Source organism: Somniosus microcephalus, unplaced genomic scaffold (assembly GCF_052327205.1).
Source record: "Somniosus microcephalus isolate GS21.2 unplaced genomic scaffold, FLI_Smic_1.0 unresolved_chr1, whole genome shotgun sequence".
Taxonomy (NCBI): domain Eukaryota; kingdom Metazoa; phylum Chordata; class Chondrichthyes; order Squaliformes; family Somniosidae; genus Somniosus; species Somniosus microcephalus.
This window is the reverse complement of record NW_028225179.1, coordinates 173057702-173185201: the sequence shown is the minus strand read 5'-3', so window position 1 is coordinate 173185201 and position 127500 is coordinate 173057702. Positions and strand designations below refer to the sequence as shown.

The 127500-nt window shown below is 48.4% G+C and overlaps 1 protein-coding gene across 2 annotated transcripts; it reads left to right on the top strand.

Annotated features, from left to right (window-relative positions):
* Positions 1-46474: 46474 nt before the first annotated feature.
* LOC147096579 (NACHT, LRR and PYD domains-containing protein 3-like) lies at positions 46475-120161 on the top strand. 2 transcript variants are annotated; one of them, XM_085975380.1, is made up of 7 exons: positions 46475-46740; positions 53012-53070; positions 65293-65388; positions 101217-101383; positions 109785-109956; positions 110083-110148; positions 118307-120161. In XM_085975380.1, the coding sequence occupies exons 3-7, from the start codon at positions 65325-65327 to the stop codon at positions 120043-120045; spliced, it is 2208 nt and encodes a 735-aa protein (XP_085831506.1). In that variant the 5' UTR covers positions 46475-46740; positions 53012-53070; positions 65293-65324; the 3' UTR covers positions 120046-120161. The 2 variants fall into 2 exon arrangements, with proteins under 2 accessions (XP_085831506.1, XP_085831507.1); XM_085975381.1 differs by lacking the exon at positions 53012-53070.
* Positions 120162-127500: the final 7339 nt, after the last annotated feature.

The following is a 127500-nucleotide window of genomic DNA, read 5'->3' as shown; positions in this document are numbered from 1 at the left end:
GCGAAGGATGCTTCGGCAGAATTCTGCATGCAGGGCTTCTATTGTGTGTTTTTCCCATTTAGTGTAGCTTTGGTGATTTAGCGGGCCCCATACTTCACTACCGTACAGTGCAATGGGCAGGATTATGCTGTCAAATATTTTAAGCCAGATTTTGATTGGGATTTGGATGTTGTAGAATTTTCTTTTTATTGCATATAGGGCTCTTCGGGCTTTTTCTTTTAGTGCATTCACTGCTATGCTGAAGCTCCCTGATGCTGTAATAGTTAGACCAAGGTAGGTGTAGCTCATAGTGTGTCCTATAGTGGTATCACTGAGGGTAAACTGGTATTTGTTTTCCTGACATCTGGGCCTTTTTTGAAAAATCATGATGTTGGTTTTCTTTAGATTTACTGTTAGAGCCCAATTTTGGCAGTATTTGTCGAGTAGGTCTAGTTGTTGCTGTAATCCCTGTTCTGTGGGAGACAGCAGAACCAGGTCGTCCGCACAGGTCTCTCTGTCCCTCTCTCTCTCTCTCTCTGTCCCTCTCTCTCTCTCTCTGTCGCTCTCTCTCTCTGTCGCTCTCTCTCTCTGTCGCTCTCGTTCTCTGTCGCTCTCTCTCTCTGTCGCTCTCTCTCTCTGTCGCTCTCTCTCTCTGTCGCTCCCTCTGTCGCTCTCTCTCTCTGTCGCTCTCTCTCTCTGTCCCTCTCTCTCTCTCTCTCTGTCCCTCTCTCTCTCTGTCTCTCTGTCCCTCTCTCTCTCTGTCCCTCTCTCTCTGTCCCTCTCTCTCTCTCTCTCTCTCTGTCCCTCTCTCTCTCTCTCTCTCTCTGTCCCTCTCTCTCTCTGTCCCTCTCTCTCTCTGTCCCTCTCTCTCTCTCTGTCTCTTTCTCTCTCTTTCTGTCCCTCTCTCTCTCTGTCACTCTCTCTCTCTGTCCCTCTCTCTCTCTGTCTCTCTCTCTCTCTGTCCCTCTCTCTCTCTGTCTCTCTCTCTCTGCCTCTCTCTCTCTGTCTCTCTCTCTCTCTCTGTCCCTCTCTCTCTCTCTCTGTCCCTCTCTCTCTCTGTCCCTCTCTCTCTCTGTCCCTCTCTCTCTCTCTGTCTCTCTCTCTGTCTCTCTCTCTCTGTCCCTCTCTCTCTCTGACCCTCTCTCTCTCTGTGTCTCTCTGTCCCTCTCTCTCTCTGTCCTTCTCTCTCTCTGTCCCTCTCTCTCTCTGTCCCTCTCTCTCTCTGTCCCTCTCTCTCTCTGTCTCTCTGTCCCTCTCTCTCTCTGTCCCTCTCTCTGTCCCTCTCTCTCTCTCTCTCTCTGTCTCTGTCTCTCTCTGTCTCTCTCTCTCTCTGTCTCTCTCTTTCTCTGTCCCTCTCTCTCTCTGTCCCTCTCTCTCTCTCTGTCTCTCTGTCCCTCTCTCTCTCTGTCCCTCTCTCTGCCCCTCTCTCTTTCTGTCCCTCTCTCTTTCTGTCCCTCTCTCTCTCTGTCCCTCTCTCTCTCTGTCCCTCTCTCCAATTCCAATTCCAATTACCAATTCCAATTAAAATGCTTTATTGGCATGAAAGTTTACAGAGAACCATATTGCCAAAGCTTACATAGCAAAAAGGTACAGTTTTCCAACATTCTGTAGGTGTCAATCGATTTGACATTTGTTGGGTACATACAATATTACTTTTAAACAATATTAATTTTAAACAGTCTTTGTACTTCATTTGGTATGTTCAATATTAATTTTAAACAGTCTTAATTTTAAACAGTCCTCAGGTTGTGACATGTTGTTACATATTTGGCCCCAAGGTATGGTCTGTCTCCTTCTCCTAGGACTAATCTCAATTTCGACAGATCATTCAATTCCTTGAAATCTGGGGTTGTTTGGCTTAGCTTGTTGAATAATATGTTTCTTGATGTGTTGAATTTTTCGCATTTTAGGAGGAAATGCATTTCTGTTTCAACCTCGCCAGCCAGACATTGATCGCATATTCTATTCTCTCTAGGCTGCCAGGATTTCTTGTATCTGCCTTTTTCAATTTCCAGTTGGTGGTCGCTTAGTCTGTACCTGGTGAGGGTCTGTCTCTGTTTTGTGTCTCTGATGGTCGTGAGGTAGTCTGCCAGTTTATATTCTCTTTTTAGGGCCCGGTAACATTCTAATCTGCTTTGGCTTTCGGTTATTTTGTTCCAATGTTCCAGGTAGGTTTCTTTGCATTTTTTAATGATTTGGTTCACTCGGATTGGTGTTTGGGCGGCTGTGTTGGTCTGGGGCTGGTCAGGGTCCGGCTGAGTACTTAGTTTCCGTAGCAGCTGACTCAGGGGACTCTTTTCTGGGTTTAGCTCTTGGGTCTGAAAGGCTTTGAAATGAAGGGTGTCTGGGGAGCTAGATTTGAGGTGATTTAGGAAGTTTAGTGCTCGTTTTTGGATGTTTATTATCAGTGGGTATCTGCCTAGTTCGGCTCTGCATGCATTTGTTGGCGTTTTCCTTTGGGTGCGAAGGATGCTTCGGCAGAATTCTGCATGTAGGGCTTCTATTGTATGTTTTTCCCATTTAGTGTAGCTTTGGTGATTTAGCGGGCCCCATACTTCACTACCGTACAGTGCAATGGGCAGGATTATGCTGTCAAATATTTTGAGCCAGATTTTGATTGGGATTTGGATGTTGTAGAATTTTCTTTTTATTGCATATAGGGCTCTTCGGGCTTTTTCTTTTAGTGCATTCACTGCTATGCTGAAGCTCCCTGATGCTGTAATAGTTAGACCAAGGTAGGTGTAGCTCATAGTGTGTCCTATAGTGATATCACTGAGGGTAAACTGGTATTTGTTTTCCTGACATCTGGGCCTTTTTTGAAAAATCATGATGTTGGTTTTCTTTAGATTTACTGTTAGAGCCCAATTTTGGCAGTATTTGTCGAGTAGGTCTAGTTGTTGCTGTAATCCCTGTTCTGTGGGAGACAGCAGAACCAGGTCGTCCGCATAGAACAGGGATTTCACTTCTCCATCTAGGAGACGGAGACCTGGTGACTCGCTTTGCTCCAGCATGTCTGCTAATTCATTTATGTATATGTTGAACAGGGTCGGGCTCAAATTGCAGCCCTGCCGGACGCCTCTTCTCTGGGTGAAGAAATCGGTGCGTTTGTCTCCAATTTTGACCCCGCATTTGTTTTTCAGATACATTGATTTAATAAGGTCATAGACTTTGCCCCCTATTCCACATTGAAGAAGTTTATAATAGAGCCCTTCGTGCCATATAGAGTCAAAGGCTTTCTTGAAGTCGATGAAACAGGCGAATATTTTCCCATTTTTTGTTTGGTGTATATGTTTTTCAATGAGGGTGTGAAGGGTATAGATATGGTCGGCGGTGCGGTGTTTTGGAAGAAAGCCTATTTGGTTTTTTCTGAGGATATTATGTTTGTTAAGAAAATCAAGTAATCTACTATTTAGAATACTGCAGAATAACTTCCCTAGACAACTGTTGACACAGATGCCGCGGTAGTTATTTGGGTCTGATTTGTTTCCGCTTTTATATATGGGGGAGATTAGTCCTTGGCACCAGATATCGGGAAAACAGCCTGAACGTAATATGATGTTGAATAATTTGAGTACCGCACCCTGCATCTCCATATTGCTGAACTTGAGCATTTCATTTCTGATGTTGTCTGGGCCACAGGCTTTCTTTAGGTGGAGAGATTTTGTTTTTGTGGCCATTTCTTTCCATGTGATTGGGGAGTCTAGAGGGTTTTGGTTGTCTTTGATTGTTGCTTCTAATGTGTGTAGTTTTTCTGTGACCTGATGTTGACTTGGGTTTGTTTCGTTTATTGGGATGTCTTTGTAGAGGTTTTCAAAATGTGTTCTCCAGATGTCGCCATCTTGGATTGGTAATGCTTGCAATTGTGTTGTACTCAGGTTATTCCACATTTCCCAGAATTGTTTTGGGTTGGTGGAGTTTTCAATTTCTTCTAGTATTTTGTGGGTATAGTTTTGTGTTTTGTTCCTAATGGTGTGTTTATATCTTTTGAGGGTTTCATTGTATCTAGTACGTAGGTCCGGATTGTTTGGTTGCCGATGCTTTTGGTTTGATATTTTTCTCAGGTCTTTTCTGGCATTTTTGCATTCGTGGTCAAACCATTTCTTATTTTTATTTTGTCTTTTGTGACTCTTCCTCTTCTGTTTCACGAGGTCGGCTTTTACAGCTGCCTCATGAAAGATCATATTTATATCCTCTATGGCCATGTTTACCCCATCTCTGGTGATCTCATATAGATTTTCTTTAAATTTTGAAATTTTACTTGTGAGATCAGGTGAATTTAGTGCTGTGATGAATTTATCTCCACTGTCTGGGGCCCATCTGTATGTCTGGTTTATTTTATGTAGCTTACTGGGTTCCTTTTTTGTGTCTGTAGTTTGGGCAGAAAGTTTAAGGTACACATTTATTTGGTTATGGTCTGAGAGGGGGGATTGCTGCCTGACAGTGAATGCGTTGATATCGCAGGGGTCCAGGTCAGTGATTGTATAATCCACCACACTAGACCCAAGAGTTGAGGAATATGTGAGTCTCCCTAAGGAGTCCCCTCTGAACCTACCGTTAACTATGTACAGGCCTAAGGCTCAGCAGAGTTGCACTACCTCCCTACCGCTTTTATTTATTTCACAATCGAGGTTGTTTTGGTTTGCGATGGCTGGTGTGACATATAGAGGGGTCTGGCCAAACACATGGTTGTTGCCCTGTGGGTCTATGAAGTCAGGTTCACATCCTGTCCTTGCATTTAGGTCCCCACATAGTAGCACCTTTCCTTGGGCCTGGAAATGGCTGATTTCCATGTGGAGAGTGTCAAATATCTCCTCTTCAAAATATGGCGATTCTATTGGAGGTATGTAGATCGCACATAAGTAAACATCGTTTTTTACTATTCCTATATTTTTATCTAATTTTAGCCATACGTGTGATTTTCCCTGTTTTATCGGTGAGATGTGTTTGTTCAGTTCTCCTTTATACCACACCAGGATTCCCCCGGAGGTTCTGCCCTTGCGTGTCTTAATGTTCTTTACTGAAGGCACAATAATTTCATGGTACATTGGGGGACAGTGGGTCGGCATGTCCTTTTGGCACCATGTTTCTGTTAACACAATTATATCAATGTCTTTTATAGCTTTTAGGAATTCAGGGTCTGTACTCTTCATCCCAAAAGTTGAGGAGCGGAGGCCCTGGATATTCCAGCAGCTTATGTGGAAAGAACGCATTTATATAGTTCAATAAAACGAAATAAAATGGACCTATTTTGTGGGATGAGTGTGGAAACACTATTTTCTATAATGCTAAATGATGATTTAGTATAAATTTCATGAGGCATGCACATATATCTATCTAATAGTAGTAATAATACTGATAAGATAACAATAATGATAATGATAAATAACAATATTAATAATTTCTCCGGCTTTCTATCAGGCTGTTCAGCATCGTCATGATCTTTCTCAGTTCTTGGTCTACAGTCTGTGGTCTAGAGGGGGGTCTTGGGTTCTGTTGTTGGTTTTGTAAAGGGGGGTGGGGGACATTGGTGGTCCTGTTTGGGTTACGGCTCCCAATGGTAGAGGGGGTGGGAGGGCTGCGTCTTTTGGCAGTGTTTATGAGGTTTTTTGCAAAGACCCACATCCGCTGTTTGAGTAGATGTATTTCGTCATAGAGGTCCCTTGTGTTGATGTTTGGATGATGGGCCAGGTAGACGTTGGGGAAGACAGAACATCTCGTGTCGATCTCCCTGTTGGTGTTGGTCTCTCTCTGTCCCTCTCTCTCTCTGTCCCTCTCTCTCTCTCTCTGTCTCTCTCTCTCTGTCCCTCTCTCTCTCTCTGTCTCTCTCTCCCTCTATCTGTCTCTCTCTCCCTCTATCTGTCTCTCTCTCCCTGTCTCTGTCCCTCTCTCTCTCTGTCCCTCTCTCTCTCTGTCCCTCTCTCTCTCTGCCCCTCTCTCTCTCTGTCCCTCTCTCTCTCTGTCTCTCTCTCTCTGTCTCTCTCTCTTTTGGGATTGATACAGGGCTATCGGGAGAGAGTGGGACAGTGGGATTACTTTGGGATTGATTTTGGGCTATGGGGAGAGAGCGTGGCAGTGGGATTAGTTTCAGGATTGATACAAGGCTGTGGGGAGAGAGTGGGGCAGTGGAATTAGTTTGCGGATTGATACAGGGCTATGGGGAGAGCGCGGGGCAGTGGGATTAGTTTGGGATTGTTACAGGACTATGGGGAGAGAGCGGGGCAGTGCGATTAGATTGGGATTGATACAGGGCTATGGGGAGAGAGCGGGGCAGTGTGATTAGTTTGGGATTGATACAGGACTATGGGGAGAGAGCGGGGCATTGTGATTAGTTTGGGATTGATACAGGGCTATCGGGAGAAAGCGGGCCTTTGAGATTAGTTTGGGATTGATACAGGGCTATCGGGAGAGAGTGGGACAGTGGGATTACTTTGGGATTGATTTTGGGCTATGGGGAGAGAGCGTGGCAGCGGGATTAGTTTCAGGATTGATACAGGGCTGTGGGGAGAGAGTGGGGCAGTGGGATTAGTTTGCGGATTGATACAGGGCTATCGGGAGAGAGCAGGGCAGTGAGATTAGTTTGGGATTGATACAGGGCTATCGGGAGTGAGCGGGGCAGTGGGATTAATACAGGGCTATAGGGAGAGAGCTGGGCATGGGGATTAGTTTGTGGATTGAAACAGGGCTATGGGGAGAGAGCGGGGCATTGGGATTAGTTTGGGATTGATACAGGACTATGGGGAGAGAGTGGGGCTTAGGGATTCGTTTTGGATTGATACAGGGCTATCGGGAGTGAGCGGGGCACTGGGATTAGTTTGGGATTGATACAGGTCTATGGGGAGAGAGCGGGGCAGTGGGATTAGTTTGCGGATTGATACAGGGCTATGGGGAGAGAGCGGGGCAGTGGGATTAGTTTGGGGATTGATGCAGGGCTATGGGGAGAGAGCGGGGCAGTTTGATTAGTTTGGTAATTGATACAGGGCTATGGAGAGAGCGGGGCAGTGGGATTAGTTTGGGATTGATACAGGGCTATCGGGAGAGATCGGGGCAGTGGGATTAGTTTGAGATTGATACAGGGCTATGGGGAGAGAGCGGGGCAGTGGGATTAGTTTGGGAATTGATACAGGGCTATGGGGTGAGAGCGGGGCAGTGTGATTTGTTTGGGATTGATACAGGGCTATGGGGAGAGAGCGGGCAGTGGGATTAGTTTGGGGATTGATACAGGGCTATGGGGCGTGAGCGGGGCAGTGGGATTAGTTTGGGATTGATACAGGGCTATAGGAAGAGAGCGGGGCAGTGGGATTAGTTTGGGATTGATACAGGGCTATGGGGAGAGAGCGGAGCAGTGGGATTAGTTTGGGATTGATACAGGGCTATGGGGAGAGAGCGGGGCAGTTGGATTAGTTTGGGATTGATAAAGGGCTATGGGGAGAGAGCGGGGCAGTGGGATTATTTTTGGGGATTGATACAGGGCTATGGGGAGAGAGCGGGGCAGTGGGATTAGTTTGGGATTGATGCAGGACTATGGGAAGAGAGCGGGGCAGTGGGATTCGTTTAGGATTGATGCAGGGCTATGGGGTGAGAGCAGGGCAGTCTGATTAGTTTGGGATTGATACAGGGTTACCGGGAGCGAGCGAGGCATTGGGAATAGTTTGGGATTGATACAGGGCTATCGGGAGAGATCGGGGCAGTGTGATTAGTTTGGGATTGATACAGGGCTATGGGGAGAGAGTGGGGCTTTGGGATTAGTTTGGGATTGATACAGGGCTATGGGGAGAGAGCGGGGCAGTGGGATTTGTTTGGATATAACACAGGGCTATGGGGAGAAAGCAGGGCAGTGGACTTGCGTTGGGGATTGATACAAGGCTATGGGGAGAGAGCGGGGCAGTGGGATTTGTTTGGGATTGATACAGGGCTATGGGGAGAAAGCGGGGCAGTGGGATTAATTTGGGGATTGATACAGGGCTATGGGGAGAAAGCGGGGCAGTGGGATATGTTTGGATATAACACAGGGCTATGGGGAGAAAGCGGGCAGTGGGATTTGTTTCGATATAACACAGGGCTATGGGGAGAAAGCGGGCAGTGTGCTTACGTTGGGGATTGATACAGGGCTATGGGGAGAGAGCAGGGCAGTGGAAATAGTTTGTGATTGATACAGGGCTATGGGGAGAAAGCAGGGCAGTGGGATTAGTTTGGAGATTGATACAGGGCTATGGGGAGAGAGCGGGGCAGTGGGATTAGTTTGGAGATTGATACAGGGCTATGGGGAGAGAGCGCGGCAGTGGGATTAGGTTGGGAACTGATACAGGGCTATGGGGAGAGAGCGAGGCAGTGGGATTACGTTGGGGATTGATAAAGGGCTAACAGGAGAGAGCAGGGCAGTGGGATTAGTTTGGGACTGAGACAGAGGGTTGTCAAGTAGCTGTTCCCAGTCCACTTTGGACAGATCCTGCCTTGTCGTTTTAAAATCGGCCTGTTGCTTGCTAAATTTCCCCACTGAACTCATTGTTAATCTGCTTTATCAAAACGTGCCTGGATCTCCTGGTATATTTCAATACTGAACCTCGGTAGATTAAATAAAAGTGTTACCGTGATTTGATTTAAATGCAGAGGAGGGATTCACATGCGGATGAATGTTGGTCTGCAGATATCTGGGTACACCTTAGAAAAATGAAGCAAATAAAAGACAATTAAAGTCTGTTCTGGGTATTCTTACTGAGATTTGAATGAATTTTAGGCCGTGAGACTCACTGTCTTATACACAGGAGTGAAGGATTACATCAAACAAAGATAATGGCCCTGAAATCATGGTCTCCGTACCAACGACTTAGGCCTTGGTAGAGGCCCCGCAAGTTCCGTGTTTCCGTCTGCGCTGTGTATGCGCTGAATCCCCGGACTTGCAATCTATCAAGGTTTGCTACAGAATCGATAGAGTAAAGCTGTCTTTAAACCAGCCCATCAAAAACTCCCAGGGCAGGAACAAGACGGGTTAGATACAGAGTGAAGCTCCCTCTACACTGTCCCATCAAACACTCCCAAGGCAGGTACTGCACGGGTTAGATACAGAGTAAAGCTCCCTCTACGCTGTCCCATCAAACACTCCCAAGGCAGGTACAGCATGGGTTAGATTTAGAGTAATGCTCCCTCTACACTGTCCCATCAAACACTCCCAAGGGAGGTACTGCACGGGTTAGATACAGACAAAAAGCTCCCTCTACACTGTCCCATCAAACATTCCCAAGGCAGGTGCTGCACGGGTTAGATATATATAGTAATGCTCCCTCTACACTGTCCCATCAAACACTCCCAGGGCTATGGGGAGAGAACGTGGCAGTGGGGTTAGTTTGGGAATGATGCAGGGCTATGGGCAGAGAGTGGGGCAGAGGAGGGATTAGTTTGGAATTGATGCAGGGCTATTGGGAAAAGTTTGGGATTGATGCAGGGCTATGGGGAGAGAGCGGGGCAGTGGGATTAGTTTGGGATTGATTCAGGGCTATGGGGGGAGAGCAGGGCAGTGGGATTAGTTTGGGATCAAGACAGAGCTATGGGGGGAAAGCGAGGCAGTGGGATTAGTTTGGGATTGATACAGGGCTATGGGGAGAGAGCGGGGCAGTGGGATTAGTTTGGGGATTGATGCAGGGTATGGGGAGAGAGCGGGGCAGTGTGATTAGTTTGGGATTGATACAGGGCTATGGGGTTTTGCATATTCCACATGTCCTGTGCTTGAAGTCTCTGACCTTGGCCAGACATTGTTTAAGCATTTCATTGTCTTGGTCTGTTTACTATGGACACCTTTAGCTGTTTCTGATGTACACAGGATGCAACAGATCAGAAAAACCTCCATTCAACAATGCGAACTCCTGTCTCTGCAAAGACATCATACTGTTCCACAATGCAGGAATGTCGCAAACAGCTTTTGATAGCTGAGATCAACTTTAACCATTCAAACCTTTCAGGTAAAGAAGCTTCTAGATTCCGAGCCACAAATTGAATCGTTTAAGACAGAAAGAATGTCACAGAAATGTGATTTATTGCTGTTATTTTACAATTTACAAATATACACACAATTTGTGTCACTGAATTATAAACAAAAAAAGCAGGCAAAGCTATGACTTAACAGAAATAAACACTTGTTTTTCTTCCTGGACAGCAAAACCAGTCAGACTAACTTGCAAATGTTTACTGATATGTTGACGTAAAGATTTATAATTTACCAATTTCGCTTCTAATGTTTTTCTCTCAAACATTCTCCACAATATTACTCCCTGCTCTTGTCACAAGGAGTGTTGAATTATTTTAGGTACTTCGCAATTAAAAGCAGGAAACAAACTTCATTATACTCACAAATTTTAATCTCCTATTTCAAACATTCAAACCAAATCGAATTGTACGTTATCACTTTAATCAAAGTATTTTCTGTGTCTCTCTCAATAAACAAAGAGTGGTTTCTTCTAAAGTAGCTTCCTGCAATTTTTATACATCATTACATAACTCTTGCTTCAATTAACACTCCACTAAATGTTTAAGAGGAAATCTATATTTACGTTATTCCTGCGACTTGTTAGGACTATCGAACGACAGACATTATAAAATGGTTTGTGTTTTTCCCCTTTCTTGGTTCTCTTCCTAAATGTCTTAATGGTATATTTTTAAAAAGTCATTAAAAAGTAATATGTAACTCCTACAAATCCCCCCCTACCTTCCCCCTCCTCAACACCATGGTTGCATGTTTGTGTAAAGCTACTCACTTCAGTCAATCACTCAAAATCAAATCTTGAGATATTTCAATTTGAAAACATTTTAACCATTTCAGAGCTCTTTAAAAGCGTTTGGACTTCAAGACCTGGTTGAAACTTGTTTAGGTGAGGGGAAAATTGGCTTTTGCTTCAGTCTCTTCCAAAATCATGTTCGAAACTTAGGGGGAAAAAGTGTTTTTTACACTCATTTTTGGTGAAAAGTTCATTAAAAATCTTTAAATTCTTTCAAGTCTCACTGCAGCTTTGACAGAAGAAGTTGCTCCAAGTTTCTCCTTCCCCCTTCAATGCTGTCGTTAAACATCCGACAAAATAAAGTCTAATTCCAAACGGAGCTCCAATCAGAAAGTGAATAAAGTGGTTAAACTTCCTAAGAAGGCGGCGAGGTAATCTATCCCCAGCCTTGGCGATGAGTTGGGATCAGTTTTTGGAGATGTTGTTTCCTCTTTTTCTGTTGCCGTTCCCTCCGTCTCTAAGACTCTGAGGTACAAACGGGGGCACAAACTATTTCCCTTTCTCGCAACATAATTTGAATAACCCTGGCTGATTTCCCTCTCTCTCTAACCCAGGGTTCACTGGACAGTGATCAGGAGCAGGAACCCTGGCTAATGTTCCCCTCTCTCCAACCCAGGGGTCACTGGGCAGTGATCAGGAGCAGGAACCCTGGCTGATTTCCCCTCTCTCTAACCCAGGGGTCACTGGACAGAGATCAGGAGCAGGAACCCTGGCTGATTTCCCCTCTCTCTAACCCAGGGGTCACTGGATAGTGATCAGGAGCATGAACCCTGGATGATTTCCCCTCTCTCCAGCCCAGGGGTCACTGGACAATGATCAGGAGCAGGAACCCTGGCTGATTTCCCTCTCTCTCTAACCCAGGGGTCACTGGACAATGATCAGGAGCAGGAACCCTGGCTGATTTCCCCTCTCTCTAACCCAGGGGTCACTGGATAGTGATCAGGAGCAGGAACCCTGGCTGATTTCCCCTCTCTCTCTAACCCAGGGGTCACTGGACTGTGATCAGGAGCAGGAACCCTGGCTGATTTCCCCTCTCTCTAACCCAGGGGTCACTGGACAGAGATCAGGAGCACGAACCCTGGCTGATTTCCCCGTTCTCTAACCCAGGGGTCACTGGACAATGATCAGGAGCATGAACCCTGGCTGATTTCCCCGTTCTCTAACCCAGGGGTCACTGGATAGTGATCAGGAGCATGAACCCTGGCTGATTTCCCCTCTCTCTCCAGCCCAGGGGTCACTGGACTGTGATCAGGAGCAGGATCCCTGGTTGATTTCACCTGTCTCTCTAACCCAGGGGTCACTGGACAGTGATCAGGAGCAGGAACCTAGGCTGATTTCCCCTCTCTCTAACCCAGGGGTCACTGGACAGTGATCAGGAGCATGAATCCTGGCTGATTTCCCTCTCTCTCTAACCCAGGGGTCACTGGGCAGTGATCAGGAGCAGGAACCCTGGCTGATTTCCCCTCTCTCTAACCCAGCGGTCACTGGATAGTGATCAGGAGCATGAACCCTGGCTGATTTCCCTCTCTCTCTAACCCAGGGGTCACTGGGCAGTGATCAGGAGCAGGAACCCAGGCTGATTTCCCTTCTCTCTAACCCAGGGGTCACTGGATAGTGATCAGGAGCAGGAACCCTGGCTGATTTCCTCCTCTCTCTCTAACCCAGGGGTCACTGGACAGTGATCAGGAGCAGGAACCCTGGCTGATTTCCCCTCTCTCTCTAACCCAGGGGTCACTGGACAGTGATCAGGAGCACGAACCCTGGCTGATTTCCCCTCTCTCTCTAACATAGTGGTCACTGGACTGTGATCAGGAGCTGGAACCCTGGCTGATTTCCCCTCTCTCTGTCCCTCTCTCTCTCTGTCCCTCTCTCTCTCTCTCTCTCTCTCTGTCCCTCTCTCTCTCTCTGTCCCTCTCTCTCTCTGTCTCTCTCTCTCTGTCCCCCTCTCTCTCTCTGTCTCTCTCTCTCTCTGTCTCTCTCTCTCTGTCTCTCTCTCTCTCTCTGTCCCTCTCTGTCTCTCTCTCTCTCTCTGTCCCTCTCTCTCTGTCCCTCTCTCTCTCTGTCCCTCTCTCTCTCTGTCCCTCTCTCTCTCTGTCTCTCTCTCTCTCTGTCCCTCTCTCTCTCTGTCCCTCTCTCTCTCTGTCCCTCTCTCTCTCTCTGTCTCTCTCTCTCTCTGTCCCTCTCTCTCTCTGTCCCTCTCTCTCTCTGTCCTTCTCTCTCTCTGTCCTTCTCTCTCTCTGTCCCTCTCTCTCTCTCTCTGTCTCTCTCTCTCTCTCTGTCTCTCTCTCTCTCTGTCCCTCTCTCTCTCTGTCCCTCTCTCTCTCTGTCCCTCTCTCTCTCTCTGTCTCTCTCTCTCTCTGTCCCTCTCTCTCTCTGTCCCTCTCTCTCTCTGTCCTTCTCTCTCTCTGTCCTTCTCTCTCTCTGTCCCTCTCTCTCTCTCTCTGTCTCTCTCTCTCTCTCTGTCTCTCTCTCTCTCTGTCCCTCTCTCTCTCTGTCCCTCTCTCTCTCTCTGTCTCTCTCTCTCTCTGTCCGTCTCTCTCTCTGTCCCTCTCTCTCTCTGTCAGTTCAGTTCAGTTCAGTTCAGTTCAGTTCAGTTCAAATGCTTTATTGGCATGAAAGTTTACAGAGAACCATATTGCCAAAGCTTACATTGCAAAAAGGTACAGTTTTCCAACATTCTGTAGGTGTCAATCGATTTGACATTTGTTGGGTATATACAATATTACTTTTAAACAATATTAATTTTAAACAGTCTTTCTACTTCATTTGGTACATTCAATATTAATTTTAAACAGTCTTACTTTTAAACAGTCCTCAGGTTGTGACATGTTGTTACATATTTAGCCCTCTCTCTCTCTCTGTCTCTCTCTCTTTGTCTCTGTCTCTCTCTCTCTCTCTCTCTCTCTCAAAATTCAAATTCAAATGCTTTATTGGCATGAAAGTTTACAGGGAACCATGTTGCCAAAGCTTACATAACAAAAAGTACAGGTTTCCAACATTCTGTAGGTGTCAAACGTTTTTGACCCTCGTTGGGTACAGACAGTATTAATTTTAAACAGTCGTTGACCCTCATTGGGTGCATTCAGTATTAATTTAAAACAGTCTTTGGGTACATTCGGTATTAATTTAAACATTTTTAGAGTCTCCCTCTCTCTCTCTTTCTCTGTCCCTCTCTCTCTTTGTCTCTCTGTCTCTCTCAATTCAATTCAATTCAATTCAAATCGCTTTATTGGCATGATAAGGTACATCTTATGTTGCCAAAGCATCAAAATACATTTATGGTTGAACACATAAACGCAGTTCTATTCATACAGTGAAAAACAGGTATATCCCTGAGTGTATAAATATACATTCGCATTATTTTTTTATACTCTTTTCTTAGGTTTACTGGTTGTCCCTCTGTTCATGGCAAGCTGTAACATAGTGTGCCGCCAGTGCTACACAGCTTCTCTCCTCCCCCAGTAGGTATGGGAGTTTTTGGTCGTCATTCAGATTTCTGAATTCAGGGCATATTTGTGAGAATTTTTGGTAGAAATTCTCCCGGATGCCCTGATATTTTCCACAGGCTGTGAGGAAGTGCATCTCTGTCTCCACTACTCCCTGACTGCAGTGAGAGCATATCCTGTCCTCTCTTGGCAGCCTGGTCTGCCTGTGTCTGCCTTTTTTGATCTCTGTCCCTCTCTCTCTCTGTCTCTCTCTCTCTCTCTGTCCCTCTCTCTCCCTCTCTCTCTCTCTGTGTCCCTCTCTCTCTCTGTCCCTCTCTCTCTCTCTGTCCCTCTCTCTCCCTCTCTCTGTCTCTCTCTGTCTCTCTCTCTCTGTCTCTCTCTCTCTCTGTCCCTCTCTCTCTCTGTCCCTCTCTCTCTCTCTCTCCCTCTCTCTCTCTGTCTCTCTTTCTCTCTCTCTCTGTCCCTCTCTCTCTCTGTCCCTCTCTCTCTCTGTCCCTCTCTCTCTGTCCCTCTCTCTCTCTGTCCCTCTCTCTCTCTGTCCCTCTCTCTCTCTGTCTCTTTCTCTCTGTCTCTCTCTCTTTTGGGATTGATACAGGGCTATCGGGAGAGAGTGGGACAGTGGGATTACTTTGGGATTGATTTTGGGCTATGGGGAGAGAGCGTGGCAGTGGGATTAGTTTCAGGATTGATACAGGGCTGTGGGGAGAGAGTGGGGCAGTGGGATTAGTTTGCGGATTGATACAGGGCTATGGGGAGAGCGCGGGGCAGTGGGATTAGTTTGGGATTGATACAGGACTATGGGGAGAGAGCGGGGCAGTGGGATTAGATTGGGATTGATACAGGGCTATGGGGAGAGAGCGGGGCAGGGGGATTAGTTTGGGATTGATGCAGGGATATGGGGAGTGAGTGGGGCAGTGGGATTAGTTTGGGGATTGATACAGGGCTATGGGGAGTGAGCGGGGCAGTGGGATTAGTTTGGGGATTGATACAGGGCTATGGGGAGAGAGCGGGGCAGTGTGATTAGCTTGGGATTGATACAGGGCTAGCGGGAGAAAGCGGGCCTTTGAGATTAGTTTGGGATTGATACAGGGCTATCGGGAGAGAGTGGGACAGTGGGATTACTTTAGGATTGATTTTGGGCTATGGGGAGAGAGCGTGGCAGTGGGATTAGTTTCTGGATTGATACAGGGCTGTGGGGAGAGAGTGGGGCAGTGGGATTAGTTTGCGGATTGATACAGGGCTATCGGGAGAGAGCAGGGCAGTGAGATTAGTTTGGGATTGATACAGGGCTATCGGGAGTGAGCGGGGCAGTGGGATTAATACAGGGCTATGGGGAGAGAGCTGGGCAGTGGGATTAGTTTGGGGATTGAAACAGGGCTATGGGGAGAGAGCGGGGCATTGGGATTAGTTTGGGATTGATACAGGACTATGGGGAGAGAGTGGGGCTTTGGGATTCGTTTTGGATTGATACAGGGCTATCGGGAGTGAGCGGGGCACTGGGATTAGTTTGGGATTGATACAGGACTATGGGGAGAGAGCGGGGCAGTGGGATTAGTTTGCGGATTGATACAGGGCTATGGGGAGAGAGCGGGGCAGTGGGATTAGTTTGGGGATTGATACAGGGCTATGGGGAGAGAGCGGGCAGTTTGATTAGTTTGGTAATTGATACAGGGCTATGGAGAGAGCGGGGCAGTGGGATTAGTTTGGGATTGATACAGGGCTATCGGGAGAGATCGGGGCAGTGGGATTAGTTTGAGATTGATACAGGGCTATTGGGAGAGAGCGGGGCAGTGGGATTAGTTTGGGAATTGATACAGGGCTATCAGGAGAGAGCGGGGCAGTGGGATTAGTTTGGATATAACACAGGGCTATGGGGAGAAAGCAGGGCAGTGGACTTACGTTGGGGATTGATCCAGGGCTATGGGGAGAGAGCGGGGCAGTGGGATTAGTTTGGGAATTGATACAGGGCTATGGGGTGAGAGCGGGGCAGTGTGATTTGTTTGGGATTGATACAGGGCTATGGGGAGAGAGTGGGCAGTGGGATTAGTTTGGGGATTGAAACAGGGCTATGGGGAGAGAGCGGGGCAGTGTGATTAGTTTGGGATTGATACAGGGCAATCGGGAGAGAGCGGGGCAGTGGGATTAGTTTGGATATAACACAGGGCTATGGGGAGAAAGCAGGGCACTGGACTTACGTTGGGGATTGATACAGGGCTATGGGGAGAGAGCGGGGCAGTGGGATTTGTTTGGGATTGATTCAGGGCTATGGGGGGAGAGCAGGGCAGTGGGATTAGATTGGGATCAAGACAGAGCTATGGGGGGAAAGCGAGGCAGTGGGATTAGTTTGGGATTGATACAGGGCGATGGGGAGAGAGCGGGGCAGTGGGATTAGATTGGGGATTGATACAGGGCTATGGGGAGTCAGCAGGGCAGTGGGATTAGTTTGGGGATTGATACAGGGTATGGGGAGAGAGCGGGGCAGTGGGATTAGTTTGGGGATTGATACAGGGCTATGGGGAGAGAGCAGGACAGTTGGATTAGTTTGGGGATTGATACAGGGCTATGGGGATAGAGCGGGGCAGTGGGATTAGTTTGGAATTGATACAGTGCTATGGGGAGAGAGCAGGGCAGTGAGATTAGTTTGGGATTGTTACAGGGCTATGGGAAGAGAGCGGGGCAGTGGGATTAGTTTGGGGATTGAAACGGCTGTGGGGAGAGAGCGGGGCATTGGGATTAGTTTGGGATTGATACAGGACTATGGGGAGAGAGTGGGGCTTTGGGATTTGTTTTGGATTGATACAGGGCTATCGGGAGTGAGCGGGGCACTGGGATTAGTTTGGGATTGATACAGGGCTATGGGGAGAGAGCGGGGCAGTGGGATTTGTTTGGGATTGATACAGGGCAATCGGGAGAGAGCGGGGCAGTGGGATTAGTTTGGGGATTGATACAGGGCTATGGGGAGAGCGCAGGGAAGTGGGATTAGTTTGGGGATTGATACAGGGCTATGGGGTGAGAGCAGGGCAGTCTAATTAGTTTGGGATTGATACAGGGTTATCGGGAGCGAGCAAAGCATTGGGAATAGTTTGGGATTGATACAGAACTATCGGGAGAGATCGGGGCATTGTGATTATTTTGGGATTGATACAGGGCTATGGGGAGAGAGTGGGGCTTTGGGATTAGTTTGGGATTGATACAGGGCTATCGGGAGTGAGCGGGGCACTGGGATTAGTTTGGGATTGATAAAGGGCTATGGGGAGTGAGCGGGGCAGTGGGATTAGTTTGCGGATTGATACAGAGCTATGGGGAGTGAGCGGGGCAGTGGGATTAGTTTGGGATTGATACAGGGCTATGGGGAGAGAGCGGGGCAGTTGGATTAGTTTGGGATTGATAAAGGGCTATGGGGAGAGAGCGGGGCAGTGGGATTAGTTTGGGGATTGATACAGGGCTATGGGGAGAGAGTGGGGCAGTGTGATTAGTTTGGGATTGATGCAGGACTATGGGAAGTGAGCGGGGCAGTGGGATTAGTTTAGGATTGATGCAGGACTATGGGAAGAGAGCGGGGCAGTGGGATTAGTTTAGGATTGATGTAGGGCTATGGGGGGAGAGGGGGGCAGTGGGATTAATTTGGGGATTGATACATGGCTATGGGTAGAGAGCGGGAAAGTGGGATTAGTTTGGGTTTGAAACAGGGCTATGGGGAGAGAGCGGGGCACTGGGATTAGTTTGGGGATTGATAAAAGGCTATGGGGAGTGAGCGGGGCAGTGGGATTAGTTTGCGGATTGATACAGGGCTATGGGGAGTGAGCGGGGCAGTGGGATTAGTTTGGGGATTGATACAGGGCTATGGGGAGAGAGCGGGGCAGTGGGATTAGTTTGGGGATTGATATAGGGCTATGGGGAGAGAGCGGGGCAGTGGGATTAGTTTGGGATTGATACAGGGCAATCGGGAGAGAGCGGGGCAGTGGGATTAGTTTGGGGATTGATACAGGGCTATGGGGAGAGCGCAGGGCAGTGGGATTAGTTTGGGATTGATACAGGGTTATCGGGAGCGAGCAAAGCATTGGGAATAGTTTGGGATTGATACAGGGCTATGGGGAGAGAGTGGGCCTTTGGGATTAGTTTGGGATTGATACAGGGCTATCGGGAGTGAGCGGGGCACTGGGATTAGTTTGCAGGTTGATACAGAGCTATGGGGAGTGAGCGGGGCAGTGGGATTAGTTTGGGATTGATACAGGGCTATGGGGAGAGAGCGGAGCAGTGGGATTAGTTTGGGATTGATACAGGGCTATGGGGAGAGAGCGGGGCAGTTGGATTAGTTTGGGATTGATAATGGGCTATGGGGAGAGAGCGGGGCAGTGGGATTAGTTTTGGGGATTGATACAGGGCTATGGGGAGAGAGCGGGGCAGTTTGATTAGTTTGGGATTGATGCAGGACTATGGGAAGAGAGCGGGGCAGTGGGATTAGTTTAGGATTGATGTAGGGCTATGGGGGGAGAGCGGGGCAGTGGGATTAGTTTGGGGATTGAAACAGGGCTATGGGGTGAGAGCGGGGCAGTGGGATTAGTTTGGGGATTGATACAGGGCTATGGGGAGAGTGCGGGGCAGTGGGATTAGTTTGGGATTGATAGAGGGCTATGGGGAGAGTGCGGGGCTGTGGGATTAGTTTGCGATTGATACAGGGCTATTGCGACAGAGCGGGGCAGTGGGAATAGTTTGGGATTGATACAGGGCTTTGGGGAGAGAGCGGAGCAGTGAGAATAGTTTAGGTATGGATACAGGGCTACGGGGAGAGTGCGGGTCAGTGGGATTAGTTTGATGATTGATACAGGGCTATCAGGAGAGATCGGGGCACTGGGATTAGTTTGAGATTGATACAGGGCTATGGGGAGAGAGCGGGGCAGTGTGATTAGTTTGGGATTGATACAGGGCTATGGGGAGAGTGCGGGGCAGTGGGATTAGTTTGGAATTGATACAGAGCTATGGGGAGAGAGCGGGGCAATGGGATTAGTTTGGGGATTGATACAGGGCTATGGGGAGAGAGCGGGGCAGTGTGATTAGTTTGGGATTGATACAGGGCAATCGGGAGAGAGCGGGGCCGTGGGATTAGTTTGCGGATTGATACAGGGCTATGGGGAGAGCGCGGGGCAGTGGGATTAGTTTGGGGATTGATACAGGGCTATGGGGTGAGAGCAGGGCAGTCTGATTAGTTTGGGATTGATACAGGGTTGTCGGGAGCGAGCGAAGCATTGGGAATAGTTTGGGATTGATACAGGGCTATCGGGAGAGATCGGGGCAGTGTGATTAGTTTGGGATTGATACAGGGCTATGGGGAGAGAGTGGGGCTTTGGGATTAGTTTGGGATTGATACAGGGCTATCGGGAGTGAGCGGGGCACTGGGATTAGTTTGGGATTGATACAGGGCTATGGGGAGAGAGCGGGGCAGTGTGATTAGTTTGGGATTGATACAGGGCAATCGGGAGAGAGCGGGGCCATGGGATTAGTTTGCGGATTGATACAGGGCTATGGGGAGAGCGCGGGGCAGTGGGATTAGTTTGGGGATTGATACAGGGCTATGGGGTGAGAGCAGGGCAGTCTGATTAGTTTGGGATTGATACAGGGTTGTCGGGAGCGAGCGAAGCATTGGGAATAGTTTGGGATTGATACAGGGCTATCGGGAGAGATCGGGGCAGTGTGATTAGTTTGGGATTGATACAGGGCTATGGGGAGAGAGTGGGGCTTTGGGATTAGTTTGGGATTGATACAGGGCTATCGGGAGTGAGCGGGGCACTGGGATTAGTTTGGGATTGATACAGGGCTATGGGGAGTGAGCGGGTCAGTGGGATTAGTTTGCAGATTGATACAGGGCTACGGGGAGTGAGCGGGGCAGTGGGATTAGTTTGGGATTGATACAGGGCTATGGGGAGAGCGCGGGGCAGTGGGATTAGTTTGTGATTGATACAGGGCTATGGGGAGAAAGCGGGGCAGTTGGATTAGTTTGGGATTGATAAAGGGCTATGGGGAGAGAGCGGGGCAGTGGGATTAGTTTTGGGGATTGATACAGGGCTATGGGGAGAGAGCGGGGCAGTGTGATTAGTTTGGGATTGATGCAGGACTATGGGAAGAGAGCAGGGCAGTGGGATTAGTTTAGGATTGATGTAGGGCTATGGGGGGAGATCGGGGCAGTGGGATTAGTTTGGGGATTGATACAGGGCTATGGGGAGAGAGCGGGGCAGTGTGATTAGTTTGGGGATTGAAACAGGGCTATTGGGAGAGAGCGGGGCAGTGGGATTAGTTTGGGGATTGATACAGGGCTATGGGCAGAGTGCGGGGCAGTGGGATTAGTTTGGGATTGATACAGGGCTATGGGGAGAGAGCGGGGCTGTAGGATTAGTTTGCGATTGATACAGGGCTATTGGGCGAGAGCGGGGCAGTGGGAATAGTTTGGGTTTGATACAGGGCTATGGGGAGAGAGCGGAGCAGTGAGAATAGTTTAGGGATGGATACAGGGCTACGGGGAGAGTGCGGGTCAGTGGGATTAGTTTGATGATTGATACAGGGCTATCAGGAGAGATCGGGGCAGTGGGATTAGTTTGAGATTGAAACATTGCTATCGGGAGAGCGAGGCATTGGGAATAGTTTGGAATTGATACAGTGCTATGGGCAGAGAGCGGGGCAGTGGGATTAGTTTGGGAATTGATACAGGGCTATGGGTTGAGAGCGGGGCAGTGTGATTTGTTTGGGATTGATACAGGGCTATGGGGAGAGAGCGGAGCAGTGGGATTAGTTTGGGATTGATACAGGGCTATGGGGAGAGAGCGGGGCAGTGTGATTTGTTTGGGATTGATACAGGGCTATGGGGAGAGAGCGGGGCAATGTGATTAGTTTGGGATTGATACAGGGCAATCGGGAGAGAGCGGGGCAGTGGGATTAGTTTGGGGATTGATACAGGGCTATGGGGAGAGCGCAGGGAAGTGGGATTAGTTTGGGGATTGATACAGGTCTATGGGGTGAGAGCAGGGCAGTCTGATTAGTTTGGGATTGATACAGGGTTATCGGGTGCGAGCAAAGCATTGGGAATAGTTTGGGATTGATACAGAACTATCGGGAGAGATCGGGGCATTGTGATTAGTTTGGGATTGATACAGGGCTATGGGGAGAGTGTGGGGCTTTGGGATTAGTTTGGGATTGATACAGGGCTATCGGGTGTGAGCGGGGCACTGGGATTAGTTTGGGATTGATACAGGGCTCTGGGGAGTGAGTGGGGCAGTGGGATTAGTTTGCGGATTGATACAGAGCTATGGGGAGTGAGCGGGGCAGTGGGATTAGTTTGGGATTGATACAGGGCTATTAGGAGAGAGCGGGGCAGTTGGATTAGTTTTGGGGATTGATACAGGGCTATGTGGAGAGAGCGGGGCAGTGTGATTAGTTTGGGATTGATGCAGGACTGTGGGAAGAGAGCGGGGCAGTGGGATTAGTTTAGGATTGATGTAGGGCTATGGGGGGAGAGGGGGGCAGTGGGATTAGTTTGGGGATTGATACAGGGCTATGGGGAGAGAGCGGGACAGTGGGATTAGTTTGGGGATTGAAACAGGGCTATGGGGAGAGAGTGGGGCACTGGGATTAGTTTGCGATTGAGACAGGGCTATTGGGAGAGAGCGGGGCAGTGGGAATCGTTTGGGATTGATACAGGGCTATGGGGAGAGAGCGGAGCAGTGAAAATAGTTTAGGGATGGATACAGGGCTGCGGGGAGAGTGCGGGTCAGTGGGATTAGTTTGATGATTGATACAGGGCTATCAAGAGAGATCGGGGCAGTGGGATTAGTTTGAGATTGAAACAGGGCTATCGGGAGAGCGAGGCATTGGGAATAGTTTGGGATTGATGCAGTGCTTTGGGGAGAGAGCGGAGCAGTGAGAATAGTTTAGGTATGGATACAGGGCTACGGGGAGAGTGCGGGTCAGTGGGATTAGTTTGATGATTGATACAGGGCTATCAGGAGAGATCGGGGCAGTGGGATTAGTTTGAGATTGATACAGGGCTATGGGGAGAGAGCGGGGCAGTGGGATTAGTTTGGAATTGATACAGGGCTATGGGGAGAGAGCGTGGCAGTGGGATTAGTTTGGGAATTGATACAGGGCAATGGGGTGAGAGCGGGGCAGTGTGATTTGTTTGGGATTGAGACAGGGCTATAGGGAGAGAGCGGGGCGGTGGGATTAGTTTGGGATTGATACAGGGCTATGGGGAGAGAGCGGGGCAGTGGGATTAGTTTGGGATTTGATACAGGGCTATGGGGTGAGAGCGGGGCAGTATGATTTGTTTGGGATTGATACAGGGCTATGGGGAGAGTGCGGGGCAGTGGGATTAGTTTGGGATTGATACAGAGCTATGGGGAGAGAGCGGGGCAGTGGGATTAGTTTGGGGATTGATACAGGGCTATGGGGAGAGAGCGGGGCAGTGTGATTAGTTTGGGATTGATACAGGGCAATCGGGAGAGAGCGGGGCAGAGGGATTAGTTTGCGGATTGATACAGGGCTATGGGGAGAGCGCGGGGCAGTGGGATTAGTTTGGGGATTGATACAGGGCTATGGGGTGAGAGCAGGGCAGTCTGATTAGTTTGGGATTGATACAGGGTTGTCGGGAGCGAGCGAAGCATTGGGAATAGTTTGGGATTGATACAGGGCTATCGGGAGAGATCGGGGCAGTGTGATTAGTTTGGGATTGATACAGGGCTATGGGGAGAGAGTGGGGCTTTGGGATTAGTTTGGGATTGATACAGGGCTATCGGGAGTGAGCGGGTCACTGGGATTTGTTTGGGATTGATACAGGGCTATGGGGAGTGAGCGGGTCAGTGGGATTAGTTTGCAGATTGATACAGTGCTACGGGGAGTGAGCGGGGCAGTGGGATTAGTTTGGGATTGATACAGGGCTATGGGGAGAGAGCGGGGCAGTGGGATTAGTTTGTGATTGATACAGGGCTATGGGGAGAAAGCGGGGCAGTTGGATTAGTTTGGGATTGATAAAGGGCTATGGGGAGAGAGCGGGGCAGTGGGATTAGTTTTGGGGATTGATACAGGGCTATGGGGAGAGAGCGGGGCAGTGTGATTAGTTTGGGATTAATGCAGGACTATGGGAAGAGAGCGGGGCAGTGGGATTAGTTTAGGATTGATGTAGTGCTATGGGGGGAGAGCGGGGCAGTGGGATTAGTTTGGGGATTGATACATGGCTATGGGGAGAGAGCGGGGCAGTGTGATTAGTTTGGGGATTGAAACAGGGCTATTGGGAGAGAGCGGGGCAGCGGGATTAGTTTGGGGATTGATACAGGGCTGTGGGCAGAGTGCGGGGCAGTGGGATTAGTTTGGGATTGATACAGGGCTATGGCGAGAGAGCGGGGCTGTGGGATTAGTTTGCGATTGATACAGGGCTATTGGGCGAGAGCGGGGCAGTGGGAATAGTTTGGGTTTGATACAGGGCTGTGGGGAGAGAGCGGAGCAGTGAGAATAGTTTAGGGATGGATACAGGGCTACGGGGAGAGTGCGGGTCAGTGGGATTAGTTTGATGATTGATACAGGGCTATCAGGAGAGATCGGGGCAGTGGGATTAGATTGAGATTGAAACATTGCTATCGGGAGAGCGAGGCATTGGGAATAGTTTGGAATTGATACAGTGCTATGGGGAGAGAGCGGGGCAGTGGGATTAGTTTGGGAATTGATACAGGGCTATGGGTTGAGAGCGGGGCAGTGTGATTTGTTTGGGATTGATACAGGGCTATGGGGAGAGAGCGGGGCAGTGGGATTAGTTTGGGATTGATACAGGGCTATGGGGAGAGAGCGGGGCAGTGGGATTAGTTTGGGATTGATACAGGGCAATCGGGAGAGAGCGGGGCAGTGGGATTAGTTTGGGGATTGATACAGGGCTATGGGGAGAGCGCAGGGAAGTGGGATTAGTTTGGGGATTGATAAAGGTCTATGGGGTGAGAGCAGGGCAGTCTGATTAGTTTGGGATTGATACAGGGTTATCGGGAGCGAGCAAAGCATTGGGAATAGTTTGGGATTGATACAGAACTATCGGGAGAGATCGGGGCATTGTGATTAGTTTGGGATTGATACAGGGCTATGGGGAGCGTGTGGGGCTTTGGGATTAGTTTGGGATTGATACAGGGCTATCGGGAGTGAGCGGGGCACTGGGATTAGTTTGCGGATTGATACAGAGCTATGGGGAGTGAGCGGGGCAGTGGGATTAGTTTGGGATTGATACAGGGCTATGGGGAGAGAGCGGGGCAGTTGGATTAATTTTGGGGATTGATACAGGGCTATGGGGAGAGAGCGGGGCAGTGTGATTAGTTTGGGATTGATGCAGGACTGTGGGAAGAGAGCGGGGCAGTGGGATTAGTTTAGGATTGATGTAGGGCTATGGGGGGAGAGGGGGGCAGTGGGATTAGTTTGGGGATTGATACAGGGCTATGGGGAGAGAGCGGGACAGTGGGATTAGTTTGGGGATTGAAACAGGGCTATGGGGAGAGAGCGGGGCACTGGGATTAGTTTGCGATTGAGACAGGGCTATTGGGAGAGAGCGGGGCAGTGGGAATCGTTTGGGATTGATACAGGGCTATGGGGAGAGAGCGGAGCAGTGAAAATAGTTTAGGGATGGATACAGGGCTGCGGGGAGAGTGCGGGTCAGTGGGATTAGTTTGGGATTGATACAGGGATATGGGGAGAGAGCGGGGCAGTGTGATTAGTTTGGGATTGATACAGGGATATGGGGAGAGAGCGGGGCAGTGGGATTAGTTTGGGGATTGATACAGGGCTATGGGGAAAGAGAGGCGCAGTGGTATTAGTTTGCGATTGATGCAGGGCTCTGGGGAGAGAGCGGGGCAGTGTGATTAGTTAGGGATTGATACAGGGCTTTGGGGAGAGACGGGGGCAGTGGGATTAGTTTGGGATTGATGCAGGACTATGGGGAGAGAGCGGGGCAGTGGGATTGTTTTGGTGATTGATACCCGGCTATCGGGAGAGAGCGAGGCAGTGTCATTAGATTGGGATTGATACAGGGCTATCGGGAGAGATGGGGGAAGTGGGATTAGTTTCAGATTGATACAGGGCTATCGGGAGAAAGCGAGGCATTGGGAATAGTTTGGGACTGATACAGGGCTATCGGGAGAGATCGGGGCAGTGTGATTAGTTTGGGATTGATACAGGGCTTTGGGGAGAGATGGGGCAGTGGGATTAGTTTGGGATTGATGCAGGACTATGGGGAGAGAGCAGGGCAGTGGGATTAGTTTGTGATTGATACAGGGCTATGGGGAGAAAGCGGGGCAGTTGGATTAGTTTGGGATTGATAAAGGGCTATGGGGAGAGAGCGGGGCAGTGGGATTAGTTTTGGGGATTGATACAGGGCTATGGGGAGAGAGCGGGGCAGTGTGATTAGTTTGGGATTGATGCAGTACTATGTGAAGAGAGCGGGGCAGTGGGATTAGTTTAGGATTGATGTAGGGCTATGGGGAGAGAGCGGGGCAGTGCGATTAGTTTGGGGATTGAAACAGGGCTATTGGGAGAGAGCGGGGCAGTGGGATTAGTTTGGGGATTGATACAGGGCTATGGGGAGAGTGCGGGGCAGTGTGATTAGTTTGCGATTGATACAGGGCTATTGGGAGTGAGCGGGGCAGTGGGAATAGTTTGTGATTGATACAGGGCTATGGGGAGAGAGCGGAGCAGTGAGAATCGTTTAGGGATGGATACAGGGCTACGGGGAGAGTGCGGGTCAGTGGGATTAGTTTGATGATTGATACAGGGCTATCAGGAGAGATCGGGGCAGTGGGATTAGTTTGAGATTGAAACATTGCTATCGGGAGTGCGAGGCATTGGGAATAGTTTGGAATTGATACAGTGCTATGGGGAGAGAGCGGGGCAGTGGGATTAGTTTGGGAATTGAAACAGGGCTATGGGGTGAGAGCAGGGTAGTGTGATTTGTTTGGGATTGATACAGGGCTATGGGGAGAGAGCGGGGCAGTGGGATTAGTTTGGGATTGATACAGGGCTATGGGGAGAGAGCAGGGCAGTGGGATTAGTTTGGGATTTGATACAGGGCTGTGGGTTGAGAGCGGGGCAGTGTGATTTGTTTGGGATTGATACAGGGCTATGGGGAGAGTGCGGGGAAGTGGGATTAGTTTGGGATTGATACAGGTCTATGGGGAGAGAGTGGGGCAGTGGGATTAGTTTGGGGATTGATACAGGGCTATGGGGAGAGAGCGGGGCAATGGGATTAGTTTGGGGATTGATACAGGGCTATGGGGAGAGCGCAGGGAAGTGGGATTAGTTTGGGGATTGATACAGGGCTATGGGGTGAGAGCAGGGCAGTCTAATTAGTTTGGGATTGATACAGGGTTATCGGGAGCGAGCAAAGCATTGGCAATAGTTTGGGATTGATACAGAACTATCGGGAGAGATCGGGGCATTGTGATTATTTTGGGATTGATACAGGGCTATGGGGAGAGAGTGGGGCTTTGGGATTAGTTTGGGATTGATACAGGGCTATCGGGAGTGAGCGGGGCACTGGGATTAGTTTGGGATTGATAAAGGGCTATGGGGAGTGAGCGGGGCAGTGGGATTAGTTTGCGGATTGATACAGAGCTATGGGGAGTGAGCGGGGCAGTGGGATTAGTTTGGGATTGATACAGGGCTATGGGGAGAGAGCGGGGCAGTTGGATTAGTTTGGGATTGATAAAGGGCTATGGGGAGAGAGCGGGGCAGTGGGATTAGTTTGGGGATTGATACAGGGCTATGGGGAGAGAGCGGGGCAGTGTGATTAGTTTGGGATTGATGCAGGACTATGGGAAGTGAGCGGGGCAGTGGGATTAGTTTAGGATTGATGCAGGACTATGGGAAGAGAGCGGGGCAGTGGGATTAGTTTAGGATTGATGTAGGGCTATGGGGGGAGAGGGGGGCAGTGGGATTAATTTGGGGATTGATACATGTCTATGGGTAGAGAGCGGGACAGTGGGATTAGTTTGGGGTTTGAAACAGGGCTATGGGGAGAGAGCGGGGCACTGGGATTAGTTTGGGGATTGATAAAAGGCTATGGGGAGTGAGCGGGGCAGTGGGATTAGTTTGCGGATTGATACAGGGCTATGGGGAGTGAGCGGGGCAGTGGGATTAGTTTGGGGATTGATACAGGGCTATGGGGAGAGAGCGGGGCAGTGGGATTAGTTTGGGGATTGATACAGGGCTATGGGGTGAGAGCAGGGCAGTGGGATTAGTTTGGGATTGATACAGGGCTGTGGGGAGAGAGCGGGGCAGTGGGATTAGTTTGGGATTGATACAGGGCTATGGGGAGAGAGCTGGGCAGTGGGATTAGTTTGGGGATTGATACATGACTATGGGGAGAGAGTGGGGCTTTGGGATTAGTTTTGGATTGATAGAGGGCTATCGGGAGTGACCGGGGCACTGGGATTAGTTTGGGATTGATACAGGGCTATGGGGAATGAGCAGGGCAGTGGGATTAGTTTGTGGATTGACACAGGGCTATGGGGAGAGAGCGGGGCAGTGGGATTAGTTTGGGATTTGATACAGGGCTGTGGGGTGAGAGCGGGGCAGTGTGATTTGTTTGGGATTGATACAGGGCTATGGGGAGAGTGCGGGGCAGTGGGATTAGTTTGGGATTGATACAGGGCTATGGGGAGAGAGCGGGGCAGTGGGATTAGTTTGGGATTGATACAGGGCTATGGGGAGAGTGCGGGGCAGTGGGATTAGTTTGGGACTGATACAGAGCTGTGGGGAGAGTGCGGGGCAGTGGGATTAGTTTGGGATTAATACAGAGCTATGGGGAGAGAGCGGGGCAGTGGGATTAGTTTGGGATTTGATACAGGGCTGTGGGGTGAGAGCGGGGCAGTGTGATTTGTTTGGGATTGATACAGAGCTATGGGGAGAGTGCGGGGCAGTGGGATTAGTTTGGGGATTGATACAGGGCTATGGAGAGAGAGCGGGGCAGTGTGATTAGTTTGGGATTCATACAGGGCAATCGGGAGAGAGCGGGGCAGTGGGATTAGTTTGGGGATTGATACAGGGCTATGGGGAGAGCGCAGGGCAGTGGGATTAGTTTGGGATTGATACAGGGTTATCGGGAGCGAGCAAAGCATTGGGAATAGTTTGGGATTGATACAGGGCTATGGGGAGAGAGTGGGCCTTTGGGATTAGTTTGGGATTGATACAGGGCTATCGGGAGTGAGCGGGGCACTGGGATTAGTTTGCAGGTTGATACAGAGCTATGGGGAGTGAGCGGGGCAGTGGGATTAGTTTGGGATTGATACAGGGCTATGGGGAGAGAGCGCGGCAGTGGGATTAGTTTGGGATTGATACAGGGCTATGGGGATAGAGCGGGGCAGTTGGATTAGTTTGGGATTGATAATGGGCTATGGGGAGAGAGCGGGGCAGTGGGATTAGTTTTGGGGATTGATACAGGGCTATGGGGAGAGAGCGGGGCAGTTTGATTAGTTTGGGATTGATGCAGGACTATGGGAAGAGAGCGGGGCAGTGGGATTAGTTTAGGATTGATGTAGGGCTATGGGGGGAGAGCGGGGCAGTGGGATTAGTTTGGGGATTGAAACAGGGCTATGGGGTGAGAGCGGGGCAGTGGGATTAGTTTGGGGATTGATACAGGGCTATGGGGAGAGTGCGGGGCAGTGGGATTAGTTTGGGATTGATAGAGGGCTATGGGGAGAGTGCGGGGCTGTGGGATTAGTTTGCGATTGATACAGGGCTATTGCGAGAGAGCGGGGCAGTGGGAATAGTTTGGGATTGATACAGGGCTTTGGGGAGAGAGCGGAGCAGTGAGAATAGTTTAGGTATGGATACAGGGCTACGGGGAGAGTGCGGGTCAGTGGGATTAGTTTGATGATTGATACAGGGCTATCAGGAGAGATCGGGGCACTGGGATTAGTTTGAGATTGATACAGGGCTATGGGGAGAGAGCGGGGCAGTGTGATTAGTTTGGGATTGATACAGGGCTATGGGGAGAGTGCGGGGCAGTGGGATTAGTTTGGGATTGATACAGAGCTATGGGGAGAGAGCGGGGCAATGGGATTAGTTTGGGGATTGATACAGGGATATGGGGAGAGAGCGGGGCAGTGTGATTAGTTTGGGATTGATACAGGGCAATCGGGAGAGAGCGGGGCCGTGGGATTAGTTTGCGGATTGATACAGGGCTATGGGGAGATCGCGGGGCAGTGGGATTAGTTTGGGGATTGATACAGGGCTATGGGGTGAGAGCAGGGCAGTCTGATTAGTTTGGGATTGATACAGGGTTGTCGGGAGCGAGCGAAGCATTGGGAATAGTTTGGGATTGATACAGGGCTATCGGGAGAGATCGGGGCAGTGTGATTAGTTTGGGATTGATACAGGGCTATGGGGAGAGAGTGGGGCTTTGGGATTAGTTTGATGATTGATACAGGGCTATCAGGAGAGATCGGGGCAGTGGGATTAGTTTGAGATTGATACAGGGCTATGGGGAGAGAGCGGGGCAGTGGGATTAGTTTAGAATTGATACAGGGCTATGGGGAGAGAGCGTGGCAGTGGGATTAGTTTGGGAATTGATACAGGGCAATGGGGTGAGAGCGGGGCAGTGTGATTTGTTTGGGATTGAGACAGGGCTATAGGGAGAGAGCGGGGCGGTGGGATTAGTTTGGGATTGATACAGGGCTATGGGGAGAGAGCGGGGCAGTGGGATTAGTTTGGGATTTGATACAGGGCTATGGGGTGAGAGCGGGGCAGTATGATTTGTTTGGGATTGATACAGGGCTATGGGGAGAGTGCGGGGCAGTGGGATTAGTTTGGGATTGATACAGAGCTATGGGGAGAGAGCGGGGCAGTGGGATTAGTTTGGGGATTGATACAGGGCTATGGGGAGAGAGCGGGGCAGTGTGATTAGTTTGGGATTGATACAGGGCAATCGGGAGAGAGCGGGGCAGAGGGATTAGTTTGCGGATTGATACAGGGCTATGGGGAGAGCGCGGGGCAGTGGGATTAGTTTGGGGATTGATACAGGGCTATGGGGTGAGAGCAGGGCAGTCTGATTAGTTTGGGATTGATACAGGGTTGTCGGGAGCGAGCGAAGCATTGGGAATAGTTTGGGATTGATACAGGTCTATCGGGAGAGATCGGGGCAGTGTGATTAGTTTGGGATTGATACAGGGCTATCGGGAGTGAGCGGGGCACTGGGATTAGTTTGGGATTGATACAGGGCTATGGGGAGTGAGCGGGTCAGTGGGATTAGTTTGCAGATTGATACAGTGCTACGGGGAGTGAGCGGGGCAGTGGGATTAGTTTGGGATTGATACAGGGCTATGGGGAGAGCGCAGGGAAGTGGGATTAGTTTGGGGATTGATACAGGTCTATGGGGTGAGAGCAGGGCAGTCTGATTAGTTTGGGATTGATACAGGGTTATCGGGAGCGAGCAAAGCATTGGGAATAGTTTGGGATTGATACAGAACTATCGGGAGAGATCGGGGCATTGTGATTAGTTTGGGATTGATACAGGGCTATGGGGAGCGTGTGGGGCTTTGGGATTAGTTTGGGATTGATACAGGGCTATCGGGAGTGAGCGGGGCACTGGGATTAGTTTGGGATTGATACAGGGCTATGGGGAGTGAGTGGGGCAGTGGGATTAGTTTGCGGATTGATACAGAGCTATGGGGAGTGAGCGGGGCACTGGGATTAGTTTGGGATTGATACAGGGCTATGGGGAGAGAGCGGGGCAGTTGGATTAATTTTGGGGATTGATACAGGGCTATGGGGAGAGAGCGGGGCAGTGTGATTAGTTTGGGATTGATGCAGGACTGTGGGAAGAGAGCGGGGCAGTGGGATTAGTTTAGGATTGATGTAGGGCTATGGGGGGAGAGGGAGGCAGTGGGATTAGTTTGGGGATTGATACAGGGCTATGGGGAGAGAGCGGGACAGTGGGATTAGTTTGGGGATTGAAACAGGGCTATGGGGAGAGAGCGGGGCACTGGGATTAGTTTGCGATTGAGACAGGGCTATTGGGAGAGAGCGGGGCAGTGGGAATCGTTTGGGATTGATACAGGGCTATGGGGAGTGAGCGGAGCAGTGAAAATAGTTTAGGGATGGATACAGGGCTGCGGGGAGAGTGCGGGTCAGTGGGATTAGTTTGATGATTGATACAGGGCTATCAAGAGAGATCGGGGCAGTGGGATTAGTTTGAGATTGAAACAGGGCTATCGGGAGAGCGAGGCATTGGGAATAGTTTGGGATTGATACAGGGCTATTGGGAGAGATCGGGGCAGTGTGATTAGTTTGGGATTGATACAGGGATATGGGGAGAGAGCGGGGCAGTGGGATTAGTTTGGGGATTGATACAGGGCTATGGGGAAAGAGAGGCGCAGTGGTATTAGTTTGCGATTGATGCAGGGCTCTGGGGAGAGAGCGGGGCAGTGTGATTAGTTAGGGATTGATACAGGGCTTTGGGGAGAGACGGGGGCAGTGGGATTAGTTTGGGATTGATGCAGGACTATGGGGAGAGAGCGGGGCAGTGGGATTGTTTTGGTGATTGATACCCGGCTATCGGGAGAGAGCGAGGCAGTGTCATCAGATTGGGATTGATACAGGGCTATCGGGAGAGATGGGGGAAGTGGGATTAGTTTCAGATTGATACAGGGCTATCGGGAGAAAGCGAGGCATTGGGAATAGTTTGGGACTGATACAGGGCTATCGGGAGAGATCGGGGCAGTGTGATTAGTTTGGGATTGATACAGGGCTTTGGGGAGAGATGGGGCAGTGGGATTAGTTTGGGATTGATGCAGGACTATGGGGAGAGAGCGGGGCAGTGGGATTAGTTTGTGATTGATACAGGGCTATGGGGAGAAAGCGGGGCAGTTGGATTAGTTTGGGATTGATAAAGGGCTATGGGGAGAGAGCGGGGCAGTGGGATTAGTTTTGGGGATTGATACAGGGCTATGGGGAGAGAGCGGGGCAGTGTGATTAGTTTGGGATTGATGCAGTACTATGTGAAGAGAGCGGGGCAGTGGGATTAGTTTAGGATTGATGTAGGGCTATGGGGAGAGAGCGGGGCAGTGCGATTAGTTTGGGGATTGAAACAGGGCTATTGGGAGAGAGCGGGGCAGTGGGATTAGTTTGGGGATTGATACAGGGCTATGGGGAGAGTGCGGGGCAGTGTGATTAGTTTGCGATTGATACAGGGCTATTGGGAGAGAGCGGGGCAGTGGGAATAGTTTGTGATTGATACAGGGCTATGGGGAGAGAGCGGAGCAGTGAGAATAGTTTAGGGATGGATACAGGGCTACGGGGAGAGTGCGGGTCAGTGGGATTAGTTTGATGATTGATACAGGGCTATCAGGAGAGATCGGGGCAGTGGGATTAGTTTGAGATTGAAACATTGCTATCGGGAGTGCGAGGCATTGGGAATAGTTTGGAATTGATACAGTGCTATGGGGAGAGAGCGGGGCAGTGGGATTAGTTTGGGAATTGATACAGGGCTATGGGGTGAGAGCAGGGCAGTGTGATTTGTTTGGGATTGATACAGGGCTATGGGGAGAGAGCGGGGCAGTGGGATTAGTTTGGGATTGATACAGGGCTATGGGGAGAGAGCGGGGCAGTGGGATTAGTTTGGGATTTGATACAGGGCTGTGGGTTGAGAGCGGGGCAGTGTGATTTGTTTGGGATTGATACAGGGCTATGGGGAGAGTGCGGGGAAGTGGGATTAGTTTGGGATTGATACAGGGCTATGGGGAGAGAGTGGGGCAGTGGGATTAGTTTGGGGATTGATACAGGGCTATGGGGAGAGAGCGGGGCAATGTGATTAGTTTGGGATTGATACAGGGCAATCGGGAGAGAGCGGGGCAGTGGGATTAGTTTGGGGATTGATACAGGGCTATGGGGAGAGCGCAGGGAAGTGGGATTAGTTTGGGGATTGATACAGGGCTATGGGGTGAGAGCAGGGCAGTCTAATTAGTTTGGGATTGATACAGGGTTATCGGGAGCGAGCAAAGCATTGGGAATAGTTTGGGATTCATACAGAACTATCGGGAGAGATCGGGGCATTGTGATTATTTTGGGATTGATACAGGGCTATGGGGAGAGAGTGGGGCTTTGGGATTAGTTTGGGATTGATACAGGGCTATCGGGAGTGAGCGGGGCACTGGGATTAGTTTGGGATTGATAAAGGGCTATGGGGAGTGAGCGGGGCAGTGGGATTAGTTTGTGGATTGATACAGAGCTATGGGGAGTGAGCGGGGCAGTGGGATTAGTTTGGGATTGATACAGGGCTATGGGGAGAGAGCGGGGCAGTTGGATTAGTTTGGGATTGATAAAGGGCTATGGGGAGAGAGCGGGGCAGTGGGATTAGTTTGGGGATTGATACAGGGCTATGGGGAGAGAGCGGGGCAGTGTGATTAGTTTGGGATTGATGCAGGACTATGGGAAGTGAGCGGGGCAGTGGGATTAGTTTAGGATTGATGCAGGACTATGGGAAGAGAGTGGGGCAGTGGGATTAGTTTAGGATTGATGTAGGGCTATGGGGGGAGAGGGGGGCAGTGGGATTAATTTGGGGATTGATACATGGCTATGGGTAGAGAGCGGGACAGTGGGATTAGTTTGGGGTTTGAAACAGGGCTATGGGGAGAGAGCGGGGCACTGGGATTAGTTTGGGGATTGATACAGGGCTATGGGGAGAGTGCGGGGCACTGGGATTAGTTTGGGTTTGATACAGGGCTATGGGGAGAGTGCGGGGCTGTGGGATTAGTTTGCGATTGATACAGGGCTATGGGGAGAGAGCGGAGCAGTGAGAATAGTTTAGGGATGGATACAGGGCTACGGGGAGAGTGCGGGTCAGTGGGATTAGTTTGATGATTGATGCAGGGCTATCAGGAGAGATCGGGGCAGTGGGATTAGTTTGAGATTGAAACTGGGCTATCGGGAGAGCGAGGCATTGGGAATAGTTTGGGATTGATACATGGCTATTGGGAGAGATCGAGGCAGTGTGATTAGTTTGGGATTGATACAGGGATATGGGGAGAGAGCGGGGCAGTGGGATTAGTTTGGGGATTGATACAGGGCTATGGGGAAAGAGAGGCGCAGTGGTATTAGTTTGCGATTGATGCAGGGCTCTGGGGAGAGAGCGGGGCAGTGTGATTAGTTAGGGATTGATACAGTGCTTTGGGGAGAGACGGGGGCAGTGGGATTAGTTTGGGATTGATGCAGGACTATGGGGAGAGAGCGGGGCATTGAGATTGTTTTGGTGATTGATACAGGGCTATCGGGAGAGAGCGAGGCAGTGTCATTAGATTGGGATTGATACAGGGCTATCGGAAGTGATCGGGGCAGTGGGATTAGTTTCAGATTGATACAGGGCTATCGGGAGAGAGCGAGGCATTGGGAATAGTTTGGGATTGATACAGGGCTATCGGGAGAGATTGGGGCAGTGTGATTAGTTTGGGATTGATACAGGGCTATGGGGTTTTGTATATTCCACATGTCCTGTGCTTGAAGTCTCTGACATTGGCCAGACATTGTGTTAGCATTTCATTGTCTTGGGCTGTTTACTATGAACATCTTTACCTGTTTCTGATCTACACAGGATGCAACAGATCAGAAAAACCTCCATTCAACAATGCGAATTCCTGTCTCTGCAAAGACATCATACTGTTCCACAATGCAGGAATGTCGCAAACAGCTTTTGATAGCTGAGATCAACTTTAACCATTCAAACTTTTCAGGTAAAGAAGCTTCTAGATTCCGAGCCACAAATTGAATCGTTTAAGACAGAAAGAATGTCACAGAAATGTGATTTATTGCTGTTATTTTACAATTTACAAATATACACACAATTTGTGTCACTGAATTATAAACAAAAAGCAGGCAAAGCTATGACTTAACAGAAATAAACACTTGTTTTGCTTCCTGGACAGCAAAACCAGTCAGACTGACTTGCAAATGTTTACTGATATGTTGACGTAAAGATTTATAATTTACCAATTTCGCTTCTAATGTTTTTCTCTCAAACATTCTCCACAATATTAATCCCTGCTCTTGTCACAAGGAGTGTTGGATTATTTTAGGTACTTCGCAATTAAAAGCAGGAAACAAACTTCATTATACTCACAAATTTTAATCTCCTATTTCAAACATTCAAACCAAATCGAATTGTACGTTATCACTTTAATCAAAGTATTTTCTGTGTCTCTCTCAATAAACAAAGAGTGGTTTCTTCTAAAGTAGCTTCCTGCAATTTTTATACATCATTACATAACTCTTGCTTCAATTGACACTCCACTAAATGTTTAAGAGGAAATCTATATTTACGTTATTCCTGCAACTTGTTCGGACTATCGAACGACAGACATTATAAAATGGTTTGTGTTTTTCCCCTTTCTTGGTTCTTTTCCTAAATGTCTTAATGGTATATTTTTAAAAAGTCATTAAAAAGTAATATGTAACTCCTACAAATCCTCCCCTACCTTCCCCCTCCTCAACGCCATGGTTGCATGTTTGTGTAAAGCTACTCACTTCAGTCAATCACTCAAAATCAAATCTTGAGATATTTCAATTTGAAAACATTTTAACCATTTCAGAGCTCTTTAAAAGCGTTTGGACTTCAAGACCTGGTTGAAACTTGTTTAGGTGAGGGGAAAATTGGCTTTTGCTTCAGTCTCTTCCAAAATCATGTTCGAAACTTAGGGGGAAAAAGTGTTTTTTACACTCATTTTTGGTGAAAAGTTCATTAAAAATCTTTAAATTCTTTCAAGTCTCACTGCAGCTTTGACAGAAGAAGTTGCTCCAAGTTTCTCCTTCCCCCTTCAATGCTGTCGTTAAACATCCGACAAAATAAAGTCTAATTCCAAACGGAGCTCCAATCAGAAAGTGAATAAAGTGGTTAAACTTCCTAAGAAGGTGGCGAGCTTATCTATCCCCAGCCTTGGCGATGAGTTGGGATCAGTTTTTGGAGATGTTGTTTCCTCTTTTTCTGTTGCCGTTCCCTCCGTCTCTAAGACTCTGAGGTACAAACGGGGGAACAAACTATTTCCCTTTCTCGCAACATGATTTAAATAACCCTGGCTGATTTCCCTCTCTCTCTAACCCAGGGGTCACTGGACAATGATCAGGAGCAGGAACCCTGGCTGATTTTCCCCTCTCTCTAACCCAGGGGTCACTGGGCAGTGATCAGGAGCAGGAACCCTGGCTGATTTCCCCTCTCTCTAACCCAGGGGTCACTGGACAGAGATCAGGAGCACGAACCCTGGCTGATTTCCCCTCTCTCTAACCCACGGGTCACTGGACAATGATCAGGAGCATGAACCCTGGATGGTTCCTGTAAAGTCTGTGGGTTGTATAGCGAAGTAATACACAGACTACAAGAGTAACTTAAACAGGACTTTACTATTCGAAGGTCAGGGCGAATCTGCCCAATAAATCCTGACACAGCACTTATATACTGGTGTGGTCACCGTCGGTATTACAGTATACAGCAGCCAAGATAAAGTAGTGCCACACCTAAAATAGTTCTCTTAAAGGTGAACGGTTACATATGATAGTTCTCTTAAAGGTAGAACAGTTACATACACTACAATCCTCCCTTTTTAGCTTACAACATACTTATTCCCCATTAACCATATCATTAGAACATATATACAAATTATGTAAAACAGTTCACAGATTCAGTCTCTCTGGAGGTCTCCTGACTCTGTCCGGATAACGCCTCGGTGGTGTAGTAGTTTTCGGCGGGGTAGTAGGTTCTTCCGGCAAGGCCGATTCAGCTTGAAGGACAGTGTCAGGATCATCTGATTCCAGTATTACCAGATCGGAGGTAGGTGCTCTGGGTATCTCTGTTTCTACATTAGCCGTGTAAGGTTGTGGAGTAGGTTGGCTCTTTGTGGATGACCCTATGATCTGGTCAACATGGCGCCTTATTATGCTGTCACCAATGTCCACTGTATACAGCAGCGGCCCTAGCCTTTTTACAATAGTTCCAGGCTGCCATTTCTCGGTACGGTAGTCCCGGGCCAAAACTTGTTGACCTGTCTGAAAAGATCTAGTTGGCCTTTCATTCATGCCCTGGAATTGCCGGTTCTCTACGTCCCTTCTGACGTTTGGCTTAATCAAATCCAGCCGGCATCTTAGTCTTCTATTGAAAAACATCATGGCGGGAGTTTGATTTGTGACCGCATGTGTTGCATTCCTGTACGCCAACAAGAAGTTATCTACCTTATGTTGTAAGTTGATGTTCTCATTACCCATGGCCTTTATGGCCTTCTTGAAGGTCTGGACAAACCTTTCAGCTAAGCCATTGGTGGCGGGATGGTATGGGGCTGACGTGTAGTGCTTGACCCCATTGCTTTTTAAGAACTTCCTGAATTCTTCGGACACAAATTGTGGTCCATTATCAGAACAGACCTGTTCCGGCAGCCCATTCCTGGCAAACATGGTCCTTAATACTGTGATGGTTTTTTCCGTAGTGGTGGAGGACATCTTTATTACCTCCGGCCACTTGGAGTGTGCATCCACCGCTATTAGAAACATTGAGTCCATAAATGGACCAGCAAAGTCGATGTGTACCCTTTGCCAAGGAGATGAGGGCCACTCCCATGGATGCAGAGGAGCTTGTGGTGGCGCGTTTTGGACCTTCTGGCATCCTAGACAACTCTTGGTTACTTCCTCGATGTCTCCATCAATACCTGGCCACCACACAAACGCTCTTGCTAGGTTCTTCATTTTCACTCCACCCAGATGCCCCTCGTGAAGTTCCTTTAGCACCTTATGCTGAAATTTGGGTGGAATCACCACTCTCGATCCACACATCAAGGTTCCTTGGCACACTGACAGCTGTTCTTTCCGTTGCGAAAATGCTGGCAGTGTTGGTTCGCCATGTGCTGGCCATCCCTCCACTGTTAGATCGTAGACCCGTGAGAGAGTCGGGTCATTTCTTGTTTCATTCTCGATCATCGAATTGGTTACTGGTAGACATTCTACTAGGGATGAGTGGAACATTTCTACTGGGTCCATTGTAGCCGCCTCTTCTACTACCGGCAACGGTAGGCGCAATAACCCATCAGCATTTCCATGCTGTTTGGAGCTTTTGTATTCAATGCCATATTGGTGTGCCCCAAGTAACACGGACCACCTCTGTAACCTTTGCGCTGTCATAGTGGAAACGGCCTTGTTAGGGTTGAATATGGACACCAACGGCTGGTGGTCTGTCAGTAATGTGAACTTCTTGCCCTGCAGGTAATGATTGAATTTCTTTACTCCCCACACAAGGCTGAGGGCCTCCCTGTCTATCTGAGCGTAATTTCGCTCCGCGGAGGTCAACGATCGGGACGCAAATGCGACTGGCCTTTCCGAGCCATTTGGTAACTTGTGTGAAAGTACTGCTCCAATTCCATAAGGGGAAGCATCACAAGCTAGACGAAGAGGTAACGTTGGGTTGAAATGAGCCAACACTTCCTCAGAGGTAATCAATGCCTTGCTTCTGCGAAAGGCCTTTTTACAGTCCTCGCTCCACTTCCATGGCACTTCCTTCCGTAACAGAGCATTCAGCGGATGTAGCACCGTGGATAAATATGGCAGAAACTTGTGATAACAATTAATCAACCCCAGAAACGATCTCAACTGTGAAACGTTTTCCGGAGCGGGGGCCTTCACGACAGCTTCTATCTTGTCAGGCGACTTGTGCAGCCCCTCTTGGTCAATGACATGACCGCAGTACGAGATCCGTTTCTGGAAGAACTCACATTTCTGGTGATTAACTCGAAGGCCATATTCCTTCAACCTGGTGAGCACCAGTTTCAAATTTGTGAGGTGTTCCTCTTCGTCTTCTCCCGTAATCAGGATATCGTCCAAGTAACGCTGCGTGCTTGGAACACCTTGTAAGACCTGCTCCATTGCCCTCTGCCAAATTGCTGGAGCCGAAGCTACTCCAAAAACCAGTCTATTATAACGATACAAGCCTCTGTGCGTGTTGATTGTGAGATACTGGCGCGATGCTTCCTCAACTTCCATTTGTAAGTATGCCTGTGCCAGGTCTATCTTGGTGAAGTGTTGCCCGCCAGACAATGAAGCAAAGATATCCTCAATCCGCGGAAGCGGGTATTGTACCGTGTGAAGCACCGGATTAACTGTGATCTTGAAATCTCCGCAGATGCGGACCTTCCCCAGTCCCCCTGGCTTGTTACTTGATGAAGACTTCATGACGGGAACAATGGGCGTGGCCCACTCACTCCAGTCCACCTTAGACAGTACCCCTGAACGTTCAAGCTTTTCCAGTTCTGCCTCCACAGCAGGTCGCATCGCGTAAGGTACCGATCTGGCTTTGAAAAATTTTGGGCTTGCATGTTCTGCAATCTTGATTTTTGCTTTAATTCCTCTCAGTGTTCCCAGTCCTTGCTGGAATACCTCTTTAGCTTCGTCCAATATTCTGGACAACCGTTCAGGTTTGACCTCTTCCTTCCCGGAATCTACCGTCATTGTGTTTAGTGAATGCCAGTCTATCTTTATTTTCCTGATCCACTCCTGTCCCAGAAGTGGTGGACCTCCCTCGGGCAGCACATACAAGTCCATCCTTTGGTGATCTTTGTCTTTGTATCTCACCTTGACTTCTATCTTTCCGATGGGGTATACTTTGTGCCCCGTGTATGTCTGCAATACTATCTCTGTATCCCGTAGGGGAATATGTTTGAATAACTTTTTGTAATCATGCTTATTCATGACCGTCAACGCCGATCCGGTGTCCACTTCCATCTTCACTTGGACTTTTGCAATCTGTAGTGTGATCCAGATAGTTTGTCGGTCAGCTTCTTTACTCACATTATGAATCCTCAGGCTACCCAGTGCCTTGCTGTTGGAGTCTGAGTCCGAATTCTGTTCATCTGGACTCTTCCCAGTCACCTCATGTACCTTTCTGTACTTCTTCTGCGGTGACTTATTATTGTTGTTCTTCTTTCCTGACCGGCATACCTTAGCTATGTGGCCAAGCTTGCCACATTTCCTACAGTCCTGGTTTTTAACCCAGCATTGGTTCTGGTCGTGTGTTGTCTTCCCACAACGAGAACATTTCGCTGTACCCGAAGTCATTTGATCCACACTGAGTACCGCTGTCTTCCGCTGCATTTCCGCCATGCCTCTCGCTGCGGCTTCGTGCGATGCTGCAGTAAGGACAGCCTTATCAAGTGTAAGATCGTTCTCTTCGAGTAGTCGTTTTTGCGTTCCTTCCTTTGACAATCCACACACGAACTTGTCTCGCAACGCCTCTGTCAGATTTCCTCTAAACTGGCAGTATTTCGCTAGTCTACGCAGCTCGACCAAGTACTCCACGTTGCTTTCCTCTTTTCGTTGCGTTCTCCCGTAAAATTTAGATCGTTCCGCTAACATCAGCGGTGCGGGGTTAAAATGATCCTTCAGGACAGCAACAATATTATCGAAAGACTGATCCGCCGGTTTAGCTGGTGATAGGAGATGCTTCAATAACCCGTATGTCCTCGCACCCATTGAGTTTAATAAGGTTAGGGCTTTTTCATAATTTGCTATCTTATTAGCCGTACAATATATCTCGATGCGTTCTACATATGTGGGCCAGTCTTCCACCTCGGCATTGAAACCGTTGCTGTTACTATGCTTAGACATCTTCACACTCTTCCTGAGAAACAACAACAATATTCTTTAACTTTTTTTTTTCCAGATGGCGGTTTCCCGCACTTATCTTCTTTCCCCGCCCACTTTAAAAATGGCGGTTCCCGCTTCTGTCTTCTTCCCCGCCTACTGGCGGCTTCCCGCGTTTCTTCCCCTGGCAGGAGGGGTAAGCTTCCCTCGGGCGACGGCCGCTGGCTTTCGGGTTTGCAGCCTGCGCGTCGGCTTCAGCGCGTTCCCTTCTCTCGGCAGGGCAGCCAGTGCTGGGTACAACCCGTTGGCGGCGAACAGTTTCAGCCGCTGGGCTGGATCTCGCTCAGCCTTCCTCGCTCGGGCTCTGTCTCTCCCGCTCGCTCGGGCTCCCAATCGCGCCTCCAGCCCTCTCGCAGTCCGGTGCTTCCCTCCCCAGCTGCAGCTATGTTCTCCGCGGTTTATTTATTTTATATCGTCCCGCGCCTTACGATCTGGTCGCAGCGCTTCGTGGCCTCAATCACTGTCTGGCCTTTTTCACCCCAATCGCGCCTCCCAGCTTCTCGCAGTCCGGTGCTTTCCTCCCCGGCTGCGGCTGAGTTCTCCGTGGCTTATTTATTTTTATATCTTCCCGCGCCTTACGATCCCGGTCGCAGCGCCTCATGGTCGCGGTAGTTGTCCGGCCTTTTTCGCCGTCGCGGTCTAGCCGTCTCACGACGCTCCCCAGCCCGCTTGTACCGCGGCTTCTGCTCCACGCTGCCCCAGTCTCAGCGCCTCTGGGCCCGACTTCTGTCCGGCTCCTTTCCCCCTCGACCGTGGTCGAGTGCACCGCCCTTATCCTCCATTTATTTGTTTCTATTTTCCCTTTACTCACAGTCACCGTGGCCGACTTGCTTCTCGTGTTGATCGGCTCACTCACCACCGTGGCAGAAGGGACAATCCGTGCCTGTTGCTGATGGAAGACTTCGTGTTTGAAATCTTCCTCCTTTCTTGGTCTGCAGACTCGAGTTTTCTCTCAGCAAAACGACGAGGGCGGGTGCCTCTTCTCGACGCTCGTTTACTTCTTCAGAAGTATTGTTGCCGCAGGGTAAGATCGAACTCGTCGCCACTGTAAAGTCTGTGGGTTGTATAGCGAAGTAATACACAGACTACAAGAGTAACTTAAACAGGACTTTACTATTCGAAGGTCAGGGCGAATCTGCCCAATAAATCCTGACACAGCACTTATATACCGGTGTGGTCACCGTCGGTATTACAGTATACAGCAGCCAAGATAAAGTAGTGCCACACCTAAAATAGTTCTCTTAAAGGTGAACGGTTACATACGATAGTTCTCTTAAAGGTAGAACAGTTACATACACTACAGGGTTGTTTTCCTTAGAGCAGGGAAGGCTGAGGGGGGACCTGATTGAAGTTTACTAAATTACAAGGGGCACAGATAGGGTAGATATTAAGGAATTTTTTCCTTAGTAGAGGGGTCAATAACCAAGGGGCATAGTTTCAATTTATGGGGCAGGAGGTGTAGAGGGGTGTTGCAGAAAAAACGGTTCACCCAGAGGGCGGTTGGAATCTGAAATTCACTGCCTGAAAGGGTGCTAGAGGCAGGAACCCTCACTACATCCAAAATGCATTTAGATGAGTACTTGAAACGCCATAGCATGTAAGACTATGGACAAAATGCTGGAAAATTGGATTAGAATAGACGGGGCTTGATGGCCGCCGTGGAGACAGTGAGCCGAAGGGCCTCTTTCTGTGCTGTATATCTCTATGTCTCTATGACTTTATGACATGACCAGCAATTTAGATAAATTGTCAAATCATGTTTCCATTAGCGCAGAACCAATGAGATAATTTTAACCTCCTGCCTCGGTAAGATTTCTGCAGATGCGGGTCTCACCTACACCCGCCACTTCATACAGTTTCTGGGCGACGTGGACTAGGGCCCGTGTCTTCTGGTAAACGTCCTAATGATACAAAACATTGGGAACTCAGCTCCTAACTGTAATGTTTGCCTTTTTCCATATGAATGAGAAATCACGATTGGCGATCAAAAGTTAAAAGCTAATCATCCAAAATCATATTACGATTTTCACCCTGTTTCTGAATCCAAACGGAATAATATATATTTCTGAATTAGACCAATACTGAAAGATTTATGTAACTATGATTGATAGATAGTGAAAGTAATAAATGCAAAAGATAATTGTCAGATATTTGAGATAAAATTGAGATGTTGCTAAATAGTCAGACTCGTGGAGCTTCTGCACATTGTTGCAAAGATTGTGTGTCACACTGACAAATTATTTTACTCCCACTTTCTTATCAGTACCGTGAGCTGCAAGGACAAAAATTCATTCCGAAGTTTGATAAAAAATTGCAGAATCGTTAAACGATTTAACCACACATTGCAGTTCAAAGTTCTGTGAAGACTCACTATAACTAGATTTACAACACGCTGCCGCATGGACAAGTCAATAGAAACAGGCGCATTGTGTCAAACACTACTTTGAGCAGCAATGGTGATAACATCGTTAGATGGAAAGTGAATCTGCCTGCTCTATAGACGCAAATCTGTAGTGAATACGAATTTTAGTTTGTAGCGAAAACTACAGCCAAGGAAAGACTAGAAAACTTATCATTTTAAATATTTTTCAGAATGTCACATAAAACATCAGGATTAGGAGCAGAAGTATTCCATACGGCCCCTCGAGCCTTCTCCGCCATTAAATACGATCATTGGTTGAACTTCGACTTCAGTTCCACTTTCCCAACTGTTCCCTTGATTCCCCGGGAGTCCAACAATTAATCTCTCAGCCTTAAACATACTTAACGATTCAGCATCCACGTCCAAAGATTCACAACACTCTGAGTGAAGAAATTCCTCCTCATCTCAGTCTTAAATGGCCAAACCCTTATCCCGAGACCATGCGCCCTACTTCTAGAATCGCCAGGCAACAACAACAACAACTTGTATGTATATAGCGCCTTTAACGTAGTGACACGTGCCAAGGTGCTTTGCAGGAGTGTTAGAAAACAAAATCTGAGGCCTAGCCACAAAAGGAGAAATTAGGGCAGATGACCAAATCCTTGGTCAGTGAGCTAGGTTTTAAGGAGTGTCTTAGAGGAGGAAAGACAGATAGAGGGACGGAGAGATTTACAGCGGGAATTCCAGAGCTTAGGGCCCAGGCAACAGAAGGCACGGCCACCAATGGTTGCTCGATGATAATCAGGGATGCTCAAGAGGTCAACATTTGAGGAGCGCTGATAGCTCGGGTGGTTGAGGGGCTAGAGGAGATTACAGAGATAGGGAGGGGCGAGGCCATGGAGGATTTGAAAACAACGATAAGAATGTAATATTTGCAGCCAGGGGAAACAACCTATCAGCTTATACCCTGTCAATGCCCCTCAGAAACTTATATGTTTCAATGAAATTACCTCTCATTCTTCTAAACTCCACAGTGTATAGGCCCAGTCTACTCAATCTCTCCTCATAGGTAATCTTCTCATCCCAGGGGTCAGGCTAGTGAACCTGTCATAAGTTCTCGAGTCAGTCCGTTCTCTGATAACACAACAGTGCCCTGCTCCATTTACTACTCCATACATAAAGAAGCAGCCTATGACAGGCTTTTTCAGGACCAGGGCATTTTCCAGGTGTAACAAGAGGCAGGTAATGTCTGTGCTGTGTCAGTGCCAGGCAATTACCAGCTCTAACAGGAAAAGGTACAAACTCGCTCCAACATTTCGCAGCAACCAAATCGCTTAGTGCCGCCCCATCAACATCACGGAGGTCACCATCGAGTAGTTGATTAACAGGGACAGCCTTATCAACACTACAAGTGAAGAGTTCTCCACAATAAGCATCTCGCTCTCTGACTGCTGAAAGCCTCTCCACCAGCTTCAGGTCACAGGTTAAGAATGTGATGAAGTTATCAGCAATTATCTTAACAATATACCCACAACACTACTCATAAAGCTCGGAGTAATACAAGACAAAGCAGTCTGCTTGATTCTAAGTCTGCAATATCCACCTCGTCCACCAGCAGTGCACTATTGCTGTAGGATGCACTATTCACAGCATCTCACAAAGCGAAATTGGCACCGCCTCTCATATCTACTCTGTCTACCACTGATAAGGATTAGAGCAGCGAAGTTGTGAGATACCCGCTGCTCCAATATCCCCTGCAAGTTACTGCCGATCTTAACTTAGGCACATGTTATGGTCCCCTCATCGTTGTTGAGTGAAAATCCTGCATTGCCTTGTTAGCAAAATCCTAGTAGCATCATCACCACAAGGTTTGCAGCGATTCGAAAAGGCCAACCAGGACCTATGTGGGGCAGGGGGAGATGACATGTCAAAACAAGCGAGTTGACTGATAAACAATGGACCATTTTAATATGGAGATTTGCGAGCAAAAATAAATTTATACTGAAGAGGAACATTAGGCTGCTACTAGCCTGGTCTTGTCGGTGCCATTTTCCCAATCCATAACTGCATTCGGTGAAGATAATATGAGATGGGCTCTGTAGTTATTGAGCGATTATACGCACACTTAGTGTGATGCTGTAGTAATTTGAACAGCTTTGATGTGTCCTTTGTGGTGAATGGGGACATGAAGCAACATGGAGAGGGAAGCAAGGAAGATAATCAGGTCGAGAGGAGATGGAAAAGGAAAGACAGGGAGCATCAGATACAGAGTCGGAGAGCGAACGGATGCAAGGGCTGAATCATGAACCATGCAGGAGATAAGGAAGGCAAAGGGGAGAATTAGGATTGTAAAAAAGGTGGGGGAGGGATGGAAACAGCAGGAACAGAATAGGTGGGGAACCAGAGATGAAGCACTGGAAGGAGCGGCAGGGTGAAGAGGAAGGGGAATCAGACAGAGATGTCGGGAGATATTTTATAAAGTTTATATTATTTAAGTTAAATGCTAATTATAATTAGGAAATGTATTTAATGTTCAGAGTTACTCAGTCTCATAATGAATTGAATTTGTTGGCCGTTTTTAAAAATGGAATTAAATGTAAATTTACAGCACTACCAATAAAACTTAACTGGCCAATGATACAGATGGTTCACTTGTTTACCGCACACATTTGCTGATTCAGATCCAGTCAGTGAAACCTGGAGCTTGATACTCCTGGGTGTGAACAACCTGATCAAGGCCCACACTGTTACTCATTAACTGGAGATTATCTCCCGGATTTTATAATCATTGCTTTGTTGCTAATAAATGACCATCATTGGAAACTGACAGGTAACTAGTCACGTTACAGGAGTTGGGAACTCCATGTCAATCCAAATCAGGTGAACATTGTAAAAAGCCGGACACCCAGGTGAATAATTCCGCGATCCTAATGATATACATTTACACAGAGTTAGAATCACGTCAAAGAAACAGCTCATGATCGAAAGGGAAGGTAATTGCAAAACATCAATGTGTTAACTCCGAGAGCTCACTGTGCCCTTCCCTCTGATGTTTGATTCCAATTAACTAACAGTGATCTTTGTCCCTGGCTATCTCTGCCCTTTTATACTCCGATAATAGTGAAGATTTATGGTGAGTCATCAAATCGAATTGAGACACGAAAGTAATTCCGGCTACAGAACACGGTCTCTCCGCGGGGTCTTCTGACCCGCAGGTGGAGGAGCTGGGGGTGGGGGGAAATGTAGTCATTGTTGTCGCAATTAATATTAATGACTTTGGTTAAAAGATCAGCATTTCATCAGATTAATTCAATTCAAATAAAACCGTGTGTGATTCAGATCGAGCCCTGCACCAGAGAACAGGGCGGGGAGCGATTGTACTGATCAGGCTGAAGGTCGGGTTAATGACTGTGATGTGGAACTGATCTTTACTCAGGGTGTGTTCAGTAACCTGCAGAACTCACAACGCTAACTTACCCGGACTCTCTGGAACCAGAATCAGGAGCTGCAGCAGAAGGTAAGGACCCAGAATATACTGAGCACAATTATAGTGCTTTAATAAACAGGACTGGACTCATCACCTTGATTTTATTGTGATTTTTCAATGATATTGAAATGCTGCAGTGTCCATTTTGAGTGAGGTAAGAAAGGATTGTTTATTTCAGAAATTAACTCAATGGAAGCAGCGCCACTTAACAGATTAAAACCTCAAAATGGAAACTCCCACTCTAAAATTATGTTGCTGTGAACAGTATTTAAACGTATATTTCCCATTTATGACACGGATATGAGCAAAAACTTAGATCGAGACTCTTCAACATAACACAGTTAGCATAACCATCACCGAAATCCAAAGTTTCCAGCCACGGGAGATCCACCTTTGACCCGCATTGACCTCAGGATGCTGGGGCTCTTGGTGCCAAACCGAGTCAAATATTGTCTTGCTGTCGAGGGGATTAACGGTCACCTCTGCTTTGGTATTTAACTCTTGTATCTGCGACCATGTCCGGATCCGAGGATTTCAGGGACCACCCGAACTGAGTGTCCCTGAGCAGGTTATTGATGAGAGAATGTTGTTTGAGGGTGCGATTGATGAGTTCATTCCTCACTTTGCTGATCATTGTGAGGTGGCTGGTAGGGCGTTAATTGGTTGGATTCTATCTGTTCTTCATTTTGTGGGTAGGACCTTGCTGGTCATCCAATACACATCCCTAAAGAGCAAGAATTGCAGTTGTACAGACAAACAACCATGGTCAGCATATGATGGAAGAAGCAGAATAAATCGAAATGAAGTGACTGTCACTAATATCAAGAAAAGCAGTAATCCAGAGGACTGGGAGACATATAGAAAACAGCAAAGGACATAAAGAAAATATTAAGATCTGAAAAAGGGAAATAGAACAAACACTTGCAAGTAATATAAAAGCTGATATTATATTCATAGACATTTTTACTAAGATTAAGAGGGTGTCTGAGGGAGATGTGGCCCACAAAAGAGAAACACAGATGAAACGGTAATAGTTAACCAGGTCACAGCAGTTTTTTATATATATATATATATATATATATATATATATATATATATATATATATATATATATATATATATATATATATATATATATATATATCTCGGTCATTCTCTCATTCTGTGTGCGTCTGGGGGCTATGCGCTCAAAAGTTACAGGGCGTACCTACGCGCGCGTTACCTCCAAAGAAAGCTTACGCTTCCGAGACCGTTTTAAGCGTATTTACGTTTCGGCCGGGCTAAAATCGCGCCCGCGGTATCCGAAAAACCTTCAACATTCCGCTCATTAGCATCTCATTATCCGCTCATTAGCGACAGAGTGACCTCGAGGTTGACCAATCGTACGGCGGCTTGCTGCCGCGTGCGGCCGGGCCCTCCTACGGTCGAGTGACGGAACGATTGACCAATCCGATGCTTTGGTCACCTGACGGTCGACCAATCGGTGCGTGTGTGGGCGGGCCTTATCGTTCTGAACCGAGGTGAGTAGCCGCCATCTTGCTTCCATTCTTTTTCCTGCTTTCTGCGTCTTTCTTTTCAAATATACATTTCCAGCAAAATAAAATTCAATTTATTAAATTCTTTTAAAATAAATCACTCATTTGTAAATATTTTATCTAACCTGAACATTCTTTTTCCTACCTTTGCCCGTTTTTTTCTTAGGCCTGAAAGCCTGGGCCTTTCTTGCCCAGCCAGGCCCGAGCTAGGTAACTGGGCTGCTGCTAAGCTCCTCACCCCCCCACCCCATGTCACGTTACCCGGGGCAACGGCGTCAGCCACGAGGGTCAGGGTGCGCGCGCAGCAGGAGCAGGTGAGACTCTGTTCCGCGCTCGGCTCGGGCGGGGGGGGGCGGGGCTCTCGAGAGTGCGGATAGGGTTACCCCGGCAACGGGAGTGCGGGCCGCTGGAGCGGGGCTCTCGGGAGTGCGGGGCGGAGTGGCTGCGGCTTCGAGAGCAGGGCTCTCAGGAGTGCGGGGCGGCGCGGCAGGGTTACCCCGGCAAACGGGCGTGGTCGTGGCCGTCTCTCAGCCTCAAGCCCTCCCTCCCCCCTCCCCTCCTCCCCCCTCCCCTCCTCCCCCCTCCCCTCCTCCCCCCTCCCCTCCTCCCCCCTCCCCTCCTCCCCCCTCCCCCCCTCCCTCTCCCCCCCTCCCTCTCCACCCCTCTCCCTTCCCCCCCCCTCTCCCTTCCCCCCCCCTCTCCCTTCCCCCCCCTCCCCGCCCGCCCTTCTCCCCCCGCCCTTCCCTTTCCCCCCTCCCCCCTCCCCCTCCCCACCGCCCTCCCTTCCCCCTCCCTTCCCCCCTTCTCCCCCCGCCCTTCCCTCCCCCCCACCCTCCCTTCCCCCCGCCCTCCCTTCCCCCCGCCCTCCCTTCCCCCCGCCCTCCCTTCCCCCCGCCCTCTCTTCCCCCCGCCCTCTCTTCCCCCCGCCCTCTCTTCCCCCCGCCCTCTCTTCCCCCCGCCCTCTCTTCCCCCCGCCCTCTCTTCCCCCCGCCCTCTCTTCCCCCCCGCCCTCTCTTCCCCCCCGCCCTCTCTTCCCCCCCGCCCTCTCTTCCCCCCCGCCCTCTCTTCCCCCCCGCCCTCTCTTCCCCCCCGCCCTCTCTTCCCCCCAGTCTCTCTCTCTCTTCCCCCCAGTCGCTTTCTCTCTTCCCCCCCAGTCGCGCGCTCTCTCGCTCTCTCTCTCTCTCTCTCTCTCTCTCTCTCCCCTCTCCCTCCCCCTCCCCCCAGTTGCGCTCTCTCTCTCTCTCTTCCAACAACAACATGCCCTCGAAAAAGCCTCGGCACCGCCGGGCACTTCAGCTAGTCTATATATATATAAATCGGTCGATCTGTCTATCTGTCTGTCATCGCGTGTGCGTCTGGGGGCTATGCGCTCAAAAGTTACAGGGCGTTCCTACGCGCGCGTTACCTCCAAAGAAAGCTTACGCTTCCGAGATGGTTTTAAGCGTATTTACGTTTCGGCCGGGCTAAAATCGCGCCCGCGGTATCCGAAAAACCTTCAACATTCCGCTCATTAGCATCTCATTATCCGCTCATTAGCGACAGAGTGACCTCGAGGTTGACCAATCGTACGGCGGCTTGCTGCCGCGTGCGTGTGGCCGGGCCCTCCTATGGTCGAGTGACGGAACGATTGACCAATCCGATGCTTTGGTCACCTGACGGTCGACCAATCGGTGCGTGTGTGGGCGGGCCTTATCGTTCTGAACCGAGGTGAGTAGCCGCCATCTTGCTTCCATTCTTTTTCCTGCTTTCTGCATCTTTCTTTTCAAATATACATTTCCAGCAAAATAAAATTCAATTTATTAAATTCTTTTAAAATAAATCACTCATTTGTAAATATTTTATCTAACCTGAACATTCTTTTTCCTACCTTTGCCCGTTTTTTTCTTAGGCCTGAAAGCCTGGGCCTTTCTTGCCCAGCCAGGCCCGAGCTAGGTAACTGGGCTGCTGCTAAGCACCTCACCCCCCCCCCCCCGTGTCACGTTACCCGGGGCAACGGCGTCAGCCACGAGGGTCAGGGTGCGCGCGCAGCAGGAGCAGGTGAGACTCTGTTCCGCGCTCGGCTCGGGCGGGGGGGGGGGCGGGGCTCTCGAGAGTGCGGATCGGGTTACCCCGGCAATGGGAGTGCGGGCCGCTGGAGCGGGGCGGTCACCCTCCCTTCCCCGCCCTCCCCACCTCCCCTCCTCCTTCCCCCCCCCGCCCTGCCCCCTGCCCGCCCGCACTTCCCCTCCCCCCTGCCCGACCTTCCCCCCACCTTCCCCCCCGCCCTCCCTTCCCCCCCTCCCCCTTCCCCCCTCCTCCCCTCCTTTCCCCCCCCGCCGTTCCCCCTCCCCCCTTCCCCTCCCCTCCCTTTCCCCCCCGCCCCCCTCCTTTCCCCCCCCGCCCTTCCCCTCCCCCCCACCCGCCCGCCCGCACTTCCCCCCCCGCCCGCCCTTCCCCCCACCTTCACCCCCGCCCTCCCTTCCCCCCTCCTCCCATCCCCCCTTCCCTTCCCCCCTCCCGCCCGCCCTTCCTCCCTTCCCCTCCCCCCCCGCCCTTCCCCTCCCCCTCCCCCGCCCTCTCTTCCCCCCAGTCTCTCTCTCTTCCCCCCCAGTCGCTCTCTCTCTACCCCCCAGTCGCTCTCTCTCTACCCCCCCCAGTTGCGCTGTCTCTCTCTCTCTCCCTCCGCCCCCCCCCCCCCCCCAGTCGCGCGCTCTCTCTCTCTCTTCCAACAACAACATGCCCTTGAAAAAGCCTCGGCACCGCCGGGCACTTCAGCTAGTAACTAATAATTTACACCGGTTTCCACAGTAGATGAAAAGGACAAATAACATTGATAGAATGGAAAATAACATTAAATCAATGAGAGGAAATTACTGCATATATAACAGTAAAAATGCTAAAGGAAAAAATAATGGGGCTTAAGATAGATAAATCACTGGGAGCTGATGATTTCAACCAATGGTTATTAAAGAGTGGGGGTGGAAAATGCAGAAGCGTTGGTCAGAATCTTTCACAGCTTTCTTGATTCGGGAATTGTGCTGTTAGACTGGAAATTGCTATTGCCACCCCAATATTTAAAATGGATGAGATAGAAAAAAAGGTAACTACATGCATGCCAGTTTAATGTCGGTTGAGGGGAAGCTACTAGAATCGGTCATTAAGGATAGAGTGACAGAGTATTTGAGTAAAATCAGCTGATCAGAGAGAGCAATCATGGCTTTAGTAAAGCTCAGTCATATCTAACTAATCTCGTTGAATATTTTGAAGAACTCACTATTAAGGTACCTATGGATGTTATCTACATGGTCCTGCAGAAGGCATTCAATAAGGGACCTCATAAGGACCCATAATTGGCAAAGATCAGAGCGCATGGAAATGGAGGCAGCCTTTTGACTTGGATTAGAAATTGTTAGGGAGTTAGGAGAACGAGTGGGGCTCAATGGTATGGAGACAGATTGGCGGGTTACAAAAGCCTGGCATATATTCGCTTGAGTATCGAATGTTGAGGGGCAGATCTGACCTAGGTGTTTAAAACGTTGAAAAGATTCGATAGCGTAGATAGAGAGAAACCATTTCCTCTGATCTGGGAATCAAGACCGAGGGGGTCTAACTGAACTGTAGAATGAGACCCTGACCTAGTGAAACTACAAAATAGACAAAGTACCACAAGTGGAAATTTTAACAGGGAGATGTGTGGTCAAATAAACAAGAATATTAAAGAAAACATTATCCAGCTGGGTAATGCTGGTGCATTGTTGTCGGTACCATTTCTGGACAGAGCTGGAAAGTGGGATTAAGCTCGATAACTCTTTTTCAGCTGGTACAGACACGATGGGTCCATCAGTGCCGCAAATGTCTACGATCCCATTTTAAGATTTCTCGAGTTTGTAACAACATACGGTGAAGATAGCATGGGGTGGGTTTGGGAATTATGTGTATATTAGTGTGACGCTGTAGCACATTGACCAGCTTTGATGTATCCGGTGAGGTGGATGGGGAAATCAGACATGCAGCAGGAGGGGGGGAGCTAATCAGACTTGGGGTAATTGGAAAGTAAAGTAGGGGGCGGAGCACACACAGAGCTTGAGGGTTAATCGATGTGGGAATGATCGGGCACGGAGCAGGAGAGGATGAAGGGCAAGGGTAACATGAGGATTGCAGCAGGTGGGGAAAGTAATAATGGATTAGAAATATAGAAACATAGAAGATAGGGGCAGGAGTAGGCTATTCGGCCCCTGGAGCCTGCTCTGCCATTGAATGTGCTCATGGCTGCTCATCCAAATTCAGTACCCTGTCCCTGCCTTCTCCCCGTATCCATTGATCCCTTTAGCCTTAAGAAATATATCCAAATCAAAGGCCCAGACCGTTACTCATTAACTAGAGGCAATTTCTTGGAGATTATAATCAGCGATCTTTGTCCCTTGGTAGCTTTGCCCCTTTTCTAGTCCGATAATAAACTGGTTTTATGGTGAGCAATGAAATCTAGTTGAAGTTCTGAAACTGCTTCACGCTCCAGGACACGGTTTCGCTGTCGGTTCTTCTGAACCGCAGATGGAAGAGCTTTGGGGAAATGTAGTCATGGTTACCATACAGAGGATTAATGACTTTGATTAACAGGTCAGCAATTTATCAGAACAATTCAAACTGTATGCGACCGTGTGTGATTCAGATCGAGTCCTGCACCAGAGCACAGGGCGGGGAGGGATTGTATTGATCAGGCTGAAGGTCGGCTTTATAACAGTGAGGTATAACTGTTCTTTACTCAGGGTGTGTTCATTAACCTGCAGATTTCACAATGCTAATTACCCAGACTCTCTGGAATCAGAATCGGAAGCTGCAGCACAAGGTGAGGACCTGAAACAGACTGAGTAAAATTATTGCCAGAGGACTGGAGAACAGCTAACGTGGTACCATTATTCAAGAAGGGCAGTAGGGATAAACCAGGGAATTGCTGGCCAGTGAGCCTAACATCAGTGGTAGGGAAATTATTGGAAAAAGTTCTGAGGGAGAGAATTGGTCTCCACTTGGAGAGGTAAGGATTAATTAGGGAAAGCCAGCATGGCTTTTCCAGGGAAGATTATGTCTGACCAATTTGATTGAATTTTTCGAGGGGGTGACTAGGTGTGTGGATGTTGTATACATGGACTTCAGTAAGGCTTTAAATAAAGTCCCGCATAGGAGACTGGTCAAGAAGGTAAGAGCCCATGGGATCCCGGGTGTCTTGGCACATTGGATCCAAAATTGGCTTAGTGGCAGAAGGCAGAGGGTGATGGTGGAAGGTTGTTTTTGTGACTGGAAGCCTGTGTCCAGTGGGGTACCACAGGAATCAGTGCTGGGTCCCTTGCTGTTTGTGGTCTATATTAATGATTTGGATGTGAATGTGAAAGGTATGATCAGTAAGTTCACAGATGACACGAAAATTGGTGGGGTGGTAAATAGCGAGGAGGGTAGCCTCAGTCTGCAGGACGATATAGACGGGTTGGTCAGAAGGGCGGAACAGTGGCAAATGGAATATAACCCTGAAAAGTGTGAGGTGATGCACTTTGGAGGGACTAACAAGGCAAGGGAATACACAATGAATGGTAAGACCATAGGAAAGACGGGATCAGAGGAACCTTGGTATGCATGTACATAGATCCCTGAAGGCAGCAGAACAGCTGGATAAGGTGGTTAAAAAGGCATGTGGGATACTTGCCTTCATTAGCCTAGGCATAAAATATAAGAGCAGGGAGGTTATGATGGAGCTGTACAAAACGCTGGTTAGGCCACAGCTGGAGTACTGTGTGCAGTTCTGGTCGACACACTATAGGAAGGATGTGATTGCTTTGGAGAGGGTGCAGAGAAGATTCACCAGGATGTTACCTGGGCTGGAGCGCTTCAGCTATGAAGGAAGACTGGACAGGCTGGGGTTGTTTTCCTTGGAGCAGAGAAGGCTGAGGGGGGACCTGATTGAGGTGTACAAAATTATGAGGGGCATAGTTAGGGTAGATAGAAATGAATTTTTCCCCTAAGTAGAGGGGTCAATAACAAGGGGGGCATAGATTCAAGGTAAGGGCAGAAGGTTCAGACGGGATTTGATCAAAAAAAGATTCACCCAGAGGGTGGTTGGGATCTGGAACTCACTGCCTGAAAGGATGGTAGAGGCAGGAACCCTCACAACATTCAAGAAGCATTTGGATGAGCACTTGAAACGCCATAGCATACAAGGCTACGGACCAAATGCTGGAAAATTGGATTAGATTAGACAGGGCTTGATGGCCGGCGCGGACGCGATGGGCCGAAGGGCCTCTTTCTGTGCTGTTTAACTCTATTGTATTCTAAAATAGCGAAATCCCCGTTTATTTGTCCAGTATTTCAAAGATAGAGACAAATTAACATCACAATAGTGGACAGGTAACAGCGGATGTATTTCCAGAAATTAATTTACTGGGAGTTGTGCGATTTAACAGAATAAAACTTCCAAATGCAATTTCACAAGCTAAAATTCTGCTGCTGTAAATAGAATTCAAGCACATTTATCAGGTAAAACACACTTAGGAACAAAGAGTCAGAGGTCGATGTGATGAAGCATAGAATCCTTCAGCTCAGACGGCCCACCGATCCTGCCAGAACATTAAATGACCAATCCAATCAGTCCCACTCCACTGTCCTCTCCCCTGAGCCCTACAACTTTCTCTACTTTTATTATTTATCCAATTCCATTTTAAAAGTTACTATTGCATTTTCTTCTACCATTATTTCAGGTATTGCATTCCAGGAACATAATAACTCGACGCCTAAAAATCTCTCCTCATCTCACCTCTGGCTCTTTTGTCAATTGCATTGAATCTGTGTCTTCTTTAAACCGACCATTCTGTCAGTAAATACAGGTTCTCCTTATTTATTCTATGAAAAAAGCGAAACGTTTCAGATTTTATCGCCTCCATTAAATCTCAACTTAACCTTCACTGATTTAAGGAGGACAATTCCATCTTGTCTGGTATCTTCATGTAACTGAAGTCCCTCATTTCTGTTCCCATTCTAGTAAATCTCCTCTGAGTCCTCTGCAAGGCTCCGACAGCCTTACTAAAGTGTGGTGTCCAGAACTGGACACTATACTCCAGCTGAGGCCTAGCTAGTGCTTGGTAAAAGTTTATTTATTTATTTATTTTTTGCATTCATTGATGGGATGTGGGCGTCGCTGGCTGGCTAGGCCTGCATTTAGTGCCCATCCCTAATTGCCCTTGAGAAGATGGTGGTGAGCCGCCTTCTTGAACCGCTGCAGTCCATATGGTGTAGGTACACCCACAATGCTGTTAGGAAGGGAGTTCCAGGATTTTGGCCCAGCGACAGTGAAGGAACGGCGATACAGGTCCAAGTCAGGATGGTGTGTGGCTTGGAGGGGAACTTGTAGGTGGTGATGTTCCCATGCGTCTGCTGCTCTTGTCCTTCTAAGTGGTAGAGGTCGCGGGTTCGGAAGGTGCTGTTGAAGGAGCTTTGGCGAGTTGCTGCAGTGCATCTTGTAGATGGTACACACTGCAGCCACAGTGCACCAGTGGTGGAGGGAGTGAATGTTGAAGGTGGTGGATGGAGTGCCAATCAAGCGGGCTGCTTTATCCTGAATAGTGTCAGCATAACTTCCTTGCTTTGCACTCTCTGGGCACTTCTGTGGCAGATGGAGATCAGTGTGGGAATGTGTGACGTCATTCACGTTGGAACTAAAAAGGAATGATCAGAGAATGTTCTAATTGGTTAGAAGTTGGGAACTGTGGATGAGGAGAGAGAACTAGGGGTCCAAGTACAGAAATCACTAGAAGCTAGTTGATGGGTACCAAAAATAAGTAATACACTAAAGGAATGTTGGGCTTTATCTCGAGGGCTGGAATACAAATGGGTAGAAGTTCTGTTCCAGCTGTACAGAGCTCTGGTTAGACCCATTTAGAGAACCGCACCTCGGCAACAATATCTTGGCTTTGGAGGTGGTGCCGCTCAGATTCACCAGAACGACACCGGGGCTAAAATCTTTACATTATGAGGAGAGATTGCATTGACGATGCTTTTATTCGCTAGAAACCTATGTAGTGAAATAGAGGAAAGTGAAAGGCAGACAGAAATAAATGATAAAAGGGTGAGGAACAAAAAACAAAGGGCCAAACTAATTCATAAAAAATGTGAGCATAAAAAAAGCCTGAGGGTTTTATACCTTAATGCGAGAAGCATCAGGAACAAGGTAGATGAATTAGCTGTGGAAATAGAGGTTAATAATTATGACCTAATTGGGATTACGGAAACATGGTTGCAGGGTGAGCAGGGCTGGGAGCTTAACATACAGGGGTATTCAGTATTTAGGAAGGATCGACAAAAAAGAAAGGGAGGAGGGGTAGCATTGCTAGTAAAAGAGGGGATAAATGCAATTGAAAGGAAGGATATTAACTCAGTTAATACAGAATCTATATGGGTGGAGCTAAGAAATAGCGAGGGGCGAAAAACATTAATAGGAGTGGTATATAGGCCTCCAAATAGTAAAATAGAGGTTAGGGAGGGCATCACGAGGGAAATTAGAGAAGCGTGCAATAAGAGCACAGCTGTCATCATAGGTGACTTTAACTTACATATAGATTGGACTAGCCTAATCAGTAAAAATAATGAGGAGGAGGAATTCCTTGAGTGTTTGAGGGATGGTTATCTGGATCAATATGTCGAGGAACCAACTCGGGAACAGGCTATATTGGACTGGGTACTGTGCAATGAGAAGGGACTAATCAGTAATCTTGTTGTACGGGGACCCTTGGGTCAGAGCGATCATAACATGATCGATTTCTCACTCGAAATGGAGAGCGAAGAAATTGACTCAGAGACTAAGGTCCTGAATTTAAACAAGGGGAATTATGATGCCATGAGACAGGAACTGAGTAGGTCTGATTGGACAACGTTCCTGGGAGGACTGGAGGTAGATAAACAATGGCAAACATTTAAAGATAGAATGACAAAATTGCAAAAATTGTTTATACCAATCTGGCATAAAAGGAAATCTAAAAAGGTGACTCAACCGTGGATAACAGGGGAAATTAGAGACAGCATAAAATCCAAAGATAGGGCGTATAAAATAGCCAAAAAAAGCGCCAGAGCGGAAGATTGGGAACAGTTTAAGATAGAGCAAAGGAGGGCAAAGGGCATAATCAAGAGGGGCAAAATAGCTTACGAAAACAAGCTGGCGGAAAATATAAAAACTAACTCCAAAAGCTTTTATAAGTATATCAAAAGGAAAAGACTGGTGAAAACCAAAGTTGGTCCATTGCAGTCAGATACGGGGGAATATATAATGGGAAATAAGGAAATGGCAGATCAACTAAATGCATACTTTGGGTCAGTCTTTACGAAGGAAGACACAAAAAACCTCCCTGGGATATCGGGAAAAATAGGGACATTGGCAAAGGAGGAACTGACGCAAATCAATATCTCTAAGGATATGGTGTTAAGGAAGCTAAAGGGATTGAAGGTGGACAAATCCCCAGGGCCTGATAACATGCATCCTAGGGTACTGAAGGAGGTGGCCCTAGAGATAGCGGATGCACTAAGGATGATTTTTCAGAATTCATTAGACTCGGGAACAGTGCCGATGGATTGGAGGGTAGCTAACGTTACCCCACTATTCAAAAAGGGGGGTAGGGAAAAAGCAGGTAATTACAGACCTGTAAGCCTTACATCAGTTGTGGGCAAAATGCTGGAGTCCATCATTAAGGATGAAATAGCGGAGCACTTAGCAAATGGGGACAGGATAGGACAGAGTCAACATGGATTTACAAAGGGTAAATCGTGCTTGACTAATCTATTGGAATTTTTTGAGGGAGTAACTGGTAGAATAGATGGGGGAGAGCCAGTAGATGTGGTGTACCTGGACTTCCAAAAGGCCTTCGATAAGGTCCCACATAAAAGATTAGCATGGAAAATTGAGGCTCATGGGATAAAGGGGAAAGTTTTGGCGTGGATAGGGAACTGGCTGTCAGATAGAAAACAGAGAGTTGGAATAAACGGCTCATTTTCTGAATGGCAGGCAGTAACAAGTGGGGTACCACAGGGATCTGTCCTGGGCCCCCAGCTGTTCACAATTTACATTAATGACCTGGATCAGGGAGTCGGATGCAGCATTTCCAAATTTGCAGACGACACTAAACTAGGAGGGGGGGTGGGCTCAGAGGAAGAGACCAGGAAGCTCCAGAGCGATTTGGACAGACTGGGCGATTGGGCGGATAAATGGCAGATGCACTATAATGTGGACAAGTGCGAAGTTATCCACCTTGGGTGCAGGAACGGGAGGGCAAATTATTATTTAAATGGCAATAGATTGGGAGAGGGGGAAGTACAGAGAGACCTGGGTGTTCTTGTACACCAGTCACTGAAGGCGAGCATGCAGGTGCAACAGGCGGTCAAGAAGGCAAATGGTATGCTGGCCTTCATAGCAAAAGGGTTAGAATACAGGAACAGGGATACCTTGCTGCAGCTGTACAGGGCACTGGTGAGACCACACCTCGAGTACTGTGTACAGTTTTGGTCGCCTCATCTGAGGAAGGATGTTCTTGCCATGGAGGGGGTGCAGCGGCGATTCACCAGGCTGATACCAGGAATGGCGGGAATGACCTATGAGGAGAGACTATGTAGTTTAGGGATGTACACACTGGAGTTTAGAAGATTGAGAGGGGACCTCATAGAAGTGTATAAAATTCTGACAGGTCTAGACAGACTGGATGCAGAAGGAATGTTTCCCTTGGCGGGTGAGAACAGAACTAGAGGACATAATTTAAGGATAAGGGCTAAACCATTTAGGACAGAGATGAGGGGGAATTTCTTCACTCAGAGAGTGGTGAACCTGTGGAACTCATTGCCACAGAGGGCAGTGTACGCCAGCTCATTAAATATATTTAAGAGGGAATTAGATATATTTCTACGGGCAAAAGGGGTTAAGGGTTACGGAGAGAAGGCGGGGACGGGATACTGAATTAAAGGATCAGCCATGATCTCATCGAATGGCGGAGCAGGCACGAAGGGCCGAATGGCCTACTCCTGCTCCTATCTTCTATGTATCTATGTATCATACAAGATTAAGGGGTGATCTAATTGAGGGGTTTAAGATGATGAAATAAATTGCTAGGACAGAAAGAGTTAAACTATTTCCTTTGGTGGACCTGTCCAGAAAACGGGGGCATAACCTTAACTGCAGAGCGAGGCTGTTCAGGGGTGATGTTAGAAAGCATTTTTTAAGACACAGTGTAGTGGAAATCTGGAGCACTGGCCCTCAAAATGCTGTGGAGGTTCGGTCAATTGAAAATGATAAAACTGTCATTGATAGATCTATGTCAGGCAATGGTATTACATAGAATCATAGAAACATAGAAGATAGGAGCAGGAGTAGGCCATTCGGCCCTTCGAGCCTGCTCCACCATTCAATGAGATCATGGCTGATCATCCAAATTCAGTACCCTGTCCCTGCCTTCTCCCCATATCCCTTGATCCCTTTAGCCTTAAGAAATATATCCAACTCTTTTTTGAATATATTTAATGAACTGGCCTCCACCGCCCTCTGTGGCAGAGAATTCCACAGGTTCACCACTCCCTGGGTGAAGAAATTCCTCCTCATTTCAGTCCTAAATGGCTTACCCCTTATCCTTAGACTGTGACCCCTGGTTCTGGACTCCCCGGCCATCATAAACATCCTTCCTGCATCTAGTCTGTCCAGGCCTGACAGAATTTTATATGTTTCGATGAGATCCCCTCTCAATCTTCTAAACTCCAGTGAGTATAAGCCCAATTGACACAATCTCTCCTCATACGTCATTCCTGCCATCCCAGGTATCAGCCTGGTGAATCTTCGCTGCACTCCTTCCATGGCAAGAACGTCCTTCCTCGGGTAAGGCGACCAAAACTGCACACAATACTCAAGGTGTGGTCTCACCAAGGCCCTGTACAACTGTAGCAAGACATCCTTGTTCCTGTACTCGAACCCTCTTGCTACGAAGGCCAACATACCATTTGCCTTCTTACCCGCCTGCTGCACCTGCATGCTTACCTTCAGCGACTGGTGCACAAGAACACCCAGGTCTCTTTGCACTTCCCCTTCTCCCAATCTATTTCCATTCAAATAATAATCTGCCTTCCTGTTTTTGCCACCAAAGTGGATAACCTCACATTTATCCACATTATAGTGCATTTGCCATGTTTCTGTCCAATCACACAATCTGTCCAAATCGTACTGGAGTTTCACGACATCCTCCTCACAGCTTACCCTCCCACCCAGCTTTGTGTCATCTGCAAATTTGGAGATATTACATCCAATTCCCTCGTCCAGATCATTAATATATATTGTGACAGCTGGGGTCCTAGGACCGATCATTGTGGTACCCCACTAGTCACTGCCTGCCACTCGGAAAACGACCCGTTTATTCCAACTCTTTGCTTTCTGTCCACCAACCAGTTCTCTATCCAAGTCAGTACCTTGCCCCCAATCCCATGTGCCTTAATTTTGCACGCTAATCTCTTATGCGGGACCTTAGCGAAAGCCTTCTGAAAGTTCAAATACACCACATCCACTGGTTCTCCCTTATCTATTTTACCAGTTACATCCTCAAAAAATTCCAGCAGATTAGTCAAGCATGATTTACCTTTTGTAAATCCATGTTGACTTTGTCCGATCTTGTCACTGCTTAACAAGTGCTCTGCTATTACATCTTTTATAATAGATTCTAGCATTTTCCCCACTACCGATGTCAGGCTTACCGGTCTATAATTCCCCGCTTTTTCTCGACCACCTTTTTTGAATAGTGGGATAACATTAGCTACCCTCTAATCCATGGGTACTGTTCCAGAGTCTATCGAGTTCTGGAAGATGACCAGCAATGCATCTACTATTTCTAGGGCCACTTCCTTAAGTACCCTGGGATGTAGATTATCAGGCCCTGGGGATTTATCGGCATTTAGTCCCATCAATTTTCCTAACACCATTTCCCTACAAATACTGATTTCTTTCAGTTCCACCCTTTCATCAGGCCCTATGTTCCCCGGCATCTCTGGGGATTGTGTCCTCCTTTGTGGAGACAGAACCAAAGTATGAATTTAGTTGGTCTGCCATTTCTTTGTTTCCCATTATAAATTCCCCTGATTCTGACTGTAAGGGACCTACGCTTGACTTCACCAATCTTTTTCTCGTCACATATCTATAAAAGCTTTTACAGTCAGTTTTTATGTTCTCTGCAAGCTTACTCTCATATTCTATTTTCCCTTTCTTAATTAATCCCTTTGTCCCCCTTTGTTGAATACTAAACTGCTCCCAATCCTCAGGATTATTGCTTTTTCTGGCCAATTTATATGTCGTCTACTTAGATCTTATGCTATCCCTAATTTCCCTTGTTAGCCACGGTTGAGTCACCTTTTTTGTTTTATTTTTATGCCAAATTGGGATGAACAAATTCTGTAGGGTAACAGAACCAAGGTAGGTAGAAGGAGTTAAGATACAGCTCAGCCCTTTAAAATTGTAACATTTAGTTTATATCGCCTCATTCTTCCTTCCAAAGCGCATCACTTCACACTTCTCTGCGTTAAATTTCACCGGCCATGTGCCTGTCCATTTCACCAGATGGTCTATTTCTGCCTGAAGTCTTCTGCTATCCTCCTCACGGTTTACAACTTTCCCGAGATTCGTGTCATCTACAAACTTTTAAATTATGCTCTGTATACCCAAGTCCAGCTCACTAATATATATCAAAAGGAGCAGTGGTCCTAATACACTAAAATTAGCTTAGTGACTGGAGGCAGAGGGTGATGGTCGAAGGTTGTTTTTCTGACAGGAGGCCTGTGTCCAGTGGTGTACCACAAGGATCGGTGCTGGGTCCCTTGCTGTTTGTAGTGTACATTACTGATTTAGATATGAATGTAGGAGGTATGATCAGTAAGTTCGCAGATGACATGAACATTGGTGGGGTGGTAAACAGTGAGGAGCGAAGCCTCAGTCTACAGGACGATAGAGACGGGTTGGTCAGATGGACAGAGTAGTGGCAAATGGAATTTGACCCTGAAAAGTGTGAGTTGATGAATTTTGGGAGGACCAACAAGACAAGGGAATACACAATGAATGGTCGGACCCTAGCAGGGACAGAAGATCAGAGGGACCTTGGTGTGCATGTACATAGATCCCTGAAGGCAGCAGGACAGGTAGATAAGGTGGTTTAGAAAGCATATGGGATACTTGTCTTCATTAGCCGAGGCATAGAATATAAGAGCAGGGAGGTTATGATGGAGCTGTACAAAACGCTGGTTAGGCCACAGCTGGAGTACTGTGTGCAGTTCTGGTCACCACACTATAGGAGGGATGTGATTGCATTGGAGAGGGTGCAGAGGAGATTCACCAGGATGTTACCTGGACTGGAGCGCTTCAGCTATGAAGAGAGACTGGACAGGCTGGGTTTGTTTACCTTAGAGCAGAGAAGGCTGAGGGGGGACCTGATTGAAGTTTACAAAATTATGAGGGGCATAGATAAGGATGATAGAAAGGAACTTTTTCCCTTCGTAGAGGGGTCAATAACCAGGGGGCATAATTTCAAGGTAAGGGGCAGGATGTTTAGAGGGGATTTGAGTAAAAATGTTTTCACCCAGAGGGTGGTTGGAATCTGGAGCTCACTGCCTCAATGGATGGTAGAGGCAGGAACCCTCAACATTCAGGAAGCATTTAGATGAGCACTTGAAACGCCATAGCATACAAGGCTACGGGCCAAGTGCTGTTAAATGGGATTAGAATAGACAGGGCTTGATGGCCAGCGCGGACAAGATGGGCCGAAGGGCCTCTTCCTATGCTGTATTACTCATGACTCTATGACCGATCCCTGGGGATGCCACTGTATACTTCCCTCCAGTGTGAACAATATCGGTTCAAACTACTGTCTGTTTCCTGTCTTTTCGCCAATTTAGTATCCACGCTGCCACTACTCCTATAATGCCATTGTTGACCTAAATTGGTAACCTATCTATTATGAGGTACATCATCAAACGCCTTCTGAAAGTCCACATATAGAACATTAACTGCACTACCTTCATCAACCCTCACCTGTTTCATCGATTAACACAATCAATTCAGCCACATTTGATTTGCCAAAAAAAAATCTATTTTTGCTGTCGCTAATTTTTATTCAGTTATTGGATGTAGGCGTCACTGGCGACGCCAGCACTTATTGCCCATCCCTAATTGCCCTTGAGATGGTGGTGGTGAGCTGCCTGCTTGAACCGCTGCCGTCCGTGTGATGAAGGTATTCCCACACTGTTGTTAGGCAGGGAGTTCCAGGATTTTGACCCAGCGATGATGAAGGAACGGTGATATACTTCTATGTCAGGATCCTGTGCTATTTGGAAGGGAACTTGGAGGTGGTGGCGTTTCCATGCTCCTGCTGCCCTTGTCCTACTAGGTGGAAGAGGTCGTTGGTTTGGGAGGTGCTGCCGAAGAAGACTTGGCGAGTTGCTGCAGTGCATCTTCCACACGGTACACACTGCAGCCACGGTACGCCGGTGTTGGAGGGAGTGAATGTTTACGGTGGTAGATGTGCTGCCAATCAAGCGGGCTGCTTTGTCCTGGATGGTGTCGAGCTTCTTGAGTGTTGTTGGTGCTGCACTCATCCAGGCAAGTGGAGAGTATTCCATCACACTCCTGACTTGTGCCTTGTAGATGGTAGAAAGGCTTTGGGGAGTCAGGAGTTGAGACACTCACCACAGAATTCCCAGCCTCTGACCTGCTCTTGTTGCCACAGTATTTATGTGGCTGGTCCAGTTAAGTTTCTGGTCAATGGTGACCCCCAGGATGTTGATGGAGGGAGATTTGGCAATGGTTAGTCTCTCGCTTGTTGGAGATAGTCACTGTCTGGCACTTTTGTGGCGCGAATTTTATCTGCCACGTATCAGCCCAAGCCTGAACGTGGCCCAGGTCTTTTTGCATGAGAGCATGGAGTGCTTCATTATCTGAGGAGTTGTGAATTGCACTGACACTGTGCTGTCATCAGTGAACATCTACATTTCTGAACTTATGCTGGAGGGAAGGTCATTGATGAAGCAGCTGAAGATGGTTGGGCCTAGGACACTGCCCCGTGAACTCCTGCGGCAATGTCCTGGGGCTGTGATGATTGCCCTTCAATCAAAGCAACCATCTTCCTTTGTATTAACTCATGTTCTTCCAAGTGACAATGAATTTTGATTTGGATTTTTCTCCCTAGAAGTTTCCTCATCATCAATATTAAGCTGAGTCACCAATAGTTATTTGGTTCATCATTCCCCACTTTTTTTGGTCAGGGAAGTACATTTGCAACCCTCCAGTCCTCTGGCACATTTCCCATATCCAAGGATTGGGAGGTTGTGGCAGATTTTTGTGGTGAGTTTTTAAAATTGAGCCCTGTCAACTGTTTTAGTACATCGTCCTAATCGATTTATATCCTGTCCAATTTCTCTACCACCTCCTCCTTTACTGTGCGATTGGCAGCATCCTCCTTTAGTGAATACAGAGGCAAAGTGTTAATTTAGTACCTCAGCCCATGACCTCTGCTTCCACAAGATGATTGGCTTTTTGGTCCTTAATCGGCCCCACCTTTCCTTGGACTATTCTTTCACGATTTATATGTTTATAAAAGGCGTTAGTGTTCCCTATTATGGTACCACTAATCATTTCTCACACATTCTCCTTGCCCCTCTGTTGCTGTTGTGTGTTTATTCCACCAGTGGCAGCATCAGTGAAACAGCAAAGTGCTGAATTTTACAAAGTCTCAAACTGGTACTGAATTAACTGAATCACTTTTACATTTCCACAGTGGGGAAAGGAAAGGCCGCTGATTGATAGTTTCAATGGACGCACATGTGCAGGCACACACACAAATGGAGAATCATGATTGTAAAACAGCAGTCACATCCACCACTTGTATATTCATGGTGTTTTCTGAGATCCCAGAGCTACCAGCTGCTGTACTGATGGGGGAGGAGGGACTTGATATCAGCTTTAACAAGGCAACGTTCTCCTTCTCATTTTAATATTGCTGTCCAATCCTCCCATTAATATTATATTTGTTAGAGCATCAGAGCCTGGGAACGCCTGTCACCACCATGGCTGAAGGTCCAGACAGGGGAGAAGAACCAACATCTGCAACAAGAATGAGAATGGACACAGGTAGGTTCACAAAGCTCATTAAAATACAATTTCTGTCCATGCAAAAGGTCCAGATCTCGGGCCTAAAACTCCAGCTCACACAATTCGAGGAAACAGGTCAGGGGCTGAGTACAAAGAAAGAAATGAGTGAACAACTAGAGGGTCACCGCAGTCATACGTGGAGGGGGCCTCTGAGTACTGGAAATGTTCAATAGATAACTGGTATTGGGGACTGTAAGGTGGCGAGAGACAGTGACTCAGAGGATCACAGTCACAGGTGGAGGAGACCCCTGAGTTCTTGAACTGTCCAATAGATACCTGGTATTGGAGACTGTAAGGTGGAGAGACAGTGACTCCGAGGATCAGTCACAGGTGGAGGGCGCTCCTGAGTACTGGAACTGTCCAATAGATACCTGGTATTGAGGAATGAAAGGTGGAAAGAGACACTTTCTCAGAGGATCACAGTCACAGGTGGAGGAAGCCCCTGAGTACTGGAACTGTCCATTAGATACCTGGTATTGGGGACTGTAATGCGGAGGGAGACAGTGACTCAGAGGACCACAGTCACAGTTGGAGGAAGCTCTTGAGTACTCAAACTGTCCAATAGATACTTGCTATTGGGGACTGTTAGGTGGAGAGAGACAGTGACTCCGAGGATCGCAGTCACAGGGAGCCCCTGAGTACTGGAACTGTCCAATAGATACCTGGTATTGGGGACTGTAACCTGGACAGAGACAGTGATTCAGAGGGTCACAGTCACAGGTGGCGGGATCCCCTGAGTACTGGAACTGTCCAATAGATACTTGGTATTGGGGACAGTAAGGTGGAGAGAGACAGTGACTCAGAGGATCACAGTCACAGGTACAGCGGCCCCTGAGTACTGGAACTGTCCAATAGATACCTGGTATTGGAGACTGTAAGGTGGAGAGAGACAGTGACTCAGAGGATCACAGTCACAGGTGGAGGGGCCCCTGAGTACTGGAACTGTCCAATAGATACCTGGTATTGGGGACTGTAAGGTGGAGAGAGACAGTGACTCAGAGGGTCACAGTCACAGGTGGAGGAAGCCCCTGAGTACTGGAACTGTCCAGTAGATACCTGGTATTGGGGACTGTAAGGTGGAGAGAGACAGTGACTCAGGATTACAGTCACAGGTGGAGGGAGCCCCTGAGTACTGGAACTGTCCAATAGATACCTGGTATTGGGGAGTGTAAGGTGGAGAGAGACAGTGACTCAGAGGATCACAGTCACAGGTGGAGGAAGCCCCTGAGTACTGGAACTGTCCAATAGATACCTGGTATTGGAGACTGTAAGGTGGAGAGAGACAGTGACTCAGGATCACAGTCACAGGTGGAGGGAGCCCCTGAGTACTGGAACTGTCCAATAGATACCTGGTATTGGAGACTGTAAGGTGGAGAGAGACAGTGACTCAGATGATCACAGTCACAGGGGGAGGAAGCCCCTGAGTACTGGAACTGTCCAATAGATACCTGGTATTGGAGACTGTAAGGTGGAGAGAGACAGTGACTCAGAGGATCACAGTCACAGGTGGAGGGAGCCCCTGAGTACTGGAACTGTCCAATAGATACCTGGTATTGGGGACTGTAAGCTGGAGAGAGACAGTGACTGAGGATCACAGTCACAGGTGGAGGGAGCCCCTGAGTACTGGAACTGTCCAATAGATACCTGGTATTGGAGACTGTAAGGTGGAGAGAGACAGTGACTCAGAGGATCACAGTCACAGGTGGAGGGAGCCCCTGAGTACTGGAACTGTCCAATAGATACCTGGTATTGGAGACTGTAAGGTGGAGAGAGACAGTGACTCAGAGGATCGCAGTCACAGGTGGAGGAAGCCCCTGAGTACTGGAACTGTCCAATAGATACCTGGTATTGGGGACTGTAAGGTGGATAGAGACAGTGACTCAGAGGATCACAGTCACAGGTGGAGGGGCACCTGAGTACTGGAACTGTCCAATAGATACCTGGTATTGGGGACTGTAAGGTGGAGAGAGACAGTGACTCAGAGGATCACAGTCACAGGTGGAGGGAGCCCCTGAGTACTGGAACTGTCCAATAGATACCTGGTATTGGAGACTGTAAGGTGGAGAGAGACAGTGACTGAGGATCACAGTCACAGGTGGAGGGAGGCCCCTGAGTACTGGAACTGTCCAATAGATACCTGGTATTGGGGGCTGTAAGGTGGAGAGAGACAGTGACTGAGGATCACAGTCACAGGTGGAGGGAGCCCCAGAGTACTGGAACTGTCCAATAGATACCTGGTATTGGAGACTGTGAGGTGGAGACAGACAGTGACTCAGATGATCACAGTCACAGGGGGAGGAAGCCCCTGAGTACTGGAACTGTCCAATAGATACCTGGTATTGGAGACTGTAAGGTGGAGAGAGACAGTGACTCAGATGATCACAGTCACAGGTGGAGGGAGCCCCTGAGTACTGGAACTGTCCAATAGATACCTGGTATTGGAGACTGTAAGGTGGAGAGAGACAGTGACTGAGGATCACAGTCACAGGTGGAGGAAGCCCCTGAGTACTGGAACTGTCCAATAGATACCTGGTATTGGAGACTGTAAGGTGGAGAGAGACAGTGACTCAGAGGATCACAGTCACAGGTGGAGGGAGCCCCTGAGTACTGGAACTGTCCAATAGATACCTGGTATTGGGGAGTGTAAGGTGGAGAGAGACAGAGACTGAGGATCGCAGTCACAGGTGGAGGGAGCCCCTGAGTACTGGAACTGTCCAATAGATACCTGGTATTGGAGACTGTAAGGTGGAGAGAGACAGTGACTCAGGATCACAGTCACAGGTGGAGGGAGCCCCTGAGTACTGGAACTGTCCAATAGATACCTGGTATTGGGGGCTGTAAGGTGGATAGAGACAGTGACTCAGAGGATCACAGTCACAGGTGGAGGGAGCCCCTGTACTGGAACTGTCCAATAGATACCTGGTATTGAGGACTGTATGTTGGAGAGAGACAGTGACTCAGAGGATCACAGTCACAGCTGGAGGGAGCCCCTGAGTACTGGAACTGTCCAATAGATACCTGGTATTGGAGACTGTAAGGTGGAGAGAGACAGTGACTCAGAGGATCACAGTCACAGGTGGAGGGAGCCCCTGAGTACTGGAACTGTCCAATAGATACCTGGTATTGGGGACTGTAAGGTGGAGAGAGACAGTGACTCAGGATCACAGTCACAGGTGAAGGGAGCCACTGAGTACTGGAACTGTCCAATAGATACCTGGTATTGGGGACTGTAAGGTGGAGAGAGACAGTGACTCAGAGGATCACAGTCACAGGTGGAGGGAGCCCCTGAGTACTGGAACTGTCCAATAGATACCTGGTATTGGGGACTGTAAGGTGCAGAGAGACAGTGACTCAGGATCACAGTCACAGGTGGAGGGAGCCCCTGAGTACTGGAACTGTCCAATAGATACCTGGTATTGGGGGCTGTAAGGTGGGGAGAGGCAGTGACTCAGAGGATCACAGTCACAGGTGGAGGGAGCCCCTGAGTACTGGAACTGTCCAATAGATACCTGGTATTGGGGGCTGTAAGGTGGGGAGAGGCAGTGACTCAGAGGATCACAGTCACAGGTGGAGGGAGCCCCTGAGTACTGGAACTGTCCAATATATACCTGGTATTGGGGACTGTAAGGTGGAGAGAGACAGGGCAGGGCTGCAATTTGAGCCCGACCCTGTTCAACATATACATAAATGAATTAGCAGACATGCTGGAGCAAAGCGAGTCACCAGGTCTCCGTCTCCTGGATGGAGAAGTGAAATCCCTGTTCTATGCGGACGACCTGGTTCTGCTGTCTCCCACAGAACAGGGATTACAGCAACAACTAGACCTACTCGACAAATACTGCCAAAATTGGGCTCTAACAGTAAATCTAAAGAAAACCAACATCATGATTTTTCAAAAAAGGCCCAGATGTCAGGAAAACAAATACCAGTTTACCCTCAGTGATATCACTTTAGGACACACTATGAGCTACACCTACCTTGGTCTAACTATTACAGCATCAGGGAGCTTCAGCATAGCAGTGAATGCACTAAAAGAAAAAGCCCGAAGAGCCCTATATGCAATAAAAAGAAAATTCTACAACATCCAAATCCCAATCAAAATCTGGCTCAAAATATTTGACAGCATAATCCTGCCCATTGCACTGTACGGTAGTGAAGTATGGGGCCCGCTAAATCACCAAAGCTACACTAAATGGGAAAAACATACAATAGAAGCCCTACATGCAGAATTCTGCCGAAGCATCCTTCGCACCCAAAGAAAAACGCCAACAAATGCATGCAGAGCCGAACTAGGCAGATACCCACTGATAATAAACATCCAAAAACGAGCACTAAACTTCCTAAATCACCTCAAATCTAGCTCCCCAGACACCCTTCATTTCAAAGCCTTTCAGACCCAAGAGCTAAACCCAGAAAAGAGTCCCCTGAGTCAGCTGCTACGGAAACTAAGTACTCAGCCGGACCCTGACCAGCCCCAGGCCAACACAGCCGTCCAAACACCAATCCGAGTGAACCAAATCATTAAAAAATGCAAAGAAACCTACCTGGAACATTGGAACAAAATAACCGAAAGCCAAAGCAGATTAGAATGTTACCGGGCCCTAAAAAGAGAATATAAACTGGCAGACTACCTCACGACCATCAGAGACACAAAACAGAGACAGACCCTCACCAGGTACAGACTAAGCGACCACCAACTGGAAATTGAAAAAGGCAGATACAAGAAATCCTGGCAGCCTAGAGAGAATAGAATATGCGATCAATGTCTGGCTGGCGAGGTTGAAACAGAAATGCATTTCCTCCTAAAATGCGAAAAATTCAACACATCAAGAAACATATTATTCAACAAGCTAAGCCAAACAACCCCAGATTTCAAGGAATTGGATGATCTGTCAAAATTGAGATTAGTCCTAGGAGAAGGAGACAGACCATACCTTGGGGCCAAATATGTAACAACATGTCACAACCTGAGGACTGTTTAAAATTAAGACTGTTTAAAATTAATATTGAACGTACCAAATGAAGTACAAAGACTGTTTAAAATTAATATTGTTTAAAAGTAATATTGTATGTACCCAACAAATGTCAAATCGATTGACACCTACAGAATGTTGGAAAACTGTACCTTTTTGCTATGTAAGCTTTGGCAATATGGTTCTCTGTAAACTTTCATGCCAATAAAGCATTTTAATTGGAATTGGAATTGGAATTGGACTCAGAGGATCGCAGTCACAGGTGGAGGAAGCCCCTGAGTACTGGAACTGTCCAATAGATACCTGGTATTGCGGACTGTAAGGTGGAGAGAGACAGTGACTCAGAGGATCACAGTCACAGGTGGAGGGAGCCCCTGAGTACTGGAACTGTCCAATAGATACCTGGTATTGGGGACTGTAATGTGGATAGAGACAGTGACTGAGGATCACAGTCACAGGTGGAGGGAGCCCCTGAGTACTGGAACTGTCCAATAGATACCTGGTATTGGGGACTGTAAGGTGGAGAGAGACCGTGACTCAGAGGATCACAGTCACAGGTTGAGGAAGCCCCTGAGTACTGGAACTGTCCAATAGATACCTGGTATTGGGGACTGTAAGGTGAAGAGAGCCAGTGACTCAGAGGATCACAGTCACAGGTGGAGGGGCCCCTGAGTACTGGAACTGTCCAATAGATACCTGGTATTGGGGACTGTAAGGTGGAGATAGACAGTGACTGAGGATCACAGTCACAGGTGGAGGGAGCCCCTGAGTACTGGAACTGTCCAATAGATACCTGGTATTGGAGACTGTAAGGTGGAGAGAGACAGTGACTCAGGATCACAGTCACAGGTGGAGGGAGCCCCTGAGTACTGGAACTGTCCAATAGATACTTGCTATTGGGGACTGTTAGGTGGAGAGAGACAGTGACTCCGAGGATCGCAGTCACAGCGAGCACCTGAATACTGGAACTGACCAATAGATACCTAGTATTGGGGACTGTAACCTGGATAGAGACCGTGGCTCAGAGGGCCACAGTCACAGGTGGCGGGATCCCCTGAGTACTGGATCTGTCCAATAGATACTTGGTATTGGGGACAGTAAGGTGGAGAGAGACCGTGACGCAGAGGATCGCAGTTAGAGGTGGAGGGAGCCCCTGAGTACTGGAACTGTCCAATAGATACCTGGTATTGGGGTCTGTAAGGTGGAGAGAGACAGTGACTCAGAGGATCACAGTCACAGGTGGAGGGAGCCCCTGAGTACTGGAACTGTCCAATAGATACCTGGTATTGGGGACTGTAAGGTGGAGAGAGACAGTGACTCAGAGGATCACAGTCACAGGTGGAGGGAGCCCCTGAGTACTGGAACTGTCCAATAGATACCTGGTATTGGAGACTGTAAGGTGGAGAGAGACAGTGACTGAGGATCACAGTCACAGGTGGAGGAAGCCCCTGAGTACTGGAACTGTCCAATAGATACCTGGTATTGGAGACTGTAAGGTGGAGAGAGACAGTGACTGAGGATCACAGTCACAGGTGGAGGGAGCCCCTGAGTACTGGAACTGTCCAATAGATACCTGGTATTGGGGGCTGTAAGGTGGAGAGAGACAGTGACTCAGAGGATCACAGTCACAGGTGGAGGGAGCCCCTGAGTGCTGGAACTGTCCAATAGATACCTGGTATTGGGGACTGTAAGCTGGAGAGAGACAATGACTGAGGATCGCAGTCACAGGTGGAGGGAGCCCCTGAGTACTGGAACTGTCCAATAGATACCTGGTATTGGGGGCTGTAAGGTGGAGAGAGACAGTGACTCAGAGGATCACAGTCACAGGTGGAGGGAGCCCCTGAGTACTGGAACTATCCAATAGATACCTGGTATTGGAGACTGAAAGGTGGAGAGAGACATGACTGAGGATCACAGTCACAGGTGGAGGGAGCCCCTGAGTACTGGAACTGTCCAATAGATACCTGGTATTGGAGACTGTAAGGCGGAGAGAGACAGTGACTCAGAGGATCACAGTCACAGGTGGAGGGAGCCCCTGAGTACTGGAATAGATACCTGGTATTGGGACCTGTAAGGTGGAGAGAGACAGTGACTCAGAGGATCACAGTCACAGGTGGAGGGAGCCCCTGAGTACTGGAACTGTCCAATAGATACCTGGTATTGGGGACTGGAAGGTGGAGAGAGACAGTGACTCAGAGGATCGCAGTCACAGGTGGAGGGAGCCCCTGAGTACTGTAACTGTCCAATAGATACCTGGTATTGGGGACTGCAAGGTGGAGAGAGACAGTGAATGAGGATCACAGTCACAGGTGGAGGGAGCCCCTGAGTAGTGGAACTGCCCAATAGATACCTGGTATTGGAGACTGTAAGGTGGAGAGAGACAGTGACTCAGAGGATCACAGTCACAGGTGGAGGGAGCCCCTGAGTACTGGAACTGTCCAATAGATACCTGGTATTGGGGACTGTAAGGTGGAGAGAGACAGTGACTCAGAGGATCACAGTCACAGGTGGAGGGAGCCCCTGAGTACTGGAACTGTCCAGTAGATACCTGGTATTGGGGGCTGTAAGGTGGAGAGAGACAGTGACTGAGGATCACAGTCACAGGTGGAGGGAGCCCCTGAGTACTGGAACTGTCCAATAGATACCTGGTATTGGGGTCTGTAAGGTGGAGAGAGACAGTGACTCAGAGGATCACAGTCACAGGTGGAGGAAGCCCCTGAGTACTGGAACTGTCCAATAGATACCTGGTATTGGAGACTGTGAGGTGGAGAGAGACAGTGACTCAGAGGATCACAGTCACAGGTGGAGGGAGCCCCTGAGTACTGGAACTGTCCAATAGACACCTGGTATTGGGGACTGTAAGGTGGAGAGAGACAGTGACTGAGGATCACAGTCACAGGTGGAGGGAGCCCCTGAGTACTGGAACTGTCCAATCGATACCTGGTATTGGGGGCTGTAAGGTGGAGAGAGACAGTGACTCAGAGGATCACAGTCACAGGTGGAGGAAGCCCCTGAGTACTGGAACTGTCCAATAGATACCTGGTATTGGGGACTGTAAGCTGGAGAGAGACAGTGACTCAGGATCGCAGTCACAGGTGGAGGGAGCCCCTGAGTACTGGAACTGTCCAATAGATACCTGGTATTGGGGACTGTAAGGTGGAGAGAGACAGTGACTGAGGATCACAGTCACAGGTGGAGGGAGCCCCTGAGTACTGGAACTGTCCAATAGATACCTGGTATTGGGGACTGTAAGCTGGAGAGAGACAGTGACTCAGGATCACAGTCACAGGTGGAGGGAGCCCCTGAGTACTGGAACTGCCCAATAGATACCTGGTATTGGGGACTGTAAGGTGGAGAGAGACAGTGACTCAGGATCGCAGTCACAGGTGGAGGGAGCCCCTGAGTACTGGAACTGTCCAATAGATACCTGGTATTGGGGACTGTAAGGTGGATAGAGACAGTGACTGAGGATCACAGTCACAGGTGGAGGGAGCCCCTGAGTACTGGAACTGTCCAATAGATACCTGGTATTGGGGACTGTAAGGTGGAGAGAGACAGTGACTGAGGATCACAGTCACAGGTGGAGGGAGCCCCTGAGTACTGGAACTGTCCAATAGATACCTGGTATTGGAGACTGTAAGGTGGAGAGAGACAGTGACTGAGGATCACAGTCACAGGTGGAGGAAGCCCCTGAGTACTGGAACTGTCCAATAGATACCTGGTATTGGGGTCTGTAAGGTGGAGAGAGACAGTGACTGAGGATCACAGTCACAGGTGGAGGGATCCCCTGAGTACTGGAACTTTCCAATATATACCTGGTATTGGGGACTGTAAGGTGGAGAGAGACAGTGACTCAGAGGATCACAGTTAGAGGTGGAGGGAGCCCCTGAGTACTGGAACTGTCCAATAGATACCTGGTATTGGGGACTGGAAGGTGGAGAGAGACAGTGACTGAGGATCACAGTCACAGGTGGAGGGAGCCCCTGAGTACTGGAACTGTCCAATAGATACCTGGTATTGGGGTCTGTAAGGTGGAGAGAGACAGTGACTCAGGATCAGAGTCACAGGTGGAGGGAGCCCCTGAGTACTGGAACTGTCCAATAGATACTTGGTATTGGAGACTGTAAGGTGGAGAGAGACAGTGACTCAGAGGATCACAGTCACAGGTGGAGGGAGCCCCTGAGTACTGGAACTGTCCAATAGATACCTGGTATTGGGGACTGTAAGGTGGAGAGAGACAGTGACTCAGGATCGCAGTCACAGGTGGAGGGAGCCCCTGAGTACTGGAACTGTCCAATAGATACCTGGTATTGGGGACTGTAAGGTGGGGAGAGGCAGTGACTCAGAGGATCACAGTCACAGGTGGAGGGAGCCCCTGAGTACTGGAACTGTCCAATATATACCTGGTATTGGGGACTGTAAGGTGGAGAGAGACAGGGCAGGGCTGCAATTTGAGCCCGACCCTGTTCAACATATACATAAATGAATTAGCAGACATGCTGGAGCAAAGCGAGTCACCAGGTCTCCGTCTCCTGGATGGAGAAGTGAAATCCCTGTTCTATGCGGACGACCTGGTTCTGCTGTCTCCCACAGAACAGGGATTACAGCAACAACTAGACCTACTCGACAAATACTGCCAAAATTGGGCTCTAACAGTAAATCTAAAGAAAACCAACATCATGATTTTTCAAAAAAGGCCCAGATGTCAGGAAAACAAATACCAGTTTACCCTCAGTGATATCACTTTAGGACACACTATGAGCTACACCTACCTTGGTCTAACTATTACAGCATCAGGGAGCTTCAGCATAGCAGTGAATGCACTAAAAGAAAAAGCCCGAAGAGCCCTATATGCAATAAAAAGAAAATTCTACAACATCCAAATCCCAATCAAAATCTGGCTCAAAATATTTGACAGCATAATCCTGCCCATTGCACTGTACGGTAGTGAAGTATGGGGCCCGCTAAATCACCAAAGCTACACTAAATGGGAAAAACATACAATAGAAGCCCTACATGCAGAATTCTGCCGAAGCATCCTTCGCACCCAAAGAAAAACGCCAACAAATGCATGCAGAGCCGAACTAGGCAGATACCCACTGATAATAAACATCCAAAAACGAGCACTAAACTTCCTAAATCACCTCAAATCTAGCTCCCCAGACACCCTTCATTTCAAAGCCTTTCAGACCCAAGAGCTAAACCCAGAAAAGAGTCCCCTGAGTCAGCTGCTACGGAAACTAAGTACTCAGCCGGACCCTGACCAGCCCCAGGCCAACACAGCCGTCCAAACACCAATCCGAGTGAACCAAATCATTAAAAAATGCAAAGAAACCTACCTGGAACATTGGAACAAAATAACCGAAAGCCAAAGCAGATTAGAATGTTACCGGGCCCTAAAAAGAGAATATAAACTGGCAGACTACCTCACGACCATCAGAGACACAAAACAGAGACAGACCCTCACCAGGTACAGACTAAGCGACCACCAACTGGAAATTGAAAAAGGCAGATACAAGAAATCCTGGCAGCCTAGAGAGAATAGAATATGCGATCAATGTCTGGCTGGCGAGGTTGAAACAGAAATGCATTTCCTCCTAAAATGCGAAAAATTCAACACATCAAGAAACATATTATTCAACAAGCTAAGCCAAACAACCCCAGATTTCAAGGAATTGGATGATCTGTCAAAATTGAGATTAGTCCTAGGAGAAGGAGACAGACCATACCTTGGGGCCAAATATGTAACAACATGTCACAACCTGAGGACTGTTTAAAATTAAGACTGTTTAAAATTAATATTGAACGTACCAAATGAAGTACAAAGACTGTTTAAAATTAATATTGTTTAAAAGTAATATTGTATGTACCCAACAAATGTCAAATCGATTGACACCTACAGAATGTTGGAAAACTGTACCTTTTTGCTATGTAAGCTTTGGCAATATGGTTCTCTGTAAACTTTCATGCCAATAAAGCATTTTAATTGGAATTGGAATTGGAATTGGACTCAGAGGATCGCAGTCACAGGTGGAGGAAGCCCCTGAGTACTGGAACTGTCCAATAGATACCTGGTATTGCGGACTGTAAGGTGGAGAGAGACAGTGACTGAGGATCACAGTCACAGGTGGAGGGGCCCCTGAGTACTGGAACTGTCCAATAGATACCTGGTATTGGGGGCTGTAAGGTGGAGAGAGACAGTGACTGAGGATCACAGTCACAGGTGGAGGGGCCCCTGAGTACTGGAACTGTCCAATAGATACCTGGTATTGGGGGCTGTAAGGTGGAGAGAGACAGTGACTGAGGATCACAGTCACAGCGAGCACCTGAATACTGGAACTGTCCAATAGATACCTGGTATTGGGGACTGTAAGCTGGAGAGAGACAGTGACTCAGGATCGCAGTCACAGGTGGAGGGAGCCCCTGAGTACTGGAACTGTCCAATAGATACCTGGTATTGGGGACTGTAAGGTGGAGAGAGACAGTGACTCAGAGGATCACAGTCACAGGTGGAGGGAGCCCCTGAGTACTGGAACTGTCCAATAGATACCTGGTATTGGGGACTGTAAGGTGGAGAGAGACAGTGACTCAGAGGATCACAGTCACAGGTGGAGGGAGCCCCTGAGTACTGGAACTGTCCAATAGATACCTGGTATTGGGGGCTGTAAGGTGGAGAGAGACAGTGACTCAGAAGATCACAGTCACAGGTGGAGGGAGCCCCTGAGTACTGGAACTATCCAATAGATACCTGGTATTGGAGACTGAAAGGTGGAGAGAGACATGACTGAGGATCGCAGTCACAGGTGGAGGGAGCCCCTGAGTACTGGAACTGTCCAATAGATACCTGGTATTGGGGACTGTAACGTGGAGAGAGACAGTGACTCAGAGGATCACAGTCACAGGTGGAGGGAGCCCCTGAGTACTGGAACTGTCCAATAGATACCTGGTATTGGGGACTGTAAGGCGGAGAGAGACAGTGACTCAGAGGGTCACAGTCACAGGTGGAGGGAGCCCCTAAGTACTGGAACTGTCCAATAGATACCTGGTATTGGGGGCTGTAAGGTGGAGAGAGACAGTGACTCAGAGGATCACAGTCACAGGTGGAGGGAGCCCCTGAGTACTGGAATAGATACCTGGTATTGGGACCTGTAAGGTGGAGAGAGACAGTGACTCAGAGGATCACAGTCACAGGTGGAGGGAGCCCCTGAGTACTGGAACTGTCCAATAGATACCTGGTATTGGGGACTGTAAGGTGGAGAGAGACAGTGACTCAGAGGATCACAGTCACAGGTGGAGGGAGCCCCTGAGTACTGGAACTGTCCAGTAGATACCTGGTATTGGGGGCTGTAAGGTGGAGAGAGACAGTGACTGAGGATCACAGTCACAGGTGGAGGGAGCCCCTGAGTACTGGAACTGTCCAATAGATACCTGGTATTGGAGACTGTAAGGTGGAGAGAGACAGTGACTGAGGATCACAGTCACAGGTGGAGGGAGCCCCTGAGTACTGGAACTGTCCAATAGATACCTGGTATTGGAGACTGTAAGGTGGAGAGAGACAGTGACTGAGGATCACAGTCACAGGTGGAGGGAGCCCCTGAGTACTGGAACTGTCCAATAGATACCTGGTATTGGGGACTGTAAGGTGGAGAGAGACAGTGACTCAGAGGATCGCAGTCGCAGGTGGAGGGAGCCCCTGAGTACTGGAACTGTCCAATAGATACTTGCTATTGGGGACTGTTAGGTGGAGAGAGACAGTGACTCCGAGGATCGCAGTCACAGCGAGCACCTGAATACTGGAACTGACCAATAGATACCTAGTATTGGGGACTGTAACCTGGATAGAGACCGTGGCTCAGAGGGTCACAGTCACAGGTGGCGGGATCCCCTGAGTACTGGATCTGTCCAATAGATACTTGGTATTGGGGACAGTAAGGTGGAGAGAGACAGTGACTCAGAGGATCACAGTCACAGGTGGAGGGAGCCCCTGAGTACTGCAACTGTCCAATAGATACCTGGTATTGGGGACTGTAAGGTGGAGAGAGACAGTGACTCAGGATCACAGTCACAGGTGGAGGAAGCCCCTGAGTACTGGAACTGTCCAATAGATACCTGGTATTGGGGAATGTAAGGTGGAGAGAGACAGTGACTCAGAGGATCACAGTCACAGGTGGAGGGAGCCCCTAAGTACTGGAACTGTCCAATAGATACCTGGTATTGGGGGCTGTAAGGTGGAGAGAGACAGTGACTCAGAGGATCACAGTCACGGGTGGAGGGAGCCCCTAAGTACTGGAACTGTCCAATAGATACCTGGTATTGGGGGCTGTAAGGTGGAGAGAGACAGTGACTCAGAGGATCACAGTCACGGGTGGAGGGAGCCCCTGAGTACTGGAACTGTCCAATAGATACCTGGTATTGGGGACAGTAAGGTGGAGAGAGACAGTGACTGAGGATCACAGTCACAGGTGGAGGGAGCCCCTGAGTACTGGAACTGTCCAATAGATACCTGGTATTGGGGACTGTAAGGCGGAGAGAGACAGTGACTCAGAGGATCACAGTCACAGGTGGAGGGAGCCCCTGAGTACTGGAATAGATACCTGGTATTGGAGACTGTAAGGTGGAGAGAGACAGCGACTCAGAGGATCACAGTCACAGGTGGAGGAAGCCCCTGAGTACTGGAACTGTCCAATAGATACCTGGTATTGGAGACTGTAAGGTGGAGAGAGACAGTGACTCAGGATCACAGTCACAGGTGGAGGGAGCCCCTGAGTACCGGAACTGTCCAATAGATACCTGGTATTGGGGACTGTAAGGTGGAGAGAGACAGTGACTCAGGATCACAGTCACAGGTGGAGGGGCCCCTGAGTACTGGAACTGTCCAATAGATACCTGGTATTGGGGTCTGTAAGGTGGAGAGAGACAGTGACTCAGAGGATCACAGTCACAGGTGGAGGGAGCCCCTGAGTACTGGAACTTTCCAATAGATACCTGGTATTGGGGGCTGTAAGGTGGAGAGAGACAGTGACTCAGAGGATCACAGTCACAGGTGGAGGGAGCCTCTGAGTACTGGAACTGTCCAATAGATACCTGGTATTGGGGGCTGTAAGGTGGAGAGAGACAGTGACTCTGAGGATCACAGTCACAGGTGGAGGGAGCCCCTGAGTACTGGAACTGTCCAATAGATACCTGGCATTGGAGACTGTAAGGTGGAGAGAGACAGTGACTCAGAGGATCACAGTCACAGGTGGAGGAAGCCCCTGAGTACTGGAACTGTCCAATAGATACCTGGCATTGGAGACTGTAAGGTGGAGAGAGACAGTGACTCAGAGGATCACAGTCACAGGTGGAGGGAGCCCCTGAGTACTGGAACTGTCCAATAGATACCTGGTATTGGGGACTGTAAGGTGGAGAGAGACAGTGACTCAGAGGATCACAGTCACAGGTGGAGGGAGCCCCTGAGTACTAGAACTGTCCAATAGATACCTGGTATTGGGGACTGTAAGGTGGAGAGAGACAGTGACTGAGGATCACAGTCACAGGTGGAGGAAGCCCCTGAGTACTGGAACTGTCCAATAGATACCTGGTATTGGGGACTGTAAGGTGGAGAGAGACAGTGACTCAGAGGATCACAGTCACAGGTGGAGGGAGCCCCTGAGTACTGGAACTGTCCAATAGATACCTGGTATTGGGGGCTGTAAGGTGGAGAGAGACAGTGACCCAGAGGATCACAGTCACAGGTGGAGGGGCCCCTGAGTACTGGAACTGTCCAATAGATACCTGGTATTGGGGTCTGTAAGGTGGAGAGAGACAGTGACTGAGGATCACCGTCACAGGTGGAGGGAGCCCCTGAGTACTGGAACTGTCCAATAGATACCTGGTATTGGGGGCTGTAAGGTGGAGAGAGACAGTGACTCAGGATCGCAGTCACAGGTGGAGGAAGCCCCTGAGTACTGGAACTGTCCAATAGATACCTGGTATTGTGGGCTGTAAGGTGGAGAGAGACAGTGACTCAGAGGATCACAGTCACAGGTGGAGGGAGCCCCTGAGTACTGGAACTGTCCAATAGATACCTGGTATTGGGGACTGTAAGGTGGAGAGAGACAGTGACTGAGGATCACAGTCACAAGTGGAGGAAGCCCCTGAGTACTGGAACTGTCCAATAGATACCTGGTATTGGAGACTGTAAGGTGGAGAGAGACAGTGACTCAGAGGATCACAGTCACAGGTGGAGGGAGCCCCTGAGTACTGGAACTGTCCAATAGATACCTGGTATTGGGGACTGTAAGGTGGATAGAGACAGTGACTCAGAGGATCACAGTCACAGGTGGAGGGCGCCCCTGAGTACTGGAACTGTCCAATAGATACCTGGTATTGGGGACTGTAAGGTGGAGAGAGACAGTGACTCAGGATCACAGTCACAGGTGGAGGAAGCCCCTGAGTACTGGAACTGTCCAATAGATACCTGGTATTGGAGACTGTAAGGTGGAGAGACAGTGACTGAGGATCACAGTCACAGGTGGAGGAAGCCCCCGAGTACTGGAACTGTCCAATAGATACCTGGTATTGGGGACTGTAAGGTGGAGAGAGACAGTGACTCAGAGGATCACAGTCACAGCTGGAGGGAGCCCCTGAGTACTGGAACTGTCCAATAGATACCTGGTATTGGGGACTGTAAGGTGGAGAGAGACAGTGACTCAGAGGATCACAGTCACAGGTGGAGGGAGCCCCTGAGTACTGGAACGGTCCAATAGATACCTGGTATTGGGGACTGTAAGGTGGAGAGAGACAGTGACTCAGAGGATCACAGTCACAGGTGTAGGGAGCCCCTGAGTACTGGAACTGTCCAATAGGTACCTGGTATTGGGGACCGTAAGGTGGAGAGAGACAGTGACTCAGAGGATCACAGTCACAGGTGGAGGGAGCCCCTGAGTACTGGAACCGTCCAATAGATACCTGGTATTGGGGTCTGTAAGGTGGATAGAGACAGTGACTCAGAGGATCGCAGTCACAGGTGGAGGAAGCACCTGAGGACTGGAACTGTCCAATAGATACCTGGTATTGGGGACTGTAAGGTGGAGAGAGACAGTGACTGAGGATCACAGTCACAGGTGGAGGGAGCCCCTGAGTACTGGAACTGTCCAATAGATACCTGGTATTGGGGACTGTAAGGTGGAGAGAGACAGTGACTGAGGATCACAGTCACAGGTGGAGGGGCCCCTGAGTACTGGAACTGTCCAATAGATACCTGGTATTGGAGACTGTAAGGTGGAGAGAGACAGTGACTCAGAGGATCACAGTCACAGATGGAGGGAGCCCCTGAGTACTGGAACTGTCCAATAGATACCTGGTATTGGGGACTGTAAGGTGGAGAGAGACAGTGACTGAGGATCACAGTCACAGGTGGAGGGAGCCCCTGTACTGGAACTGTCCAATAGATACCTGGTATTGGGGACTGTAAGGTGGAGAGAGACAGTGACTCAGAGGATCACAGTCACAGGTGGAGGGAGCCCCTGAGTACTGGAACTGTCCAATAGATACCTGGTATTGGGGACTGTAAGGTGGAGAGAGACAGTGACTCAGAGGATCACAGTCACAGGTGGAGGGAGCCCCTGAGTACTGGAACTGTCCAATAGATACCTGGTATTGGAGACTGTAAGGTGGATAGAGACAGTGACTCAGAGGATCACAGTCACAGGTGGAGGGAGCCCCTGAGTACTGGAACTGTCCAATAGGTACCTGGTATTGGGGACCGTAAGGTGGAGAGAGACAGTGACTCAGAGGATCACAGTCACAGGTGGAGGGAGCCCCTGAGTACTGGAACTGTCCAATAGATACCTGGTATTGGGGACTGTAAGGTGGAGAGAGACAGTGACTCAGAGGATCGCAGTCACAGGTGGAGGAAGCCCCTGAGTACTGGAACTGTCCAATAGATACCTGGTATTGGGGACTGTAAGGTGGAGAGAGACAGTGACTGAGGATCACAGTCACAGGTGGAGGAAGCCCCTGAGTACTGGAACTGTCCAATAGATACCTGGCATTGGAGACTGTAAGGTGGAGAGAGACAGTGACTCAGAGGATCACAGTCACAGGTGGAGGGAGCCCCTGAGTACTGGAACTGTCCAATAGATACCTGGTATTGGGGACTGCAAGGTGGAGAGAGACTGTGACTCAGAGGATCACAGTCACAGGTGGAGGGAGCCCCTGAGTACTGGAACTGTCCAATAGATACCTGGTATTGGAGACGGTAAGGTGGAGAGAGACAGTGACTGAGGATCACAGTCACAGGTGGAGGGAGCCCCTGAGTACTGGAACTGTCCAATAGATACCTGGTATTGGGGGCTGTAAGGTGGAGAGAGACAGTGACTCAGAGGATCACAGTCACAGGTGGAGGGAGCCCCTGAGTACTGGAACTGTCCAATAGATACCTGGTGTTGGGGGCTGTAAGGTGGAGAGAGACTGTGACCCAGAGGATCACAGTCACAGGTGGAGGGAGCCCCTGAGTACTGGAACTGTCCAATAGATACCTGGTATTGGGGACTGTCAGGTGGAGAGAGACAGTGACTGCGGATCACAGTCACAGGTGGAGGGGCCCCTGAGTACTGGAACTGTCCAATAGATACCTGGTATTGGGGACTGTCAGGTGGAGAGAGACAGTGACTGAGGATCACAGTCACAGGTGGAGGGAGCCCCTGAGTACTGGAACTGTCCAATAGATACCTGGTATTGGGGACTGTAAGGTGGAGAGAGACAGTGACTCAGGATCACAGTCACAGGTGGAGGGAGCCCCTGAGTACTGGAACTGTCCAATAGATACCTGGTATTGGAGACTGTAAGGTGGAGAGAGACAGTGACTCAGAGGATCACAGTCACAGGTGGAGGGAGCCCCTGAGTACTGGAACTGTCCAATAGATACCTGGTATTGGGGACTGTCAGGTGGAGAGAGACAGTGACTGAGGATCACAGTCACAGGTGGAGGGAGCCCCTGAGTACTGGAACTGTCCAATAGATACCTGGTATTGGGGACTGTCAGGTGGAGAGAGACAGTGACTGAGGATCACAGTCACAGGTGGAGGGAGCCCCTGAGTACTGGAACTGTCCAATAGATACCTGGTATTGGAGACTGTAAGGTGGAGAGAGAGAGTGACTCAGAGGATCACAGTCACAGGTGGAGGAAGCCCCTGAGTACTGGAACTGTCCAATAGATACCTGGTATTGGGGACTGTTCGGTGGAGAGAGACAGTGACTCAGGATCACAGTCACAGGTGGAGGGAGCCCCTGAGTACTGGAACTGTCCAATAGATACCTGGTATTGGAGACTGTAAGGTGGATAGAGACAGTGACTCAGAGGATCACAGTCACAGGTGGAGGGAGCCCCTGAGTACTGGAACTGTCCAATAGATACCTGGTGTTCTGCCCTCGCAACGCGATTCTATGCAGAGCTAGACAGATAGCGAACAACTCGATATCTTCCAATAAAATCACAAGGCTTGACTTTTCTTGTAACGCTTTACTGAACGATTCTAATTGTAAAACTGAAATACAACACAGAAATGGAAGCACACATTAGTATACAGGCGCATAACTGATATGTATACACAGATTTAGGTACGCCTGAGCAACACAGTACATTTAGTAAACTGGGAGGCATTCTCTTTAAATTAGCCCTGTACATAGTGTATGAAAATACAGCTACTAGTTAATCAGCTAGACAGAGAAAAGTTACAACTAAACATTTTCTACAACATACAGTGCACATTAATCATCCATAGCATTCTAAAATACTTACAGACAAACAATTTCCAAGACTCAAGCATGGGGACAATACAACTGCCCGGAGCCTGTGCTGCTGTAGGAGCACCGTGGTGTAGGTCTGTGTCCCAGCGAGGACTCCACGAGGACTACGTAGCAGTCCTGTGGGGAGCGTGATGACCTCATCACGCTCGGTAGCGTTGTCCGCGCTTGGGGCGTCACGTGATGCGCGTGGTCGCGTTTCTGGCCGTGGAGGCCGAAGTCGGGAGCGGGAGGCCAGGCTGAGCCGATGCTTGCCTCGGGAGCGGAAGATCGCGTCGCTCCCGGCGGCTGGTAGATGCGGCCGAAGACGCTAGGCCGGGCTGTGCCGGCAGCCTTTCTGGAAGGCCGAGTCGGGCCGGCAGCCGCCTCACGCACGTCACGTCGTACGTGCCGTGACGTCAGCACGCTACGTTGTACGTGACGTGACGTCAGCACGCTAAGGCGCGTCTTAAAGGGGCAATGGCCCTAAAAGGTAAGTTAAAGGGGCAACGGCCCCAACAGGTAGGTTATACATATATAAGTAAGTTAAATACATACAGTGAGGTTAAGTTAGAGGGAGAGGCAGCACACTCCCCGCTTGGTACAATTCCATTGTACCACTACAGATACACAATAAACCTGAAGAAAACGTCCTTTGGCTGCAACATACTCAGAGTCCGTTCTCTAGGTTACTTCAGAAAGGAGGATCTCTGAGACTGGCCTCAGAAACACTTTGATAGGCCCCTCCTTGACAATCTTCACCTCCACCTTGCGGACCCTCTTGTCCCTGGTCGGCAGAGTTTTGACAACCAGGCCCACTGGCCATTCATTTCTGCGTGCTTGGCTGTCTTTCAGCAAGACAACGTCTCTCACTTTGACGTTTGGCTTGTCTTCTGTCCATTTCCTACGGCTCTGTAGGGTGGACAAATACTCTCTTTGCTTGGGGAATGTCTGTCCCTCTTCAAGACATTTGAATTCCTCCTTGAAGACATCATGCTGGACAGAGCGAATGATCACACCTTTGGCTTGTGAAGGCTCACTTGTGCTGGATACTTCTTTAGAACATTTCCATCCTTTGCGTTCTATGTTGTCCGAATTCCCCTTGAAGGATGCTGCTACATGAATGAGTCGGGCTGTGGTTCGGCAGAGTGTTCTCCAGCTTGAGAATCGCTCGAAGCTTTGTGAGCCCAACTGAGATTCTGAGGCTTTGGTGACCAGGGTCGTAACTTCAGGCCGAATCTCAGTATCAGCTTCAGGCTCCACAAGGGTGAAGGGATTGGACTCAGGAGTCTCCTCTGTGTTGACATTAGACAGGAAAGAGGGGCCCGAGAACCAACTGCTTTGCTGTAGGTGTGCTGCTGGTATAGACCTGGTAGCATGGTCTGCAGGGTTCAGGTCTGTGGAGACATAGCACCACGGGTCAGGGTGAGTGGATCGTCTGATACGAGTCACCCGGTTGGGAACATACACGTAAAACCTTCTTGTGGAGTTGTGGATGTAACCAAGTACAATCTTGCTGTCCGTGAAGAACTTGACGGCGCCCACATCGATGTCAATCTTGTCTCTGATCAACTGTAGGTTCCATTTTGCTTCTTTTTCTGGGAGGAGTGGAGCATCCCACTCACTCTGATCCGATGAGAGTTCCCGTACTAATGCTTTTCCTTGCATTGTTATGGGAGCTACGAACCCCAAAGGGTCGTACAAACTGTTGACTGTGGACAGGATGTCTCTCCGTGTGAATGGCCTTTCTTCACGGGACACCAGGAATGTGACGCTGTCTGTTTCCAGGTTCCAGGAGAGCCCCAGGCTCCGTTGAAGGGGGGGAGGATCCACTCCAAGGCGCAAATCCTTCAGATCCTTGGCACGGTCCTCTGCAGGGAAGGCTTCCATCACCTGTCCACTGTTCGATGCTACCTTGTGTAGTCTCAGGTTGGGCTCTTTCCATGACCAACAACTTTCAGGACGGCCATCTAACTCCAGAAGGCCCGAACTCAACAACTCTCGGCGGATAAGGCACCCAGCGAGGTCCTGTGTACCCTGTGGCTCGGGTGAGGACTGCTTGGCTGGATTGGCCGAGTGCTGTGGAGGTCTCTGTAGGTAAGTCTTGCTTGTTTCTTCTCCTTTAAGCTCAGTGTCTCCAAAAACAGGCTGTTTGCTGCTGTGTTGAGTAGCTGGTTCTGCGTTGAGATAGTTGGATGTTTCCTTGGAGAACAATTTGGAGTGTTGTTGGACACACTCACTTGTACGTTGCACTGGACTGAGGGGCTGTCCCAGAACATATGTTTCCTGGCTGGGCTCCCCGCCTTCGTTCTCCTCACCTTCTTCATAAGCTGCGGCTTTAGCTTTAGCGGCAGCGGCAGCTCTCTGGCTTTGGAGAATGTGGAGACTGGCAGCGAGGTCAGTTCTCTGCTTCATAACCCTAGCTTCTTTTTCAGCAAGGGCCAATTGAGCCTGGGCAGCCTTTGCCTTGGCACGTGCTTTGGCGGCTGCAGAAGCTGTCGATGACGACGGTCTGCTGGACTGCCGAGATGATCTAGTGGATACTTTAGAGGACTGTGCTGTCTGCTTCATCACACTAGCGTCGAGGTCAGCTTTCTGCTTCATCATACTAGCTTCGAGGTCGGCTCTCTGCTTCATAAGGTCAGCTTCTTTTTCAGCGAAGGACAATTGAGCCTGGGCAGCTTTTGCCTTGGCACGTGCTTTGGCGGCTGCAGAAGCTGTCGATGACGACGGTCTGCTGGACCGCCGAGATGACCTAGGGGATACTTTAGAGGGCTGTGACTTCGCATCGTTTGCTAGGAGAGGCTCATGCTTCTCGCTTGACTGGTCGACGTCCTCTAGGGTATATTGTTTTCCTGAGCGTAGACTCATGGTAGCTGAGTGGTATCTTCCTGCGCTTGAGCCCGCTGTGCTGTTGTCTTTTTACTGTTCTGCCCTCGCAACGCGATTCTATGCAGAGCTAGACAGATAGCGAACAACTCGATATCTTCCAATAAAATCACAAGGCTTGACTTTTCTTGTAACGCTTTACTGAACGATTCTAATTGTAAAACTGAAATACAACACAGAAATGGAAGCACACATTAGTATACAGGCGCATAACTGATATGTATACACAGATTTAGGTACGCCTGAGCAACACAGTACATTTAGTAAACTGGGAGGCATTCTCTTTAAATTAGCCCTGTACATAGTGTATGAAAATACAGCTACTAGTTAATCAGCTAGACAGAGAAAAGTTACAACTAAACATTTTCTACAACATACAGTGCACATTAATCATCCATAGCATTCTAAAATACTTACAGACAAACAATTTCCAAGACTCAAGCATGGGGACAATACAACTGCCCGGAGCCTGTGCTGCTGTAGGAGCACCGTGGTGTAGGTCTGTGTCCCAGCGAGGACTCCACGAGGACTACGTAGCAGTCCTGTGGGGAGCGTGATGACCTCATCACGCTCGGTAGCGTTGTCCGCGCTTGGGGCGTCACGTGATGCGCGTGGTCGCGTTTCTGGCCGTGGAGGCTGAAGTCGGGAGCGGGAGGCCAGGCTGAGCCGATGCTTGCCTCGGGAGCGGAAGATCGCGTCGCTCCCGGCGGCTGGTAGATGCGGCCGAAGACGCTAGGCCGGGCTGTGCCGGCAGCCTTTCTGGAAGGCCGAGTCGGGCCGGCAGCCGCCTCACGCACGTCACGTCGTACGTGCCGTGACGTCAGCATGCTACGTTGTACGTGACGTGACGTCAGCACGCTAAGGCGCGTCTTAAAGGGGCAATGGCCCTAAAAGGTAAGTTAAAGGGGCAACGGCCCCAACAGGTAGCTTATACATATATAAGTAAGTTAAATACATACAGTGAGGTTAAGTTAGAGGGAGAGGCAGCACACCTGGTATTGGGGGCTGTAAGGTGGAGAGAGACAGTGACTGAGGATCGCAGTCACAGGTGGAGGGAGACCCTGAGTACTGGAACTGTCCAATAGATACCTGGTATTGGGGGCTGTAAGGTGGAGAGAGACAGTGACTCAGAGGATCACAGTCACAGGTGGAGGGAGACCCTGAGTACTGGAACTGTCCAATAGATACCTGGTACTGGGGACTGTAAGGTGGAGAGAGACAGTGACTCAGAGGATCACAGTCACAGGTGGAGGGAGCCCCTGAGTACTGGAACTGTCCAATAGATACCTGGTACTGGGGACTGTAAGGTGGATAGAGACAGTGACTCAGAGGATCACAGTCACAGGTGGAGGGAGCCCCTGAGTACTGGAACTGTCCAATAGATACCTGGTATTGGAGACTGTAAGGTGGAGAGAGACAGTGACTCAGAGGATCACAGTCACAGTTGGAGGGGCCCCTGAGTTCTGCAACTGTCCAATAGATACCTGGTATTGGGGACTGTAAGGTGGAGAGAGACAGTGACTCAGGATCACAGTCACAGGTGGAGGGAGCCCCTGAGTACTGGAACTGTCCAATAGATACCTGGTATTGGGGACTGTAAGGTGGATAGAGACAGTGACTCAGAGGATCACAGTCACAGGTGGAGGGAGCCCCTGAGTACTGGAACTGTCCAATAGATACCTGGTATTGGGGAGTGTAAGGTGGAGAGAGACAGTGACTGAGGATCACAGTCACAGGTGGAGGGAGCCCCTGAGTACTGGAACTGTCCAATAGATACCTGGTATTGGGGACTGTAAGGTGGAGAGAGACAGTGACTCAGAGGATCACAGTCACAGGTGGAGGGAGCCCCTGAGTACTGGAACTGTCCAATAGATACCTGGTATTGGGGACTGTAAGGTGGAGAGAGACAGTGACTGAGGATCACAGTCACAGGTGGAGGGAGCCCCTGAGTACTGGAACTGTCCAATAGATACCTGGTATTGGGGACTGTAAGGTGGAGAGAGACAGTGACTCAGAGGATCACAGTCACAGGTGGAGGGAGCCCCTGAGTACTGGAACTGTCCAATAGATACCTGGTATTGGGGACTGTAAGGTGGAGAGAGACAGTGACTCAGAGGATCACAGTCACAGGTGGAGGGGCCCCTGAGTACTGGAACTGTCCAATCGAAACCTGGTATTGGGGACTGTAAGGTGGAGAGAGACAGTGACTCAGAGGGTCACAGTCACAGGTGGAGGGAGCCCCTGAGTACTGGAACTGTCCAATAGATACCTGGTATTGGAGACTGTAAGGTGGAGAGAGACAGTGACTCAGATGATCACAGTCACAGGTGGAGGGGCCCCTGAGTACTGGAACTGTCCAATCGATACCTCGTATTGGGGACTGTAAGGTGGAGAGAGACAGTGACTCAGAGGATCACAGTCACAGGTGGAGGGAGCCCCTGAGTACTGGAACTGTCCAATAGATACCTGGTATTGGGGACTGTAAGGTGGAGAGAGACAGTGACTGAGGATCGCAGTCACAGGTGGAGGGAGCTCCTGAGTACTGGAACTGTCCAATAGATACCTGGTATTGGGGACTGTAAGGTGGAGAGAGACAGTGACTCAGAGGATCACAGTCACAGGTGGAGGGAGCCCCTGAGTACTGGAACTGACCAATAGATACCTGGTATTGGGGAGTGTAAGGTGGAGAGAGACAGTGACTCAGAGGATCGCAGTCACAGGTGGAGGGAGCCCCTGAGTACTGGAACTGTCCAATAGATACCTGGTATTGGGGACTGTAAGGTGGAGAGAGACAGTGACTCAGAGGATCACAGTCACAGGTGGAGGGAGCCCCTGAGTACTGGAACTGTCCAATAGATACCTGGTATTGGGGACTTTAAGGTGGAGAGAGACAGTGACTCAGAGGATCGCAGTCACAGGTGGAGGAAGCCCCTGAGTACTGGAACTGTCCAATAGATACCTGGTATTGGAGACTGTAAGGTGGAGAGAGACAGTGACTGAGGATCACAGTCACAGGTGGAGGGAGCCCCTGAGTACTGGAACTGTCCAATAGATACCTGGTATTGGAGACTGTAAGGTGGAGAGAGACAGTGACTCAGAGGATCACAGTCACAGGTGGAGGGTGCCCCTGTACTGGAACTGTCCAATAGATACCTGGTATTGGAGACTGTAAGGTGGAGAGAGACAGTGACTCAGAGGATCACAGTCACAGGTGGAGGGAGCCCCTGAGTACTGGAACTGTCCAATAGATACCTGGTATTGCGGACTGTAAGGTGGAGAGAGACAGTGACTGAGGATCACAGTCACAGGTGGAGGGAGCCCCTGAGTACTGGAACTGTCCAATAGATACCTGGTATTGGGGACTGTAAGGTGGAGAGAGACAGTGACTGAGGATCACAGTCACAGGTGGAGGAAGCCCCTGAGTACTGGAACTGTCCAATAGATACCTGGTATTGGGGACTGTAAGGTGGAGAGAGACAGTGACTGAGGATCGCAGTCACAGGTGGAGGAAGCCCCTGAGTACTGGAACTGTCCAATAGATACCTGGTATTGGAGACTGTAAGGTGGAGAGAGACAGTGACTCAGGATCGCAGTCACAGGTGGAGGAAGCCCCTGAGTACTGGAACTGTCCAATAGATACCTGGTATTGGGGACTGTAAGGTGGAGAGAGACAGTGACTCAGAGGATCACAGTCACAGGTGGAGGGAGCCCCTGAGTACTGGAACTGTCCAATAGATACCTGGTATTGGAGACTGTAAGGTGGAGAGAGACAGTGACTGAGGATCACAGTCACAGGTGGAGGAAGCCCCTGAGTACTGGAACTGTCCAATAGATACCTGGTATTGGAGACTGTAAGGTGGAGAGAGACAGTGACTGAGGATCACAGTCACAGGTGGAGGGAGCCCCTGAGTACTGGAACTGTCCAATAGATACCTGGTTTTGGGGATTTTTAGGTGGATAGAGACAGTGACTCAGGATCGCAGTCACAGGTGGAGGGAGCCCCTGAGTACTGGAACTGTCCAATAGATACCTGGCATTGGGGACTGTAAGGTGGAGAGAGACAGTGACTGAGGATCACAGTCACAGGTGGAGGGAGCCCCTGAGTACTGGAACTGTCCAATAGATACCTGGTTTTGGGGATTTTTAGGTGGATAGAGACAGTGACTCAGGATCGCAGTCACAGGTGGAGGGAGCCCCTGAGTACTGGAACTGTCCAATAGATACCTGGTATTGGGGACTGTAAGGTGGAGAGAGACAGTGACTCAGAGGATCACAGTCACAGGTGGAGGAAGCCCCTGAGTACTGGAACTGTCCAATCGATACCTGGTATTGGAGACTGTAAGGTGGAGAGAGACAGTGACTCAGGATCACAGTCACAGGTGGAGGGAGCCCCTGAGTACTGGAACTGTCCAATAGATACCTGGTATTGGGGACTGTAAGGTGGAGAGAGACAGTGACTCAGAGGATCACAGTCACAGGTGGAGGAAGCCCCTGAGTACTGGAACTGTCCAATAGATACCTGGTATTGGGGACTGTAAGGTGGAGAGAGACAGTGACTGAGGATCACAGTCACAGGTGGAGGGAGCCCCTGAGTACTGGAACTGTCCAATAGATACCTGGTATTGGGGACTATAAGGTGGAGAGAGACAGTGACTGAGGATCACAGTCACAGGTGGAGGAGCCCCTGATTACTGGAACTGTCCAATAGATACCTGGTATTGGGGACTGTTAGGTGGAGAGAGACAGTGACTCAGGATCACAGTCACAGGTGGAGGGAGCCCCTGAGTACTGGAACTGTCCAATAGATACCTGGTATTGGGGACTGTAAGGTGGAGAGAGACAGTGACTTAGAGGATCGCAGTCACAGGTGGAGGAAGCCCCTGAGTACTGGAACTGTCCAATAGATACCTGGTATTGGAGACTGTAAGGTGGAGAGAGACAGTGACTCAGGATCACAGTCACAGGTGGAGGGAGCCCCTGAGTACTGGAGCTGTCCAATAGATACCTGGTATTGGGGACTGTAAGGTGGAGAGAGACAGTGACTTAGAGGATCGCAGTCACAGGTGGAGGAAGCCCCTGAGTACTGGAACTGTCCAATAGATACCTGGTATTGGAGACTGTAAGGTGGAGAGAGACAGTGACTGAGGATCACAGTCACAGGTGGAGGGGCCCCTGAGTACTGGAACTGTCCAATAGATACCTGGTATTGGGGACTGTAAGATGGAGAGAGACAGTGACTCAGAGGATCACAGTCACAGGTGGAGGGAGCCCCTGAGTACTGGAACTGTCCAATAGATACCTGGTACTGGGGACTGTAAGGTGGAGAGAGACTGTGACCCAGAGGATCACAGTCACAGGTGGAGGGGCCCCTGAGTACTGGAACTGTCCAATAGATACCTGGTATTGGGGACTGTAAGGTGGACAGAGACAGTGACTCAGAGGATCACAGTCACAGGTGGAGGGAGCCCCTGAGTACTGGAACTGACCAATAGATACCTGGTATTGGGGACTGTAAGGTGGAGAGAGACAGTGACTCAGAGGATCACAGTCACAGGTGGAGGGAGCCCCTGAGTACTGGAACTGTCCAATAGATACCTGGTATTGGAGACTGTAAGGTGGAGAGAGACAGTGACTCAGAGGATCGCAGTCACAGGTGGAGGGAGTTTCTGAGTACTGGAACTGTCCAATAGATACTTGGTATTGGGGACTGTAAGGTGGAGAGACACAGTGACTCAGAGGGTCACAGTCACAGGTGGAGGGAGCCCCTGAGTACTGGAACTGTCCAATAGATACCTGGTATTGGGGACTGTAAGGTGGAGAGAGACAGTGACTCAGAGGGTCACAGTCACAGGTGGAGGGAGCCCCTGTACTGGAACTGTCCAATAGATACCTGGTATTGGAGACTGTAAGGTGGAGAGAGACAGTGACTCAGGGGATCACAGTCACAGGTGGAGGGAGCCCCTGAGTACTGGAACTGTCCAATAGATACCTGGTATTGGGGACTGTAAGGTGGAGAGAGACAGTGACTCAGAGGATCACAGTCACAGGTGGAGGGAGCCCCTGAGTACTGGAACTGTCCAATAGATACCTGGTATTGGGGACTGTAAGGAGGAGAGAGACAGTGACTCAGAGGATCACAGTCACAGGTGGAGGGAGCCCCTGAGTACTGGAACTGTCCAATAGTTACCTGGTATTGGAGACTGTAAGGTGGATAGAGACAGTGACTGAGGATCACAGTCACAGGTGGAGGGAGCCCCTGAGTACTGGAACTGTCCAATAGATACCTGGTATTGGAGACTGTAAGGTGGATAGAGACAGTGACTGAGGATCACAGTCACAGGTGGAGGGAGCCCCTGAGTACTGGAACTGTCCAATAGATACCTGGTATTGGAGACTGTAAGGTGGATAGAGACAGTGACTGAGGATCACAGTCACAGGTGGAGGGAGCCCCTGAGTACTGGAACTGTCCAATAGATACCTGGTATTGGGGACTGTAAGGTGGAGAGAGACAGTGACTGAGGATCACAGTCACAGGTGGAGGGAGCCCCTGAGTACTGGAACTGTCCAATAGATACCTGGTATTGGGGACTGTAAGGTGGAGAGAGACAGTGACTCAGGATCACAGTCACAGGTGGAGGGAGCCCCTGAGTACTGGAACTGTCCAATAGATACCTGGTATTGGGGACTGTAAGGTGGAGAGAGACAGTGACTCAGAGGGTCACAGTCACAGGTGGAGGGAGCCCCTGAGTACTGGAACTGTCCAATAGATACCTGGTATTGGGGGCTGTTAGGTGGAGAGAGACAGTGACTGAGGATCACAGTCGCAGGTGGAGGGAGCCACTGAGTACTGGAACTGTCCAATAGATACCTGGTATTGGGGACTGTAAGGTGGAGAGAGACAGTGACTCAGAGGATCGCAGTCACAGGGGGAGGGAGCCCCTGAGTACTGGAACTGTCCAATAGATACCTGGTATTGGGGACTGTTAGGTGGAGAGAGACAGTGACTCAGAGGGTCAGGGTCACAGTCACAGGTGGAGGGAGCCCCTGAGTACTGGAACTGTCCAATAGATACCTGGTATTGGGGAGTGTAAGGTGGAGAGAGACAGTGACTGAGGATCACAGTCACAGGTGGAGGAAGCCCCTGAGTACTGGAACTGTCCAATAGATACCTGGTATTGGGGACTGTAAGGTGGAGAGAGACAGTGACTCAGAGGATCACAGTCACAGGTGGAGGGAGCCCCTGAGTACTGGAACTGTCCAATAGATACCTGGTATTGGGGACTGGAAGGTGGAGAGAGACAGTGACTGAGGATCACAGTCACAGGTGGAGGGAGCCCCTGAGTACTGGAACTGTCCAATAGATACCTGGTATTGGGGACTTTAAGGTGGAGAGAGACAGTGACTCAGAGGATCACAGTCACAGGTGGAGGGAGCCCCTGTACTGGAACTGTCCAATAGATACCTGGTATTGGGGACTGTAAGGTGGAGAGAGACAGTGACTCAGAGGATCACAGTCACAGGTGGAGGGAGCCCCTGAGTACTGGAACTGTCCAATAGATACCTGGTATTGCGGACTGTAAGGTGGAGAGAGACAGTGACTGAGGATCACAGTCACAGGTGGAGGGAGCCCCTGAGTACTGGAACTGTCCAATAGATACCTGGTATTGGGGACCGTAAGGTGGAGAGAGACAGTGACTCAGAGGATCACAGTCACAGGTGGAGGGAGCCCCTGAGTACTGGAACTGTCCAATAGATACCTGGTATTGGGGGCTGTAAGGTGGAGAGAGACAGTGACTGAGGATCACAGTCACAGGTGGAGGAAGCCCCTGAGTACTGGAACTGTCCAATAGATACCTGGTATTGGGGTCTGTAAGGTGGAGAGAGACAGTGACTCAGAGGATCACAGTCACAGGTGGAGGAAGCCCCTGAGTACTGGAACTGTCCAATAGATACTTGGTATTGGGGACTGTAAGGTGGAGAGAGACAGTTACTCAGATGATCGCAGTCACAGGTGGAGGAAGCCCCTGAGTAATGGAACTGTCCACCTGAGCAGGACCTGAATGGATAGTTACCTCCCTGTTGTCAGTGGGAAGAACATCCTTGACCCGTGTGACCACCTCTGGGAAGGAAAGGAAAGCCGACAATTGCCATGTTTGGAGCCAGTAACACGGATAGAAATACCTCTATAGAGGGACTATTAAGACTGAGGCACAAAACTAAGAAACCAGGCCTCAAGCTGTTGATCTCCGGATTGTTTACCACTGGGCTTCTTAAGGCGGGAAATATGAGGCTGGTCAATTTGCGGCTGAGGGCTGGAGCAGGAGGGAAGTGTTCACGTTCTTGGGGCACTAGAGTGTGTTCAGTTGGAAGGGCCGGGACATCTGTGACCTTTACCGACCAACAATAATGGTTCTACAGAAAAGGTGAATGGAGCAGTTGGGGGGTATCGGGGGATGTGACTGGAGATTGGGAAATATCGGGATCTGAGACTAGAGGAAAGAGAATTTGAAGTAGGTGGAGTTAAAGTTGTGTTTATAAAAAGAAGAAACGGTGACAAGTCAACATTTCAAGTGTTGGAGCTAGTGTTGAGTGTTGTGTGTATGAGTGAACAAATCATTCCAAACATTCAGAAACATGAGAGATGTGATCTAGTATCTATAAGACGGGGCCTTGTTTTTCACAGGACTCAGAGGGAGATGTTTCTGGTGGTAACATTTTGAGGGAAGAGCAACAAATTTGTGGACGCCAGTATCAATAAAGAATTCTATGACAATGCAAGAACAACAAGAACAAACTGGCGTTTATATAACCCCTTTAATGTTGAAAAACCTCTCTAGGTGCTTCACAGGAGGGTTACCAATCAGAATTTGAAACCGAGTCACAAGGTGATATTAGGACAGGTAAAGTTTAAGGAACATCTGAAAGGAGGAGAGCGAGAGAGAGAGGCGGAGAGGTTTAGAAGGTAATGTGTTCCAGGGAGCAATGCTAAGATGGAATCCGTATGTACACAGTTCAGCAATAGGAAGGGAGATAGCCCAATTCTCAGTGGATTTTACAGGTCAGCGAGCTGTGGAGGTGAGATAGAGGTGGGACTGGGGAAACTAGTTCTGACTGATGCAATTTTGGGGAGATACAAAATATTTCCTAAACTTTCTAAAAATGATGGTGGAAGTGAAGTTTTGATGTACTAGAGGAGGATGTGGGGCACAGTTAGAGATCACTGTAGAGAAGTATTTGGATCTGAGTAAAATAGCCGAGGTGGAGAAGTCACTGGGCTCAGAGATAATGCACACCAGACTGTTAGAGGAAGTCAGAGAGGTGATAGGAGGGACTGAGCACAGCATTTCAACCCAGGTTTAATATCAGACTGTTAGAGGAAGTCAGAGCGGAGATAGGAGGGACTGAGCACAGCATTTCAACCCAGGTTTAATATCAGACTGTTAGAGGGAGTCAGAGAGGTGATAGGAGGGACTGAGCACAGCATTTCAACCCAGGTTTAATATCAGACTGTTAGAGGAAGTTAGAGAGGTGATAGGAGGGACTGAGCACAGCATTTCAACCCAGGTTTAATATCAGACTGTTAGAGGAAGTCAGAGCGGTGATAGGAGGGACTGAGCACAGCATTTCAACCCAGGTTTAATATCAGACTGTTAGAGGAAGTCAGAGAGGTGATAGGAGGGACTGAGCACAGCATTTCAACCCAGGTTTAATATCAGACTGTTAGAGGAAGTCAGAGAGGAGATAGGAGGGACTGAGCACAGCATTTCAACCCAGGTTTAATATCAGACTGTTAGAGGGAGTCAGAGAGGAGATAGGAGGGACTGAGCACAGCATTTCAACCCAGGTTTAATATCAGATTGTTAGAGGAAGTCAGAGAGGAGATAGGAGGGACTGAGCACAGCATTTCAACCCAGGTTTAATATCAGACTGTTAGAGGAAGTCAGAGAGGTGATAGGAGGGACTGAGCACAGCATTTCAACCCAGGTTTAATATCAGACTGTTAGAGGAAGTCAGAGAGGTGATAGGAGGGACTGAGCACAGCATTTCAACCCAGGTTTAATATCAGACTGTTAGAGGAAGTCAGAGAGGAGATAGGAGGGACTGAGCACAGCATTTCAACCCAGGTTTAATATCAGATTGTTAGAGGAAGTCAGAGCGGTGATAGGAGGGACTGAGCACAGCATTTCAACCCAGGTTTAATATCAGACTGTTAGAGGAAGTCAGAGAGGTGATAGGAGGGACTGAGCACAGCATTTCAACCCAGGTTTAATATCAGATTGTTAGAGGAAGTCAGAGAGGTGATAGGAGGGACTGAGCACAGCATTTCAACGCAGGTTTAATATCAGACTGTTAGAGGGAGTCAGAGAGGAGATAGGAGGGACTGAGCACAGCATTTCAACCCAGGTTTAATATCAGACTGTTAGAGGGAGTCAGAGAGGTGATAGGAGGGACTGAGCACAGCATTTCAACCCAGGTTTAATATCTGACTGTTAGAGGAAGTCAGAGAGGTGATAGGAGGGACTGAGCACAGCATTTCAACCCAGGTTTAATATCAGACTGTTAGAGGGAGTCAGAGAGGTGATAGGAGGGACTGAGCACAGCATTTCAACCCAGGTTTAATATCAGACTGTTAGAGGGAGTCAGAGAGGTGATAGGAGGGACTGAGCACAGCATTTCAACCCAGGTTTAATATCAGATTGTTAGAGGAAGTCAGAGAGCTGATAGGAGGGACTGAGCACAGCATTTCAACCCAGGTTTAATATCAGACTGTTAGAGGAAGTCAGAGAGGTGATAGGAGGGACTGAGCACAGCATTTCAACCCAGGTTTAATATCAGACTGTTAGAGGAAGTCAGAGAGGAGATAGGAGGGACTGAGCACAGCATTTCAACCCAGGTTTAATATCAGATTGTTAGAGGAAGTCAGAGAGGAGATAGGAGGGACTGAGCACAGCATTTCAACCCAGGTTTAATATCAGATTGTTAGAGGAAGTCAGAGAGGTGATAGGAGGGACTGAGCACAGCATTTCAACCCAGGTTTAATATCAGACTGTTAGAGGAAGTCAGAGCGGTGATAGGAGGGACTGAGCACAGCATTTCAACCCAGGTTTAATATCAGACTGTTAGGGGAAGTCAGAGAGGAGATAGGAGGGACTGAGCACAGCATTTCAACCCAGGTTTAATATCAGACTGTTAGAGGAAGTCAGAGAGCTGATAGGAGGGACTGAGCACAGCATTTCAACCCAGGTTTAATATCAGACTGTTAGAGGAAGTCAGAGAGGAGATAGGAGGGACTGAGCACAGCATTTCAACCCAGGTTTAATATCAGATTGTTCGAGGAAGTCAGAGAGGAGATAGGAGGGACTGAGCACAGCATTTCAACCCAGGTTTAATATCAGACTGTTAGAGGAAGTCAGAGAGGAGATAGGAGGGACTGAGCACAGCATTTCAACCCAGGTTTAATATCAGACTGTTAGAGGAAGTCAGAGAGGTGATAGGAGGGACTGAGCACAGCATTTCAACCCAGGTTTAATATCAGACTGTTAGAGGAAGTCAGAGCGGTGATAGGAGGGACTGAGCACAGCATTTCAACCCAGGTTTAATATCAGACTGTTAGAGGGAGTCAGAGCGGAGATAGGAGGGACTGAGCACAGCATTTCAACCCAGGTTTAATATCAGATTGTTAGAGGAAGTCAGAGAGGTGATAGGAGGGACTGAGCACAGCATTTCAACCCAGGTTTAATATCAGACTGTTAGAGGGAGTCAGAGGAGATAGGAGGGACTGAGCACAGCATTTCAACCCAGGTTTAATATCAGACTGTTAGAGGGAGTCAGAGAGGTGATAGGAGGGACTGAGCACAGCATTTCAACCCAGGTTTAATATCAGACTGTTAGAGGAAGTCAGAGAGGAGATAGGAGGGACTGAGCACAGCATTTCAACCCAGGTTTAATATCAGACTGTTAGAGGAAGTCAGAGAGGTGATAGGAGGGACTGAGCACAGCATTTCAACCCAGGTTTAATATCAGACTGTTAGAGGAAGTCAGAGAGGAGATAGGAGGGACTGAGCACAGCATTTCAACCCAGGTTTAATATCAGACTGTTAGAGGAAGTCAGAGCGGTGATAGGAGGGACTGAGCACAGCATTTCAACCCAGGTTTAATATCAGACTGTTGGAGGAAGTCAGAGAGGAGATAGGAGGGACTGAGCACAGCATTTCAACCCAGCTTTAATATCAGACTGTTAGAGGAAGTCAGAGAGGAGATAGGAGGGACTGAGCACAGCATTTCAACCCAGGTTTAATATCAGACTGTTAGAGGAAGTCAGAGAGGTGATAGGAGGGACTGAGCACAGCATTTCAACCCAGGTTTAATATCAGACTGTTAGAGGAAGTCAGAGAGGTGATAGGAGGGACTGAGCACAGCAGTTCAACCCAGGTTTAATATCAGACTGTTAGAGGAAGTCAGAGAGGAGATAGGAGGGACTGACCACAGCATTTCAACCCACGCTAAATTAAAAAAATATACAGGTGGACGGAAGAAGCCCAAGTGATGTTTCTGTTCTAATGTGGAGAGTGAATTAACCTGGTAACCAGAGACCATTGCGTAGAAACTCCTCAAATCTGTTAATCCAGGTCGAATTAGTGAGCATTTAGCGAGAAGGAGAATGATGAGGGGAGGCTGGAACTGATCAGCTGTAGAAAAGTCGTATTTGACAATTTTACGAACAATGACGGACAGGCGAAGACCCTTTGGTCCATCCAGACTTTCCCAGGCAATTGCGATACTTTGTCATACTTTGTTGTAGCTATCCCAAACCAAACCATGGGTGAGGTGAAAAAAACCAGGTAAAAACACAGGTCAATTTGGGGGATTAAAATAGGGTAAATTCCTCTCCGACCCACCTAGGCGATTGAAACTAGTCCAGCAGATCAATCTTGCACTGAATTCCCGGAAGAGTCTTCCTGTTGTAAGAGGTGATGTCCGCACCAAACAGGAACAGGTCCAGCTCTTGCCTGAAGGAATTCACCGAGTCAGTGTCCACCGCCAGAGAAGGGATCCTGTCCCAGAGGTCGACTATTCTCTGGGAAAAGAACCACCTCCTGACATCTAACTTAAATCTGGCCTTGCGCAACTTAAAATTGTGACCCCTGACCCTCCGCAAGCTATGTCATTGGAACAAACTGTCAAATGGAACACAATCGATTCGCTTCATCATCTTATAAACCTCAATCAGATCACCGCTTAGTCTTTGCTCCTCTAAAGTGTAGAGTACAAATTCTTAGCCTATCTTGATAACTAAGTTGCTTTATACTGGGAATTAGTCTAATGTCCCTCCTCTGCATCAGTTTCAAAGCCTCAATATCACCCACCTTATGTGGGGACCGTAACTGGACACAGTATTCCAAGTGAAGCCTTTACCAAGGTCTTGTACTGGGACAGAATAGGTCGTCTTATACCCTACTGTCATATGAATGCACCCCAATACCCCCTTTGTTCTCGCTATCACTTCACGGCATTGCTCCTGTACCTTTAGAGATGTATCCACCAGAATACCCGGATCTTCCTTTCTCCCCCTTATTTAATGCCATGAAGGGTGTATGAATGTTGAGCACTTGCACTGCCCACAGGAATAACACGGCACTTATCCAAGCTAAACATCATTTGCCAGTCATGTGCCCAATCTCCCAACACATTAAGATGCAGTTTTGTTGAGCCGTGACTATACGGGTTGATGGAATGTTGTACATGTGGTGTATGTGGGTTATCAGAAGGTGTTTGATAATGTGGCTCACCAGAAGGTGTTTGATAATGTGGCTCACCAGAAGGTGTTTGATAATGTGGCTCACCAGAAGGTGTTTGATAATGTGGCTCACCGGAAGGTGTTTGATAATGTGGCTCACCAGAAGGTGTTTGATAATGTGGCTCACAGGAAGGTGTTTGATAATGTGGCTCACAGGAAGGTGTTTGATAATGTGGCTCACCAGAAGGTGTTTGATAATGTGGCTCACAGGAAGGTGTTTGATAATGTGGCTCACCAGAAGGTGTTTGATAATGTGGCTCACCAGAAGGTGTTTGATAATGTGGCTCACAGGAAGCTGTCGCCGTTTGGTATACGATGACATGTAGCTGCCTGGGTAGAAAGTGGATAATGTGTTTAGTTTTCTCCATTTGTGTTCACAGATCCGAACTCTACAATCACTGAGTTCTTGACAAAGTGCGACGATTACCAGCTGTTCCAGTTCACGAAATTCTACCGGGACAGACTGGAACAGGCGATTGAAAGAGGGGTGGACGGAGTCAGCTCGTTGTTAACATACGAGAGGCATTTCAGTGGACAAGAACATCGGGTAAGTGGGAGGGACACAGAATGAGTCTGGATTATCCAAACATCACAGGACTGACAGGATATCAGATCTTAGAATCACAGAATGTTACCGAAGAGAAACTCGTCAAATAGGAAGTAAATAGATAAACTGAAAATATTGTGAATCTGAAACAATGATATGAAGAGGTGAAAATACCCAGCGGATCCGTCCGTATCTGTACAAAGGACAGGGGAACGGTTCGGGTATAACTCTTTGTGGACTGAAAACAAAGGGAAAAGTTTTAGTGGGACTGGGAAAAGGAGAGACGGGAGGTAACAGACAGGAATTACAGGGAACGTCAAGAGTTTACTGACTTGGAAACTACATAAAGTAAATTAAGGAACCGAGAGAAGACAAAACTCATCTGTGCAGTAAATGAGAGGCTTTTCAAGAACAAAAACAAAATGGTAAAATGGTTAAAATGTATGAGACAGGAACAGGAAAACTAACCCCCAAAAAATGAGGATTGAAAACCCGACGCTGTGCAGGTTTTTCCTCCCCCGCGTCACCGGGAGTCAATTCAAACTTCGGCAGAGACTCAATACTGGCGGTAGAACCTGTCGTGGAGCGTCACTCCCCGGGACAGCACTTCAGGAAATTCCAGCAAGCAGCCTGTAATGTTCTGTCGGTTACCTGTAATGGAATAGAACTAAATGGAAATGATAATCGGGCAGGGTATAATGGACGGTCGACCTGCTACCAACTTTCCCAGTAGATAATCTAGGAAATTTACACTCATCCCAACCTCCAGCTCACTACCCATTACCGTTAATATCCCACCTGGTCTAATCCCAACCTCCTGCTCACTACCCATTACCGTTAATATCCCACCTAGTCTAATCCCAACCTCCTGCTCACTGCCCATTACTGTTAATAACCCTCCTAGTCTAATCCCAACCTTCTGCTCACTACCCATTACCTTTAATATCCCACCTAGTCTAATCCCATCCTCCTGCTCACTGCCCATTACCGTTAATATCCCACCTAGTCTAATCCCAACCTCCTGCTCACTGCCCATTACTGTTAATATCCCAACAATCTAATCCCAGCCTCCTCCTCACTACCCGTTACCATTAATATCCCAGCTAGAGTGATCGGAACCTCCTGCTCGCTATCCATTACCGTAAAATTCCCACCTAGTCTACTCCCAACTTTCTGTTCACGACATATTACTGTTAATATCCCACCTAGTCTAATCACAATCTCTGTCTCAATACCCATTACCGTTAATATTCCACCCAGTCTAATCCCAACCTCCTGCTCACTACCCATTACCGTTAATATCCCACCTAGTCTAATCCCAACCTCCTGCTCACTACCCATTACCGTTAATATCCCACCTAGTCTAATCCCAACCTCCTGCTCACTGCCCATTACTGTTAATATCCCACCTTGTCAAATTCCAAACTCCTATTGACTCATTATGGTTATTGTCCCAATTAGTCCAGGTGCAATCTTCTGTTCACACCCCATACTCCAGCATTCCTTTCTATCCACGCAGCAATAGAAATAGATTTTAGCAAATAAATGTCCACTTGCTTCTACCCTAGCTTGAATTCTGCATTGTAACCACCTCCGTGTGTAATTCACTATCAACCTTCACCCCGAATTCTTCAAATTAGCCTAAATATGTGCTCTCTGGGCAATCAGATCAGTAACGATTTATTGAATCAATTACTCTTCAGAATCTGAAGACTTGCAGCAACTCCTCACTTAACCTGCTCACCTCTAGTGGAATGAGCCCAACGTTCTCAAATCGCACTCTCTAACGGTAACTCCACATCCCTGGTAACATCCTAGTGCAATTGCACGCCAGTTTTTCCATTGCTTTTACATCCTATAAATGGAGTGTTCAAATTTGTACACAACTGGGGAAATTACCTGCCTCTGTGCTCTTGGTGTGGGACGTCACTCCCCAGGGGGCACATGAGATTGAGATTACTCAGTCTGTAATTACATGCCCCTGTGCTCTTGGTGTGGGACGTCACTCCCCAGGGGGGAACATGAGGAAATTGAGATTTCTCAGTCTGTAATTACCGGCCCCTGTGCTCTTGGTGTGGGACGTCACTCCCCAGGGGGAACATGAGGAAATTGAGATTACTCAGTCTGTAATTACCTGCCCCTGTGCTCTTGGTGTGGGACGTCACTCCCCAGGGGGAACATGAGGAAATTGAAATTTCTCAGTCTGTAATTACCTGCCCCTGTGCTCTTGGTGTGGGACGTCACTCCCCAGGGGGGAACATGAGGAAATTGAGATTTCTCAGTCTGTAATTACCAGCCCCTGTGCTCTTGGTGTGGGACGTCACTCCCCAGGGGGAACATGGGGAAATTGAGATTACTCAGTCTGTAATTACCTGCCCCTGTGCTCTTGGTGTAGGACGTCACTCCCCAGGGGGAACATGAGGAAATTGAGATTTCTCAGTCTGTAATTACCTGCCCCTGTGCTCTCGGTGTGGGACGTCACTCCCCAGGGGGGAACATGAGGAAATTGAGATTTCTCAGTCTGTAATTACCTGCCCCTGTGCTCTTGGTGTGGGACGTCACTCCCCAGGGGGAACATGAGGAAATTGAGATTTCTCAGTCTGTAATTACCTGCCCCTGTGCTCTTGGTTTGGGACGTCACTCCCCAGGGGGAACATGGGGAAATTGAGATTTCTCAGTCTGTAATTACCAGCCCCTGTGCTCTTGGTGTGGGACGTCACTCCCCAGGGGGAACATGAGGAAATTGAGATTTCTCAGTCTGTAATTACCTGCCCCTGTGCTCTTGGTGTGGGACGTCACTCCCCAGGGGGAACATGAGGAAATTGAGATTTCTCAGCCTGTAATTACCTGCCCCTGTGCTCTTGGTGTGGGACGTCACTCCCCAGGGGGAACATGGGGAAATTGAGATTTCTCAGTCTGTAATTACCTGCCCCTGTGCTCTTGGTGTGGGACGTCACTCCCCAGGGGGGGGAAACATGAGGAAATTGAGATTTCTCAGTCTGTAATTACCTGCCCCTGTGCTCTCGGTGTGGGACGTCACTCCCCAGGGGGAACATGAGGAAATTGAGATTTCTCAGTCTGTAATTACCTGCCCCTGTGCTCTTGGTGTGGGACGTCACTCCCCAGGGGGAACATGAGGAAATTGAGATTACTCAGTCTGTAATTACCTGCCCCTGTGCTCTTGGTGTGGGACGTCACTCCCCAGGGGGAACATGAGGAAATTGAGATTTCTCAGTCTGTAATTACCTGCCCCTGTGCTCTTGGTGTGGGACGTCACTCCCCAGGGGGGAACATGAGGAAATTGAGATTACTCAATCTGTAATTACCAGCCCCTGTGCTCTTGGTGTGGGACGTCACTCCCCAGGGGGAACATGAGGAAATTGAGATTTCTCAGTCTGTAATTACCTGCCCCTGTGCTCTTGGTGTGGGACGTCACTCCCCAGGGGGGAACATGGGGAAATTGAGATTTCTCAGTCTGTAATTACCTGCCCCTGTGCTCTTGGTGTGGGACGTCACTCCCCAGGGGGAACATGAGGAAATTGAGATTTCTCAGTCTGTAATTACCTGCCCCTGTGCTCTTGGTGTGGGACGTCACTCCCCAGGGGGGGAACATGAGGAAATTGAGATTTCTCAGTCTGTAATTACCAGCCCCTGTGCTCTTGGTGTGGGACGTCACTCCCCAGGGGGGGAACATGAGGAAATTGAGATTTCTCAGTCTGTAATTACCTGCCCCTGTGCTCTTGGTGTGGGACGTCACTCCCCAGGGGGGAACATGAGGAAATTGAGATTTCTCAGTCTGTAATTACCTGCCCCTGTGCTCTTGGTGTGGGACGTCACTCCCCAGGGGGAACATGGGGAAATAGAGATTTCTCAGTCTGTAATTACCTGCCCCTGTGCTCTTGGTGTGGGACGTCACTCCCCAGGGGGAACATGAGGAAATTGAGATTTCTCAGTCTTAATTACCGGCCCCTGTGCTCTTGGTGTGGGACGTCACTCCCCAGGGGGAACATGAGGAAATTGAGATTTCTCAGTCTGTAATTACCTGCCCCTGTGCTCTTGGTGTGGGACGTCACTCCCCAGGGGGAACATGAGGAAATTGAGATTTCTCAGTCTGTAATTACCGGCCCCTGTGCTCTTGCTGTGGGACGTCACTCCCCAGGGGGAACATGAGGAAATTGAGATTTCTCAGTCTGTAATTACCTGCCCCTGTGCTCTTGGTGTGGGACGTCACTCCCCGGGGGGGAACATGAGGAAATTGAGATTTCTCAGTCTGTAATTACCTGCCCCTGTGCTCTTGGTGTGGGACGTCACTCCCCAGGGGAACATGAGGAAATTGAGATTTCTCAGTCTGTAATTACCAGCCCCTGTGCTCTTGGTGTGGGACGTCACTCCCCAGGGGGGGAACATGAGGAAATTGAGATTTCTCAGTCTGTAATTACCTGCCCCTGTGCTCTTGGTGTGGGACGTCACTGCCCAGGGGGGGAACATGAGGAAATTGAGATTTCTCAGTCTGTAATTACCAGCCCCTGTGCTCTTGGTGTGGGACGTCACTCCCCAGGGGGGGAACATGAGGAAATTGAGATTACTCAGTCGGGCATTTTCTGTCCGCTCACTGTAATGGTTTGGTTTCTGCAACATTTTGTTCACAGAGTGAGTGACTGGGGGATGAATAGTGGTAGTTTTATATTTATGTAATAGGCCAGATTTTGTGGTAGAAATAATGATGGGGCTAACAGCATTTATACACATTGGGCAGATGCATGGCAAATGCAGTATAATCACCCAACCTGTCCAAATCATCCTGGAGTTTCTCTGCATCCTCCTCACAGCACACACGCCCACCCAGCTTTGTGTCGTCTGCAAACTTGGAGATATTACATCTAGTTCCCTTGTCTAGATCATATACAATATATATATACCATACATATATATATAAAAAGATCTGTTTATTCCAGCTCTTTGCTTCCTGTCTGCCAACCAGTTCTCTGTCCAAGTAAGTACCTTGCCCCCAATCCCATGTGCTTTAACTTTACATGCTAGTCTCTTATGCGGGACCTTATCGAAAGCCTTCTGAAAGTCCAAATACACCACATCCACTGGTTTCCCTTATCTATTCTACCAGTTACATCCTCAAAAAATTCCAGTAGATTAGCCAAGCATGATTTACCTTTTGTAAATCCATGTTGACTTTGTCTGATCCTGCCACTGTTTTCCAAGTGTGCTGCTATTACATCTTTTATAATGGACTCTAGCATTTTCCCCACAACCGATGTCAGACTTACCGGCCTCTAATTCCCCGTTTTCTCTCTGCCACCCTTCTTAAATAGTGGGGTTGCATTAGCTATCCTCCAATCCATGGGTACTGCTCCAGAGTCTATAGAATTTTGGAAGATGACCAGCAATGAATCTACTATTTCTAGGGCCACTTCCTTAACTACACTAGGATGTAGATTATCAGGCCCTGGGGATTTATCGGCCTTCAATCCCGTCAATTTCCCTACAAATACTGATTGCATTCAGTTTCTCCCTCTCATTGGACCCTATGTTGCCCTGGGAGACATCTCTGTGAGGTTATTTGTGTCCTGCTTTGTGAAAACAGCACCAAAGTATGTATTTAATTGGTCAGCCATTTCTTTGTTCCCCATTATACATTCCCCTGATTCTGACTGCAAGGGACCTACGCATGGCTTCGCCAATCTTTTTCTCTTCACATATTTATAGAAACTTTTACAATCAGTTTTTATGTTCCCTGCAAGCTTACCCTCATTCAATTTCCCCCCTCTTAATTAATCCCTTTGTCCTCCTTTGCTGAATCCTAAACTGCTCCCAATCCTCAGGTTTGCTACTTTTTCTGGCGAAATTATATGTCCTCTCCTTGGATCTTATGCTATCCTTAATTTCCCTTGTTTGCCACGGTTGAGTCACCTTATTTGTTTTATTTTTATGCCAAACAAGGATGAACAAATTCTGTAGTTCACGCATGCGATCTTTAAATGTTTGCCATTGTCTCTGCACCATCAGCCCTTTAAGTAACGTTCCCCAATCCATCCTAGCCAAATCGTGCCTCATACTATCGTAGTTTCCTTTATTTATATTCAGGACGCTAGTCTCTGAGTCAACTACGTCACTGTCCATTTTAATGAAAAATTTTATCATATTATGATCGCTCCTCCCCAAGGGGCCTTGCACAACGAAATTGCGAATTAATCCTTTCTCATTACATAATACCCAGTCTAAGATGGTCTGATCTCTAGTTGGTTCCTTGACATATTGGTCCAGGAAACCATCCCTTATACACACTAGGAATTCCTCCTCCACAGTACTGTTACTAGTTTGGTTAGCCCAATCTATATGTAGATGAAAGTCACCCATGATATCTACTGTGCCCTTATTGAACGCATCTCTAATTTCCTTTTTAATGCCATCCCGAACCTCAGCATTACTGTTTGGGGGCCTGTATACAACTCCCACTAACGTTTTCTGTCCCATGGTATTTCTCAGCTCTGCCCATACAGATTCCACATCATCCGAGCTAATATCCTTCCTTACTATTGTGTTAATCCCCTCTTTAACCAGCAATGCTACCCCACCTCCTTTTCCTTTTTTCCTGTCCTTCCTGAATATTAAATACCCCTCGATGTTGAATTCCCAGTCTTGGTCACCTTGGAGCCATGTCTCCATAATCCCAATTATATCATATCTGTTTACATCTATTTGCGCAGCTAATTCATCCACCCTATTACGAATGCTCCTTGCATTAAGACACCATGCCTTCAGGCTTGATTTTTTAACACTCTTAGTCCTTTTAGAATTCTTATTTACTGTGGCCCTGTTTGATTAACACGCTTGATATCTCTGCTTTCCGCTTTTGCTTTTCTCCTTCCTGTCTTTTGTTTCTATCCTTGCTTCCCTTTCCTCTGTCTCCTTGCACAGGTTCCCAATCCCCTGTTATTTTAGCTGAAACCCTCCCCAACAGCAGTAGCAAACACTCCCTGTAGGACATCGGTTCCGGTCCCGCCGAGGTGCAAACCGTCCAGTTTGTACTGGTCCCACCTCCCCCAGAACCGGTTCCAATGTCCCAGGAATTTGAATCCCTCCCCCTTGCACCATTCCTCTAGCCACGTATTCATCTGAAATATTCTTCTATTTCTACTCTGACTAGCACGTGGCACTGGTAGCATTCCTGAGATAACTAACTTTTGAGGTCCTATTTTTTAATTAACCTCCTAACTCCCTATATTCAGCTTTTAGGACCTCATCCTTTTTTTTACCTATATTGATGGTACCTATATGCACCACGACAACTGGCTGTTCACCCTCCCCCTCCAGAATGGCCTGGATGGCTTTGCAGGGTTGACTGTGCTGGGTGTTCCTTCGTCGTGTCCGAATCCAATTCCGTATTTTTCTTTGTAGAGGTTTACTAGGCCATTTCAGAGGCCATCACATTGGTGAAGGACTGGAGTCACTTAGACCAGGCATAAAGGGCATTGGGTTTTATGACAATCTTTATTAATACCAGCTTTTTATTTCAAAATGTTTCAGATTTGAATTTGAATTCAAATTCATGAAACGTCCACGATGATATTTGAACCGTTATCTCTGGATTACTCGTCCAGTAACATAACCAACAGGCTATCATTCTCGACATCTCATCATCTCTGTCCATTGTCTGATTGCACCTCTGTGAAGTGCCTTTCGACGCTTTCTTTTCTGTATTAAAGGTGTTGTATCAATGTAAGTTTTGATGATGAAAGTCCTGATTACACCAACCCCATTGCTGGATATCGGTTCCCGGTTACCGAGTTTTCATACCGGCAGCGGATGTGTAAAATAACGGGTGTCAGACATTTCAATTACCGGGGGGAAAGCGATTAGATTTTTCATTATTTTTATTGGTCGATTCTCCAGCCCTACACATCAACAGTGATTGTTTCGATTAGTCAGTGTAATTTCTCAGGCAGTTTTCTAGCTGTTTCTCTCACTTCAGATTCGTTCCTTCCCTGCCACTAGAGTTCTGACTCGCTGCTTTTTTATTTCCCAGGAAATCACAAACTGTGGCAGCACCAGGAAAAACTGAGAGAAAGGAGTCTATCATATTGTCAGTCAGTAATCTGATGTCCTGAAGGACAGAGACAAATAATCACATTAAAACTGCTGCAGATTCTCAGTGATTCCTCACTCTCCGAGAACTATAATTCACAAATTTCTTTGCCGTTAATGACTGAATCAAGATGTTTACAGAATATTCAGCCCATGTTCAGAATGAATCAGAACCCGACACAGTGACTGCTTCCTGTGCTCAACAACTGGGAGATCCCATCACTGAGCAGACCCTTTCCTCTCATTCTCAGTGTTTATATTTCATTCAGCTCCTCAATATATTCATTATTGTTCTTTACAGAAAGTCACTGAGCTCGTGGAGAAGGGAAACCGGGCAGACAGTTCCAAACTTCTCCTAACTCTGGTGATGGAGAAAGGCTCTCGGGCCCGAAGGGTGATGTGGGAATCCTTTGTGAAAATGCGCCATGGGGTACCAAAGCTGGACAAAATACTGAAAGAAATACAGGAACTTGGTACGGTAAAATCACACTGAATTCAATTTCACATTCAAACAGGATTTCACTATAATATTACACAGATCTGATTTCACTATAATATTACACAGATCTGATTTCATGAACACTAATTGATTTAAACAGGTTCTGAACCATTTGATTACATGAACATCGCACGAGGTTTATCCGAAGTACCCAGTCACCTGAGAGGTAAGTGATGAAATGGAGATTTCAAACCATTTATTTCACGATAGAATCCAAATATTTGTCTGGAGCCGATTGTTTAAATGTTGTCAGAAACTGTGAATGAGAAGTTCAAAGACTAAGGATTGAACATTGTTTGGTTTCGTGATTAATCCACAAACGTTCTGCCTTGATTCAATTTACAAAAAGTGCCAATTTTTGAATTGTTGGTAAATTTGCACGTTTTGTATGCTCCAGTTAATCCAACTGCACATTGCCTACACCTGGCAGGATCCTGATACACTGTGAAACCCCATACACACCTGGCAGGATCCTGATACACTGTGAAACCCCATACACACCTGGCAGGATCCTGATACACTGTGAAACCCCATACACACCTGGCAGGATCCTGATACACTGTGAAACCCCATACACACCTGGCAGGATCCTGATACACTGTGAAACCCCATACACACCTGGCAGGATCCTGATACACTGGGAAACCCCATACACACCTGGCAGGATCCTGATACACTGTGAAACCCCATACACACCTGGCAGGATCCTAATACACTGTGAAACCCCATACACACCTGGCAGGATCCTGATACACTGTGAAACCCCATACACACCTGGCAGGATCCTGATACACTGTGAAACCCCATACACACCTGGCAGGATCCTGATACACTGTGAAACCCCATACACACCTGGCAGGATCCTGATACACTGTGAAACCCCATACACACCTGGCAGGATCCTGATACACTGTGAAACCCCATACACACCTGGCAGGATCCTAATACACTGTGAAACCCCATACACACCTGGCAGGATCCTGATACACTGTGAAACCCCATACACACCTGGCAGGATCCTGATACACTGTGAAACCCCATACACACCAGGCAGGATCCTGATACACTGTGAAACCCCATACACACCTGGCAGGATCCTGATACACTGTGAAACCCCATACACACCTGGCAGGATCCTGATACACTGTGAAACCCCATACACACCTGGCAGGATCCTGATACACTGTGAAACCCCAACACACCTGGCAGGATCCTGATACACTGTGAAACCCCATACACACCTGGCAGGATCCTGATACACTGTGAAACCCCAACACACCTGGCAGGATCCTGATACACTGTGAAACCCCAGACACACCTGGCAGGATCCTGATACACTGTGAAACCCCACGCACACCTGGCAGGATCCTGATACACTGTGAAACCCCATACACACCTGGCAGGGTCCTGATACACTGTGAAACCCCATACACACCTGGCAGGGTCCTGATACACTGAAACCCCATACACACCTGGCAGGGTCCTGATACACTGTGAAACCCCATACACACCTGGCAGGATCCTGATACACTGAAACCCCATACACACCTGGCAGGATCCTGATACACTGAAACCCCATACACACCTGGCAGGATCCTGGTACCGTGTGGAGCAAATGCCTTTGTGCTTGATGTGGAAGTTGTCTCTTCCCCTGTGCAGCTATTCAGCACAAACTGTTGTAAAAGTGGTGGAGAATTGGGAAAAGTTTAAGCATTACCATTGTACATCACCTCATGAACGTCAGATGTTCGATCTAATCTGAGAAGATGTTCCGAGTTTCACACAATCAAACATTAACTGAGAAGGAACATGAGGAATAGGCCATGTTATGGGTGATCTGAAATTGCTTGGGCCGATTACCTCTGACAGTGAAACAGTCAAACTATATTACCCTGATTTCACACAGAAACACAACCAATTGTCTCTTGTCCCCAATTACACTGCCCCTTAGTGTCCTCCCTGGTAACTGGTCTCCCGCTCTATTACCCTTCAGTGAAAAATATTACCCTGATTTCACACAGAAACACAACCAATTGTCTCTTGTCCCCAATCACACTGCCCCTTAGTGTCCTCCCTGGTAACTGGTCTCCCACTCTACTACCCTTCAGTGAGAAATATTACCCTGATTTCACACAGAAACACAACCAATTGTCTCTTGTCCCCAATCACACTGCCCCTTCGTGTCCTCCCTGGTAACTGGTCTCCCACTCTACTACCCTTCAGTGAGAAATATTACCCTGATTTCCCTTCTTAGACCTGGCGTGTTAATATCAGTTTTCTCTTGATTAATTGGGTTCATCGTGAATCTCATTCTAGCAATAATGTTGTGACTTCTGTTAGAAATTCTGATCAATTCCTGACACACACAATCATCTTATTTCTCGCTGCACCTTCATCATTTCAATAATATTCTTCCTGTGATTAGAAGTACACACAATAGCTGCCTGGACCTGACACACTAACAGTGCAAGTTCTGTCCATTCACAGTCTGTCCCTCTCCCAGTGTACACACTAACCCAGATAACCTGCCCACGGTCTGTTACAGTAACAGTGCAAGTTCTGTCCATTCACAGTCTGTCCCTCTCCCCGTGTACACACTAACCCAGATAACCTGCCCACGGTCTGTTACAGTAACAGTGCAAGTTCTGTCCATTCACAGTCTGTCCCTCTCCCCGTGTACACACTAACCCAGATAACCTGCCCACGGTCTGATACAGTAACAGTGCAAGTTCTGTCCATTCACAGTCTGTCCCTCTCCCAGTGTACACACTAACCCAGATAACCTGCCCACGGTCTGATACAGTAACAGTGCAAGTTACATAAGAACATAAGAACATAAGAAATAGGAGCAGGAGTAGGCCAATCGGCCCCTCGAGCCTGCTCCACCATTCAATAAGATCATGGCTGATCTGATCCTAACCTCAAATCTTCTATCACTCTGCATCCACCCGAACCCATGTGATCTCCCGGGAGAGGCGAAAAACCAGATAAAGACCCAATGGCCAATTTGGGAGAAAAAAATCTGGGAAATTCCTCTCCGACCCATCTAGGCGATCGAAATTCTTCCAGGAGATCACTCTGTCCCTATATTTTCTACAGTACTTACCTTCTGTAAAGGCGATCTCCACCCCAGCCAGGAACAGGAATAAAACCATCTCCTGAAATCTAACAGAATTAGAACACAGTAGGAGCAGAACAAGGCTCCACGGCCCCTGGGCCCGCTCCACTACCCACAGGGCCATGACCATTCCGAACCCAGACTCATGTCCAATTTCCTGCCCGCTCCCCGTAACCCTTTATTCCCTTTACTTCTAGGAAACTATCTATTTCTGTTTTAAATTTATTTAATGATGTAGCTTCCACAGCTTTCTGGGGCAGCAAATTCCACAAACCTACCACCCTCTGAGTGAAGAAGTTTCTCCTCATCTCAGTTTTGAATGAGCAGCCCCTTATTTTAAGATTATGCCCCCTAGTTCTAGTTTCACCCATCATTGGGAACATCCTCACCGCATCCACCCGATCAAGCCCCTTCACAATCTTATATGTTTCAATAAGATCGCCTCTCATTCTTCTGAACTCCAATGAGTAGAGTCCCAATCTACTCAACCTCTCCTCATATGACCACCCCCTCATCCCCGGGATTAACCGAGTGAACCTTCTTTGTACTGACTCGAGAGCAAGTATGTCTTTTCTTAAGTATGGACACCAAAACTGTATGCAGTATTCCAGGTGCGGCCTCACCAATACCTTGTACAACTGCAGCAATACCTCCCTGTTTTTATATTCCAACCCCCTAGCAATAAAAGCCAACATTCCATTGGCCTTCTTGATCACTTGCTGCACCTGCATACTAACTTTTTGAGTTTCGTGCACCAGGACCCCCAGATCCCTTTGTACTACAGTACTTTCCAGTTTCTTGCCATTAAGATAATAACTTGCTCTATGATTTTTCCTGCCAAAGTGCATAACTTCACACTTTCCAGTATTGTATTCCATCTGCCAAATCTCTGCCCACTTACTTAGCCTGTCTATGTCCCTTTGCAGGTTTTTTATGTCCTCCTCACTCATTACTTTCCGTCCCATCTTTGTATCATCTGCAAACTTTGATATGTTACACTCGGTCCCCTCCTCCAAATCGTTAATATAGATTGTAAAGAGTTGGGGACCCAGCACTGACCCCTGCGGAACACCACTAGTTACTGGTTGCCAATCTGAGAACGAACCATTTATCCCAACTCTCTGCTTTCTGTTAGAGAGCCAATCCTCCACCCATGCCAGAATATTACCCCCAATCCCGTGATTTTTTATCTTGAGCAATAATCTTTTGTGTGGCACCTTGTCAAATGCCTTTTGGAAGTCTAAATACACTACGTCCACTGGTTCCCCTTTATCCACCCTGTATGTTACTTCCTCAAAAAACTCAAGCAAATTTGTTAAACATGACTTCCCCTTCATGAAACCATGCTGAGTTTGCCCTATTAAATTGTGTTTATCCAAATGTCCCGTTACTGTCTCCTTAATAATGGACTCTAACCATTCACAGTCTGTCCCTCTCCCAGTGTACTCACTAACCCAGATAACCTGCCCACGGTCTGATACAGTAACAGTGCAAGTTCTGTCCATTCACAGTCTGTCCCTCTCCCAGTGTACACACTAACCCAGATAACCTGCCCACGGTCTGATACAGTAACAGTGCAAGTTCTGTCCATTCACAGTCTGTCCCTCTCCCAGTGTACACACTAACCCAGATAACCTGCCCACGGTCTGATACAGTAACAGTGCAAGTTCTGTCCATTCACAGTCTGTCCCTCTCCCAGTGTACACAATAACCCAGATAACCTGCCCACGGTCTGATACAGTAACAGTGCAAGTTCTGTCCATTCACAGTCTGTCCCTCTCCCAGTGTACACACTAACCCAGATAACCTGCCCACGGCCTGATACAGTAACAGTGCAAGTTCTGTCCATTCACAGTCTGTCCCTCTCCCAGTGTACACACTAACCCAGATAACCTGCCCACGGTCTGATACAGTAACAGTGCAAGTTCTGTCCATTCACAGTCTGTCCCTCTCCCAGTGTACACACTAACACAGATAACCTGCCCACGGTCTGATACAGTAACAGTGCAAGTTCTGTCCATTCACAGTCTGTCCCTCTCCCAGTGTACACAATAACCCAGATAACCTGCCCACGGTCTGATACAGTAACAGTGCAAGTTCTGTCCATTCACAGTCTGTCCCTCTCCCAGTGTACACACTAACCCAGATAACCTGCCCACGGTCTGATACAGTAACAGTGCAAGTTCTGTCCATTCACAGTCTGTCCCTCTCCCAGTGTACACACTAACACAGATAACCTGCCCACGGTCTGATACAGTAACAGTGCAAGTTCTGTCCATTCACAGTCTGTCCCTCTCCCAGTGTACACACTAACACAGATAACCTGCCCACGGTCTGATACAGTAACAGTGCAAGTTCTGTCCATTCACAGTCTGTCCCTCTCCCAGTGTACACACTAACCCAGATAACCTGCCCACGGTCTGATACAGTAACAGTGCAAGTTCTGTCCATTCACAGTCTGTCCCTCTCCCAGTGTGTACACTAACCCAGATAACCTGCCCACGGTCTGATACAGTAACAGTGCAAGTTCTGTCCATTCACTGTCTGTTCCTCTCCCAGTGTACACACTAACCCAGATAACCTGCCCACGGTCTGATACAGTAACAGTGCAAGTTCTGTCCATTCACAGTCTGTCCCTCTCCCAGTGTACACACTAACCCAGATAACCTGCCCACGGTCTGATACAGTAACAGTGCAAGTTCTGTCCATTCACAGTCTGTCCCTCTCCCAGTGTGTACACTAACACAGATAACCTGCCCACGGTCTGATACAGTAACAGTGCAAGTTCTGTCCATTCACAGTCTGTCCCTCTCCCAGTGTACACACTACCCCAGATAACCTGCCCACGGTCTGATACAGTAACAGTGCAAGTTCTGTCCATTCACAGTCTGTCCCTCTCCCAGTGTACACACTAACCCAGATAACCTGCCCACGGCCTGATACAGTAACAGTGCAAGTTCTGTCCATTCACAGTCTGTCACTCTCCCAGTGTACACACTAACCCAGATAACCTGCCCACGGTCTGATACAGTAACAGTGCAAGTTCTGTCCATTCACAGTCTGTCCCTCTCCCAGTGTACACACTAACCCAGATAACCTGCCCACGGTCTGATACAGTAACAGTGCAAGTTCTGTCCATTCACAGTCTGTCCCTCTCCCAGTGTGTACACTAACCCAGATAACCTGCCCACGGTCTGATACAGTAACAGTGCAAGTTCTGTCCATTCACAGTCTGTCCCTCTCCCAGTGTGTACACTAACCCAGATAACCTGCCCACGGTCTGATACAGTAACAGTGCAAGTTCTGTCCATTCACAGTCTGTCACTCTCCCAGTGTACACACTAACCCAGATAACCTGCCCACGGTCTGATACAGTAACAGTGCAAGTTCTGTCCATTCACAGTCTGTCCCTCTCCCAGTGTACACACTAACCCAGATAACCTGCCCACGGTCTGATACAGTAACAGTGCAAGTTCTGTCCATTCACAGTCTGTCCCTCTCCCAGTGTGTACACTAACCCAGATAACCTGCCCACGGTCTGATACAGTAACAGTGCAAGTTCTGTCCATTCACAGTCTGTCCCTCTCCCAGTGTGTACACACTAACCCAGATAACCTGCCCACGGTCTGATACAGTAACAGTGCAAGTTCTGTCCATTCACAGTCTGTCCCTCTCCCAGTGTACACACTAACCCAGATAACCTGCCCACGGTCTGATACAGTAACAGTGCAAGTTCTGTCCATTCACAGTCTGTCCCTCTCCCAGTGTACACACTATCCCAGATAACCTGCCCACGGTCTGATACAGTAACAGTGCAAGTCCTGTCCATTCACAGTCTGTCCCTCTCCCAGTGTGTACACTAACACAGATAACCTGCCCACGGTCTGATACAGTAACAGTGCAAGTTCTGTCCATTCACAGTCTGTCCCTCTCCCAGTGTACACACTAACCCAGATAACCTGCCCACGGTCTGATACAGTAACAGTGCAAGTTCTGTCCATTCACAGTCTGTCCCTCTCCCAGTGTACACACTAACCCAGATAACCTGCCCACGGTCTGATACAGTAACAGTGCAAGTTCTGTCCATTCACAGTCTGTCCCTCTCCCAGTGTGTACACACTAACCCAGATAACCTGCCCACGGTCTGATACAGTAACAGTGCAAGTTCTGTCCATTCACAGTCTGTCCCTCTCCCAGTGTACACACTAACCCAGATAACCTGCCCACGGTCTGATACAGTAACAGTGCAAGTTCTGTCCATTCACAGTCTGTCCCTCTCCCAGTGTACACACTATCCCAGATAACCTGCCCACGGTCTGATACAGTAACAGTGCAAGTCCTGTCCATTCACAGTCTGTCCCTCTCCCAGTGTGTACACTAACACAGATAACCTGCCCACGGTCTGATACAGTAACAGTGCAAGTTCTGTCCATTCACAGTCTGTCCCTCTCCCAGTGTACACACTAACCCAGATAACCTGCCCACGGTCTGATACAGTAACAGTGCAAGTTCTGTCCATTCACAGTCTGTCCCTCTCCCAGTGTACACACTAACCCAGATAACCTGCCCACGGTCTGATACAGTAACAGTGCAAGTTCTGTCCATTCACAGTCTGTCCCTCTCCCAGTGTACACACTAACCCAGATAACCTGCCCACGGTCTGATACAGTAACAGTGCAAGTTCTGTCCATTCACAGTCTGTCCCTCTCCCAGTGTACACACTAACACAGATAACCAGCCCACGGTCTGATACACTAACGGCGGGTCTTCTGCACATTGTCCCTCTCGGTGAGCAATCAATCCCGTTTTCCATTGCTGCAGAAGGGAATCACCACTGACGGTTTCAGAGTTTGATCCACTCGAACTTCTACTCTCATATAAACAGGATCACGTGTGGATTTGTAATGTGATTTCTAAAGCACAGTGCAGGCCGGAGAGTATTAACCATCAGAGGGAAAATATCACCTTCATTGAAACCTCCATGTTCAGTGAATATTAGAATCAAGTGAGGATTTGAAACTTTTCTCGACCATTGTTCACTTTCAAGCGAGGTTTCCATTAACTGAGATTTAATTTCTACACGCACGTCTGTTGAAGCTGTGAATTAAACCGTGCAATATTTTACTGAACATTCAATGTTATTGAGAAGTTGTTTTTTGTCAATACAACTAACATTGAAACCACTTTCTGTCTGTTCTAATTGAAGATGTTCAGCAGAAACACAAGGAAACACTCCGGGTACAAACTGAAACACTGAGAGTGAACACGATCCTAATAAAGGAGAAGGTTAAGATTTTCCAGCTGGTTGATCGATACGCTGAGCTAACGATCATTTCTACTGTTCGAGATCGGACACTTGTAGAACATGAACTGCTGGCAAGAGGCCGAGACCATGAAGAGTGGAGAAAACAACATCTCTGGGGAGAGCTGGAAAAAATCCGAACTGATCAATTGTTCCACAGCAGTTTTTCCCAGAGAGAATCCAAATCTGGGAGTTCAGGAGCAGTGAGCGGAGTCCCGGGGATTGGAAAAACAACAATGGTACAAAAGATTGTTCATGACTGGGCCACTGGGAAAATATACCCAAACTTTCAATTTGTTTTCAGTTTTAAATTCCGGGATTTGAACGCATTTAACTGTAGAATAAACCTGAGGAATCTGATACTGGATCAGTATCCTTACTTTGGGAATATTCTTAGGGAGCTCTGGAAGAACCCAGAGGGATTGCTGTTTATATTCGATGGTTTGGATGAATTCAAGGACAGGATCGATTTTGCTGACAATCTGAGAAATACTGAACCTCAGCACAGGTGCACAGATCCCGAAGACTGGTGTGAAGTGTCTGACATTGTGTACAGTTTAATACAGCACAAGCTGCTCCCAGGATGTTCAGTGCTAGTGACCAGCCGCCCCACTGCATTACATTTACTGGAAAAGGCTGAGATCAGTGTCTGGGCTGAAATCCTGGGATTTGTTGGTGAAGAACGGAAGGAATATTTCAACAAGTTTTTTGAAGATCAGACGGTGGCAGCAGCTGTTTTCAAACACGTGGAGGAGAACGAGATCCTGTACACAATGTGCTACAACCCTTCCTACTGCTGGATCCTCGGTCTGTCACTGGGCCCCTTCTTTACACAAAGAGACAGGAATCGGCGAGTTCCCAAGACCATCACCCAACTATATTCCTACTATATTTACAACATTCTGAAAAACCATGGCCGAGAGATTGCAAGCCCCCGTGATGTGTTACTGAAGCTTGGTGAGATGGCCCTCACAGGAGTCTCCGAGAAGAAGATTGTGTTTGGAAATGGAGATTTGATCAAGTACAATCTGCAACCTTCCCAGTTCCTGTCTGGGTTCATGATGGAACTTTTGGAGAGAGATGATTCTGTCCAGAGCGTGGTGTACACATTCCCGCACCTCACCATCCAAGAGTTTGTAGCCGCACTCTCACAATTCCTGACTCCAGATCCTGGGGACATCCTGAAACTCCTCAGAGAATCCCACAGCAAGAAAGATGGGCGATTTGAGATATTTCTCCGTTTTGTTGCTGGTCTCTCCTCCCCACAGGCAGCTCGGCCCCTGGAGGAGTTTCTGGGTCCATTTCTTCATCAAACCACCTGCCGAGTGATTGACTGGGTGAAGGAGAAGATTGAAGGACAGATTGGAAACACAGGGAGTGAAACTGGTAAAAGGAACCTCCTGAACACATTCCACTACCTGTTTGAGTCTCAGAATAAAGGACTGGCTCAGACCACAGTGGGATCTGTGGAAACACTTACATTTCGTGAATTGACATTGACCCCGATTGACTGTGTGGTCCTGTCTCACGTCATTGGACTCTGTGATTCAATAAAATACCTCGATCTAGGAGGCTGCTCCATTCAGTGTGAAGGACTCCAGTGGCTGGGGCCCGTACTGCACAAATGCCGGGTGTTGAGGTAACTGTTTATTTGTCTCTAACTGTTGGGTGAATTGTAGAACAGTCACGGATTGTGTTGTTGCTCCATTCAGTGTGAAGGACTCCAGCGGCTGGGACCCGTACTGCACAAATGCCGGGTGTTGAGGTAACTGTTTATTTGCCTCTAACTGTTGGGTGAATTGTAGAACAGTCACGGATTGTGTTGTTGCTCCGTAATGTAGGGAAACAAACAGTTCAGTTAAACCAGGGAGAAGTGGATTCAACACAAATATGACCAATAATAAGAGGATCGGTCAGTAATTCCCTAAGGACTGGAGAATCTAAAATGGATCCTTGTGAACAAGTAGAGATTTTACAGTCTTTATCGGATCAGCAGATACAGGTCACTGAGAGTCTGATAATTTAATTACAATAAATCATTTAATAAGGCTGGACAGGTAAACATATAAAATATAATCCGGCAGTAAAGATAACATTAATTTAAAATATTTTCCACATCCACCATTTCAACTAGAAACAGGAGAGAAACCCGAGTTTAAATCACTAACAGTTCGATATTTACTCCAATACCGTGCAGAGTGTGTCCTGTCGAGGGGGTAGTTTCCTGGATTGGGAATATTGGGGAATCGGGAATTCTTTCAGCTGTAAATGTTTACAATTATTCACAGTCCTGAACATTGAGTAAAGATTGATATTCAGGATCTTAAACCTGCCGGTGAAAAGGTTCCAATCTAACCGGAGTACAGACACACACCGGCCAGCGGTGGGGCCTCGCACACAGCGGGCGGCTCCTGGGTAAACCGGGGGCAGTGAACCCGAGAATACCCCATAATCCACCCCCTGTGTGTGAGGCTCCGCTCGGGGAGGGAACTTCTGAAAATTCCCCAAAAACTGCCGGGCCAGTTACCCCGAAATAAATGTAGAGCCAGTTTAATAATGGGAATAAAGTGAGAGATTCCCCTCCCCTATAAACTAGGAGCACAGGGACATTTAAAACTTGTAACGGGACAGAATAAACTCTCTTGCTGCTATTGACAAACATTCACTATAAGCCCTCTGACTCCCACAGCTACCTGGAATACACTTCCTCCCACCTCGCTTCCTGTAAGGACGCTGGCCCATTCTCCCAGTTTTTCTGATGATGCCACGTTCCATCCAGTGCTTCCGACATGTCTTCCTTTTCCCTCAACCGAGGATTCCCCTCTACCGTGGTTGACGCGGCTCTTGACCGTGTCTGTTCTGTTTCCCACACTTCTGCTCTCACCCCTGCCCCTCCCTCCCAGAACCACGATAGGTTCCCCTTGTCTTCACCTTTCACCCCACCAGCCTCCACATTTAATCTCTCCTGTCTTCCACCCTATCACAGACTTTCCCTTTTGTTCTGTCCTCCGCTCCCCCCACCTTTCCCGGCCCCGACACTTGCTTAAACATCTGTTACATCTGTAACTTGTTCCAGTTCTGACGAGGGGTCCTTGTCCTGAAACATTAACTCTGTTTCTCTCTCTCTAGATGCTGCCTGACCTGCTGGGTATTTCCAGCATTTCCTGTTTTTATTTCAGAATTAATTCTCCTTGTTATATAAAATCCTGGGGGGCGGATTTTACAGCAGCAGTGAGCGTTTCACAATATAACTCACCCCGAGTTATTATACAGATTAATGTAATGCACAGAGTAGAAAGCACAGGGAATCACCGCTTTATCATTTAATTCTGGGAAATTCGACCGATTCCCATAAAATCTGGGATTTAAGGAGCAGCAGAAATGAGACAAGTTCCTCCAAACATGACGAGGCCGGTCACTGAGCTCCAGGAGGGTAATTCTGATCATCAGGGAATGAGACCAGACTGAGGGACATTTAAAGGCTCCACACAGACAGCACTTTATTTAATAAATACATTAACGGACAGTCCCTGAATATATGGGCAGTTGGACAGAGTGAGATACATTCCCAGTGAGGGGGGAATTTCGCAGGGGTCAGCGGGCGCGATCAGTGGCGGGTCGGGTGGGAAAATGGATTTTTCCCCAGTGGGTCGGGACCTCGCTGTCAACCCGCCACCACGTGCCTTTCCCAAATGTCGGGTCTGTCAGAGCAGAGCAGACCCGACACGTAGCGGCGAGGGAGGCAATTCAGGTCATTATAACCTTGTTAACAGAGGATTACAGTAACAACTATTTTCAGCTCGCCTTCAGAGTTTACATAGAAACATAGAAGATAGGAGCAGGAGTCGGCCAATCGGCCCCTCGAGCCTGCTCCGCCATTCAATGCGATCATGGCTGATCATCCAAATTCAGTACCCGGTCCCTGCTTTCTCCCCATACCCCTTGATCCCTTTAGCCTTAAGAAATATATCCAACACCTCCTTGAATATATTTAATGAATTGGCCTCAACTGCCTTCTGTGGTAGAGAATTCCACAGGTTCACCACTCTCTGGGTGAAGAAATTCCTCCTCATTTCTGTCCTAAATGGCTTACCCCTTATCCTTTAGACTGTGACCCCTGGTTCTGGACTCCCCCGCCATCGGGAACATCCTTCCTGCATCTGAACTGGTAAGATCAGCCATGATCTCATTGAATGGCGGAGCAGGCTCGAAGGGCCGAATGGCCTACTTCTGTTCCTATCTCTGTTTCTATGTTTCTAGTCTGTCTAGTCCTGTTAGAATTTTATAAGTTTCAATGAGATCCCCTCTCATTCTTCTAAACTCCAGCGAGTACAAGCCCAATCGACCCAATCTCTCTTCATACGTCATTCCTGCCATCCCAGGTATCAGCCTGGTGAATCTTCGCTGAACTCCTTCCATGGCAAGAATATCCTTCCTCGGATGAGGTGACCAAAACTGCACACAATACTCAAGATGTGGTCTCACCAAGGCCCTGTACAACTGCAGCAAGACCTCTTTGTTCCTGTACTCAAACCCTCTCGCTACGAAGGCCAACATACCATTTGCCGCCTTAACCGCCTGCTGTACCTGCATGCTTACCTTCAGCGACTGGTGCACAAGGACACCCAGGTCTCATTGCACTTCCCCTTCTCCCAATCTATTGCCATTCAGATAATAATCTGCCTTCCTGTTTTTGACACCAAAGTGGATAACCTCACATTTATCCACGTTGTATTGCATCTGCCATGCTTCTGCCCAATCACCCAACCTGTCCAAATCATCCTGTAGTTTCTCGGCATCCTCCTCACAACACACACGCCCACCCAGCTTTGTCTCGTCTGCAAATTTGGAGATATTACATCTAGTTCCCTTGTCTAGATCATTAATATATATTGTGAATAGCTGGGGTCCAAGGACCGATCCCTGCGGTACCCCACTAGTCACTGCCTGCCTCTCAGAAAAAGACCCGTTTATTCCAACTCTTTGCTTTCTATCTGCCAACCAGTTCTCTATCCAAGTCAATACCTTGCCCCCAATCCCATGTGCCTTAACTTTACACACTAATCTCTTATGTGGGACCTTATCGAAAGCCTTCTGAAAGTCCAAATACACCACATCCACTGGTTCTCCCTTATCTATTTTACTAGTTACATCCTCAAAAAATTCCAGTAGATTATTCAAGCACGATTTACCTTTTGTAAATCCATGTTGACTTTGTCCGATCCTGTCACTATTTTCCAAGTGCTCTGCTATTACATCTTTTATAATGGACTCTAGCATTTTCCTCACTACCGATGTCAGGCTTACCGGTCTGTAATTCCCTGTTTTCTCTCTACCACCTTTTTTGAACAGTGGGGTAACATTAGCTATCCTCCAATCCATGGGTACTGTTCCAGATTCCATCAAATGTTGGCAGATGATCAGCAATGCATCTACTATTTCTAGGGCCACTTCCTTAAGTACCCTAGGATGTAGATTATCAGGCCCTGGGGATTTATCGGCCTTCAATCCCATCAATTTCCCTAACACCATTTCCCGACAAATACTGATTTCTTTCAGTTCCTCCCTTTCATCAGACCCTATGTTACTGTGGTCCACGCTGCTCGGGGATCACGTCAGGTAACCAGGGCGGGATTTGAAAGGCCATGGAATCATTTCATTACTTGACAGCTGGAAATGTGCTATAAAAGCTCCCATCTCACAGTTGTTCACTTTCCAAGCTCAGAAGCTGTTGCTTACTGCATTTGGAAGACAGATTGAGCTTTATGCAGGTTGCAAGTGTTTGGAGCAAACTCTCTATCCAGTGTCACCTCATTGGAACAACCTCTCTCACCGTTAACAGATAGCTTCTGATATCTCAAGTTCACCTGCCATCTATCACACCAGCATGGGTCTGGTTTATACTGTCTCACCTTGGGCCTCAGAGTCTCACCACGATCAGTCCCAACACCAGCAGCACCAGGCACACCAGCAGCACCAACAACAACACCAACCTTCTCCACAAGTCCTGATGCTGCACCGCACAGAGGGCATCAACACCCGGCCACATTGCTGACCGGGTCACCAGAGATGGCCTCACCATGGCCAGAATTTCTTCACTTGGTGCTGCTCGCCCTGGATGACACATGATGCGCCAGGTTAACACCAGCCCACACCAACAACACAAAGCATCCCTGCAATGCCCAAACCATTCCTGTCACACTCATCAACATTGCGAGGAGTTCCGTTATGTCTCACCATTCACTGCAACTCACTAAGCCACTTCCAAACATGTACACAAATCTGTCGAAGAACGGAAAGTGTTGAAAATAAAGATTTCAATGTTTGACACCACATGAACAGAAACTTCACATGAACATTGGCTAAAACACACAATTGCCTATCCTTGTGTGTTGTTAGTTGGTATGATTGGACTAGGGTGAGTGTGAGGGGTGGCTCGTGAGATGGGGATGTGATAATATAGAGAGAGATGGGTGGAGGTGCAGGGTAAGTTGGTGAGAGTAAGGATGTTCAGGAGTAGGGTGGGGAAGGCAGAGTGATGGGGATGTGATAATATAGAGAGAGATGGGTGGAGGTGCAGGGTAAGTTGGTGAGAGTAAGGATGTTCAGGAATAGGGTGGGGAAGGCAGAGTGATGGGGCTGTGATAATATAGAGAGAGATGGGTGGAGGTGCAGGGTAAGTTGGTGAGAGTAAGGATGTTCAGGAGTAGGGTGGGGAAGGCAGAGTGGGGATGTGATAATATAGAGAGAGATGGGTGGAGGTGCTGGGTAAGTTGGTGAGAGTAAGGATGTTCAGGAGTAGGGTGGGGAAGGCAGAGTGATGGGGATGTGATAATATAGAGGGAGATGGGTGGAGGTGCAGGGTAAGTTGGTGAGAGTAAGGATGTTCAGGAGTAGGGTGGGGAAGGCAGAGTGATGGGGATGTGATAATATAGAGAGAGATGGGTGGAGGTGCAAGGTAAGTTGGTGAGAGTAAGGATGTTCAGGAGTAGGGTGAGGAAGGCAGAGTGATGGGGATGTGATAATATAGAGAGAGATGGGGGGAGGTGCAGGGTAAGTTGGTGAGAGTAAGGATGTTCAGGAGTAGGGTGGGGAAGGCAGAGTGATGGGGATGTGATAATATAGAGAGAGATGGGTGGACGTACAAGGAAAGTTGGTGAGAGTAAGGATGTTCAGGAGTAGGGTGGGGAAGGCAGAGTGATGGGGATGTGATAATATAGAGAGAGATGGGTGGAGGTGCAGGGTAAGTTGGTGAGAGTAAGGATGTTCAGGAGTAGGGTGAGGAAGGCAGAGTGATGGGGATGTGATAATATAGAGAGAGATGGGTGGAGGTGCAGGGGAAGTTGGTGAGATTAAGGATGTTCAGGAGTAGGGTGGGGAAGGCAGAGTGATGGGGATGTGATAATATAGAGAGAGATGGGTGGAGGTGCAAGGTAAGTTGGTGAGAGTAAGGATGTTCAGGAGTAGGGTGAGGAAGGCAGAGTGATGGGGATGTGATAATATAGAGAGAGATGGGGGGAGGTGCAGGGTAAGTTGGTGTGAGTAAGGATGTTCAGGAGTAGGGTGGGGAAGGCAGAGTGATGGGGATGTGATAATATAGAGAGAGATGGGTGGAGGTGCAGGGTAAGTTGGTGAGAGTAAGGATGTTCAGGAGTAGGGTGGGGAAGGCAGAGTGATGGGGATGTGATAATATAGAGAGAGATGGGTGGAGGTGCAGGGGAAGTTGGTGAGAGTAAGGATGTTCAGGAGTAGGGTGGGGAAGGCAGAGTGATGGGGATGTGATAATATAGAGAGAGATGGGTGGAGGTGCAGGGTAAGTTGGTGAGAGTAAGGATGTTCAGGAGTAGGGTGGGGAAGGCAGAGTGATGGGGATGTGATAATATAGAGAGAGATGGGTGGAGGTGCAGGGTAAGTTGGTGAGAGTAAGGATGTTCAGGAGTAGGGTGGGGAAGGCAGAGTGATGGGGATGTGATAATATAGAGAGAGATGGGTGGAGGTGCAGGGTAAGTTGGTGAGAGTAAGGATGTTCAGGAGTAGGGTGGGAAAGGCAGAGTGATGGGGATGTGATAATATAGAGAGAGATGGGTGGAGGTGCAGGGTAAGTTGGTGAGAGTAAGGATGTTCAGGGGTAGGGTGGGGAAGGCAGTGATGGGGATGTGATAATATAGAGAGAGATGGGTGGAGGTGCAGGGTAAGTTGGTGAGAGTAAGGATGTTCAGGAGTAGGGTGGGGAAGGCAGAGTGATGGGGATGTGATAATATAGAGAGAGATGGGTGGAGGTGCAGGGTAAGTTGGTGAGAGTAAGAATGTTCAGGAGTAGGGTGGGGAAGGCAGAGTGATGGGGATGTGATAATATAGAGAGAGATGGGTGGAGGTGCGGGGTAAGTTGGTGAGAGTAAGGATGTTCAGGAGTAGGGTGGGGAAGGCAGAGTGATGGGGATGTGATAATATAGCGAGAGATGGGTGGAGGTGCAGGGTAAGTTGGTGAGAGTAAGGATGTTCAGGAGTAGGGTGGGGAAGGCAGAGTGATGGGGATGGGATAATATAGAGAGAGATGGGTGGAGGTGCAGGGTAAGTTGGTGAGAGTAAGGATGTTCAGGAGTAGGTTGGGGAAGGCAGAGTGATGGGGATGTGATAATATAGAGAGAGATGGGTGGAGGTGCAGGGTAAGTTGGTGAGAGTAAGGATGTTCAGGAGTAGGGTGGGGAAGGCAGAGTGATGGGGATGTGACAATATAGAGACAGATGGGTGGAGGTGCAGGGTAAGTTGGTGAGAGTAAGGATGTTCAGGACTAGGGTGGGGAAGGCAGAGTGATGGGGATGTGATAATATAGAGAGAGATGGGTGGAGGTGCAGGGTAAGTTGGTGAGAGTAAGGATGTTCAGGAGTAGGGTGGGGAAGGCAGAGTGATGGGGATGTGATAATATAGAGAGAGATGGGTGGAGGTGCAAGGTAAGTTGGTGAGAGTAAGGATGTTCAGGAGTAGGGTGGGGAAGGCAGAGTGATGGGGATGTGATAATATAGAGAGAGATGGGGGGAGGTACAGGGTAAGTTGGTGAGAGTAAGGATGTTCAGGAGTAGGGAGGGGAAGGCAGAGTG

Excerpts from the sequence above, each read along its gene's own strand:
- LOC147096579 (XM_085975381.1), top strand. The coding sequence starts at position 65,325 with ATGGCTGAAGGTCCAGACAGGGGAGAAGAACCAACATCTGCAACAAGA. Across the intron at positions 109,957-110,082 it reads GAAAGAAATACAGGAACTTG|GTTCTGAACCATTTGATTAC; the intron begins GTACGGTAAAAT and ends TGATTTAAACAG. Across the intron at positions 110,149-118,306 it reads AGTACCCAGTCACCTGAGAG|ATGTTCAGCAGAAACACAAG; the intron begins GTAAGTGATGAA and ends TTCTAATTGAAG.